Source organism: Hirundo rustica, chromosome W (genome assembly GCF_015227805.2).
Source record: "Hirundo rustica isolate bHirRus1 chromosome W, bHirRus1.pri.v3, whole genome shotgun sequence".
NCBI lineage: Eukaryota > Metazoa > Chordata > Aves > Passeriformes > Hirundinidae > Hirundo > Hirundo rustica.
The window spans coordinates 9,157,752-9,301,930 of record NC_053487.1 but is presented as its reverse complement, the minus strand read 5'-3'; the positions used below and the strand labels follow the sequence as shown (position 1 = coordinate 9,301,930).

Sequence of the window (144,179 nt, the reverse complement as noted above, 5' to 3'; positions counted from 1 at the left end):
TTGAGAAATGAGTACTTTGGAAAGGTTAAGCTTTCCCTGTGTGTCTGAGTGACTTTGACAAATAATCTTTTTGCAGAGGCAGAGGGATAGGATGCAAACCCGATACAAACACAGGAGGCTGGAGGAATACAGTGACGAGGCGGGTCGGCACCCAAAGTCCGAGCTACAGCCCAACATTCTTCTCTACGTTTTCCTCATCTTTCAGCTTTTCATTTCATTTAGAAGATGTGAACCCTTCAGCACGGCTGGGTATTGGCACTGGGGGGACTGTGACCGGATGAGTACCGGTGATCGAGATGAATATCCATTCCAGCACAGAACTAGATGCTTCTGGAATTGTTGTATTAGTGATGACACTGTAAGCAGCCTTTGGTTTTTGTGTTTTACAGGTGGTCTGCAGCATTTAAACCACCGGTCCAATATGACCAAGACCCTTGCAGAAGGAGGTCACGTTTGAGCAGTTTCAGATGGAAACTACTTCAGCAACGCGTCTCTTTCGGACCCTATGTCAGTATGCGTGCCTTTCCCTTTTGTTTTGCTCCTTCTCCCCCAGGAAGGTCGGTCACCGTTTGTCTTTGCAGGGGAAGCGTAAATGGTGACTATGTTACAGCCTTGTTCTTTGTCTATTTTAAGGGAGTAAAGCCAGATATCAGCAGTCAAGGTGAAATGGGCAAGGTGAGCAGTGACCGGTGGACAGAAGCAGTTGTTATTGCTCAGGTATCAATTTCTGGTGCAACTCTAAGCATTCATTGTCGCTTGTGTGTTTTACGCGGTCCACTTGCATTACACTGAGACCCCCTGTCCTGGTTTAGGGACAAATTTGGGAGAAAACCCCTGAATAGGATCCCTCTGGGAAGCAAACCCAAGTGGCCCCTCCCTCCAACTGGTCCGGTAAAAAACTTCTTTGGAGAAAAGTGGAAAAACTATTTTTACTTAACAAACAAAGTGCATACAAGTATAAAGAATGAATAATATGAAACAATAAAACCTCTCGTTCTGGAGTGAGATGGCAAATTGAGAAAGTTCTTGCCGTGGGTGTAGCTCGGCTCTCTCTCAGTCTTTTATCAGTCCCAGTCCCTCCGGCGCTGCTGGAAAATGCTGAGGTCCAGGCCCTGGTGGGCCGCAGGTGCAAGCCCCCAGTGATCCCCTGGGTTTTCAGTCCAGAGCAGATTTAAACAGTTCCAAGAAAAAGGAAAAAAAACAGTCCAGGGAACTTCTCTGCCCTAGCTAGCTGAAACTAACTAAAAGCAAAAGAAATCTCTGTCCTGCAGTCTCTCCAAGCCCCCCCCGAACACCCCGTCCGCAGAAGAATGTGTAGGAGTCAGGCAGTTTTCTCAAAACAAACTCCGTGCTTCTCCTTGCTCTTAGAACCAGTCTTAAAGGCACAGAACTCAATATACAGCACAAACAGAACAGACTATTGGGGATACAAGCATCATAAAGTTACCCTAGGACACCCCCTCACTAACCGGGTGACAGACCCGGTTCACTGCTCTTGTGAGCCCTCCGGAAGTATTACAGGACTCTGTGATGAAGCCTTGATCTTTGCCATTTGAAGGTGCCATGTGGGTAGTCTTCGGCAACAGCTGAGGAGTTGTGGTGAGTCAGGAATATAGGGAGGAGGAGTGAGGGTCCACTCAAATTTCAGCAATGTCACATCACCTTCTCTCCTCTTAACTCAGGCATACCCTGTGACATTGACATCAGTCTCCAAGTGTGTCTGAAGCGTGCAGCCAGAGGACCTGGGCCTTCTCGGCTGATGGTGAGTAGCAGAATTGTCAGGTTTTGCCCAATGTGCCGCTAAGATCACACACTGATGTTTGGTTTTCTTTATTGTAGCCGACTAAGTGACAACAGCCTGGTGAAGGCAGGGATTTCCCAGAGGGTGAGGCAACCTTCCTTCATCTGACTCAGATTTGCACCCCTGGACATCCAAGAGATAAGTCGACGGCTACAAGCCACAGAGGGGAGGAAAGCAGGGTGCCGGGTTGGGACTTGCCAGGAGGGATTTTTGAGTCAACTTTGGATGTGGGGATGTCCAAGAAGCGGCCCCTTAGGCCACATCAAGGGAAAGTCTCACTTTTGATCACAATGCTGAGGTGTGCAGGGCAGAGCAGTCCCAGTTCGTGTTGTGTCACTTGTCTATCATGCATGCTGTGTCTTTTGGGCATCTTGTGTGGCACGTCTTTCCTTAGCCCTTCAAGGGGCCTATAGGAAAACCTGGCATCATTCTTAGCATCTCTGATCTCTCCATTCCTTGGCCCAGCACAAATACCACCAAACCTTTGACTTGGGAGCTCAGACAGGCATCAGAATTGTATCTCTTTTTAGAATCATCAGGTGAGATGTCTTTTAAGGTCTTCTGAGCTGTATAGACAGCTGTGCACTGCAATGATCCATTATGGCGTATTAGGACTTTTATGAATGCAAAGATAGGTAGAGGATTTTGGCCATAGGACTCTCGGGCATCCATCTTTGCGGTCCTTGGAATAAGTTAGCATCTTCTTCCTCCAGGGTTCCCCAAGCCTCATCGACTCACCATCAGTCTCACCTCGGTCATCTCATTCCGCATTCTCTCGGTCCTTGCAGTCATTCTTCTCGATGAGAGTTTTCTCTACCTGTTGCTGCCCCTCGTTTGTCATCTCCTGTGTCACAGGTGACTGCATGTATTTGGACTGGAGCTGCTCTGCCCTACTGCATAGCCAGTGTAGGTGTAATAGAACAAGTCCCAGGGACTTGAAATTTGTAATGCAGTGTTACAGTGTGTTAATTTGGTTTATATTGTGTTTCATTTTTATATTGGATTTGTAATGTTTCCCCTGTTCCCCTTGGAAACTGTATCACGTGGTTTGTCCCTGCTCGGCCGTGCCCATCCCCCACACTGGAATGTAACCCAACTCTGTTCCACTCCCACCTTGTCCCTGATTGGGTAGTGGCTTGTCCCTGCCTCTGGGCCAGTCCCCCCTGGGAAAAAGCCCCGGGGCGGGCGGGGCCTAGCTCTCTCTGGCACTGGCAGGGATGGGGAAGGAGCTCCGGCCAGCAGGGGCAGGACCCCAGAATAAAGCCGTGATTTCCCCCTGGCGAGGGAGCAGGCTCTGTGCCTTTTGCCATCAACGGTCGTCTGGATCTCTCTAAAGAACCACCACAATGTAGGGTGCAGTTGTACTCTAGATGGTATCTGTAGATTGACACAAGATGTCGAGCTGTCAAGTTATCCTGCAGCACTTTTACTTTTGTCCTAACTTTCTTTCAGATGCAGATGGATTAAATCTGTGGCAGAGCACCCCATACTGGTGGAGGGGGTTCCCCCAAGAAGGTCAATCACCATTTGTCTTAGCAGGGGAAGTGTAAATGGTGACTATATTACAGCATTGTTCTTTGTCTTTATTTTTATGAAATGGGATATAGGCAGTCAAGGTGAAGTGGGCAAGGTAAGCAGTGATTGGTGGACAGAAGCAGTTGTTATTGCTCAGGTGTCAATTTCTGGTGCAACTCTAAGCATCCACTGTTATTTTTTATTTTAGGTGGTCTACTTGCAAGTTGTTCTGGCCCACGATGCCAGTGGCCAGGTGGATGTAAGCTTAAGATATAGGTTTGACACAGTTCAGTCGCATTGGGGAGGCTGTGTTTTCACAGTAACTCAGCATGCTTTTTTGCTTTGTTTCTTTGCAGGTGCTGCCGCTGTCCTAGGCATGCCAAGGAATAGAGGCGAGCGGGTGAGTCGGCATTTAGGCAGGTTGACTCATAGGTGAGCAGTGTGCAGCAGCATGCTAAGCATGTACCTTTTCATTTTGCAGGTATCCTTCGGGCAGCCTCTGGAGTCGAATGAAGATCTGAGGTGAGCCGGGACAGCAGTGCGGAGGAGGCCCGGGGATTGCTCTTCCGGAGGGCGATAGTCACATTTTCTGTTTTGTTGTCTTAGCTACCATGAGGAGTTGCAGAGCCCAAGTTTGGATTCAGCAGCACCAAAGCTGTTGCCATATTATGTGAGCTTTTGTGAGATGTTTACAGCTCTGTAGCTGAGTTCTCACGGTTTGTACTGTAAACAATCGTGTTTTCCACATTCCTCTCTTATGAGAGTCAACTGATTGACTTCTAGTCTGGCCAGTGGGATGGAGAGGTGGTAACCTTGTTCTCCAATCCCTGGTCATTGTTCAGAATCTATATAAGCCAGGTCTTTGTAAAAAATAAAGTCTTTTCTTCATCTTTGTGGAGTCAGATTCTGTGAGTATTTTTTGTGTCCTCTAGTGACACCAAAGCGGACGTGAACGTCTTGCCGTCCATGGTGATGACTCATTCTTTTCTGTCGAGGATGGATTTTCTCTGCTCATCTTCCGAAAGCTAAGTGTTGGGGCCAGTTGTCAGGTGAAGGGGAAAAAGCTTTGCAATCACAGGAGGCAATTTGAAGTTAGATTAGAGGAGAAGGCCCTAATGGGACGGGCCCCTTGGAAGTAAAGGGAGAGGGTTTCCCTTTAGCCTCACCAGAGCCTATGCTGGGCAGGGTGGTTCCGACCCATCTCCATGTTCTCACGTGCTTTACATTGTCGGCTGTCTTTGAGTCTTGATGTCATTGTGGATGTCTTCACCCAAGGAGGCCGCCTTCAGGTCCAGAGCTATTGCCACAGTCACCCTGCAGTCATCACTTCCTTCTCTAGGCCTACCCAGCTTCTTGAGCATCTTCTTAACAGCTTTGGCACTAACTTCTTGTAAGGAGTTCTGTTTCATCATGTGCTATTGTCATACATCTTTTTTTTCTTTGGCATTATCGGCCTCTGGCTCATCTTTTGCTAGGAATCTTGGGTCCATAAGGTGAAACTGCCAGGCAGTTTCAACTTGTGTTTGTTAAGTAGTCTGTGTCTACATTATGTAGTTTGTGTCCCTCGTCTTTTGTGTCACAGGCCTTTGTTACATCTCGATGCTTTATTGGCATCATTCTGGCTTGCGTCGGCCATACTCTACTCATGTACTTTCCCGGATCGTCCTTATTCCGGCATCTTTATGTTTTTACTTTTTGAGGCTGGCACATGGACACAAGATATTCTCATTCGTTTTCCTTATCAGCTTTGGTAGTGCCTTCTTTTCATGTGCCATTCTCTTGGACTTCTATAGGGAGAAGATTAGATCCTCCTCACAGGACCATAGTACTTCAGTAGGTTTCATCTTCTCAAAGCATATAGGGCTTGAGAATTAATCTTCCAGAGAGCTATCTCAAGTCCTCATTTATGTTGTACCTATCTTGGCTTATATTGTATATACCTATATTGTCTATGCCTATGTTGGATTATATTGTATGTGCCTATCTTGTGCCACTTAATCTCAGAGCTGCCCTGCCCTGCCACATAGTCACAATTAGGTAGAACAGTTGTAAAACTTTACAGATCATCTCTTTTCTATGGGGTTTTGGGCAGAAAAGTTATGGGCCCAGAGTGGGGATAATGCCTAGCTGTCAGATAACCACTTGTTGACCACCTCCCGTTGTCTTGCAGGTCCCCAAGGAGGATTAGTATCTATGCGGTGGCCGATGCTACTAATTTTCCCAGAATCTACCGTGTAAGCTAGTGTGTGTGATTGTGTCTGTCTGAGAGTTTGTGTCTGTGTGTGCTTGTGTCTGCCTGTGTGAGTGTGTGTGCTGACTGGTTCTAACCTTGTGTGTATGACTTTTGCCTTTCAGGTTTTCCAACTCATTTTTAAATTTAGAATAAAAATTCCCCAGCTGGGGGGGGGGTTCCCCCCTCAGCTGGGTCTTTTTTCCTCAGTCCCGGCTGGTCTGCAAGGTGACGTTCAGCACTAAAGTTCGGGTGCAGACTGTCCTGGGACTGGGGTTTTTGTCAGGCAGGATGATTTTTTTTGAGGCTCCTGGGAACCACGTTCTTGAGGACCACCAATGGCCGGGGTGTAAAGGAGCAGTTGAGATGAGAGTGAAGGTGAGTTTTTGTGTAAGCTGAAGGAGGTGTGTGTGGTGGATGACTGCTATGTTTACTGTGTGCTGCTTTTGTTTTGAGTTTCCTGTAACAATCAAACAAGATTTGCTTCTCACTTTTCAGTCTATTCCTCAGTTTCCTTTTCTGTTTTTTACTTTATTTCTGTCTCTGTGTGTCTCTAACTCTGTCTCTGTGTTTCTGTTTGTCACTGTTTGTAACTGTTGCTGTGTTTCTTTTTCTCACTGCTTCTAGTTATGTGTCTCTCTGCTTCTCTATTTCCCTCTAACATTGTTTCCCTATTTCCCTCTAAGTCTATTTTTCTCTCTATACTTTAACTCTATTTCCTTTTCTCTTTATTTCTTTTTCTCTCTAACTTTATTTTTCTCAGTTACTCTATTTCTAGCTTTTTCTGTTTCTCTCTAACTCTATTGCTTTTTTTGTCTAACTCTATTTCTCTCCAACTCTACTTCTTTTTCTCTCTGACTCTATTTCTTTTTCTCTCTAACTTTTATTTCTAAATTTATTTCTTTGTTTTCCTTTCTAGCTTTAAAATAAAAAAGCAGCAGTAAAAACTTTCAGGCTCCCAGGGAGTGAATATTTTTATTTCCATTATTAGTTAAAGTTGTTTGTTTATTTTTAATTTATTCCTCGGGAGCCTGAAAGTTTCTACTGCTGCACCAGACATATATATATACTATATATAGGACCCCTAATTAGTATGCCCCTAGCCCCTCCCCAAACCCCACCCTTAGCCTCACCCTCCACAAGCCCCTCCCCTACCCCTGCCTCAAACCCTGCCCCGAGGCCACTCCCCAAGCCCTGACCCTAGCCCAACCCCAAACCCCTCCCCAATCTCCTCACCTAACCCCACCCCCTCCCCAAGCCCCACCCCCAACTGCATTGCGACCACTAAACCATTCATTGTGGGAGCAGATATAGTCCTGTGGGGAAGAGACATCCTTTTGCAATGGTGTCTGAAGATAGAAACAGATTTCTAATATGGGCTACAAGTGAGCATAACACCTTAAAGCTCACATGGACATCTAATACACCCATTTGGGAAAATCAATGGCTCTTACCAGCAGAGAAACTCACAGCGCTAGAGCAGTTAGTCCAAGAGCAATTAGATAAAGGTCACCTAGCCCCAACAACTAGCCCATGGAACACTCCTGTTTTTGTCATCAGGAAACCTGGCAGTGAAAATGGAGGTTGTTGCATGATCTCAGAAAGATTAACGAAGTTATTGTCAAGATGGGGTCATTGCAAACAAGTTTACCTTCACCAGTTATGATTCATAAAGATTGGACTTTAACTGTTATTGATTTGAAGGACTGTTTTTTTAATATTAGCCTGCATCCTCATGACGCACAGCGGTTTGCCTTCTCTATTCCATCTATTAACCAGCAAGCCCCATTAAAGAGATATCATTGGAAAGTTTTACCCCAAGGAATGAGAAACTCACCAAGTATTTGCCAGTGGTATATTGCAAAAATACCTTCTCCAGTTAGTGCACAATATCCAAATTCCCTCATACTGCACTACATGGATGACATTTTAATAGCAGCTGAGGAAAAGGTATCCATACAGGAAACAGCAGACCATGTCATCTCAGCAGTGCAGGAGGCAGGATTCACTGTAGCCAAAGAAAAAATACAGCAGCTTCCTCCTTGGAAGTATTTAGGATACAGAATTACAGAACAGATCATAACACCACAAAGGCTTCAACTGAGGGACAATCCAAAAACACTTAATGAAATGCAACGACTCATAGGAACTATCAACTGGATCAGACCTCTACTAGGAATTATAAATCAGGACCTAAACCCTTTATTTGACTTATTAAAAGGAGACACAACATTAAACTCTGCGAGAACTCACTAAAGAAGCCCAAAATGCTTTAGATAAAGTGCTGCAAGCCATCCAGACATGTTAAGTGCACCAGTATAACCCTAACCTATCTTTTTTATTTGCAGTCCTAGGAGAAAACCCGCAGCTCCGTAGTTTAATTTTCCAGTGGGAACTCAAGAAGAAAGACCACCTGATAATTCTAGAATGGGTCTTTCTATCATGGCAATTGGACAAAACTATAACAACATGCCCTGAAATTGTCTCAATTGATTATGAAGGCCAGATCCCAAATTCTTTCCCTTGCAGGAAGAGTTCTCAGAAATCTTTTTGCCAGTCACATCAATATATTTAGAGTGGTTGCTCCAGAATTCAGAAGTTTTACAAATCGCTCTTGCAAATTTTTCAGGGAAAATTTCTATTCATTATCCAAAACACAGGTTATTAAATTCATCCCTAAAACTGATTCAGAAACCTCTAAGGAGTCATACACTCTTAGAGGCAATGACCTTTTTCACAGATGGCTCAGGGAAGTCTCAAAAGTCTGTAATCACTTGGCAGAATCCAGATGCAAAACAATGAGAATCAGATATCAAAAAAGTAGGCAGCTCTCCTCAAATTGTGCAGCTAGCAGCTGTTGTGTCAGTTTTCTCCAAGTTCATGTTTTCTTTTAACCTTGTTACTGACTCCTTTTATGTTGCAGGTGTTGTGGAGCGAGCAGAAGCATCTCTCCTGAAAGAAGTTTCTAATAATCAGTTATATAAACTACTTTAAAAATTAATGTTTCTTCTTTCCTCCTGACAACAGTCTTATTTCGTCACTCACATTAGGTCACATACAGCACTCCCAGGTTTCACAGCAGAGGGGAATGCAATGGCAGACCTTCTAGCTATGCCCATACAGATATATTACCGAATGTTATTGAACAGACCCAGATAAACCATGCATTTTTTCATCAGACTGCACCTGCCCTCGTAAGATTATTCAGTCTATCTCAAAATCAGGCAAAAGGAATTATGCAAGCATGTCCAGACTGTCAAAAATTAGCTATGCCATCGACAACTACAGGGGTTAATCCCCAAGGTTTAAACAGTGTACAGATATGGCAAACAGATGTAACACAATATCAATCATGTGGAAAATTCAAACACATATTTATTTATAGACACATTTTCAGGAGCAATTTCTGCTTCAGCACATGATGGTGAAAAGATCAAAGATACAATCAAACACTTTTTACAAGCATTTGCATCCCTAGGCATCCCTCAAGAAATCAAAACAGACAATGGACCTGCTTACAAATCTCATAAATTACAGGAATTTTTCAATGCATGGGGAATCAAGCACACTACAGGTATACCTCATTCATCCACAGGTCAATCAATAGTAGAGAGCACACAGGTCACAAAAAACCCTATTAGAAAGTGTCTTGATTTCAAAGACAGGTATCTGATAGCGAGGGGCAGGGCCTCTCTAGGAATGGGGAATTCCAATCCCTTCCCTCCAATTTATTATAATTTAGAAGATGAAAGAGGCTTTTCAGGCAGGGCTATGGGGAAAGGAATAACAGTTATTTACTAGTAAGTATAACAAGGCAAACAAACAACAACTACAGCATTAATAATAAACAGAACCAAGAACCTCGAGGGGCTTTGTTTCACAAAGCCCGGAGCAGTCTGATCCCTTGGGACTCCGAGAGCACCAAGCTGGAACAGTGGAAACTCCCAGGCTGGTGGCTAGGACAGCAGGATGTCCCGGCAGGCAGGGGGGTGTCCCGGCAAAGTGAACAGTGCTGAAGAAGCCGCAATGGCTGGACAGGGCTGGCCCAGCTCCAGCAGGGCAGGCAAAGGGGGCTCTGAATTCCTGGGCACATGAGCCGATGATGGTAGGATTCCCAGGACCAGACTTTCTGTTGACAGTGGACTACTCCTGCAGCAAGCAGCAGCCTGACTGTCCTCTGCAATGCCAAGAGCAGGAAGAACCCTCAGCTCCTGGAGCACTGTCCTTTTCCCTCCCCCAGACTTATGTGATCTTCCCCCTCCCTTGGCCACTTCTTTTGTGTGGGTCAAGCACCCTCTAAGCATCAGTACTTAGTCTCTTAGCAACTTATGGGGGAAAAATCCTATAGGAAAAAAACCAAAACCAAACCTAACCCCCAACAGAAAGACAAAAAGGGGGGGTAGATGTGCTGTCTACAGTAGAGAGGCTGAACAAAGCAGTGTATGTCTTTTAACTTTTTAAATAACTTTCATGGAGCAGGTACCAGCTATTTTTAGGCATTTCAGTAACACCACACAAGCAAAGCTAAGGGTGGGGCCACCAGTGTTCATCAAAGATCCTGAAACAGGACAAGTTTCAGGGCTCTATCCTCTTACTTGGGGCAGAGGGTTTGCATGTCTCCACAAGCACTAGCCCTAAATGGGTCCCAGCAAGAAACGTCAAGCCGCAATTGCAGCCGATTGGAGAACAGCAGAGAACACCAGACGAAGACCACATGAAAGACACTGTGTGACAGCTGACTGTGTTTCCAGAGACTCTTCACACAAACCAGCAATACAGACATTAGAACCTTCCAAAAAGAGACTGCATTGCTATAAAGTTTGCACTAGTTAAATGTTACTCAAATGAGTATTTTTTACACTGAAATTTTTTTTAAATTGTTACTGTAATGTTAATGTTATCTTGTTCTTAAACTGTATATTTAAAAAGTTTACAGGTTTCATTAGCCCAAATCCTGTGCAGAAAAGAAAATATAGTTCACTTGAAAAAAATCTCCCCAAAAAAAAGGTAAAATAAGATTCATAAGCATATAAAGACTAAATTTTAATCTTAAAAAATTAATAATTGTCTAAAAAGGAAGAAATAGTAATACATTCAAAACAATTTTAGTTATTAGCACAATTATAATCATCAAAAGGAATGAAGATTTTTTCAAGGTAATTATTTTTCTTTTTTTTCCTTTTTTTTTTTTTTTTTTGTAAGAAAAGAAAATGTGAAATGTAGTAAAGCATCCCACACACGAGCAGGTGTCTCCATATAGGGAAAAGTTTAAGGCTCACCCCAAGACATTTTAAGGGAAGAACACTAGAAGTTTCTTTGCTCTCCTGACAGTAATTGGCTTAGTGCCAAGACAAAAACACTAATAGGTCTCTTTACCTGTTCCTCAGCTAAGTAGCTATTCTCTATTGGGCTGTTTGCAAAAAAACCCACCTAAATCATCCAATACTTAAAGGAGAGCATGAGGCTTCTCAGCGCATTCTTGAGGTGTTGTAGCAGGTGTGTGGGACCTCTCCCTACATTGTGTTCAGCTTTGTTCTTTGTTTTTGTATTATTTTCTTCTTTTATTAAAACTTTTTTGCTTTTTCAAGACATACTAGACCATGCTGTCTTGCTAGTTATTTAAGCCATTTTCTGTAAGGTGCTGGACACCCTCAGAGGTATTGAACTCTTGCAGAGCTTGTTGCACCTAGCTCTTTGAGAAATTCAATACCCAGGCCCCTCCCCAAGCCCCGCCCCAGGCCCATTTCAAGCCCCACCCCAGGCTCCACCCTAGCTACGCCCATCCAAGCCCCTCCCCAAACCCCACTGGAAGAACCAGGCAGTGGATGTTCCAACTTCTAGATTTTCACTACTAGAAGATGCATAGCACACATGTACAACCTTACTAGCCACCACTAGCTAAACACTGCTTTGTCGCGGTCTGGTCTGGTGGGGAAGGTGCTGCTACCTTCCTTGCTAGAAACGTCTTTAAAAAGACATCTAAATGGGTGGAGGAACAGGCACTCTCAGACGGAGAGTGATTCAGCTCTTTGTGCACCCTTGGGTGCAAAGTAATTTTGCTCTTTGGTGCACTATCAAGTGCAAAGTGATTTGCTTTCTAGTGTACTCTCAAGTGCAGAGTGATTTGCTCTTTGAGGAGCTGCCTTAGCAGCAGAGCCATGTTTGCCACCCTGGGTGACACAGGAGTAAAAGTGAGATGGGGTCTTTCTGATCTCCAGGAAGGCTTCTTTATTCCACAGGTCCAGAGCATAAAAGAGAGCCTAAGGCGAGTGGGATTATATAGGGTAGTTAGGGGTGGGGTTTCACAACTTGGCCAATGGGGAGAGGAACTGGGAAAGGGACCAATCAGGGGAAGGAACCAAAACAGACCAATCTGCTTGGGAAAAAAAGAACTTATGGGGTATTAACTGATTAACACATTTCTTCACCATAACATAGAGAGCTGTTTGCCAGGGTTTCTCCTTTAGGGGGTATCATGGGTTGGCACAATTTTGTTTTCTAGTTATAGGAAAATGTGAGAGATTTTTTCCCTGCCCTAACCATAGAGTGATTTGGGGAGGAGAACAAGGACCTATCAAAAAGCTGGCCAGGATATTGGCAGCTAAGTTGACCAATGAGAAATGTTGATGCGACTTTGGAGGGGACATTTAAAAACTGCGGGAGATCAGTCTCTCTCGGTTTGGAATCAGCCATGGAGTAACATCGTGGGTGGCCGGGCCAGGCCCAGCCGGGCCTCCAGAAGCTGCTGCCTGCATGGAGAGCGGGGGGAGCCCAGGTCGGGGCCCCGTTGCCGGCTGGGCCAGGCCCGGCCGGGCCTCTGAAAACTGCTGCCTGCATGCAGCGCGGGGGAAGCTCAGGTCGGGGCCTGCTGCCCTCTGGGCAGCTGAGCCAGGCCTGGCCAAGCCTCCAAGAGCTGCTACCCGCATAGGAGCAGCCCGGGTGAGGCCCTTTTACAGCTTTGTGGTAGCTCTGAGCTGGACCACCCTGGATGAGACCGAGGGGTGGAAAAAAGGACATCTACCAGCTTCCTCCATCAGCACAGCCTTGCATTTTTCTTCAGCCCTGCAGCCCGGCGTGTGCACGTGGCCCTTGTAAGCCTGGGAGGATGTAACTCTTTTTCTAGCAACATGGAACCTTTAAAGCACAATTCTTCCTTGAGAGAAAGAAGAAAGAAAACCAGAAACTACATAGAAACAGACACCGAATGAAGTCAGTTAGATTAGAAGAACTAATAATATTGGAATAGGATTGTCATGGGTTAGTACAGTTTAGTTTTTTAGTTATAAAAGAATGTAGAATAATTCTCCAGGTCAGGACCTGGGAATTGCTTTGGAAGAGACAGAGACCTATCAGAGAGTTAGAATATTGACATCTATTCTGACCACTGAAATTGTTAGCTGCGACTTTGGGAAGTACCATATAAAACCCCGTGGATTTCCTGTAAGCGGGTCCTTTTTCTTCTTCCTTTGGCCAGAGAGAGACAGGTAACATCGAGCTGGGCCTGCTGCTCCCCCCTTTTTGGGGTGGAGCTGGCCTGAGGCCTGGCCGGATTCCAGCAGCTCCCGGGTGAAGCGGGGGGGAAGAAGAAGTTGCTGTTTTGCAACAGCTACTTTCTTCAGACTTCTCTAGAGCAGGGAGAGATCTCTGTCGGGCCCCTGATAGGAGCTATGGTGTTGGGAAGGATGAAGCCAGAAAACCCTATAAATATGATTGCTTAGATTCTGAGAATGTGAAACCTGTAACTGAGATAGAATTGAAAGTAAGTTTTGATGTTTGAGATGTCCTAGCTGCTGGATGCCTAGGAAAACAACCCCCAATGTATGATTTATCCCACACTTGTAACCCCCCCCGAAGTATCAAGTATCTGTAACCCCATTGGCACAACCCTGTTACAGCCCACCTCGAGACCCCTTATCAGGGGGCTGCGAGAGTGGGCCTCCCTTCTGTTTCTTCTGTTCCTTCTGTTTCTTCTCTCCTCTTGTCTCTGTTTTCTTCTCTCTTGCCTCTTGGAATTTCCTTATCTCTCACTACCCCCACCTTCCAAGGCCATGCTACAGCTGCGCCTGGCAGCTCTGAGCAAGGCCTCCCGTCTTATACAATAAACCTCTTCTTCTAAAACCTAACTTCAGAGATCTCTCGTCTACATTCATCTACACCGTCCTGGAGTCCTCAGCAGCAGCAAGAGGCATTTTCTACACTATGGGCACCATTTGGGCCGAAGCCACCCCAATTTACACTGAGGGGTGTGGGAGATTAGGGACAGGCGGTCGGAAGATATCGCGTTGTACGGGCAGACAGAACCCCTCCCTCAACTCTTAGTTGGTTAGTGTCCTTGATAAGGTAAGCAACACCTAACTTGTAATGTAAGCAGACGGATGTGATGTAGCAAACAGAGGTTTTATAACTCCATGTAACCAGTTAATAAACGCCATTAGCCATCCACCACACTGGTGTCTGTGAGCTGGTGGTCCGAGCAGCCTGGGTGTGGCTGCTGTGTCGTTCCTGAACCAGGTCGCTACGCCTCAGCGGAGGTAACAAGTGGTGCCGAAGCCCCGGGAGTTGCCCGGGAGAACGGGAGTCGCCTGGACGGGTGAACAACAGCCGAGCGGCTGGTCCAGCTCGGCGGGAGGGACGCCTCCGGACCCACGCAGAGGATGGAAGCTCTCGTGAAGGTCGTTTCTCAGATTCATAAGCAGTGGGGAATTGATTGTAAAGCAAAAGATTTCACCCTCGCAGTGACGAGGCTTTTGCAACTTAGTATTATTGATAGACCGGTGGATATCCTCCACCCAGATGTTTGGGATCAATGTACTAAGGCTCTTGCCAAAGACACAATGTCTTCCGGCTCGGGGAAAAATCTTAAGGCATGGGGAAGGGTCGTAGATGCACTGCAGAAGGCCTTGCATGAACAGGACACCTGGAGAGCTGCCCGAAATTGTTTAAAGGTTTCCCCCCAATTGGGTATCGCAGCAGCGACGCAAACTTTCTCAGAGGGAACTGTTGTTGAGAATTTTCAGAGTGTAAAAGAATGTAGTCTGAATGTTAGTGATAATGCTCAGAGTGTTGATGAAGTCAGTTCGGCCGAATGCAAAGGCTCAGGCTCAGAAAATCAAGAGCTTGCTTCAAAGCCTCCAAGCTCAAGGTCGCCCACTGAAGAGATAAAACAGATGCAGTCATTTTACAACAGTCTAGCTGAAGAAGCTAGGAATGCTGAAAAAGCGGGGGAGGGACCTCCACCTTATGCGCCTCAAGATAGTGCTGAATCCGAGAGGGAAAGCAGCAACTATACTGCAGAAAACAAAGAAATTCGTTTAGATAGTAGGCTCGTTGCCAACGAAAACAAAGAGAGCTCGTTTGCTAATGCGGGGGCGCGCGAGCAGAAAAAGGGAGGAGAGCGCAAAGATAGAGCTGAAGCTAATCTTTGCCAAAAAGCACGTTTTTCTAAGGCAAGAAGCTCCCACAGCAGGAGGCGGGGGGAGTGCAGGTGCAGGGGGCGGCTCAGCCCCGAGAGAAAGGGGCGGGGGCCAAGGGAGAAAGAGTGGCCCAGCCCCGAGAGAAAGGGGCGGGGGCCAAGAGGGAAGGGATGGCCCAGCCCTGAGGGAAAGGGGCGGGGTCGGAGCCCGACCAAAAGGGTCCAGAGCCCGGAAGCAGCCAGTCAGTCGACTTCCGGCTCTGAACCGGACTCTAGCTCGGACTGGGACAGCCAGTCCTCTGCTGCTGGCTCTGACTCCGGCTCTGACAAAGAAGAAGTAAGAGTATATAAAATCAGTAACAACAATGTTTCTACTTTGGCTGAGGGGAAGTCAGAACAAACTCCCCTCACAGACTGGAAGAAGATAAAAATGGCATGCTTTAAATGCAGCCAGGCATTTAAATTGGGCAAACATGCAAATTATCAGACTCCCACCTTCAGTGCCCCAGTCATTCAAACCCTATCAGAATCTCGCAGCACGCAGACAAAAGAGGGAAGCCACATCTGGCACCTCCTCCTCATCCCGTCCTTTAGCTATCTACCAAAAACCTAAGTCAGATCCTTACAATCTGTTTCTTAGTGTGTTAAATGCTACCTTTTTGTCATTGAACCAATCCAATCCGAACTTTACAAAATCATGCTGGTTATGTTATAATGCAGAACCTCCTTTTTATGAGGGTGTCGCCCTTGATGCTCCTTTTGAATACTCTGCAGCAAACAATCCACACAACTGTAAGTGGGACACACCCCGGAGAGAAATTACCCTGAATCAAGTCACAGGCCGAGGCAAATGCTTTGGCAGTGTAACCGTAGCAAAGCAGATGGGAAATATCTGTACTGAGTTCATCCAACCTAGTCAAAAGACTGACAAGTGGGCAGTTCCGTTCCTATCAGGAATGTGGGTCTGTCAACAAATCGGAATAACTCCCTGTGTGTACCTTAGCAAATTCAATAACCTTGCTGACTTTTGTGTCCAAGTTCTGATTGTTCCTAGAGTCCTGTATCACCAAGAAGAAGAAATGTATCGCTTTTTAGAAGAAACCATCCTGCTCCGCAAAAGAGAAGTAATGACAGGTATAACCATTGCAATGCTCCTTGGCCTAGGAGCCACTGGCACAGCCACAGGTGTTTCAGCTCTCGTGACCCAACATCAAAGACTTTCTCAGCTGCAAATGACAATTGACGAACACTTACTGAGAATTGAAAAATCCATCTCCTCTCTGGAAAGATCTATCTCCTCGCTTTCTGTGGTGGTGTGAGAATTGTTTTTATTAAGTTATTAAGTTATTTTTGTAATATTTTTAAGTTATTTTTATAATGGTTTAGTTCACTGTATACCCCTGTGTTCTGCATTGGTTTTCCCTGCTGCATCGGTTGTTTTGTCTATTGTAAAACCCGACGTTTTCTGTCATTCATCCCTTCCCTGCACCTGTTGCTGTCAATCCCCCCCCCCCCCCTCGTGGTCACCTGCCTGCCACTCAGAGACCCTTCCCTGGCTTCTAGAATCCTCTGGGAAGGGTGCCGAGTGATAGGCTGGGGCCCGGGAGACCCCCTCCCCTCATTTTGTGATTGGTCCCCAGCTCCATGGTTCACACCCCTGGTTAACCCCCCCGATCCCTGTGACTGGCTGACCGGTTGTCGCCACCCCCATTTCCACCCACCCTTAAAACCTGCCGCACGCCTGGCCTCAGGGTCTCTTCTGGGCGGTGGGTCAGAGAGTGCTGAGCCCCGTGCTGCCTCTCCCCCTGAATAAAATCCTGTTTAACTGAGCCCAGAGGAGTCCGCCTTTTGATTGGCTGCCGTGGGTTGCATTTGCCATCTGCTGGCCATCGCTGAGAGGGGAACCAAGACCCCACAGGGAGGAGGTGGCTCGCCTGGCTCGCCACCCTGACCTCATACGTTGCCGCGATGCACGAGACTGAGCTAGCCCGTGGCCGCGCTCATCAGTGCGAGGAACAGCACCGCGACAGCGGTTTGGCGCCCAGCTCGTGGGGCCCCCACCCTCAGGACACGAGGCGGACCCCGCGGCACGGACTGAGGCTCCAAGAGCCTGAAGCCAAGTCCCTGGACGCCCCGCTACCCTTGGTCGAGCGGCTTCGTAAGATCACGCTCCCAAGGGACGAAGAGGACAGCCTGAAGCGCCCAGCAGGTCCTCTTCAGGCAGCTAATCTCGAGACCCCAGGCTTTATCGCATCCCAGGAGGGGGTAAGCCTTTTTCGTGAGGGGGCTTACTTTCGGAGGGTGCTCCCGGTGTGGAGACCCTAATTTTGGGAGGGATCCTCCAGGAGTGGGGGGGATCCCAGGCTGCGCAGCTCGGGGGGGTGGTGGTTAGCCCCATTCCCCTGCGGGTTACTCTCCTCAGGGTGCTCTTTTGTTCTTTTTCGTTTTGTAAACTTTAAGTTTCGGGCAGTTGTCTTTTGGGTGGAAGTGTCCACAGGGGTTTTAGACACTGCGATTTTATTTTTCGGTGCGGACCCCCCGGGTTTGGGTTTCAGGTTTTGCCCAGTTTTAGGGGAGTGACCTCCGCGTTCGTTTTCTGTTAAGTTTGCTTTTGTCTGGGTGTCATCGGGTGGGCAGCAGGCAAGGGGGATTTGTTCGGGTTGAGGTGTTCCCGAGCCCCTGATTTTGGTTTTGGTTTCGGAGAGATGGGCGCAAAACTCTCCGCTGCCCAAAAAGGTGTGTATCATAGTTTTAAGTCGGTTGTGGAGCTTGCCCAGTTAAAGGTTTCGAGGGGCGAGCTCAAGGGGTTTGTGAGGTGGCTTTTCCTGCACTTTCCTCGTGTGTCCCTGGAGCAGGTGTACAGCCCCAAGTTTTGGACGGTTGTACAAAACAAAATCCATGATCTGGTGCTCCAAGGGGACAAGCAAGCCACAAAATTCTTTAATCTGGCTGTGCAGCTCTCAGCAGCTGCTTCAACTACCACCAAGGGAGTGCAGAAAAAGCACAGTTTTAGGCAAACCTCCCCCTGTTCTCCCTGTCCCCGTTCCCCTTCCCCTTGTCCCCAGAAGAGAATTCTGAAGGGAGCAGCAGGACCCCAACCTGCTGGCTCAGGCTCCCCCAGGAATTCTCGACCCCCCCCGCCCGGGCAGTCCTAGCCAGACTGCTCGGGGCTTCTTGGGCAGCCCTGGCCGGGCTGCTCAATAATTCCACCCTTCCCTATCTTACCCAGTTAATAAACCTCGTGTTAGATTTAGTCTAGCTGAGACTCCCCAACCACAAAATGGCTCCCCTACCCCTTATCCCCAAGATGGAGGAGACCGCATGGCACGGTTCTCCCCATCCCCCTCTTCCTCTTCTCTAAATCCTTTTCTTCCCGCCCCAAACTCTTCCAACCCCTTCCTTTCCTATACTCCTCCCCTTCATAAAAGGGCTCCGCCCATGCCTCCTCCCTCACCGAAAACTCCACCCTCAGCTCCTCCCAGTTACTCCCCTCATGGGAACACCCACTTTACATCATCAGGTTCCCAAACCACGCCCCCTGCCGGAAGACCTGCCTCCTGGGTTTCCGGTTCCCACGCTCCCCCTGCTGGTTCCCACGCTCCCCCTTCCGGTTCCCACGGTCTGGGCCCGGAGGGGGCGGGGCCAGGGCCTGAGCCTGCAGGGATGCATCAGCCTTCCCCTGTTCCTTCGGTATCCCCAGTCGTTTATAAGGGCTCCCGAGGAGGGCAGCGGGTCCAAGCGATCCATCACCCGTTCCCCCAGTCCACCATCCGGGATCTGTGCAAGGCCCATCGAGATTATGGGCGGGACAGCCCCTATTTCAGGGGTTTGCTCCGTTCAGATCTCGATGCTGCTGTCGTTATTCCTGCGGACCTGAAGCAGCTGTTCTCCTGCCTGCTTGACTCAACAGAGTTCAAACTGTGGGTAGCGGCATGGAGGCAGCAACTCAGGGAGGCCTTGCCCAGTCTCCTCCGAGACCCGGAGACTGCAGTGGACGACAACGGGAACCCCCTCACTTTAGAACACCTTATGGGTGAGGGGAGATGGGCTGACCCATCGGACCAAACCTCAGATATCCCCATCAAAGCCCTCCAGATTGCCAGGGAGCATGCGGTCTCCGCATTTTTTGGAATGGTGCCAGACGGCCCGATCGTACCCTATTACAAGATCATGCAGGGGGCCAAGGAAAGTTTCACTAAGTTCGTCGAGCGGCTCACCCGAGCAATCGAGGTGCAAGTAACGGAAGTGGTGGTAAGGGATGGGATCTTGAGGGAGATGGTGTTTGCAAATGCAAATAACATGTGCCGGAGTGCAATTTTGAGTCTCCCTCTGGACCCCCCTCCGACCCTTCCAGATATGCTCAGGGTGTGTCAGCTAAAGGTCCCCTACATGCAGGGAAACGACCGGGAAGGGAAATCAATAACACTGAGAGTTTCAGCAGTGTCTGGCACCCAGGGACCGACACGCGGACCGTATGTGCCCCAGAAGAACCGGTGTCTAATCTGCCGGGAGCCCGGGCACTGGGCGAACACCTGCCCACTGCGGGATGCCGTTGAAGCTTTGAAAAAGAAAAGGGGGGAAGGCGGGGGGAGTGGGAACAGGGGAGGGTCGGGAGATAGCTCCCGACAGTTAAACTAAGGGGGGAGCGCAGGTCCGCCCGGCGCGAAGATAGAAATAGGGCGGACCGAGCAGCGAGGGAGGGGGAAGAAACATCTAGCGCCAATGATACGCTGCCTTTCACTGAGACAGACAATAATACCGGACATGACATACCAGATTTGACATACAGTACTGACCATGACCTTTCAAAGCCAATTTTAGTAACATCATCAAGGCATGAACCTTATCGGCTGCGGCTCACCGAAGCGCTCCATCTGAGGATGATGGATTGGATCTTCCTTTCCATAAACATCAAAGAACAAGGAGCCTGGCCAGTCCAAGGAAAGGAGCTTGTCACCATCGGGGACTATAAGTACGCTCCGCAAGAGGTCGAGATTCTTCCAGGGGTTCTCGTCAACGACCCTGGAAATCTCGTCCTCTGGCTGCGCTGCACCCATCCACCCACATTTATTCCTAAGGGACAGGTGATCGCACAAATCATCCCTACCCGAGGACTGAACAACACCCCAGTGGCTTGCCCTGTGCAAGCCATCACTGAAGAAAGGCCCCGGGTAGACTGTGAGTTCAGGGTGGGCGGGGAAACAATTAACATCACTGGTCTTTTAGACACTGGGGCAGATGTGACTGTTGTGCCAGCCCAGGATTGGCCGTCACATTGGGCTCTGCAGGACGTGGCTGGACACGTTCAAGGTGTCGGAGGGTTGCAATTGGCGAGACAATCCAGGAGCATAGTGCAAATTAAGGGGCCAAAAGGACAATTGGCTAACATCCGTCCTTTTGTTTTAGATTATAAGGAGCCTCTGCTTGGCAGAGATCTCATGTCTCAATGGGGGGTCAAAACTGACATACCTGACCCCTCAGTGGAGATTTCCATAGCGTCCATTGACGAGCGTCCCACCAAGAAACTTAATTGGCTGACGAATGAACCAGTTTGGGTGGAGCAGTGGCCGCTTTCAAAAACGAAATTAAAAGCGCTCGAGGAGCTCGTGAAGGAGCAATTGGCCAAGGGCCACATCGTAGAAACCGACAGCCCTTGGAATTCCCCAGTTTTTGTGATTCAAAAGCCGGGGAAGGACAAGTGGCGGCTCCTTCAGGACCTCCGCCAAATTAATAATGTTATCAAAGACATGGGGTCTCTCCAACCTGGGATGCCTTCCCCGACTATGCTCCCCCAAAATTGGCAATTGGCTGTTATAGATATAAAAGATTGCTTCTTTCAAATTCCTCTGCACCCTGACGATGCCCCATGTTTTGCTTTCTCGGTTCCCACCATCAACCGGGAAGCCCCGAGGAGACGCTATCACTGGCGAGTTCTCCCGCAAGGGATGAAGAACTCACCTGTTATCTGCCAGTGGTATGTGGCCTCCTTGCTGTCCCCTGTCCGCGCAGCCGCGGGACAGGCCATCATCTACCACTACATGGATGATGTCCTGGTGTGCGCCCCAAATGATGACATGCTTTCCCATGTGCTTGGTCTGACAGTCGATGCACTGGTTGCTGCAGGATTTGAGCTACAGGAAGAAAAGGTTCAGCGGATGATGCCCTGGAAGTACCTCGGGCTCGAAATCGGAAGGCGGACCATTGTTCCCCAAAAATTGGCAATTCGAACAAAAGTAAGTTCCCTTGCAGATGTCCACCAGCTGTGTGGGAGTTTGAATTGGGCAAGGCCCTGGCTAGGTCTCACCACCAACGACCTAGCCCCCCTTTTTAATTTATTGAAAGGGGGAGAGGAGCTGAGTTCTCCTAGGGCGCTTACCCCTGAGGCAGAAAAGGCTTTGGAAAAGGTGCAGGACGCTATGTCCAAGAGGCAAGCTCACCGATTCGACCCGGAGCTTCCTTTCAAATTTATCATCATGGGAAAGTTGCCGCACCTCCATGGGATGATCTTCCAATGGAGGAACATCCCAAAGAAGGACCGAGAAGGGAATGATCCACTCTCAATCATGGAGTGGGTCTTCCTGAGTCATCAACGGTCCAAGAGGATGACCCGGCCACAAGAGTTGGTGGCAGAGCTGATCCGGAAAGCGAGATTCCGGATCAGAGAATTGGCCGGCTGTGACTTCAAATGTATTCACATCCCAATTGGCTTGAGATCGGGCCAAATTTCTAAAGCTATGTTGGAGCATTTGCCTCAGGACAATGAAGCACTCCAATTCGCTCTGGACTCCTTCACTGGGCAAATTTCTATTCATCGGCCTGCCCACAAAATTTTTAATTCGGAAACTAAATTTATATTATCACTCAAAGAGGTTTGCAGTAGGAGGCCCCTCAAGGCTCTAACTGTTTTTACAGATGCGTCTGGAAGGTCCCACAAGTCAGTTTTGACTTGGAAGGACCCTCAAACTCAGCAGTGGGAGGCTGATATTGCCGAGGTAGAAGGATCACCTCAAGTCGCTGAGTTGGCCGCTGTCGTTAGGGCATTTGAGCGGTTTCCCGAACCCTTTAATCTGGTCACAGACTCCGCCTATGTGGCGGGGGTGGTATCCAGAGCAGATCAGGCGATTTTACAGGAGGTGCCCAACATAGCACTTTATGACTTGCTCTCGAAATTAGTTAGATTGGTCTCCCACCGAGAGCAACCCTATTTTGTGATGCATACGAGATCACACACCGATTTGCCAGGGTTCATCGCAGAGGGGAACAGGAAGGCTGATGCCCTTGCTGCCCCCGCTGAGATGGCCCCCCTGCCAAACATCTTTATGCAGGCGAAACTCAGCCACCAGCTTTTCCACCAAAACGCGCCTGGCCTTGTTCACCGTTTCCACCTTACGTGGGAACAGGCCAGAGCGATCGTGGCCGCGTGTCCATCATGCTCCCAGCAGGCTGTTCCAACTTTACATGCAGGGGTTAATCCCCGAGGGCTGAGGAGCTGTGAGGTGTGGCAAACGGATGTCACACACTTCCCACAATTTGGACGACAAAAGTATATTCATGTATCCGTGGATACCTTTTCTGGAGCCGTGTTCGCCTCTGCCCACACAGGGGAGAAGGCCGGGGATGCCATAAAACACCTCATCCACGCCTTCTCCTTCATGGGCATTCCGAGGGAACTGAAAACCGATAACGGCCCGGCGTATAAATCCAGGGAGCTTCGTAGCTTCCTGCAGCAATGGGGGGTGGAGCACAAGACCGGCATCCCCCACTCCCCCACAGGCCAAGCCATGGTTGAGAGGACCCATGGGACCATCAAGCGTGTGCTACATCAGCAGCAGAGGGTCCTCAGGACAGAGTCACCATCGGTCAGGCTGGCCAGAGCTTTGTTTACAATCAACTTCCTGAATTGTTCTTACGAAGGTCTCAATCCGCCCATTGTCCGACACTTCGGCGCGAACTCGCTGTTTGGGGTCAAAGAACGACCGCAGGTCATGGTCAGAGATCCTGGGTCTGGAGGGACAGAAGGGCCACACGATCTGGTTACGTGGGGACGTGGGTACGCCTGCGTGTCCACCCCCACGGGGCCAAAATGGATTCCAGCTAAGTGGGTGAGGCCCTATGTTCCCAAAAGCCCAGGGTCTGGCAAAATCAACAGTCCGCAAGTCACCGTAGCAGCGTGGAAGCGGAAAAGGAAAACATCGATTGAGGAGAGCTGAACATCAGCTCCGGGCGGAGCCATCCATTTCCCTGCTGTGTCAAATTTAAGTAATGTATGTGTTTAGTGTCTTTCAGTTTTCCACATGGCGGCAACCCGAGCCGGATTCCCTGCTCCGAGGAAGTTCCATCTAACCCTCGGAGCCCTGATAACGCTCAGCCTGTGTCTCCCAGTCGTCGGATGGCTGGTCCCGCAACCAAAAGCAAATGTGTGGGCGACCCTGGCGCGGGCAATGGGGCAGGACCACATTTGCCTCGCGGCCACGTCAGCCGACAACCCACCTATGACCTGCCTTGTGGGGATCCCAAATGGGCCCAAGGAGTTACCCACCAAGCTCTTAGAGATCATGGAGCAGACCAATAGAGAGGGTGCTTCTAAGGGTCAATCCATCTCCCAGCTATCCCCACCTGATTCCTTTTTAGATGTTGAAATTACGTTCCCAATTAGAAATCCGTTTTTGTTGTGGAAAAAATATATATCCACCCTTTCCACCTTAAGTTTTCCCCTCAATGAATTAGAAATTTTAGGTTCATCAAATGCATCTTTTTGTGTTCATTTTATGTTTACCCCCCCTCAGGGTCAGGAGAGATCCTATCAGTTTATTTACCAAACCAAGAATGTTTACACAGCCAAGATATGGTGCGGCCGGATCGCCCATGTAGAGATGGCCTCAACAACTGATAGGAAACCCCTGGCCCTTCCCAAAGGTGTGTTTTTGATTTGTGGGGATAGAGCATGGGCAGGCATCCCCCCTTACCTTGTAGGAGGACCATGCACTTTTGGCTGGTTGGGCTTGTTTTCCCCCAACAAGACCACTCTCATGAATTGGCAGAGAAAAAATTCCACCAGCAAAAAAGTCCAAAAAAGAGATTTGGCCTCACTCGATGCCGACTGTGACTCGGAAATTATCCATTGGTCAAAAGTAAAGGGAGTGGCAGTCACAGTTTTTCTACCCTGGGTATCGACCACAAAAGCTCTAGGTGAGCTGGCTCACCTTGAGTGTTGGGTAGCAAAACAAGCAAATTTAACTTCCAATGCGCTGGCTGGCCTCCTATCAGATGAGGAAGTAACAAGGCAGGCAACGCTGCAAAACAGGGCAGCTATCGACTACCTCCTCCATGGACACCGGTGTGAGGAGTTTGAGGGGTTGTATTGCTTCAACCTATCATCAAAAGCCGAGGACGTCCACACTGCCATCCGACAGATGCGGGAGATGGTGAACAACATAAAAAGAGAAACAGACGACTGGCTGAGCGGACTCTTTACCAACTGGGGAATCTCCGGCTGGGTTTCCTCCATCATAAAGACTGTGTTGCTTTGTTTGTTTGCTTTGTTATTAATTGTACTTGCTTTCAGTGTACTAAAAAAGATGTTGTATAATTTGGTTTCTGCCACCTCACACTCCCCCACAGTTAACCATGTCACCATGCCATCAGAAGAGGACCATGAGGAGGAAGGACTGGAGTTGGAAGAGGTGCTGGAGGGGACCCCAGAAGACGAAGAAAGAAATCCGGATGAAGAAGAGCATAGACTGGGGTACCCAACGCAGCATCAGCATCACTGACCTCCCTCCTCCGTTCCAGTCCCACTCCTCATGAAAAAACAAAAAAGGGGGAGATGTGGTGGTGTGAGAATTGTTTTTATTAAGTTATTAAGTTATTTTTGTAATATTTTTAAGTTATTTTTATAATGGTTTAGTTCACTGTATACCCCTGTGTTCTGCATTGGTTTTCCCTTCTGCATCGGTTGTTTTGTCTATTGTAAAACCCGACGTTTTCTGTCATTCATCCCTTCCCTGCACCTGTCGCTGTCAATCCCCCCCCCCCCCCTCGTGGTCACCTGCCTGCCACTCAGAGACCCTTCCCTGGCTTCTAGAATCCTCTGGGAAGGGTGCCGAGTGATAGGCTGGGGCCCGGGAGACCCCCTCCCCTCATTTTGTGATTGGTCCCCAGCTCCATGGTTCACACCCCCGGTTAACCCCCCCGATCCCTGTGACTGGCTGACCGGTTGTCGCCACCCCCGTTTCCACCCACCCTTAAAACCTGCCGCACTCCTGGCCTCAGGGTCTCTTCTGGGCGGTGGGTCAGAGAGTGCTGAGCCCCGTGCTGCCTCTCCCCCCAAATAAAATCCTGCTTAACTGAGCCCAGAGGAGTCCGCCTTTTGATTGGCTGCCGTGGGTTGCATTTGCCATCTGCTGGCCATCGCTGAGAGGGGAACCAAGACCCCACAGGGAGGAGGTGGCTCGCCTGGCTCGTCACCCTGACCTCATACGTTGCCGCGGTGCACGAGACTGAGCTAGCCCGTGGCCGCGCTCATCAGCGCGAGGAACAGCACCGCGACAGCTTTCGGAAGTCGTCCTGCAGAACAGGCGAGGACTGGACCTCTTGCTCATGCAGCAAGGAGGCCTGTGTGCCGCCTTGAGAGAAGAATGCTGTTTTTATGCAGACCATACCGGAGTCGTGCGAGACTCCATGGCCGAACTGAGAGGAAGACTGGCCCAGAGAAAGAGAGAGAGAGAGGCCCAACAAGGATGGTTCGAGTCATGGTTCAATCAGTCCCCATGGCTAGCCACCCTTGTCCCCACCCTAATAGGCCCTCTCACCATGATACTCCTGACATTGATTTTTGGGCCTTGCATTTTGAACAAGTTAGTGTCGTTTGTTAGAAGACATTTAGAGAAAGTCGACATCCTATTTGTCGAACGCATGCAATTACCGTGAAGTGCGCTTGTTACTAACATTTTATACCATTTTTGTATCCTATTATACTAACTTTAACAGCTTTTGTATTTTTATGACATTTATACTTTTATAACATTTATACTTTTATACTTTTTTACTTAGTCATGGGAGGGGGGGGGAAATGTGGGAGATTAGGGACAGGCGGTCGGAAGATATCGCGTTGTACGGGCAGACAGAACCCCTCCCTCAACTCTTAGTTGGTTAGTGTCCTTGATAAGGTAAGCAATACCTAACTTGTAACGTAAGCAGACGGATGTGATGTAGCAAACAGAGGTTTTATAACTCCATGTAACCAGTTAATAAGCGCCATTAGCCGTCCACCACACTGGTGTCTGTGAGCTGGTGGTCCGAGCAGCCTGGGTGTGGCTGCCGTGTCGTTCCTGAACCAGGTCGCTACGCCTCAGCGGAGGTAACAGAGGGGTGGGCTGAGAAGGCATTTATGATCCTGCCTGGGGGTTTTTTTGTGATTCTGGACTGCTTGAGTGCTCCGATCTCTGATGTTTCTGTGAGTTCTTCCTCCCTCACCAGTGCGGCCTTGGCCTTGAACATCTAACATCACGAGCTACAGAGAGAGACAAAGACTGCGAGCAGATTTAACTCTTTCTTAGCAACATGAAGCTTCCAGAGCTTAGCCCTTCTCTGAGAGAATAAGAAAGGAAAGAGTGAACATAAAGACCAACAGCATGAAGTCAGTAGAGCAAGAGTGAAAAGACTATTGGGACAGAGGGTTGAAGAGTTGGTTGTTCTACTTTTACTTGAGCCATGGAAATGAACCCTATATTTAGATCATTCCTTTAAATCATGAGAAAGATATGCATTTGGGGAGATGATTGTTTTAATTTGTGTGTAGATTTGAGCAAAGGTGTTTGTAATGAACTAAGTAATATCCTATAAGATGCTTGAACAGACATAGAGATGAGAAGCCCTCTGTGCCAATGAAAAAGTGAGAAGATATCTCTGTACCTTGAGATGAAGAATCCTTTGCTTTGGAGTTATTAATCTTTAAAAGGTGACACCCCAGTATGCAAAAGTCTAAGACCCATGACCCATAAGCAGCTTGGGAAACTGCTCCTGGGAAGGTCACAAAAGCAGGTTTCTCTGGGCGGTTGTTTTTGTGACAGTTTAAAACCCACAAGAGAACTGTTCTTGGTTGTCAGTGGGATCCATGACTCTAAGAAAGACTCTTCCCCTAATGAATTGATAAAAGACTATTGTCAGATAGTGAAACTGACTGAAAATTACAAGTTTTGTCTCTTTATGTTGTTTTGTAAGAAAGTGAACAGTTTGTAAGGGGAGGGAAGAGTGTTTTTGGAGTTTCATTCTGTTTTAGTTTTTTTCCAACTTTCTTTTTTTTCTATTCTTTTAGTGTATGTTAATAAACTATTTGTTCATTTTTAAGGTTGAGCCTGCTTTGTTTTTTTCTCCTAGTCTCTCTCCCACAGAAAGAGTAAGTACCAAGACCAAAATTTAGTGAATGTAAAACCACTACATTAATTGGTGTTTCCGCCCGGTTTAAAATTGAAACTATGACAAGGATTGAAGAAGTGGACATTTTTAACTGGCCTTTTCTAAGGTAAATTATGAAGAAATGAACTGTTCTTTACAGCGTCTTAGTATTATTTGGGTAGAATGCTATTCTAATCAAAATTAAGGACTGATGTAATTGAGATTTATTTAGGAACTTTGAAGCCCCCGCTCTAGGTTAAAAAAAGAGGTCTCAGCCTTTGAGACAAAGATGATTTTAGACTAGAAGAGGTATTTGTAAATAGTACCCCAGATACGCTGAGAGGCCTTGCTGATAGAACATCACAGTCTGCAAAAACTCCGGGCGGCGGCAGATGTGTGACATTAGGAGCACTGGACTATTTTGTCTTGTAGCAAACGTCTTCATAAAAAGATCTTAGAAAGACTCTTCTCCTAAAGTAATGAGTGGTTATGTCTAAATAGTGAAACTGACTGAAAATCCTAAGTTGTGTCTTTCTATGTTGTTCAATAAGAAAGTTAATAGTTTGTAAGAGGAAAGAAGCGTGTTTTAAAGTATCATTCTGTTTTAGTTTAAGTTTTTCTTTTTCTCATTTTTTTTTCTTTCCTCCTCATTCTTTTAATATATGTTAATAAAACTATTTTTGTTCATTTTTTAAGCTTAAGCCTGCTTTGTTTTTCTCCTAATGTCTCCCTCCCACAAGAATTAATACTAAAACCCCTACATTATTTGGTGTTTCAGCCAGGTTTTATTAAATTAAAACCATTACAGGGGGTTGTGTTTATATTCTGTCTGGCCTAACTGCTCCCTTTCCAAGGGGACATGTTTATATTATTGTCTGGCTTCTCTCCAGGGGAGTGTGTTTGTATTAACACTGTCTGGCTTAACAGCCTCCACACTGCTTCAGTAATTAAGCTCAAAAACAGAGTTCAAAACCCTCTGAACCCTAGGAAAATGACAGCTAATAAATGAGGAAGCATTATCTGAGTTGCAGCCTACGTTAAATTAGTTTAAATGTACTTGGCTAAATGATATTAACTTAGAATGTGCAGCAGTTGTGCCTATAGTGAGATTATAACAAACAGGTCCTCTGAACAGGTTTTGGTTCAATTTTAATGCTTTTATCTAACCCTGGTTAATTAGAAAAAAAAAAATGCTCAACTGTCCTGGGTAACCCAAAATGTTATTGTATTCCATATCTCTCTGTGCGATATCATATGTCAAAATTGTTACTCTTGCTTCAAGACCTGGTAGCCAGAAACAGAACCATGGAGGCTGGCAGGTGCTGGGTCCTTTTAAGGTCAGGGACACTCAGGCACTCTCTCTTGCCCTTTCTCTTTCGTTCTTGCCATGAAAGCTGAGGCAGGTCTTTGGACCTTTTTCCCTTCTTTTTTTGCTGCCACCACCCAGGACAACCAGTTGTGGTGCCACGCCAAGAAAAACAGAACAGCTCCTGGTCCATATGGTTGCCCCAGCCCATCAGTAGTGCCTGGTTGAATCAGGAGGATATGGAGTCTGAGTTGTCCTAGCTGGCGGCCTGCTGCATTTGCTGAGAAGGCATAGTCCCTCCATGAGTTCCAGCTGCTAACCCAGTTCCAGCCACCAGAGGTTTTGGCCACCTTAGTCAACAGAGCTGCCACCGTCAGAGAGATAAGAGGGGCATTTGGCTGTTTTTTGGAGTCTAGGGTTTTTAAAAAATTTGTCCTTGTTCCGTTAGTTGTTGTTTGGAAGAAGAGGGAGTTTTTGCTATTGTGGAGGTTCAGTTGCTGTGCTGTTTTTCTCTATTTGTTCTCTCTCTTCACATGTGGTTGGGGGGGGGGGTGTTGTCCACCATTTCTACCTTTAATTCTCAGACCTCAACGTTCTTTACGGAGAGCACCATCTTGGGGGAAGGGGTTTCTCCAGCATTTTGTTTTCTTTGTTCCTGGGGAGTCCATGAGATTCAGCACCTGTGTATCTAGTGATTATTATTATTTTTGCCTGTTGCTGTTTTGTTTTTTAGTAAACTGTAATTTTTTCACTTATATCTTCTTGCATTTGTCTCTCCTTATTGGTGAAAGGGAAGTGGTTAAAACCAAAAGGGGAGGTAACTCATTTTGGTGTCCACCCCTTAAATTGTCTTAAACCAAGACATCAACACATTGCAAGATGAAGAAAAATTGGAACAACGTATTAGCTCCAACCACACAATGCCAGGGTAGACATTTATCTTCCCTAATTATGTTGTATATTTCATACTTAAGAGTAGAATATTTTTATGGCTACATGAGAAAGATGTATGCTGTAGAAAAACACCAGCAGAAAACAAGAGCTCACATTTAATTTTAAATTTAATTTGTCAAACAGAAGTTATCTATATACAATCAGTGTGTATTGTAATAATTCTTGTAATAGAAAGTCATTCAAATCTAAAATATTATCTGGCTGCATAGCACATTTGACATTATTGCCCATTTCAAGAGGAAAACCAATAAATTTCCAATAAATTTTGTCTGATTTGTATTCAAAAGTGTTCAGATAGTGAACACACCTTCTTTAAAACCTATAGACTGAAAAACTTTCCAGACCACAGTTTAGCTGAATATTTCCCATTTCATTACAACAAATCACAATATTGTCAGTTTAATAGAAAAACAAAACCAAAACATGTATCTGAGGCATCCAATAAAAAAGGGGCACTAAATGGAATTAAAAGGTTTCCGCCCCCATTTTTGCATTCTGAACAGTGATTTCATAGAAATATTTTTATTAAAAAGTGTTAGTATATTGACTCTGTGTCTAAAAGGACTGAGTAGGTAGGGAAAGGAACAAGCAAAAAAAAAATACATTTAATTAGTTTGCAATAATTTTCAGTGATTTCTTTTATTTTGAAAAAAGGCATTATTACAACTGACCACAAACAGGAGAAATCCTGGCTCCTTTACAGTTATGGGTACAAAACTTAAATATTCAAAGTTGTGATGCAAAGAGGCAAGGTGATTGCAGTATACAATGTAAATAAATAGCTTTGAAAAGTGAACAAATGTCCTTAGTAAAGAATTACTAAGAAAACAAAAAAAAAAACCCTCCTCATTTCTCCCTGAAACATGATCACAGGTCTGTGTTTAAAAACTCCTTTGCAAACATAATTTCAACTGTGCTCACCCTAAAACCAGTTTTATGAGATTCAGTCTGAATGGAGCAGTGTTGAGGTCCCTGTAAAAGTAAACATTTTCCATTTCTTAAAGAGGGAACCCCCCCCAAAAAAAAAAACAAAACCAACACCTGCCACAACATCTGCAGCACAGTGCAGCAGAAGTTTTAAATACAAAAATATTTTTCTATTGTTGGGATAATAGACCTTGCATCCTGGAAAGAAGTAACAATACCACAACTAACAGTATCCAGTCCATATCTTTCAAGTCACATAAGGCAATTACTGTGTTAGTTTACTGCATATGGCTAAAAGATGGTCCAGAAAATGTTAGTCTTTGTTATGTTTTCTGGCTACTCCATGTATGTTCAGGTGTACTTTTGTGATCTGATGAGCGTTCAAATGGAGATCTGTGTCCTATAGGAGATCTTGACCCATAAGGAGACCTCTGATCTAATGGTGACCTTGGGCCACTACCAGACGCTCTGTGGTCTATTTGCCAGTCTGAGTGGTACCTATAATCTCTGGAAGATTTATGATGGATATGCTCTGAAGTGGAACGATGATCTGAATGTATCCTGTGGTCTGAATGGGAACAGTGATTTGAATGAGGCCGACTGTCTTTTAAACTTCCTTCCAGGTTTGACCTGTGATCTCTGCTCCTGTGGTCATCCAGCTTTCTACGTTTACCATCATTATAGTATCTGAAAAAATTTACTTATTACTGAACACATAGTAAGGAGTACAATTATGTCAATTCAACAGAACTGCATAAGAGAAATGTCTTTACAATTTTGCGTTACTTAGAAAAGATTAATTGGTGTTTGCTACAAGCATACTGAAAAACCAGGAAAGGAATTTTTAACAGAGCACTTTACCTGCTGTCTTGTTTATAGTGATCCCAGTCTCTGTGGTCTTTTCCATTGCTGAAGGCTGAATAGGACCTTTTCCTTGAGTCATTTTTATTATAAGCATCTTCCTGATGCCTGTCCTTATGATGATCATAGTACTGAGACAATTGTCTATCAGAACTATCCCTGCTACTGTCATCATGGTTTGTATTCTCCTTCTGTCTTTCAACAACTGTTTAATAAAGCAGAGGTTATAAGGAAGCCTCATACAGTATAAAGTCTTTTCTTCACCCATTCAAACAGCACTTCTATCTGTCAGATTTAAAGCAATGTGAAAGTGGCATTATAGTTTGACAGAAACAATATCTAAATAATTGAAAGATAAATGCAGTAATGTGAGCAAACTGAGAGAGACCTCAGAAGTAAATAGAAGGCAAGCAAGCTAGAAATGTAGATATGTAGGACTGAGAAACTAAATTTTTCAACCTTACAGACTGAATGGAGATCAATGTGGTCTAATTGAGCAGGGAGTAGAAACCAGGTGCCTTTAGTAGAGAAATTTGAAACAGAATGGCAGGAAGTTCCTCTCCAAAGAGACAGCCCTAGTGAGAACACTAGTTTTAGAGGTACACCTTCTTAATGAAAGTTTTTTAGTGGTATTCCTAAAATAAATTATACTAATTTTAAACCCATGATAACATACTCTAGGTTTTATATAACATGATATAAAAGAAAGCATTACAAGAAGGCAACTGTGGGAGCATAGAAAAACAGTATTATTGTCAATAGTAAAGACATCCCATATAACTGATAGCTAACCATGACTTCAGGGAATATCTTTATTATGATAAGGCGACATTACAACTACTACAAACAGGTATAGAGCCTCCAAGAAATTTACAAGTGTTGAATTGGCCTCTCTCCCTTCTCAAAATTAAATATAAAAAAGTGTGAGTTTTTAAAAATTAATTTACTTACTTTAAGAGAATGGCCAAATAACTTGCTACTAAAATCTCTAAGTGCCAAATTCAGTTCATGCTCAGTTGAATTTCATCAGCAAACTAGTGAAGTTATGCTAAGTCAGCCTATCCCTATGATACCCATCAGTATGGGAGTTCTAGGAGACAGTTTTAAGTTTATTTCATTTTACATGCCATCATTTAAGATATCCAGCACAATAATATGGTCCAGATTTCTTACCTGGATTTCTAATTATATGTGTATTCACGTTGTTGCTAATATTCTGGTCACTGTGCTGCTAAAAGAGACAAGTACAAAAACTGTCATTGATAAATCCCAAAGTTGCATCAGAATTCTTCAGAAAATATCCTAAGAAAATAAACTACTTTACTATGATCAGTAAAATACATTTAAAGTCTATTGAGTGAAAACAATTGATATTTTATAATAACAATTATAAAACTTAGAATATATTTTTGTATATTTAGAGAGTCTGAAAATATTACCTGAGATTCTTGGCGTTTTTTGATTGCATGTTTATACAGCTTGTGCAGCTTTCTGGCATCAAATTCTGTAAACTTAGAGACAAAAATCCACAAGTTTCTGAGGAAAAAGAAAGAGGTTATAATTCTTTTATATTAGTTTTTATTGTGTCGTACAACAGAACATGGACTTAAATGAAATTATTTCAACTGTACTTCAGTAAACTGAATTAATTGTAAAGTCTGTTACACAGAATATTACCTAGCTGCACAGCAAACATTACTTAGCTGTATTTCAAACTTTTCAGAAATTAATTACTTTAATAATTTGTCATTTTGTAATATTTATCACAACTGAAGAATGCAAAGTGCATGAAAAATAGCATAATGGCAATTTTGTTAATAGAATGATTTGGCAATTGCATAAAAATGTAGCTTTCAATTTGTTGTGCAATTCTTCTGAAAGATTATTTGAAATATGTCAGAAAACTGGAGTATTTACTACTCAGTAAAGATTCTTCTGAACTTTAAATCCCTTGCAGTATAAGAAATTTGACCAACGTGCCCAATTTCCTACAGGTATCAGGGACGGGATTTTCCCACAAAATTCCAAAGCCTGGTCAAAGCTTTTGAAACCAAATGAGAAATCTGAAAGAGGATGGAAGCAGCATGACAAAATCTTCAATCCTAATCTATGCTATAAAAGAAGAAAGCAAAACAAAACAACACTTGGTGTCAAGAAGCTAAAACCTTAAAGACAAGATTTGCTTCTATGATTGCAGACACCAGATCTAAAGTCTAGAATTCTTTTAGCAAAGTTTACAGGTGGAATGCGTAAAAGACTACAGAATATTACTGTTCTAACTAGTGTTTGGTTCAGAAACATCTCAAGTGTGTCAGCTCAAGAAGCATCTATCTGCTCTTTCACTGTCATGATTTAAATATAGTTTTATCCTAGAGGTTTGCAAAACTAGACAAAACCAGCAAATGGTGTGCCCAATGACATCTTTATAAGAAATATAGCATGAATACCTCTACTAAATTCTACGTCTTATTAAAGAGAGATAAAGCACATATTTTAATAAACCATGCATAGTACTGTAGCATTACTATGAATTAATATTATAGTAGCTCTACTATACTCATTCTTCATTGAAAGGATAGTCAGGCATTGAAACAGGTTGCTCAGGAAAGTGGTGGAATCACCATCCCTGGAAGTGTTCAAAAAATGTATGGATGTGGCACTTGGAGACATGGTTTAGTGGTAAACATAGTGATAGTGCTGGGTTAACAGTTGGACTCAATGATCTTAGAGGTCTTTTCCAACCTTAACAATTCTATGATTCTATGATCCTACTATGAATTTCCATTTAAAGAAACATAACGTTTACCAAAGTGTCTTTAAGACATGGATATTGTTTTTGTATTTCAGTTCACCCCAATATTTTAAAATAAAGCAAGTACAAACAGCAGAAATATTCTGTTAACAACAGTCTGCAAGAAAATGAAACACTTGACTGAGTTTTGTATATAGAAGTGCAACCATTTTTGCAACCATAAAGGATTAAAGTGTACATTGTGATAAAACTAACTGCATTAAGAACTTCACAACAAAATATAGCAAGTTTATAAACCAACATTTTTCTTATTTTTTCCAAAGTTACCACCTAACAGATGCATAAGAACACTTAAAACTCTTATTTCATTTTGGAATACATTTCTGAGTATGTTATGATAAATGTTTTTTATTGAGTCAGTTAATATATGATTTAGAGTATATTTTTAAAAAGAATAAAGGATTCTGCAACTCAAAATCATTCAAAGTTAAACACATACATTTATAATGGCCTGTTTTTAGCATGAATAAAAACCAAAACCAAACTTCAATGTTGAAAAAGGTAGATTCTTTAATGATAAGAACTCTCTTCCACTAAACATTAAATATACTCTAAATACAGTTATTTTCTCTTTGCGTTTGGTTTTAAAAAGTAAGAGGACTCCATCTACTGGAAAAAATGCATTGCTATACAAGTATAAAATAGTGAAACCAATAAAAGCTGTAACCATTTATAATCATCTTTTTATAAGTCCTTATTTAATACAGCAGAAGAAATAGATAAATGTAGAATAAGAAATGAGAAATAATTAAAAACTATTCCACTTAATATAAGCTATTATGGATTTTCCTTTTTCAAGAAAAATTATGCAGAATAACTTACTTTCTCCACTGTTTAATTTGTTCAGGATTTGTGTACTCCTTTAGACAATCAGTAATGTGGTCCCCAATTTTGATTAGGCACTGTCTAGTATGCTCCAGCTGTTCCCTTTCAGAAAGGCCTTTCTCTGGTCTATCCAATTGTTTCAATGCTGCTTTAACAGGCCTCATTCTTTCTTTGCACTGTAAAATTTTTTAAAAAAGAATACATTAATTCAAAAATAAAAAGATAAAAATTGTAAAACATGACTCACCCTTACACAGGCAAAGACAGTACTGTTGTAAGCCAAATGAAAAACAAGTCTTTGCTCACAGCTCTTTTAGTTTTACTATAAGATTTCATTTGGAAAAAAGTAGCTTTTTAAATCCAGTTGAAATTTTACTCCTATATGAAAGCATTAAATTGTATGTAATGCATATTAAAGATTTAAGAAAGCACTAAGTTAATATAAAAGATTTTCTGAGGGAAAGGAATTACTATGTTTTACAATAATGGGTTTAACTTTCAGCACAAGTATATAGGATAAGAGTTATTTTACTTTTTAGAGCTTTGAAAGCGATACAAACTCAGTGCCAAGATTAGGTATCAGAAAGTTTAATATATTTTAAGTAGATACTTTCTGCAACAGTTAAACTTGGCATTCAACAGAGGATCAGCATTACTTCTCTGAGCAGCTTTTAAGCCTGAGTTCTATGCAGATACTAGGATAAAGCTAGTTTAGGTGCCTAAATTAGTAACAGTGATGACAACACGTACTCATAGATCTATTTCATATGTGTATGCTTGAATTTTTACACTAATTTAAACACGTTAATAGTAAATACAGATAAACCAGTTAGCATTGTTTAAATTATAGACCTTTGCTTGGAAATACCATTCAATCACAATGGCAAAGCAGATGAAATGCCTATTTTTACCTGTCACAAGATGGCCAAGAAGTCAAATGAGTTAGCCTCAACAACCCACAGCAGTAATTTCCATTTGAAAAGATGAACATGCTAATTAGATTGCATCTGATCATGGCATAATGATAAATATACCTTCCAGAACAGAGAGCCTGGCCAAAAAAATGTTCTATATGCAAACCCAACCTATAATTGCTCCCACTAAGGAAGGAAGACAAGTCTGTATATCCAGAAGCAAAAACATGAGGGATTTTGGAGAACATCACCATCACTGTGTCAACATCTAGGGACAACTCAAAAATCAGTGAAGCTGTTCCATTACCAGATCATGCCATTAAGTAATTAAGCAGCTACATTACCTATTGCACTAACCACAGCTTAAGCAGCCTTTAAAAAGACAAAGTACACTGCTTAAGTTAAGTGTAGAGGTCAACAGAGAAGAGCAATTGTACATGGGAATTGTGTGATTTTCAGTCACCTAGCCACTCACAAGATATCCTGGAAATTATAGATGAGTCACTTATAACATCATTTAGATAAAAAAACAAAATGCAAAACAACAATCCCCACAAAGGTAAACTAGTCAGTACCATACTGATGAGAAAACAAGATCATTTGCTTCTTACAGCCAGCACCACAGTAGACCCAGTAAACCTATCAGTAACAGACAACTGCTGAAAGTGGAATGATAGAACTTTTACAGCAGAAAAGTAGCTGCTCTAAGTAAATTCTTAGCATCCTTCCAAAGTCCCCAATTAACCTATAAAACGTTACTTACCTCCCTTTTGTTCTTCCAATATTGTTTCTATTGTGGTCAAAAGTAGTGATATAACTGAAATTCTTTTGGTACCAGAGATATTACTCCATCAAGATATTTCTAAGGACTTTAGGATTTGTTCTGAGATGTTAATTTTGAGGAACTAAGGATTTTTAGGAAAGTTAAGATAATAAGTTGCTGTATTAGCTGAAGTAGATAGGTAATCTTTGTTCACAGTTAACAGAAGCCGGATCTTAGATAAGCTACCCCGGATCTTGTAACTCATTGCTTGTCAGGTTTATGTTTATGTAGTTGTGCTTGTAATGAAAAACAAAATGTGGTAAATAGGACACAAGATAGCTGCAGATTTCCTGCTTAAAGGACCCATTGAACACAGGAAACTGTAAGTTCTACCAAAGATTCATTTGTCATGAATGCATTGAAAAGGTAGAAAGGTCAGGACGAGGAAGACTCATCTTACTTCTTCATTTTAGGTGACCCCTCCCCAGAAGAGACCCCCCGACTCATTTTAAGAAACAAAGTACGCATGCTTAATAGTCTTTTTGCCAATTAGCATACAAAGCAAGAAATGGGAGGTGACAGGGGTATGAATATGCATTTGTATTTTGGATATTCAACACTTTTGTAAATAAAAGGCTTTGTAATTACCTGTGAATTTCACAGTGCGAATTAGGGAAATATCCCGCCGTGCTGCCCGGCCGTAATAAACATACACTTTCTAACTTTAAACTGTTAGAGAGTCTTTGTCCGTCACAGTTGGGTATCGATACTACATCAATACCCATATTTCTTTAATAAGTCAATTCCTTCCTCTGTCTAATGCAGGAAGTCTGTAATACTTCAAGAGCAACTTCTCTTGTTATCTTACAAAGAACAAAGGGGTATTTGATAAGGCCAAGTCAGAGACTACAGCAGCTGCATTAAAATTCATTCATTTCTGTCCTTTAAGAAGCAGTATCCATGAATTATTCTTGAGGATGGATCTTCACAGTCCACGTTTTAAAACTATCCAGCACACAGACAACTAGACAAATACTCTTCACTATACTGCATAAATGCTATAAAACAAAACTGCTCACCTGAAAACAAATCTGAATTTAGTATAGTGTCGATAAGCCTTCACTGATCTAAGATTTTACTGGCAATAGATATCTGTATTATAATACCTAATAGCAGAATCAAAAACATCAGAAATTGTGCTCATTTAGAATATCAAGTGTAAACAAGGGGCTTACCACACCAAATGTCCTCTGATCCAGTTCTTCAGTGTCTTCTGATATTGGAACGGTTTCACTAGTTGCAGTAATATGAACTGGAATATCCAACAATGAAACTTTTTTATTTTTTTCTTTATTTTCAGATTTGAGTTCATTTGCCTAAGAACAAAACATGAAAATTTATCTGATAAGCAAACCTTATTTTTTGGCTGAAATGATGCTGTAATTAGGCAATCACTGCATTCTCTTCAATAATAAAAAGAAAAAAAAATCTGTCATGCAGTGATAGTATCTTTTATTTTCTCTCTGACGGATGGAGGAGAATGGACAAGTTTCTTGCACCACTTGCACTCTCAGTCCCACTAAGCTATATATCTTTAAAATGGTAATTTCCCATTTCATTTGCCTGTCCTTGTACTTACAAGTGGCAAAAATAAAACTTCACATGATGCAAAAGATTCCAATGAAATGACAATGATCCAAAATATCTTTTCAAATCAAAATCATCCACAAAAACCTGGTGGCCTTTTCTAGTGCTGTATAAGAAAAGATAAACCTAGTTACCTTTTCTTCCTTTACTTCTTTTTCTTTCTGTGTGGATTCTTTTAGTTTGCTTTCTCTCTTTTCTTTAATATTTTTTAATTCTTTCTTATCCTCTTTTTCTTTTTTCTCTCTTTTTAAATGCCTCTTATTTTCTTTTTCTTTTGTCTCTCTTTTTTCTAGAGCTTCCATCTTTATATCAATATCTGGCTCAGGCTTTTCTTCATTTTCTTCTGCTTTTATTTTTTTATGTGGACATTTCACTGAAACAATCTCATCCTGAAATACACAAGCATATATGTCACATCAAATGGAGCTTCAAACTATACAAGTTTTGCAACCATCAGATTAAAATGTACTTTTTTCTGTTTGTGATTTCTTTAGACTTAGGTTTAACACCTATCAAATGGAGCTGGATGCAGTTGCAAAACAAGATGAGCACTACTTACTCATTTCCTTGATGTGACACAAAACAAGTATTGATTGGGCAGGGGTAATGGGCATGTGCGAGAGATTAAACTTTTAACATTAGCATTTTAACATTTTAACATTTAACTTTTGTATTACCAAAGAAATCTGCCCCTGTAAAAAGTAGTTAAGCTGCAAAGGACTAAAAGCAATAAAGAAGTAGACATCACAAGACTGAGCTGATTTTTTGGGGTATGGTGATGATAAAAGACTTCTGTTCTGGTTAATTTTGTTCCAGTAACTTTTGTGTGACCCGAAATTAAACAGTCACAGGAGAAGGGAACAGAGTTCCAATGTTTGCTTTTTCAGAGATGTTCTAAAGAATCTAGTGTTTTTTCAGCTACCTTCAAAGTCACAAAATTAAGTGCAACATGACCTCTAAACTTAATTTGTTGTTTTTTTTTTTTTTGTCTCTAGTGATTTCTGCTGTGTGATAAATTTAAATAAATGAACCAACAAAAACAGAGTCCTAAAGGAACACATCAGAAGTAATAAAAACATAACAAAGTTGAGTAGCTGATTAGAACAATATTTATTGAATAATAGTCAACATTGACAAGTCAAAGGGCCCTGATGGGGTGCACCCATGTGTGCTGAAGGAACTGGCAAACATCACTGCTAGGCCACTCACAATCATCTTTGAAGGAAGACCCAGAGAACTACAGGCCACTCAGCTTCACCTCAAACCCTGGAAAGGTGATGGAGCACCTCGCTCTGGAGGCCATGTCTATCCCCATGGATGACAAGAAGGTGATCAGGAGTAGTCAGCATGGATTCACCAAAGGGAAATCATGCTTGCCCAACCTGACTGCCTTCTACAATTGGACAACTGGCTGGATAGATGAGAGGAGTGGATATTGCCCACCTGGACTTCAGCAAGGCTTTCAACACTGTCTCCTGGGACATCCTCATATCATAGTGGACAGTGAGGCAGATTGAGAACTGGCTGAAAGGCAGGCCTCAGTGTTGTGATCAGTTGTAGTCTAGTTGGAGGCCTGTCACTAGTGGTGTCCCCCAAGATTCAATGCTGGGCTCAGTATTGTTTAATTTGTTCATCAATGACTTAGATGAAGGAGTAGATGCCTCCTCAGCAAGTTCACTGATGATACAAAGCTGGGAGGAGTGGATGATACCTCAGAGGGCTGTGCAGCCCTTCAGAAGGACCTTGATAGGTTGGAGAGATGGGCAGGAGGGAACCTTCTGAAATTCAACAAGGGCAAATGCAGGGTCCTGTACCTGGATAAGAATAACCCCAGGCACCAGTACAAGCTAGGGGTGACCTGCTGGAAAGTAGCTCTGCAGAAAAGGATCTGGGGGACCTGGTGGACAACAAGGTGTCCATGAGCCAGCAGTGCCCCTGTAGCAAAGAAGGTCAACAGTATCCTGGGGTGTATTAGGAAGAGCAGTGCCAGCAGGTCAAGGGAGGTGATCCTGCCCCTCTATTCAGCCCTAGTGAAGTGCATCTGGAGTGCTGTGTCCAGTTTTGGGCTCCTCAGTATAAGAGAAACATGGAACTCCTGAAGTGAATCCAGCAGAAGGCTACAAAGATTATTAGGGGACTGGAACATCTCACTTAGGAAAAAAAGTTGAGGGAGTTGGGTCTCTTCAGCCTGGAGGGGAGACATCTGAGAGGGGACCTTATCAGTATCCCCTTATCAGAAGGGAGGGTGTCAGAGGATGGAACCAGGCTCTTCTCAGTGGTGCCAAGCAATAGGACAAGAGGCAATGGGCAGAAACTGGAACATAGGAAGTTCCACCTGAACATGAGGAAAAACTTTACTGTGAGGGTGACTAAGCAGTGGAACACACTATCCAGAGAGGGTGGAGGGTGTGGAGTCTCCTTCTCTAGAGATATTCAAGAACTATCTGGACACAATCCCGAGTAACATACTCTAGGGAACCTGGTTTGAGCAGGGAGGTTGGACTAGATAACCTCCAGTGGTCCCTTCCAATCTGACCCATTCTGTGATAATGAAAGCCCTAACATACACAGAAGCATTCACTTGCATGTCTCAAAACACTGTTTATGTATGCTGTACTTTCTAAACAATCTTGATCTTTTTTCCTGAGCCTGAACAAAAGTTGCTACCTGAAGAATCATAATCAGTAGTAAAAATGGATTAGTCAGAAACATTAGTTTCATATTTAGATTTTATAATTGCATTTCGAGAAGATAAAATGATCAAGCCTTTATATGAATGATGTTTACCTCATTATACTCATCATCATCAGATTTTTCTGAGGGTGGTGATGAGTCACTTTTTATTTCTTCTTTAATTTTTTCAGCCTTCGTTGGTCTATTCTTCTTACTTCTTGCTTTCTTCCTCTTTGAATTGCCCTGAATGCAAATTAGCACCTTTATTATGTCAACTGACAAGTGTCTGCATCACAGATGCAGAAAAAGATTTTGGTTTTTATGTTAAAAAAAGCATTCAATTTATTTATTGCCACTAATGACCACCACTTTTCTCAGGATTGGAGACAGAGCCTAATGCAACAGTAGAGAATATTTACAAATAAGGGATAAAAAAAAAATTAAACTTGCAATACATTCCTTGAGTTAGTCTCATACAGTACAATTACCAATACAGAGAAAAATGACACAAAGAAGAGTGGAACTAAGAATAAAACAAGTATCTGCTGACATTCCCATAGGCATATTATGTTATCTCACTACTGAATATTAAGCTTAACTTACTGCACCAGTAAGTCTTTGCACTTCTTTTCTTGCAAGGTCTTTATTCAGTAATTTAATGAGGTAATCTGCACGGGTCTGCAACTGCTTTGCCTGCGGTTTCTTATCTGGGTCATCAGGTAAAATCTGAGGAGGACAATGGTAGCATCAACTACAAGTGCACATTATCAAATTAGGAAGCTGTTAGTGTGGAGCACTGGGAACAGAAAAAGCTGAATAAAAAAAAAAAATAGGTAAAAAAACAATCCATTCCAACTATACCTGACCAATATCCAGGCAACTTCAAGGAATGGACAACTTAAACATTTTATTTTTCCTCAAACACACAACTAATGTAGTCTTGAAAATACTCTCACTAAATTTACAGTCAACTCAAGAAACTAGCCTCAGAATTCTGTTTCCACTCTCATAGTTTATCTAAAAAATTCAGAGCTCCTGTACCACTGTCATTCACAGATCTCTTAGTTCTGCCATGTGCTTCTAAATGCATTAACTCATTACCACAGGATATGCAGAAGTCAAAAAAAACCCAAAACAGTGGTTTCATAAAACCAGCAATTAATGGAAGGCAGGGGCAAGATATCATTAAACAGATTTATATATAACCCTAGCTCCTCAAATCACAAAGCTACAGGTTGGCAGTACCATTGTGTTTGCTTCTCTCTAGTATTTCCCTAAATGTTTCTCACTACTTCTAAGCAGCCATTGCACTACTACTCTGACAAATACAGCAATTCTCATGTTGCAAATAAAAGTCAGTTTCAAGCAAAGAAAACAGTGATAGGGAAACCAAACCAACTTCCCTCCTAAAGATCAAGAATAAAATTACAGAATTCATAGAATTATTTAGGTTGGAAAAGACCTCTGAGATCATTGAGTCCAACCTTTGACCAATCATCACCTTGTCAACTAGATCATGGCACTGTCACATCCAGTTGTTTCTTGCACACCTTCAGGTATGGTGACTCCAACACCTCCCTGGGCAGTCCATTCCAGTGTTTAACAACCCTTTCCATGAAGAAATTTCTCCTGATATCCAACTATAATCTCCCTTGGCACAGCCTGAGGCCATGTCCTCTTGTCCTGTTACGAGTTGCCTGGGAAAAGAGGCCGACCCTCACTATCCTACAACCTCCTTTCAGATAGTTGTAGAGAGTGATAAGGTCTGCCCTGGGCCACTTCTTCTCCAGGTTAAACAACCACAGTACCCTCAGTCACTCTTCATATGACTTACTCTCTAGACCCTTCAGCAGCTCCATTGCCCTTCTCTGGACTCGCTCCAGCACTTCAATGTCTGTCTTGAAGTGAGTGGCCCAAAACTGAACACAGGATTCGAGGTATGGCCTCACCAGTGCCGAGTAGAGGGGGACAATCACTGCTCTGGTTCTGCTTCCTACACTATTTCTGACACAAGCCAGGATGCCATGGGCCTTCTTGGCCACCTGGGCACATGCTGGCTGATGTTCTGCCAGCTGTCAACCAACAGCCTCAGGTCCTTTTCTGCTGGGCAGCTTTCCAGCCACTCTTCCCCAAGCCTGTAGCGCTGTGGGGGGTTGTAGTGACCCAATTGCAGGACCCAGCACTTGGCCTTGTTGAACTGAATACCATTGGTCTTGGCCCATCAATCCAGCCTGTTCAAATCCCTCTGCAGAGCCTTCCTACCCTCCAACAGATCAACGTTTCTACCCAACTTAGTGTCATCTGTAAACTTACTGAGAGTGCCCTCAATCCCCTCATCCAGATCATCAATAAAGATATTAAACAGGACTGGGCCCAATACTGATCCCTGGGCATGGCCATCCAGCCAGTTCTTAACCCATCAAGGAGTGCACCTGTCCAAGCTGTGGGCTGACAGATTTTCCAGGAGAATGCTGTGGGAGACAGTATCAAAGGCTTTGCTGAAGTCCAAGCAGAAACATCCACAGCCTTTTCCTCATCTACTAGGTGGGTCGCCTTGTCATAAAAGGAGATCAGGCAGGTTAGGCAGGACCTACATTTCCTAAACCCATGATGGCTAGGCCTGATTCCTTGGTTGTCCAGTATGTGCCATGTGATCACACTCAGGATGATCTGCTCCATAAGCTTGCTGGATACCGAGGTCAGGCTGACAGGCCTGTACTTCCCCAGATGCTCCTTCCAGACTTTTTTGTAGATAGGCATCACATTGGTCAACCTCCAGTTCTCTGAGACCTCCCCAGTTAGCCAGAACTGATGATAAATGATGAAGAGCATCTTAGTGAGCTCTTCCGCCAGCTCCCTCAGTACCCTTGGATGAATCCCACCTGGCCCCATAGACTTGTGAGTGTCTAAGTGGCTCAGCAGCTCACTACCTACTTCCTCCTGGATTACAAGGGTGCTATTCTGCTCCTCATCCTTGTCTATAAGCTCAGGGGGTCAGTTGTTCTGAGGATAACTGGTCTTACTGTAAGACTGAGGCAAAGAAGGCATTAACTACTTCTGCCTTTTCCTCATCCTTGGTGACAATGTTCCCCCCTGCATCCAATAATAAATGGAGATTCTCCCTGGCCCTCCTTTTGTTGTTGACGTATTTGTAAAGACATTTTTTATTATCTTTCACAGCTCTGGCCAGGTTGAATTCTAGCTGAGTTTTCGCCTTACTAATTTTCTCTCTACATGACCTAACAACATCCTTGTACTCTTCCTAATCTGCCTGCCCCTTCTTCCAAAAGTCTGGAAATAATTCAAATTAACACAGCTAGAGCATTTAAACTGGGGAAGCAAAAGATGGAAGAGAGAATTCAAGTGACACAAATACATAGAAATACAGAAACATACCAGACTCTAAGAAGGTATACTTCAACTGAATACACAAAACCTTAAAATCTAATAATTTACCAAAATGATACAAAGGAGTACAACTGACCTAACTTCTGGGCAAATTCAGTTATCATAAAATAAACTCTTTCAGTAATTGTTCTTATTAACATTATTACCTAAACAAAAAAAAAATCCTTGATGAAATTTTGCAGATGACATACCTTCTGTGTCAAACTGAGATCAGGATCCATTTTTATCATTTCCCAGCTGCCATAGCCATATTCATAGATACCTATTAACAGATTGGAATCATCTTCCTTACCCCAATCTATATCAAAATGAGCTGCCTTGGTGTGGCATGGGATGACATATCTAGTAGAAATAAATTAGAAATATAAACAAGCAAACTTCTCAAACTTAGTAAAGGATAGAAGAACACGCCACATATCACTGAGATCCTGGTATATTTAGTAAGTAATCCACATAACTATCAGGCTTTCTTACAATTTCTATAAAATATTTATTCAAATCAGTACCAAAACATGTTTTAAAGGAGATCAAGATTAAGATATATAAAAAAAAAGTCATCTGTCTGTGGTCGTGGACTGAGTCAGAACTGGCTAGCCATGAAGATAAGCTTAAAAATATTACTCAAGTGTAACTGCTCACTGAATAAGCAGATAGTCTAGGGACTATGATACACAAGGTAGTAAGCTAAAAAGTTCATAGGTCTAAACAACTACCAGCAATTACCATCTGCTCCATTTTGACAAATATTGCATTCTCTCAGGCAGAGGTGACACAAAGCAGTTCCTCAAGGAGTCTAATTTCTAGCCTGGAATAATTAAGAGTAACTGAACCCAGTCCCCAATAAATACAGTTCAGAAGCCAAAGCAAATACTGGCTTCTAAGGAGAGGGAAGAATAAATTAGGAAAGGATGTGGAGCAGATTTCTGCTGCCAGTTCTTAAGAGGTAACGGAGTGGCATGAGTGTCCTAGTATACTCAGTCTGGATTGCCTAAATATATTCATAAAAATCTTGAATAATTTTCTACATTATGGGTTCCTTCAGGAAGAAAAAAAATACCTTTTCCTTTCTTCTGGATCTGCAGGAATGGATTTGTGCAATGGTGCCAACTCTTCTTCATGAGAAATAACTAGCTTTGCATTTACCTGCACTCCTGATATTCGGAATGTTGGGCCTTTAACTTTCCCAAATCTACCTCCTTAAAATAAAGGAACAAATTATTAAAATATTTAGCTTTTATGTGTATCTTATAGACAAACACAGAGAAAAAAGAAAGTTTGATGCTATAGCAGCAGACATTAAATTATAGGAAATTATTTTTTCTTAACCAAATGCTTTAACTAAACTCCAGAACCTCAAGGTCTTCCAGTTAATAGTAGCAGATTAATTTTACATTTCATGGTAAAGCAAAAACATATTGCATTCTACTATGACAACTCAGCGAAAGGGGGAAGAAAAACAAAACAAAAATGTCTTCTTACTAAAATCCTTTTTTCTAAATCACCTAGCATGCTAACATTTTGTTAATGCTTTCCGCAACACAATTCTTTTGTTGTAATCAGAGTGCAAGAATCATTCATATCTCTTTGACACTTTTAATTCCTCTCCCCCACCCCCAAACACACTTTACCTGTTCTTTCTTGGCCAAAGGAATTGTCCTTTAAAGCCTTAATGCATCCATTATGTACAAGTTCTCCCAGACGTCTAAGGTCTATCTCAGATTTATCAACTAGCTCAGCATCTCTAGCTATAGCATCTAACCTGGAAGAAAAGAAATATGTTTTTACAGCTCTAAAACTTTAGTATTATGAATGACTCCTTCAGATTTTGAAAGTAGATAGGTGATCCTGTAAGTTATCATTCATCCACACTTGCTATACTGCACAAAAATTTAATCCATGCAGTTAAAAGCAGCTAAAAAAAGAATACAGAAACTATAAAAAAGGGTATTTCACATAAAGGACTATACAACAGGAAATATAAAGGATCCTATCTATGCAGTTTTGAGTTACATTTCAACACATTCTTTTAAATAGAAAAGGAACTATTATTAAGTGTATGGTTTTATTCACTTATCAAACAAAAAACCTGAATGACTGTCATTAATGCCGAATTAACAGAAGAGTAGGTTAAGTATAAAGAAAAAGCAAGCAGTCTTGCAAAATGCAAAGATTTATCAAACTGGCTGTCCACACGCATACCGTATATGATGAAAGGAAAACAAAAATAATTTAAATACATGTCATAGTACAGGCAAAAGATTAGATACACGATTTCCTCTTCAACCTAAGCTTTCTTGGTGTACTGTTTAATTTTAATGGAAACAAGGTACCAAATTGCTATACAAATATAAGCAAATTAGTTTACCTTTCAAGTGGGCCACCAAATTTCTTGTAACTCTTTATAAACCTAATAACAGAAAATAATTTTGCTGTTAAAAAAATGTATGCTTAACTACATTGGTTTTAAAAATGTATGTGCAAAGTCTTAGTACGAGGCTATGTGGACAATGCAAAGAAAATAAGAACTAGAGAGACTAGGACGGCTTACTATATGAAGACAACCCACATTTAAAACCAGAGTTCTATTTGTTTTAATGATATAAATAAAACAACAGAAGATAAAATTTATTTCAAAAGTTACTTTACTAATTAGTTTCACAAGACAAAGAATTCAGCAATGTGATGTGTCTAATTATAAAAATAAAATGTGGATTTATAGTAAATTGAGAATTCAGAGATTATGTTAGGTCTCTCATAATAAAGAGAAGCTAGCCGCAATTTTAAGGTGATTTTAAGACTTAGGAAAACAACATGAAGGATAAAGGAATGGAAGCACAAGAACACCCCTGACAAAAGCAGCAAACCATTATATATTAGATAAAATGAAAAGGAAACAATGGTCTTAAAGGTTATTTATATAATCAAAAATATTTTATAAGCTGTACAGTATTTTAGAGAAAAATGAATATTTAAATTATAGAAGCAAAGTAGCAATTCACAAACCAAAGTAAAGCAAAACAATTTCTACTCCTTCTCCCAAAGAAGTATTTTTAGTATCAAATATTGTGGGACCATCTGTACAGATTCACTTATGTACTGGGTTTTGCTGAGATAAAGTTAATTTTCTTCAGAGCACCATATCTGCTAGTATGTTTTGGATTTGTAACTAAAGCAGTGTTGATAGCATGCTAATGTTTCAGGTCTTGCTTAACAGTGTTTTCACAGCATCAAGGCCTTTGCTGCTTCTCACACCATCCCACCAGTGAGTAGGCTGGAGGTGCACAAGAAGTTGAGAGGGGGCACAGTTGGGACAGCTGACTCCAACTGACCAAAGGGTTATTCCAGACCATATGATGTCATGCTCAGCAATAAAAACTGTAGAAGGAGGGAGAGGGGCTATTTTGTGTTATGGTATCTGTCTTCCCAAGTAGCTGTTATACATGGTAAAGCCCTGCTTTTCAGGAAATGGGTAAATGCTTGCTAGTGGGAAGTGGTGAATTAATTCCTTTTCTTGTGCATGTGGCTTTTGCTTTCCCCATTACACTGTCTTTATCTCAGCCTACAAGTTTTCTTGCTTTTACCCTTCTGATTCGCTCCCCAATCCCTCTGGAGGAGACTCAGCAAGCAGTTGTATGGTGCTTAGCTGCCTACTGAGGTTAAACCACAACAACTTATCAAAACAATTTTTTTTTTTTAGTTTTAAAATGCATCATATAACATTAACACAATTACAATTACAAGAAATTTAAAAAAACATAACTCATTGAACCTTTTTGTAGAACATTTTTTGAACTCAAGGTATTCCTCACCAAAATAGGTTCAAATTCTGCACGAGTTCCTTATGTCAGCACCCCAAACTACTCAAGAGTAAAGCCTTAAATGCCTAGAATAAAAAATTTTAACTAAATAAATGCAAAATAGACTAGTTTCCATATTTTCAAACTCTAAAATGACAAAAAAAAAAGTTTTGTCCCTTTAAACATGCATATCCCCCCACATTTTACCGTCTAATCTCTGCATCACTAAATCCTTTAATATTTTCTCGAGGAATAGTTCGCGGTCTTCCACGTTTTTTTGGTCGTTTTCTTTCTGAGACTGAGTCACTATCAGATCCAGAATATCTTCTCCTCCTACTGCGTTTCCCTTCACTTCCATTAAAGCTGATCTGGAATTTCAGATTAAGTAGTTCAAAGCTACATGACTAAACATTTTATTAATATGTTATCTAGCCTGTCAAAAATGAGGGGGGGTGTGGGTGCCACACATGAAAACCACCCAACCCAAAAGTACAAGCCAAAACAACCGCAATAAAAAACCCTAATAATACCAACAACAAAATCAGTTAGTCAGTCAAAACCCAGAGATACCTGTTTTGCACAGTTTCTCATCCTTGGCAGCATATATATTTCTTCAAGCTCTTTTTGTCTTTCCTCCTCTTCTATTTGTCGCCGCTGGACTTCTGGAATGATTTCTTCCCAGTTTCTTAAATTTTGTTCTGGTTCCAACTCAATGTCATCTTCATCCATATTTGAAAAGTTAGCCACCTTAGATATTGGAAGATAAGTATTTTCACCAAATCAATACATGATTTACTCATTCAAAGAGCCAGTAATTAATATAATAGGAAAACTTAGTTCAGAATGACACATTTTATTCATTTGTATATACACAAAATGTACACATATGCTTCATGAAGGACTGTCTTTAATGAAAATATTTTCAAAAATGAAACAGAGTGCATACAACATGGCTGAATATAAAGATAAGAATATTTTTCTTCTTTTACATGTTGAGTACTATAAAAACACTATGAAATGCATACCCAATAGCTGTGATTGTTGTTTAAATTCATTCAAAACAGAGAGCAAGTCTAACTACATGTCAGAGTTAATATGAAAGTATAATAATGTAGAACTAACTAAACATTAATAAACTGTAAAAATCACAGTATATTGCAAATGAATGATTAGCATAAAAATTATTTACTACTCTACTGATCTAAAGAAGTCCTGCCCTGATTTAAACAAAACCAAACAAAACCACACCAAATTTAAACAACAGAAAGATCCACAAAAACAAAGAAAAAACACCCCAATCAACAAAAATGCCTCACCATCCACAATTGGACTCACCCAATATTTTAAGTATTATCCAGTTAAGCATATCTGGCATTCATGTTTACATGGGTGTTACCCTGGTTTTTCTGAGTTTTTTATTAGCCTTTTGATTTTCATAAATGGAGTCAGATCTTTTAGTTACTGTAGAATATTAGAGCAGTTCTTCTACCTTTCCCACAGAAGTAATATAAACAAACCCTTTGTTTTTCATTCTTTGTCCTTTGTTTGCATATTTCTAACCTGAAAACAATTGTAACTGACAATTCGTCTGGCCACTGAGGCTGAGGGGTGGAAACCCCAAAAAGCCAATCTTCTGCTAGACCCACAAATGTATAAAAGTAAAAGAATAAACAAAGGGGTGTCTTCTCTCCGCTCTTTCACCTGGGAGCTGGATCAGAGGAACCTCTGCAAAAATCTCTTGTCTGCGTGTGATTGCTTTGTGTTTCACGGTGACACATGGGGGCTGAACAAAGTTTCTACAAGTCATCAACTAAGAAATCCAAATTTCATTCTTTGTTTTAAGAAGTACTACAGGTGCTTAACAGCATAAAACATTAAATTAAAAACAGCTCTCCCCAGTATGCTAACAATTAAATCAAGGACTAATGTATTTGTAAATATCTTTCTTATTTTGTTAGCAAAATATATTATGTATTTTACATGCTTGCACTGGCAGCAATTACCCTATTGTATTGGTTTTGCATGGCCTGTTTTTTTTTGTTTTTTTTTTTTGGGGGGGGCGGCCACAGAGGTGGCTTCTGTGAGAAGCTGCTGGAAGCTTCCACCATGTCCAGCAGAGCCAATCTCTGATGGCTTTGAAGATGGATAATGCTGCTGGCCAAAGTTGGGCCAATTAGAGAGGTTGGTAATGCTTCTGTAATAACATATTTAAGAAGAAAAGCAAAACAAGGGGCACACAGTTTTTCTGTCTAGTCAGAGAAGAGGAGGAGGTGAGAACATGTGAGGGAAAACAACATGGAGACACCAAAGTCAGTATAGAAGGAGGGAGAGGAGGTACTCCAAGCACCAAAGCTGAGATCCCTCTGTAGGCTGTGGTGAAGACCATGGTGAAGCAGGTTGTCCCCCTGCAGCCCATGGGGATCCATGGGGGGATGCAGAGATCCACCTGCAGCCTGTGGGGGAGGTGCCCATGTCAGAGTGGGTAGATGCCTGGAGGAGGCTGTGATCCAGTGGAAGACACAGTGGAGAGAGAGGGCCCTTGCTTCCAGGCTGGAGCAGTCTGTCCTTGGAGGACTTCACCCCGTGGAAAGAGAAACCCACGTCACAGCAGTTTTGGGAGGACTGTCTGCCCGTGGGGGGGTTCATGTTGCAGCAGGTGTGGTAGGACTGCTACTCATGAAAGTGGACCCATGCTGGAAAAGTTCATGGAGAACTGTCTTCCGTGGGAGGGACCCCATGGTCTCACAGGGGAAGGACTCCTCTCCCAGAGTAGTGGAAGAAAATTTCAGGCGACAAACTGACCAAAACCCCCCTGCCCTGTCTCCCTGCACTGCTGGTGGGAAGGAGGGAGGGGCTGGGGGGAAAAAAGGTGTTTTAAGGACTTATTTTACTTCTCATTCTGATGAGATACTTCTCTTCTGATTCTGTTAGTAATAAATTTACTTTGCAACCTTAAGTTGAGCCTGTTTTGCCCTTGAAGTGGTTTCTCCTGGTCCTTATCTCAATTCATTAATCTTTTGTATAAGTGAATAGACATTGCATGCCAGAGCTAACTTACCATTTCACACATTTCACAGAATCACAGAATATGCTGAGTTAGAAGGGACCCACAGGGACCAAAGTCCAACTCCTGGCTCTGCACAGAACAGTCCAAGAGTCATACCATGTGCCTGAGAGCGTTGTCCAAACACTTCTTGAGCTCTGTCAGGCTTGGTGCTGCGACCACTATCCTGGGGAGCCTGTTCCAGTGCCCAACCACCCCCTGGGCGAAGAACCTTTTTCTTATACCCAACCTAAACCTCCTCTGACTTAGCTCCATGCTGTTTCCTCAAGTTCTGTCACTGATCATCAGGAAGGAGAGATCAGTGCCTGCCCCTCCATGTCCCTTCGTGAGGATGTTGAAGACTGCAATGAGGTTCCCCTCAGTCTCCTCCAGGCTGAACAAGCCAAGTGACCTCAGCTGCTCCTCATAAGGCTTCCCCGCAAGGCCCTTCACCATCCTTGTGGCCCTCCTTTGGATGCTCTTTAATAGCTTAATGTCTTTTTTATATCGTGGCACCCAAAACTGCACACAATACTCAAGGTGAGGCCACAGCAGTGCAGAGCAGAGCAAGACAATCGCCTCCTTTGCCTGGCTGGCGATGCTGGGCCTGATTCCCCCCAGAACACAGTTGGCTCTCCTGGCTTCCAGGTCACTGCTGACTCATATTCAACTTGCTGTCAACCAGGACACGCAGGTCCCTTTCCATGGTGCTGCTTTCCAGCCTCTCATTCCCCAGTATGTCTATACAGACAGGGTTGCTCCATCCTAAGTGCAGAATCTGGCACTTGTCCTTGTTAAACTTCATATGGTTGGTGATTGCCCATTTCTCTAATTTCTTGAGGTCTCTGCCTTTGAGGGGGTCAACATCTCCTCCCAATTTTGTATCATCTGCAAATTTACTTAGTATCCCTTCAAGTCCTGTATTCAAGTCATTTATGAAGATGTTGAAGAGCACAGGGTCTAAGATTGAGCCTTGTGGAACCCCACTAGTGACAGGTTGCCAGTCTGATGTCACCTCATTCACTACAACCCTTTTTGCCCAACCCATGAGCCAGTTGCTCACCCATCACATGATGTGTGAATGATGTAAGAATGAAGGAAAGATAAATAGGTGAAGAAGAACAAAAAATAGCATTAATAAAGGAAAGTATAATTAAGGAAAGAGGGAGGGAACAGAGCAATACCTTGAACTGTGAAAGCAACTCATCTCCTACAGTCAGTGGACCTGGTTCATTTTCTCGAGTTTCAGCCCTCTTCAGGATTTCATCTATATCCATTTCCTGAAACAGAAGTTTCTCTTTACAACAAAACAATTCGTATCGTTCTCTGTCCATCAAGTGTAGATGCACTGTTCCATTTACCTGAGGCTCCTCTTCTTCCCCTTCAGGTTCTTTAAAAAGTTCCTCAGCACCGAATTTCAAAATTGCTGATAACTCTTCCTTATTAAAAGGTGTTGAGCTGAAATACAGAACGTTTCAGATAAACACTTTATCTTAGTGAACTGTTTCAATTTACTATAACCATGAGTCAAATTTCCTTTTGTCTTAAATAAAAACTAGTTTTAATATGTAAAAAAAATAAATGACATGGACAATATACTTTGCAGTCTTTACTTACATAACTCCTTACCACATATTTTTTGCCTTTTATTAACCAAGTGAAATGACTTGCATTTTTACTCAAATAGTCAGGTATACTTAAGCATAAGGTAATATGAAAGAATAAACAAATATACCTGGAGGGAGTAGAGCCTGTATGTAGTACAGTTTTCCCTGTAGTGTCCATTCTCTGAATTACTAAGTGATCTAACACCATCTTTTTCTTGGCTCTTTCAAGAATATCTTCTTCTACTGATGCTTTTGTGACTAGTCGATAAATATTAACCTATGTATATTACAAAAAAGGTTTTATTTACCTGCTTACAAATTACCCATGAAAAAATACGCAGATGACGTTAACAAAAAGCTCCTGAGCAACAACAGGGAGAAATATTAGCCATGATTACGCATCTTCTCAATCTTATTGAACTAGTATTGCATATGTGAAATCAATCAATCATGTTATCACAGTCTCTATAGAAATTATATTAAAAAAATTCTTAGACCTCTCCTTTTTAAACTTCTATGATTAAGCACAAGCATGGCCACAAGGAAATGTGTTGTCTGATTACTACTTGAAGTATTCTGCAAGAAAGAAACCCAAAGAAAACTACAAAGTATTAAACAGAGCAAAATGGATGTGCCTGAATTACAGCAGTTACTTTCTAGAATGATACAATGTCAATGAACGCAGGAAAAGTCTGCAGCTCTTCTACCCATCCATATACTGCAGCTTCTGTGCTATCTCTCTGTATAGGGAGATTTAAAAAAAAAATTAAAAGGCAAATCATGAATATTAACAGTTTTAGATATTTTTAGCAAGTGTTAGTTATTCTCAAAATACATGAGGACTATGATGGGCCAGACAGACAGCTTATGGCTAACATAATGAATTCCTCCTTCAGGTTTGGTACTTAAAAGACAAGCACATGTACCTGTTTCTTCTGTCCAATCCTATGAGCTCTAGCCTGCGCCTGCAGATCATTCTGTGGATTCCAATCAGAATCAAATATAACTACAGTGTCAGCAGATGCTAAATTTATACCTAATCCTCCAGCTCTGGTGGACAGCAAAAAGCAGAAGTCCTGGATTTAAAAAAGAAGAAATAGCTTTATACATATTAGCTTGTAGTGGTTTCACATTCACCAATTCCTGTTTCTCAAAATTAGTGTAGTGGTTTGAGTGTCTACCAGAATCATTTACTCTTTTTCTGCTGTGAGATAGAATTAGGAGAAAACCAAAGCAGTCTTAAACTTAAAAGGTATAAAGACAGGTTTATTAACAAAACAATAAGAATCAGAATAAAACTTTCAAAACACTTTTCCTCTCCCCCAACAGGTTCTTTTCTTTCTCACAGACAACATATAAAGACAAAACTTGGAACTCTAGGTCAGTACCACTTATAAAATAGTCTTTCACCAGTCCATTTAGAGAGAGAAGTTTTTTTTTGGTCTGTTATGGTAACTTTCCACAAGAAAGCACAGTCTGCTTGTGGCTCTGAATTCTCACAAAAGCAGCTGCCTGAGGAAATCTACAGTTGTGAAATCCCTCCCGTATGATGCAGCCTTTCCGTGGTTGCATATGGGCCATGAAATTCATTGGGGTATCTTTTTTAAAGATGAACAGTTCCAAAAGCAAAGAGTTTTCTTCACTATCTCTAAAATCTCCATCTCAAGAAACAGAGGTCTTCTTTTTCCCTGAGGGCAGAGCGCTCCATATCTTTCTATCTTCCTCTGTTCAAACTTCTCCATTAGATCACAGCTATTTCAATATTTACTTAGTCCATCACAAATACCTTTGTTCATATCTACAATCTGAATACTCTCATCATCTCCCCCAATCCATATTTTCCACAGTTTAAAGGGATATTCTAGCATATTACAGTCTGTTACCATGGCTCACAAAAGACTTTCAGCCCAAAAACCAAGGCATCTACTCCATCTCCTCATCTAAGATGCCACTTTTTCTTTAACTGACCCTGAGATCTTTGTATTGTCTCTTTACATGTCTCCTACTCTGGCTGTTCTCTCACTCAGAGAAAGGTTAGTGCTTTGTAAGTTTCATCTGTGTAAGGAATGAGTTAATGTGAAAAGTGCATATTATATGGCTCTACGCAAGATATTTACTATATGTGTTGTGTTGTGTTAATTGTTGATGTTGTATTAATATTTTGATAATATAGTAAATGAAGTTTTGTAGTTAAAATGTAGTTTTTATGTACCAACTACAGGAAAACGTAAATCTTTCAGAGAAAAAAAAGAATTTCCTACGTCCTTATCAGAAGAGACCAACTCCTCCTGCCTCTCTCAGCCTTGAGAATGCCACAGAGATTAAAGGAAAAAAAGTGATACTAACCAGAGACGGTTCTTTGTTTAAATAGAGTTTATGCATCATGTATGAAATATATGAATATTCAACAGGCTATTGCTTTTAAGAGATGGTCCTTTGTTAGCAGAGGTCCTTCTTCAGAGCTTTTTTGCTCAGAGAGGCACCCAGACATCTGTAACTTTGTTTTTTATATTGTCTCGTATTGTCCTAACTCTAAAATTGTTCAATTTTTTACTCTAATTCTATTTTTTATAACCATCTTATTTACTATTAAACTTTCAAAATTTTAAAACAAGTGATTGGCGTTTTTCACAGTTAACATTCTCCCAGGTCTTCAGAGAGCATACTGGTTCTTCCCTGGGAGATGGCCGAAGGTGGTACATTCAGGCCGTGCCAGGGCTGGAGCCAGGATCTCTCACGTGGCTGGGCTTACCCCCCCTCGCCTGCCACACCTTCCTCTGCCCAGCAGCTGCTGGGATGGGGATGGCAGGGAGGGGGGCTCTGCCTGAGCCGGCAATGGAAGTGTGGTGTAGTGGCAGATGTTAGCAGCCACTTGGGCCCCGGCTCGGCCAGGACAGGATGTACTCTCCTCCCCTCCCTCTGCTCGGGAGTCATCGGTCATCGGGCCCACCCTGGCCAAGACGGCTGCAGTGGCAGGGCCCGGCCAGCCCGTCAGGCCCCAGAGGCCACCCGGAGGAGGAGGCCAGCCATGTTACCTGTTCTGGGGCCGGTAGGAAAAGGAGTTTTCCTGGAATTCCTCTGATTTTTAACCTGTGTAGTCCAGAGTTGTATCTAACTCTCTAATTGGTTAATCAAGCTGTCAACTTCAAAGACAGTCACTAATTGGTTTTTGCTATAACTCTCTTGGAAAAAATCACTTCCGTGCTAAACCAGCATGGAAGTGATTTTATCCAGAAGTGATAATATCCCTTAAAGAACCAATATGACACTTCTTTATATGCTCTGTGGAGCAGACTATGAACTCATATATTTCTTTAAGTATACCATAAACATTTGTTAGACTTGTAATACAAGTTGTTTGTCATGTCTAGAGCTAGTGGATTGCTATTTGAATAGAATAGACTAGACTATTTCAGTTGGAAGAGACTGACAATGATGATCCAGTCCAACTGCCTGACCACTTCAGGGCTAACCAAAAGTTAAAGCATGTTATTTAAGGGTATTGTCCAAATGCCTCTTGAACACTGACAGGCTTGGGGCATCGACCCAAGGAAGCTGTGGAGTCCTGTTTTGAGGAGGCTGAAATCTGATTTCCCCCCTTGACCTAAACCCTAAGACTCCTCCTCTAGAATACCTGATAAAACCCACAAGCCTGCCCCTACTCGCACTCATCTTCACCCCTCTTCGCTCTCACCCCCTCCCTGGCCCAGGGTAGGGGGGAATAAATGGATTCTCGTGCTTAACAACAAAGACTTATCTCATCTGTTTCCCTGCCGGTGGTTGTAACCTCCTTGGACACGATGGTCACTGTTGCCACGGAAGCCTGTTCCAGTGTCTGACCACCCTCTCAGTAAAGAAATGCTTCCTACTGTCAAGTCTGAACCTCCCCTGCCCCAGCTTTGAACCATTCCCATGCATCCTGTCACTGGATCCCAGGGAGAAGAGCTCAGCACCTCCCTCTCCACTTCTCCCCAGGAAGCTGTAGAGAGCCATGAGGTCACTCCTCAGCTTCCTTTTCTCCAAACTAGACAAACCCAGTGTCCTCAGCTGCTCCTCACAGGACATTCCTTCCAGCCCTTTCACCAGCTTGGTTGCCCTTCTCTGGATGCATTCACGGATTTCACATCCTTTTTAAGCTGTGGGGCCCACAACTGCACACAGTACTCAAGGTGAGACCACACCAGCACTGAATACAGCAGGATCATTGCCTCTTTTGACCAACTGTTTCTACTGTATTTGATGACCCCTAGGATGGGGTTTGCCCTCCTGGCTGCCAGGGCTCACTGCTGACTTATATTGAGCCTGCTGCTGACCAGCACCCCCAGATCCCTTTCTGTAGGGCTGCTCTCCAGACACTCCTCTCCCGATCTATACTTGTGCCCAGCATGACTCTGTCCCAGGTACAAGATCTGGCACTTGGACTTGTCAAATGTCATACCACTGATGGTTGCACAGTGCTCCAACCTATCTAGATCCCTCTGCAAGGCCTATTGTCCCTCAAGAGAGCCCCAACAGCCCCTCTCAGTTTGGTATCATCAGCAAACTTGCTAATGGTGCATTCAACTCCTGCATCCAGATCATTGATAAAAATATTGAACAGGACTGACTGGCTTTAGAATTGAGCCCGAAGGAATACCAGTAGTGAATAGTCACCAGGCAGATGTAGCTCCATTCACTACAAACCTTTGAGCTCTGCCCTTCCATCAGTTCTTCACTCAGCACACTGTGAACCTGCTCATCCCACAGTTGGACAACTTGTTCAGAAGGACGCTGTGAGGGACAGTATCAATAGCCTTACTAAAATTGATAAAAACTACATCCACTGCCTTCCTTTCATCCACTAGGCAAATTACATCTATCATAGAAAGATATCAAATTAGTTAAACAGGACTTTCCCTTCGTGAACCCATATTGACTGTGCCTGATGATTGCATCGTTCTTTAAATGCCTTTCAATAGCACCCAAGTATAATCTTCATATTTTTTCCAGGTACTGAGGCTAGACTAACAACACATCTGTAGTTCCCTGGGTCTTCTCTCATGCAGTTTTTGTAAATTGGAATAGCATTGCCCAGCTTCCAGTCAGCAGGGACCTCCCTAGACTCCCAAGACACTTGGTAGATGATCAAGAGAGGTCCTGCTGTAACATCCTCTAGCTCATTTAGTACTCTGGGATGAATCCCATCAGGCCCTGTGGACTGATTAACATTCAGCTGATACAGCTGGTCCCTCACAATTTCAGTGTCCACAAATGGAAAGTCACTGTTTCCACACTCATGGTCCTCTGACTCAGTGGACCAGGCAGCCTAAGGTCTATAACTATTATTGAAGACTGAGGCTAAAAACACATTGAATGCCTCCACTTTTTCTTCATCTCTATTAGTCAGGTGATCACCTTCATCTTCAATAAGTATCAGTCCACTGTTTTCTTTAGACTAGCTAGTATTTTTTATAGGCAGTTAAGCACCATGCAGCCACACAATCACTTCTTGCCTGCACCCCCAGTGGGACAGGGGAAGAAGAAAGGAAGACTGAAAGCAGGGAAACTTGGGGGGTCAAGATAAAAATTGTTTAATAAACAAAGGAGAAGTGGAAAAAGAAAGAAAACAGAACAGAACAAGTGATGCAAATGCAATCTCTCACCACCTTCCCATAGGCAGGACTGATGCCCAGCCAATTCCCAAGCAAAAGATGGCTAATGTCCCTAAACCCCTTCCTATACTTTTTTTATTGCTGAGCATAATGTTATATGGCATGGAATATCTCTAGTTAGTTCAGGCCATCTGCCTGGTTATGTCCCCTCCCAACCTCTTGTGCACCACCCAATCTATTTACTGGAAAAGTAGATTGAGAAACAGAGGCAGCCTTGATACTATGTAAACAATGTCCAGTAACAGCTAACACACTGTTGTGTTATTAGCATTGTTTTCATCACAAATCTAAAACACAGCACCATGAGCTGCTATGAAGACAACTCCAGTCCAGCCAGACCTTGTATAAGTATAAAGCAAACTGATATCAACTTCTCTTGCAAACAGATATCAACTTCTCCATGGTTTAAAGAAAGCAGCACTCTAGAAGATGAACAAAAGCCACTTGGGGAGAAAAAAACCAAGCAAAACGCTGCCAAAAAATACACCACCATCCCTTATTTTTAAAGCCTCATGTGTGCCCAAGTCTAACTGCTTTTTTGTAAAGAAAACAAAAGTGTTCTGCTGGGGTCAATGCTCTTCAACATATTCATAAATAATATGAAAATAAGATGAGTAATGAGGTGACAAAGTTTGCAGATGATATGGGGTTATTCAGGGTCAACTACAAGGGACTACAGAAAGATCTTATGAGAAAGGCAATAAAATCATATGAAACTAAAGATTAATAGGAAATAAATTTGAGTTTTAAGTACCGTCAAAGCTAATAGAGGTCATTACTGCTAAGGAATGAGTCCTTGGAGTTGTAAATATTTCCATGAATACTTTAGCGTAGTATTAGCAAAAAAAAAAAAAAAAAAAAAAAAGGCATGAAATTTATTATTAGGAAAGAAATAAAGAATAAAACAGGTAACAATGTTATTGCTGCACAACTCCATAGTTTGCCTTCATTCTTGAATACTGTATGAAATTTGGATCTCCCTTCATCTTAAAAACTGTACAGTACAACGACAAGGATTCCAGAAAAAGGCAAATATGTCTGTACTAGAAATTCATAACAGAAGTAAGTTCTGTATTTTAAAAATATCTGAAGTTTATGTTATGAAATGAAGTCCTTCCTCCTCAACCATAACAGAAACATAAGTTCATCAGCAACAGACAAATGCTATGCTTCTATTACTGAAAAACCCTGTCAGTATAGGACAAAAGACCTAAGATTATCAAAGGTATGGAATGGCTTCCATAATAGGAAACCTAAATAAACCAGGAATTTTAAGTGGTACACAAACAATGGTTAGAAATCAGTTCTTCAGTTTCTTCCACAGCAAGAAAGTAAGAGACAAAAAATGAAGATAACAGAAGCTAGATTTAAAGCTATTCAAGATATTTTTCTTTATGCAAGGATATATACAATTCTGCCCATTGCTTAAGTAGGTATTTGATGTCAAAAACTTGTGTTAAAGTTCAGTGCTCTGATAAAAATTGAAGGATTAAGTCCTACACAACAAATTAAATTCTTCAGTTTCTAAATAGCACTTAAAATTACTTTGTTAAAGAGCACTGAAAAAAATATAAAAATATAACTATGTAGTTATATTAGTTATAAACACCATTTTAATAAATTCTGTGTTTCTTATTGAACCTCCTCTTAGCTTTTTAAAGTTGTTTTTGGTTGGTTGGTTTTGGGGATTTTTTTTGTTGTTGCATGGGTTGTAAACTTTAAAGTCTCTGCAATAGCGATGGAATTTCAACCTAATACATCCCTCACTTTATTCTATCTTCAGTTTCTGTGCAACATTTGTTATATTTCCTAAAAGAAAAAAAAAAAAACAACTGAGTAGTTTAAAAAAACAACAACCACCCACTTATACCATACCTCTGAGCCTTCTGCATTAAAATGATCCAAGGCTTGTTTCCTCAATTCCCCTTTTATTGATCCATCAAGTCTCTAAAGAGGTAGAATGATACAGTTAAAAAGGAACTCCCACTATGGTCTGTCTGGAGAAACTTGAATTCTCAATTGCAAAACCAGTTGGGGGGGAATAAAAATAATGTAACACTTCCAATTAATCAATTTAATTTCAAAATGCTATTAGACATAGTAATTGCTAGTCTTTTACTGTACAGAAAAATTAAACTTTCATAAATCTTTCTACAAAAGGGACACTTTTTAAAAGATAAAATGATAAAAATCAAGGCTTCTTGACTACTACCAGCAAAATTCTTACCTGAAAGGGAAACTGACGATACTTCAAATACTCTGCTAGGATGTCTAGCATCCTCACCATCTGAGAGAAAATCAGTACTCTGTTGCCACGTTCTCGTAGACGAATCAGTAGCTTGTCAAGAAGGATTAGTTTTCCACTGCTACGTATTAAATGCTACAAGACAAGAAAGTGTGTATCGCAAAGTAAGTTCACCTCAACACTAACATACACTGTAGATGGTTAGACATTCATTAACTGAACATGAAACTTGTATAAGCATTTAGTCAGTCCCGATCTTGTAAAAACTCATTATAAAAGCTTTAAGTGCTCTAACTGAAATCAACAGGGGTACCGACTAGCATTTTTTTCAAATAAATGCATTTCTCAGCTCTGTCTCATAAAACAGCATCTTAACATTTCATTAAAATGTTAAACAAATATATTGTGCTATGAGTTAGAGCAGTTACAGTGTAAACTCAAATTCTCTTCCACCAAATAAACAACAATGAGACTACCTGACTACCTTAGCACTACTTGCTCCTCACTTTCTGTCTTTTGAACAGACCTAAGCATTGCTACTTGATCCTCTAAGTATTTTTAAACAATGTCTAATCAGTCAAGTTTTTCTGGCAAGATAAAAGTGAGAGGAATTCTGTTAATAGAAGTCAACATGCTTTAGCTGGATTACAATGTTCAATCTTCTCAGCTCCAGTCAAAACAATTAGAACAGAAAGTCAGGTGGCATGCTGAATTTAATGTTGAAATCATTAGGCCTCCAGCTGAAGAGGCTCAGGATAGAATTTTGGGGAATAAAAAATTGGGAGTTAGGTGCTTTTATTCTTTATGCCAGAAATGAGAAGGATGCATCATTCATAATTAGAGCTAACAAAGCTTATTCATATGAGCCAAGGAATTAGTTGTTACAAGTATGCAGTTATTAGCAATAATGGTTGAATGGTTCTGATGAGATTAATTATAAATTTAAGTAGAGTATGACAAGTTGCAAACATCCTTTAGCTTTGATAAGCATTTTATAATATAAAATAGCTTGTGCAGTGGCAACTTGTGATTTCAATCAAGTAGTTTTGGGAAAGTTTCTACATTATAAACTTCAAAGTTTACAGAAAAAAACCCCTTGATCTTTCAAAACATTTATGGTGTTATAAAATGCATCAATTATAACAGTCCTTTTATTTGTTGCTGTGGTTCTCAACAGTTTTAGTACAAAGATTAGTTAGCCTTTACAAAATACCCAAACTATAAACCCACAACACAATCACAGATCACCTTTGGTAGTGATGTTCTAATTGCTTTCATTTATAACAACAAAACAACTAGACAGCTTAAAGAGATTCAGCAGATTACTTTCTGCTATCACATGGATTGTTGGTGTACCACTGCCAGTCACATACATTTGCATTTATATTCAATTTATCTGTTTATTTAACTGCTTTATTTTATTCTGACTTTAAAATAGGTCTTCAGTTTATTTAGTCTGAAAATGCAGACTATTTCAAACTATTTCTTTTTTATTTTGATCATAATTCAAGCCAAGGATATTTTATTTAGTATTGATCTCTCTATTATTCAGTTCCACTTAAGAAACAAACAGAAAGGTAATGAATTCACTTACCTGTAAAACCCAGGATGCACATTTGATGGAGAACTGTCTTTCTTAACATAATTTAATAAGAAGAAATAAATTGACAGAACATGATAAAATTATTGCATGCATATTAGAGATGTAAAATCACTTAACTTTTTTTTTTTTTTAAAGGCATTACCTGCAAGGCTTCCTGTTTATTATAGAATTCATTATCATCTGGTGGTTTAATGAGGTAGCAATGGTTACAGCACTTCTTGAGTTCCATCATAATGTTCAAAAAGCCCGAGGTACTGCCTTTTGAACCTTTACTCAGGGCTTTATAATTCCTGGTTAAAATCCACCTATGATAGAGAATGTGCACAATGGAAGTAATTTCTAACCATTTGTGGAAATATGAAGGATGTAAGCTCTCAAAATATCAGTTAAAATTGCATTATGAAAACTATTACACTTCAGTAATTTTTATATAGAGATGTCATAAAAATAGCAGGAATTAAAAAGTGTCATTACTTACTTGTAATATTGCTTCTGCAATGCACTCATTTCCATCCTCAAAATTTGTTCAACCTTAGCAGGTAAAGACTTTTCTACATCTTTTTTAACTCTTCTGAGCAAAAATGGTTCAAGTTCTTTGTGAAGACTTGCATAACCAAACTCTCTCCCTTTGCCATGCTCCTCTTCAAAATCTTCCCAGGAAGAAAACCTTCAACATAGAAAGAATAAAGGTAAAATAATGACATACCATGAACACAGACACACAAAGACCATAAATATACCATGTACACAAACACAAATGGACTTCTTCACTACTCCCCTCTGTTTTATTAAATAAGTTTCTGAATTTGCATCTCACAAGAAATTCCAAATATTTGGTCTGCAAATAGGAAAATGGAAATTAACAAATTTTTGCAGAATGAAAATTCAAAACAAACTCCTGAATTTTAATTTCTTCAGTGAAAACACAACATTTTATTTTTCTGCATGGAAACACAGGTAGGATATAGAAATTCAATTATATTTCTCAAGAGCAGCATGAAAAAGTAGTTGTATAGCTGGAGGAAGTGCAAGAGAATAGACCACATACCTTTTGCAGCTTGTATGGACTAGCTGAAATGTGATTATCCTCTGGTATGTGCTAACAGACTAAGAGAATGCACTTTGTGATCATATGAAGAATAGGTGCCAGACAACAAACTTAGTGGCTTTGTTTGTAAGGTTCTGAAGAAGTCAATGCAATGCATAGCACCGAAATTAATTGGAACTACAATGCTTTGTATTTACACGATATTTGAAAGGAAGATGTGCTCTTATTTATTCCAAATATAAACAGAGGTCAGTATAGAATAATGTCAACATAGTAAACCTATTCTATGCAAATTGTAAGGGCAAATTTGCTGCCTGAATCATAGAATCATGGAATGTCCTGAGTTGGAAGGGACCCACGAAGATCATCAAAGTCCAACTCTAGGCCTTGCACAGGACTACCCCAAGAATCACACCATGTGCCTGAATGAATTACTGGATATTGGGCATTGTGGTTTTCATTCATGGTACTGACACAGAAAAGATGACATCCTCAGACCCATTCTATTTCCCTACAGCAAATCCATATATGATTTTCCTTTTAAATTAAGATGAAGCATGTTTTCAACATTCTGAGCCATATATCAATCCATCCTTTTTTTGAACTGCCAAAACAGAAAAAGTGACAGCTGCTACCAAAACAATTTATCCAAAGAAGCATGAAAAATATGTGCATTTATTTTATAAACAATATTTAAACTATTTCACAATGCAATTCTTTATTGATTCTCCAATCACTACAATAATTGACCATAAGAAACTTGACCACAACCCCCCCCAAAAAACAAACAACCAAAAATCCCAACACCAACAACCTCTCCCCACCCCCATCACATTCCTTACTTTTCTGGCATGATGAAGTGCAGCAAAGACCAAAGCTCTTTAAGGGAGTTTTGCAGAGGGGTTCCAGTAATAAGAAGACGATGATTAGACTTAAAGTCTATTAAAGTCTTGTACAGAAGGGAATCATCATTTTTTAAACGATGAGCTTCATCAACTCCTATAAATACCCAATTCAGACCACCAAGGAATGACTTCAAGAAATTGGGGGGAGGGGAAGACATTATACAAGTTAATATATTATGCAATGTCTGACATTTTACATGAGGTTATATACATACCATCACTCATTTTAATAAAAAAGGACACCTATATGCTTTTAGTATTAATTAGGGGTTTTATGTTTGCTAGATTCAACAAAAGGCTATGCAGGCATCCTGAGATTAAAAAGAAAGTATAAACCAAGTTTATACTTAGGTGGAGGAAGAAGACAAAAAGCTGATCTATACATTTTCAATTGACAAAAAAATCCCCAACAAAATTCCACTATTGATTCTTCTTTTCAGCATGTACAAATAAATGAAATAGAAAGTCAGCAAGCAGAACTTTTTTGTTATAATTATCATATGCTGTTAGGATTAACAATAACTTTATATGCTACCATCATGAAGAGAGTAGTAATATAAATGTATGTAATACTGCACACACAAATGCAAAGAAAGAACATGAGATTTCAGAGTTTTGAATCACAGGTTTGGAGCTATGAACTGGTTTGTTTTTTCAGTTCCTGGATGACTGTCTAACAGGAAACTAGAGATTTTGAGATGCAAAGAAATTACTACAGCAATGTTGCCAGATGAAGAATTGTTTGCAGCTGGTGGGTTAATACAATGCTTATTCTTCAAAAAACACTGGCCTATGGAACCACAAAATGCTTATTCTGTAGGAAGAAGAGGTGGAAAGCAACCAATCCAGTTGTGCCAACTTTTACTAGTTCACCAGGCAGTCAGGTATGACAGAGAGCACCAGAACAGAACACATGCATAAAGGGGAAGGAACATATGTTAATGACTTTGGGGAAATGATTATCATATGTGTTTCTTCTGGGAAAACTTATTAATATGTATGTAGAATATAGCATATAAACAGGACGTTTCCTGTACTTAGCATGTATTTCAGAGGAGATATCCCCTCATACATTCAGCAAAATAAAAAATGTCTGCTTCTTCATGCTACATTGGTATTAAGGAGTTTTATTTTTACCGATTTTTGGTAACAATGTGAAGCACAAGCAAACTGAAGAAAAATAAGTTTTAGCCACTTGATATGTGGGTTAAGGGAGAGGTCAGGAAGTCTAACCACACATACATAAAATCTAAAAGTGCTTAAAGAAAACAACCTTCATACTTCCAAGAGTAAAGTTGTTATAGTCCCCCATCCATTTAACAGCCCAGAACCCAAATACGTGCCAACTCTAAAGGAATTTTACATTGTACAAATGATTTGTATCTCCCTGAAGAAGTGTCATTACCTTATCCTTCAGCAAAATTTCATAAGTTGTTAGAAGTATATTAAATTTTAATCGCTTGGTCTGTGGATGTATCCATTCATGAGTTCTTATCTACAAGAAGAATCAAGCAAACTTTGAGCTAGAGAAAAATGGTCTTATTAATCAGGATGACTTCAGGTACTATAGCAATATAGATGTTAAGTGATATACAAGAATCTGATCATGAATAAGAAACAGCATATAAAGCTTTTTTTTTCTTAAAGTTATTAAACAGTGGTGGAGGGGTGTTTGTTAGCTTTTGTTCAGTTGGGGTTTTTTGTGGATTTCTTTGTGTGTTTTGGGTTTTTTGTTTGGGTTTTTTTGTTTGTTTTTAACCTTTAATGGATAAGGTTCCTCATATTCTTCCTTTCAGGAAACAAATTAAGATTATGTCTGTTTGGCTTAAATATATATTTTATGCACCTAAATAATCACATGACAAATGACAATTTATTTTCAAATGCAAGGTTGCATTTTTAATCCTTTTTATTATTAACCAATAATTAAATTTTTCACATTCATTTATATTGGATCAAAATTTATGCTTTAAATTTGTATTTTAACCACATGCAATGTTTCAAATAATTATTTGCTCATTCCGAATCAAAATACTGGAGATTAGCATAAGACAGGAGCATGAAGTGAGTCTTATTTACCACTAATATTTCCAATGATACAAAGAAATACTCACCATATTTCTGCTAGTTATATCTCCTAAGTAAACCACAGCATTCATCTGAGGAGCCCAAGTTTGAATCTCTCTTTGCCAAGATGTCAAGGTAGAAAGTGGCACGACTAGCAAGAAAGGCCCATACAGTTGATGTTCATGAAACAGGTAGTTCAGAAAAGAAATTGTTTGTATTGTTTTACCCAGACCCATTTCATCTGCAAGAATACAACTATTCCCTCTAAAAAAACAAACAAACAAACAAACAAAATTTATAAATGCTTTCAAGTTAAAACCAGCAAGACTAATTTAAGACTACTTACTTGCACCATGAGTGGGCAAGCCAGTTCAGTCCATTTAACTGATAATCTCTTAATTCTAAACCTTCATGTCCTCCAATATAAGATGGTTGCTTTTTTAGTGCAACAAACCTTGGCCTCTGTTTTAGAATCTGTCAAAAGCAAATTGAGCATCAGTCCTACTATTAAGCAAAGTTACCAAAATATCTTCTTATAGAAACAAAATAGCAGTAGGATTCTGTTTGGTCACCAAGTATAGTCTTTATTAATGACAAACGTCTAGGCCATATAACAATATCCACCCATCTGCAAGCTAAAATTAGTTTGCTGATCTAAATTCCACAACAGAAGTGACAAGAACTCATTCACAAAGGTTACTTTTAAAACAAATTAAAGTAATAAACAATTCCATCTTTGAATGGCAATAAAATAAGTAGGAGCAAATATAGAATCATAGAATGGGTTGGGTTGGAAGGGACCTTAAAAAATATCTAGTTCCAACCCCCCTGCCATGGGCAGGGACACCAAAGTCTACTCTTAATAGTAATACTTCCTACATATATAAATATAGCTATCACTATTACCGTTCTGGACAGCATTCAAAAATATTTTATAACATGCATTTTTGAATGCATAAAATAGATCAGTTTTTAAAAAATTATTGCAACTGGATAAATCCATTAAAATTACATACTCACCTTGCAGTCTTTAAATGGAGTAGTCTTGGATTGGTTTCTGCTAAAATACTCATCAATACATGTCTGAAATTTTTTGGCAATGAGAGCACCGTCTTCCCAGCTACATTCTGAGTAAGGCAGACCTTGCCATTTGCAATAGTAATCTGGATAACCAGCTGCTGATTTCTGGTTTGAATGAGCTGCAGAAATGCATCAGAGATACCAGATCAGTATTTTCTTTCTGTATTTTAAGAAAGCACTCATTTTAGGTGATAAGACAACATGAACTAGTTACACAGTGTTGGGGGTTAGGTTTGGTTTTGTTTTCTTTCTTTCCCTATAGAATTTTTCCCGCCCATAAGTTGCTAAGAGACTAAATACTGATGCTTAGAGGGTGCTTGACCCACACAAAAGAAGTGATGAGGGTGGGGGAAGATCACTTAAGTTTGGGGGAGGGAAAAGCTCAGTGCTCCGGAAGCTGAGTGTGCTCTTCTTCCTGCACTCGGCATTGGAGAGGACGGTCGAGCAACTGCTGGCTGCATGAAGAGTCCACTGTTAACGGAGGGTCTGGTCCTGGGAATTCCACCATCGTCCAACATCTGCTCATGTGCCCAGGAATTCGAAGCTCCTCGTCTGCCCTGCTGGAGGTGGGTCAGCCCCGGTCCAGCCGTCACGGCTTCTTCAGCACTGCTCACTTTGCCTGCCGGGACATTCCCCCTGTCTGCTGGGGACAACCCACCATTTCCAGTCATCAGCCCCAGAGTTTTCCCACCGTTTCGGCTTGGTGCTCTCAGGGTCCCAAGAGTTCAGACTGCCCTGGGCTTGTGAAACAAAGCCCCTTGAGGTTCTTGGTTCTGTTTATTATTATTGCTGTAGTTGTTGTTTGTTTGTCCTGTTATATTTACTAGTAAATAACTGTTATTCCTTTCCCCATAGCTCTGACTGAAAAGCCTCTTTAATCTTCTAAATTATAATAACTTGGAGGGAAGGGATTGGAGTTCCCCATTCCTAGAGAGGCCCCGCCTCTCCCAAGCAGATACCTGTCTTTCAAACCAAGACACACAGCAAAGACAGTATGATAACATTTCTCTTCATCAAAGATTTGGTTTTGCCTTAAGCTTCTAGGGATATTAATAACCTAAATTTCTTAACTATATATTCAACATGCAAGCAATAAACTTGTAATATTCTCAACACTGTTTTCTATCTGGAAGTTTGTCACGTACCAATTATCCTCTCCACTATTTGATACTGTTTATGTAGATCATCTGTAAGTTCCTGCTGGCAGTTATAGTATTCCACATCTTCTGGAGAAGCATTTTTCAGCCTGAAATGGGAATTCATTTGCAGCACTTACTACATTGTACAGTTCTAAAACTAAGAAAATCTGGCAATTTTAAAGCTCTGAATGTAAGAACCATAGGAATGCTGCTTAGAGAGCTTCTTTGGAGAAGCTACAACTCTGGAATTCCTGCTATAAAAGTGTTGCATCTGGCCTAGGTACATTATCACTGATGACTGAGGAAGCTTATAAAGAGAAATTACTATCAGCTACGTCTTATACTAGTCATGCAGATAATTTACAATAACTGTTTTCAATACAGCAGTGTACTGCACATGGCATTTTCACAGAACAGCACAGATGGCTCACTATAAGAATCTATCTTACGAGTCACTAAAAATTCCACCACTGTTCATAGATTATATTAAACATACTAATAAACTGGAATACCATAACATAGCACTAAAATGTAAGGATTTTTTTCATTTCTTGGTTCTGAGGCTTTGACAGAAGTTTGAGCCAAGAAAACTAAATGCTGTAATGTTTTGAGTGCTTTAGCCATTTCTGATTTTTTTCTAATCTCTGCAGCAATTCCCAAAGAACTCTGATCAAAATACAATGACAAAATTAGTAAAAGTTAAGATTTAAAACAAAACCAGAAAACCCACCACCCACTTGTTAAAACTTCATTACAACAGACATATTAAAATCTAGGTGCAGAAGCTGCTTCCTTAAAGCCCTGATTTTACAAGATGTGAGTATTGTCACTTGCACAAATAAAGTTGGTGTGCTCAGAATCTTACAGGATCATAAGGTGTTAGGAAAGTTTAAACTTTAGAGCTTTTGTCTTCCTGTTGTACAGGCACTTAAAAACATCTATATTGTTACAAAAATATACAATATGGAAATCGTTATAAAAATACTCACCAGCGTTTTGTTTCCTGATCCTTTTTCTTGTAGTTGTCCAGTTTCTTCATCCCTTTAACATTTTGTTGCTTCAGTGTTTCCTCAGTTTCCCATGTATTATGGATGTGTGACCAGCCTTTCCATTTAATAAGATACTGTATTTCTCCTGGCTCTTTTGACTTTTCAAACCCAGTATTTGGGTCACCATCTGCCTCAACTGCATAGATGGTGGTTGCAGCACCAGTGGCTAATAAAGAAACCACACCATAAGGCTCGATGCACCAGTAAAAAAACACACTGCAGAAAGCAATTTGTGATGCTCTTATATGAAGATACAACTTGATTAATTATATCTACAATGCTTATGTCAGTCTTCTTTTCTGAAGAATTATGATGTAGCTATATTAACTCATGCACAAGTATACCAACAAGATTCAAAGAAAGCAACGAAAAAACACTGCATCTAACCTATAGTATATCTTCTCATGAGAATTTTCTTAGTATTCCTAGTCTTTCTAATGATCCTGAGAGAATGCTCCACTAACAATGCTTGCTGTCATCTTTACTATGTCCTTCTCATCTCTGAGAATATAACAGATATTGGGAATTGTGCTTAATCAGCCTTGAGACTTCAATAGCCTACTATTCAATTATTACTATGGATGCCATAAATAAAATTTACAGAATCAAAGAATGGTTGAGGTTGGATGGGACTTCTGGAGGTCATTAGTCCAACCTCTATGCTCAAACAAGATCACCTAGATCCAGTTGCCCAAGACTATGTCCAGATAGCTTCTGAATATCTCCAAGGAGGGAAACTCCACCACCTCTCTGGACAACTCCAACATGCAAACTGGTAACAACAGATGAGTAGAAGGATGAGGTACTAAATAACTTTTTTTCCTCAGTCAAGGCAGGAACTGATGAGGCAAAGTCTCTCCTATTGTAAGGGAAGATCAGGTTCAAGACCACCTGAGGAATCTGAACATAAATAAGTCTTTGAGACCTGATGAGATGTACCCCAGAGTCCTGAGGGAATTGGCTGATGTAGTTGCTAAGCCACTCTCCATAATATTCAAAAATTCATGGCAGTCAGGTGAAGTCCCAGGTAAGTGGAAAAAGGAAAACATTGCACCCATCTTTAAAAAGGGTAGAAAGGAGGACCCTGGAATCTACCGAGCTGTCAGCCTCACCTCTGTGCCCAGGAAGACCACAGAACAGATCCTCTTAGAAGCTGTGCTAAGGCATATGGAGGACAGGGACGTGATTTGGGAAAGCCAGCACGGCTTCACAAAGGGCAAGTCCTGCATGACCAATCTAGTGGCCTTCTATGATGGAGTGACTCCATCAGGGGACAAAGGAAGGGCTACAGATATCATTTATCTGGACTTCTATACAGCCTTTGACATGGTCTCCTGCAACATCCTTCTCTCTAAATTGGTGTACTATTTCATGGATAAGGAATTGGCTCCATGTCTGGATGGATGTTGTGTTCCTCTGAGGAATGGTTTTTCCCCTCAGAGTCCCCCTGAAACCTGTGCTATGTAGTTCAACCCTTTTTCCCTATCATACCTACTCCTGACCCTATTGGCTCAGGGCCAATATCTTTCCTTGGCCCAAAACTAGATATACCCCTGTTTCTTCCTGGTTCTCTCTCTCTCTCCTCGGCCTCCTGGAACATCACATCGAGAATAAAGCCTGGACGGAAGCTGGGGGTGAGAACCACTCTTTTGAAATCTCTGTTCTGTCTCTCTGAAATATATTTCCCTAAAACCCCTGAATAACTGAGCTAGCGAGAGCCGGGGGGTGGCTAGAGGGAAGTATATTTTCAGATGGAGATCAGTGACAAGTGGTGTCTCTTGTGTCCATATTGGGACCAATGTTATTTAATATCTTCATCAATGACATAGATTAAGTGATTGAGTGCATCCTCAGCAAGTTTGCAGACAACACCAAGCTGAGTGGTGCTGTTGACACACCTGAAGGATGGGATGCCATCCAGAGGGACCTGGACAAGCTCAAGAAGTAGGCCCATGGGAACCTCATGCGATTCAACAAGGCCAAGTGCAAGGTCTGGCACCTGGGTTAAGGCAATCTCTGGTATCAATACAGGCTGGGGGATGAAGGGATTGAGAGCAGCCCTGTGGAGAAGGACTTCGGAGTACTTGTAGATAAAAGGCTGGACATGAGCCAGCAATGTGCTATCAGAACCCAAAAAGCCAACCGTATCCTGGGCTGCATCAAAAGAAGTGCGGCCAACAGGTCGAGGGAAGTGATTCTGCCCCTCTACTCCCCACTGGTGATACCCCACCTAGAGTACTGTGTCCAGTTCTGGAGTCCTCAGAACAAGAAATACATGGACCTGTTGCAGCATGTCCAGAAGAGGGTCATGAAAATGATCAGAGTGCTGGAGCGCCTCTCCTATAATGACAGGCTGAGAGAATTGGGGTTGTTCAGCATGGATAAGACTCCACTTTATTGTGGTCTTTCAATATTTAAAGGAGACTTCTAAAAAAGATAGGGACAAACTTTTTAGTAGGGCTTTCTGCTTTGGTTGGGATAGAATTAATTTTCTTTATATAATAGCCAGTATGGGGCTATGTTTTGAATTTGTGATAGAAACAGTGCTGATATATGAGGGATGTTTTAGTTATTGCTGAGCAGGGCTTACACAGAGTCAAAGCCTTTGCTGTTTCTCACACCACCACACCAGGGAGTAGGCTGTGGGTGCACAAGAAGTTGGGAAAGGTGGTTTGTCTTCCCAAGTAACCATTATGCATGATGGGCCCCTGCTTTCCTGGCTATGATTGAACACCTCACCTGCCTGCCAATGGAAAGTAGTGAATGAATTGCTTGTTTTGCTTTGCTTATGTGTGCAGTTTTTGCTTTCCTTATTAAACTGCCTTTATCTCAACCCATGAATTTTCTCACCTTTTTTATTTTTCTGATACTCTCCCCCATCCCACAGGGGAAAGTGAGTGAGCAGCTGTGTGGGGCTTAGTTGCATGGGGCCTGTTGCCATAGGACAAAGGGGTAACGGTTTTAAACTAAAAGAAGGGAAATTTAGACTAGATATAAGGAAGAAATTTTTATGACAAGGGTGGTGAAACACTGGCATGGGTTGCCCAAAGAGGTGGTGGATACCCCATCCCTGGAAACATTCAAGGTCAGGTTAAACAGGGCTCTGAGCAACCTGATCTAGTTGAAGATGTCCCTGCTCATTGCAGGGGGATTGGAATAGATGAACTTTGAAGGTATTTTCCAACCCAAACCATTCTATAATTCTATGACATTTGCTTTCCTCCAGTCCTCAGGCACTTCTCCCAGTTGCCATGATCAAAAATTATTGAGTGGCCTTGCAGTGACATCTGCCAGCTCCCTCAGTACTCATGGGTGCATTCCATCAGGGCCCATGGACTTATGTATGTCCAGTTTGCCTAAGTATTCCCTGGCCTGATCATCTTCCACCAAGGGTACATATTCCTTGTTCCAGATTTCCCTCCCTGATATTGGGGACCAGGGATTCCTGAAGACTGGTCTTGATAGTAAAGACTGAGATGAATAAAGCATTCAGTACCTCAGCCTTTTCCATGTCCTGTGTTATCCTGTCATTCAGTAGTATGTCCATATTTTCCTTAGTCTTCCTTTTGTTGCCTATAGAGTCCTCTGTTGCTGTCTTTGACAACCCTTGCGAGATTCAATTCCAAGCGGACTTTGGCTTTCCTGACTGTGTCTCTGCATGCTTTGATAGCGTCTCTGTATTCCACCTTCCCTATACCTCCTCTTTGGTTTTGAGTTTTGCCAAGAGCTCCTTGTTTATCTATACAGGCCTACTGGCAATTTTGCCTGACTTCCTGCTCTTTGGGATGGGCTGCTCTTGAACTATTTCTCCCTAAATTCGTTTTACTACTCCCCCCCATCTTCAGAATCTTATGTGGGGTAATTTTTAATTAAATACAGTCAGTATTACAGCTGAAGGATGCTAGCAGCAAGAAACAAGCTCATTTCTGTGAGGAGAGCCAAATAAGGAAGTGGACCTAACCAGATGCAGGGGACAGATATAGAAACAGAGCACTGCAATAGTAAAAGGCATGTAAAATATAAGAAGCCTAGTCCAAAAGGTTTTTAACACAGCGGTGACACTGCATTAGAGTAAGGGGCTAGAGTAAGAATACACTGGGAAAAAAAGAAGCAACACACAATCAGGACATTGCATCTCATCAGCTGTTGGAAATATGAAACCCCTACCATCATCCATAAAATTAATTCTAGAAATGCACATGCAAGCACATCACTGAAATTTTATATTCCACCATCCATTGCACTGTATTGGGACTATTTGAAAATAAATAACTGAAATCAGAATCTCAATGGTTCAGCCTTCCTAACATCATCCTTCATCATTCAGGCTACTGGTTAGCTCTCGTATTCATTCCATTTTCTCTTCACCCTCCTATATAGAGTTTATACCTATCAAATATCAGTAAACTGTACAAATAGTGATGTAACAGAATGCTATGCATTTGAGAGATATTCCACTTCAATTTTTCTCTTTCACAGAATCACAGAATATGATGAGTTGGAAGGGACCCACAAGGATCATTGAGTCCAACTCCTGGCCCAACCCCAAGAGTCACACCATATGCCTAAGAGTATTGTCCAAACACTTCTTGAGCTCTGTCAGGCTTGGTCCTGTGACCACTTCTTTAGTTACTTAAGTTGCTCTATGTTTTATTTTATAAGGCTTACAAAAGAAACATCCCTATGAGTATAAAAAACAAAATAAGATTACTTTCTGGTATTTTAAAACTTCTTTACAAACATTACAGGTTACCTACAGCTAAGAATAATTGTTGTTGACATTGCACCACAATACTGTGCAGCATCTTAAGGACACTGATAACAAAATTACCTCCTTTTCGGCCAATTCGACTATCCATAAACTTCTCTATAGTTTCAAATTCATCTTCTTCAGGCTGTGGGACATCTTCTCCACAAACTTCCAACAAGTCGTCAGAATCTGTCTTGGTTTCTTCAGCTTCTTTGTAACTAACATTGACTGTTGCCTGGCGACGAGATCCTCTCTTGTCATAGTCATCATCGTCCGATGAATCCAGCTGCCTCTTTTTCTGTCCTGCAATCTTTTTGCCACTTTTTGGCTCAATTCTTGAAGGCAATAAGACACAACACAATAGTGGAATTTCAACACAGTTATAAGCCTTCTTTATTTGTTTCTGAATACATATTTTTCATGACTGCTCAGTTACACCAATTTCAGTTGGAGCAGACAGGAAAGAGGTATTCAACACAAACCACTGGTATGATAATATCTTTTGTAGATTAAAAAAAGTCTTCAAGTTCTGTAATAAATATTAATGTTTTCATTTGCCTGTATAGTAGTACAGTACTTGATTACAAAATAGAAATAGTACCAGAGTAGCTAAAATGCAAGACCTTCTTACCTGCTTGGAGGTTTCCGGCTTTTGACTTTGTTTTCTGGCTCATAGTCAGATTCACTATCTTCACAACTGCTTTTCTCTCTATCTTCCTCTGATTCAGAATCAGAACTAGTTCCTGATACTGATCCTGACCCAGACATTTGCCAGTCTTCACTGTACATATTGAGAAACAAAATAGTAACTTGCATTAGTTTTCGGGGGGGGGTGTTTATTTTTAAATCAAGCATTCACCACAGGCTTGCTGCTTTAATTTCAACATTCTTCACAGAAATAAAAATGTTATAATAGTCATTTCAGCTGGAATGACAGAAAATTATCATGGATGGATAACAGGTAAAAATACCAAGTGGGTTCAAAGGGAATTGAATTATTTTATCAAGAGACAGAAGTAAAGAACAAATCAAACCAAAAATATGGATTTCTGTATAAAATGCATCTTTAATAATTGAGTTATTTTGACATGAATAAACCTGACATCCTTAATAACTTTAGTTGGAAAGATACATATTTACTGGAACTTACCTATGCTTGTTGTGGTGGTGCAGAACTGTTTTATTAGATTTTTGTAAGAAGTTTATGTTATGGTTCGTTTCACTGTATCCCCAATTCTGTATCCCTTTTGTGTTGTCTGTATAATAAGGTGTTTTGTGTCAATCATCCCATACCTCACATGACATGTAACATCCCCTCTGCCCCAACCCCCCTCTCTGGGGCAGCTTGTCAATCACTCCCGGGGTCCCTCCCGGATTGTGAAATCTCCGTGAGAGAGCTTCAGGTGATAGGTAGCCTGGGGGAAATTCCTTTAGCTCTGGATTTTAGTGGTCTGAAGCTTGGGGGTGGGCACACCTTGTTACCCCCTGAATCCCCTGATTTGTTGTCTTGTTGTATCCTCCCTGGGACCCTCCCCCGCTTATAGGGGGTAGGAGGGAGGAAGAGGCTCTCTCAGCCGCTGGGTTCTCAGCCTGGAAGCTCTCAGCCGCTCGCCTCGGAGCTTGGAGATCTCTGCTAATAAACATCTTTTAACCTGCTAAGCTGAGAGCCAGCCTTTTCTCTTCTGCTGCTGTTGACTGTCACCTTTGGGTCCAGCTGCTAAGCCGAGAAGCCAAAACGAACTGGAAACTTTGTGTCTGTGTTGACCTGAGCTAGCTGGGGGTCAGCTCCCACCCGGAGCGGGGACACAACCGGACACAGCTTGTCATAAAAACCATAACATTATATTTTGCAAAATCCAAAATTCTCAAATAGCTATATCCCCTGTGCCTCATGTGAATAATTAACAACTTCAGCACAGGAAAAAAATAATACAGAATCAGACTGAGAAACACACAGGAAAACTTCAACCATGGCAATCAGAGGCACTGGCTCCCAAAAGCCCCAACTGAGCTTCCAATTCAGTGCTTAACACTCATGCAAGATATGAGTAAGCCACTTGTGACTCCCAGTGGCCGAATCTCTGTTCTCTTGCTTAGCTGAGATATTCTACTCTGCAAGAGGAAAGATGTACCCACTGATCAACAGTATCTTACCTCAGACTGTACAGAGAAATTTCATCTTAATTGCTTGTATGGGGGTGGAAGAAAAATCTGGCATGCATTTTTGAAAGGCTGCCAAATCTTTATACTATTACCAGTCTTAGGGGGTCTTTGTCAAAGATGATCAAATAGTACTAATGTCCTTCAAAAGTAAAATATTATTCAAAGACCTTTGCATTCCATTTCAGATGAGTAAACCTAAGAATCAGGGCTCTGACATTTCTTTCAATTAAATATGCAGTGGCTCTCATATTACATTTTCATTGTGGCCAATGCATCTGTGTGCCTTGGAAATACTACAGAATCATCTGTCTCATAAGATTTTTTTCTGTAAGCTGTAAATTAAAAAGCACCCAAATAACAACCTCTCTCTCCAATAAAAACTGAAAAAAAAATCCCACCCCAAACCAACCAACTCCCTCACCCCTATGCAAATATACAACTTGTATTTATTTGGAGATATAGACAACATATAGAACACCACACTCTGTACAGCTTGGATCCTGTAGTAGGTTTATATATAGAAATGAGCTCTGCATGTCAGATAACAGCTGCAAACATACTTGTTCAAAACAGGTATAAATCAAAATTGAAGCACTGGATATATGGGGTTATTTGGTTACTAATTTCTAAACTATCTTTCCTGTAATAGATTATATTATTAGATTTAATCACATTCTTAAGAAACAAAAGACAGGATGACACTTCACTCGAGAAGTACTATTTTGCATAACAGGCTCTTTTTGCCCCCCCCCTCCTTTCTTGAAGATATTATATTGACAACCCTGAATACTGAGATGATTCAATTAACTGGAGAAGAGGAATGAGAAAACAATTCAATTTCTATATACTGTTCATTAAAAAAATATGAAACAACACAACAACAAACAAACAAACCCCACAAAATTACAAACAAAACAAAAACAAAAACACCCCTCCCACACACAAGAGGTCACTACCAATGAGAAGGTATAACCTTTTTCACAAACTATTTCATTTACAGCTTAAAATCAGCTCAATTTCAACTTAGATTTATTGACTAGCCAAGATGCTTTATTACTGTCAAGCCTGTAATAATTGGAGGGGAAAGGTTGTCTCTAAAGTGCTTAAAAATTTGGCATTAACTATGGGATTCCAATTAAAATTTTATCTGAGACAACCTAATCAAGTAATTTCCTATTTCTTCAATAATTTTCAGAGAGGACCTTCAGCTCAAAAACATGCCAGAAATAAGACTATTTTAAAAATAAAAAGTGGTGATGAATGTTTTTCAATAACATTGTAGTCAATACAGTCTCTTTTCCTCAGAAATGAATAGTGATATCATAGAAATATAGAATAATTGATGTTGGAAAATACCTTTAAGATCTATATATACTGCTTTCAGAGTATTTATTTTAAAGTATTTCAAAATGTTAATCAAAATTGAGAAGCGCAAGACTGTATTTCAAGTGCAGAGAAATTAAGACTGGCTAATTATAAGCATTATGTCGCCATAACAAAAAATTATATTATTTATGAAAAACAACTTACTCTCTGTGTTTTTTCTTCTTGGTTTCACTGGAAGAGTCATCTGCAGAATCTTCACTGTTCGATGAACCCTGCAGATGAAGAAAAGAATATACACGATTCATTACCACAAAAAGAATGAAGTATTTTTAGTATTAAAAAGATAATTCAGCTCCCACTTTCAAACTGAAATCCTATTCTTCACATCTTATCCTCTTCACCTCCCTCAGTGTACCTACTGATACTGAATAAGATCAGGATTGCTATTGATTTCATATTTCTCCATCTAAAACATACTATGTCATCAGAACTCTAGAAACCACTACAAAAAACTGTTTTATAATATAATCATTGTGCCTACATACAGTCAGTTTAGACTGCTGAAAGTTAATAAATCAAGGCGAAGGTTGTATCAAAAGCCTAATAAAACCTCTTGCCCTTTGAAAGCTGTCTCACCTTTCATATACTTTCACATTTAAATACCACTAAGAAAATTGTTAGAATAGCATGTATGTTTCTTCTCTCTCCACTCCTAAACAAAAAATAATAAATAAATCGATGAACCCTCTTAAAATTATTTTCCTAAAACCGATCTCATAGAGATTAAGTTAAATAATTTTTACCCCAAAAAAGCAAGAGCTACAAAATAATATTTTAACTATATATAATTAACACCTGTGTTCAGTTTTAATGATGAGCAGCTAGATCTGAGACACACAGAGTAATGATGACTTGTGATTACAATGCTTTTTTTTTAATAATGAAGGAAATATGAAATTCTGCTTTCACATAAATTCTAATTCACAGTCATTAGTGCCTTTAAAAGATATTCATACTGCACAAAGTCAATTTTTGTTGAGCCTATGGTTTAGGTTTTAAAAATCTCTGAAATTGAAGTATGGTTCTTAAAAGACGAATTCTTTTATAAATGTTACAAAAGTTGCAAAAATCTAGCTTTCTACTCCATAGTGTTTTTGAAAACTTCAGCAGCTACCTTTATATAGAAACAACAGTGGAAAATTTTTTAGTATTTTTAACTGTCTTTATGGAACTCGGAAGGAAAAAATACAATGAAATTTAATACAACGTGACTTGAAAAATTTGTCCATACATCACAGAATATCTAGCTGAAGATATCAATCTAAACTGCTATCATTTTGACACCACTCACCTGAAAACATGCAAGTAAATGTTCCCCCCCATGGTTCCTCATAAATGTGTCAGTTATTCGAACATTACTTTTATAGACTAAAACCAGACTTAAACACAGAGAGAACAGAACTTGGCTCTACTTAATTTTATTCTAAAATATAGGGTAATGAGAAATGCATTTTTACATTTTATTTACTAACTTATATGTTATTCACCTCTTCTGAACCACTGTCTGATGAGGCTTCCTTCTGCTGTTGTTGCTTCTTGAGCACTGCTGATTTCTGCACAGCAAGTATACTTGGACTGGACTTCCAAAACTGAATTGGAATTCAGATACAAGAGTAATTTAAACCTACTGAAACTTTAAAGTTTACCACATACTTTTCTTAAGCTGAGCAGCATCACTACTAAGACGAATCTCAATTTCATTATTAATAAAAAACTCACTACAAAATGCCGCATGCATTAATAATACTGGATAGCATTTTAAAGTAGTGAGACTTCTGTAGAAAGGAATGTTATACAAGAATTATTGGCACAATTTGTACACTAAGTATAACAACAGTTGTGCAGGCCTCTATTATTGAGATAACTATTTTTTTTTTTTTTAAGTAAAATTTTAAACTGATCTAGATAGGTCCTTCCAGGCCACTGCTGATCTATTTTTGCTTCATATGGCAATACTGAAGTACACACAATCATAGAATATCTCGTGTTGGAAGGGACCCATATGGATTGAATCCAACTCCCTGCTCCTTGCAGGACTACCTTAAACTAAATCACATGAATAAGAGTGTCATCCAGATACTCCTTGAACTCTGACAGGTTTGGTGCAATGACCACTTCCCTGGAGAGCCTGTTCCCATGACCAATCATCCTCTCAGTGAAGAACTTTTTCCTAATGTACAATCTGAACTTCCCCTGATGCAGCTGCACTCTATTTTCTTGACCTGGTCACCAGAGAGAGGACATCAGCACCTCCCCCTCCATGTCCCCTCGTGAGGAAGTTGTAGACTGCCATGAGGTCACCCCTCAACCTTCACTTCTCCAAGCTGAACAAGCCAAGTGACTTCAGCCACTCCTTGTAAGTCTTGCCCTCAAGACCTTTCACCATCTTGTTCATAATCCTTTGGACACTCAGTTGGTTAGAGCATGGTGCTAATAACCCCAAGGCTCAATCCCTGTACGAGACATTCTCTTAAGAGTTGGACTCGATGATCCTTGTGGGTCCCTTCCAACTCAGAATATTCTGTGATTCTAATAGTTTGATGTTTTTCATATATTGAGGTGCCCAAAACTGCACACATTACTCGAGGCGGGGCCACACCAGGGCAGTGCATGGCAGGACAATCACCTCTCTTGACCAGCTAGCAATGCACCCCAGGGCACAGTTGGCCCTTTTGGCTCCTAGGGCATACTGTTGACTCATATTCAACTTGTCATCAACCCAAATCCCCAGATCTCTTTCTACAGCACTGCTCTCCAGCTGCTTGTTCCCCAATTTGCATGTATACCCAGGATTACTCTGTCCCAGGTGCAGAATCTGGCATTTGGTCTGATTAAATTTCACACAGTTGGTGATTGCCCAGTTTTCTAGTCTATTCAGATCTCTCTATAAGGCCTCTACCCCTGAGGGAGTCAACAGCTCCTCCTGGTTTAGTATTGTTGGCAAACTTAATGTACATTCAATTCCTGCGCCAAGATAATTTATAAAAACATTGAAGAGAAAGGACCCGCATATTGAGCCCTGAAGAACCCTACTAATGTCTGGTCACCAGCCTGATGTAATTCCATTTACTACAACTGTGAGTCCAACCCATCAGCCAATTATTCACCCATCATTTTATGGACTTGTCTAGCTGTATGCTGGACATTTTAACCAGAAGGATACTGTGAGAGACAGTATCAAAACCATGAATATGAATATGAACAAAAAAACCCAAAACACAAACACAAAAAAGCATCCTTAACAGCCTCTGAATCTTACAGTAGGAAATACTTTACTACTCTTCATGTAAATCATATCATATCATATCATATCATATCATATCATATCATCATATCATATCATCCAAATTAAGACCATATTGCATAGAGGAACAGATGAGAACTGAGGTAACTCATCCATTGCATTGAAGAGATTTCTAGGCACCACTTTTTTTTTCTAAATTTGACAGACTTTTTCCCCATATGAAAGACAAGATGTACCTAACCCTGAAATTGTTGTACATTTATTGATATGAAGAAACTCAGCATTAGAGAAACAAGTTTTAAAAAAATTAGAAATAGGAACATTATGTGTGGCTTTGTCTTCAAAAATATACAATATGTTATTAGATCTTCTGCATTATAAAATGTAGGTAATTATCTAACTGTTGGTATTTTCAGAAATGAGAACTTAGCAGCCCTGTTTGTTATGAGAGCTAAGTATATGAATTCATTAACTCAACATTCTAAGTAAAAAATATGGAGGTTTTGTTTGTTTAAATCAAAACTATTTTTGCAACTATTCTGCACAGAGTATTTTTCCCCACAAAGGGTTAATTTGTTTTGTTTTACCTCAGATCCATCAAGTTTTGGTGGTAGTTTAGCTTGAACTTGTTTCTTCTCTCTAGATGTGTCAGTCTCTGAACCAGACTCAGAGTCACTGCTACCTGATTGACTGCTACTTCCATCACTACTGCTTCCAGAGCTTGAACCAGATCCAGAACCTGATGCTGACCCAGAATCATCATCTGACTGGCTGCAAGTAGAAGTTAACAGGATATTACACAATGGCTAATTAAATAGGATTTTTTAAAAAGTCACATAAAAAAACCTTTAGCTTCACCTATAAATTAATTGTTAGCTTAGCCCAGACACATGGATAGCATACAAATGAATGCACTGGATTAAATAAATCAGGAATGAGAATTCAGTTTAATCAGATACCTTTCATTAAACCTTAAAAGAAGCATTGGGCACTGGGGTAGAAAGAGGAGGTGGCAAGGGAGGGAGAGAGGAGAAAGAAGAACATTTATCATTAAACTGGAGGAGTAAAACAAGACTATTTCTCACCTACCCAAATCCTTACTTAACTTTAACAAACACAACATATTTTTGTGTATATACATACACCCAATTGTTTTAAGTCTTTTTAGATAAGCAGTGTGTCATCCCCCAATGTTTTATTTTGAGCACGCATTTCTTCAAAGCAAATATAAATTCTGTTTTGTTCCCCTACTTTTACTTTTTTTTTCATTAAAAGAGTAGGTGGGAAAAGTATCTGTAAGGAAGTGCCTGCAAGCTACATTAAATGCTGTGATTTGGACCATCTATATACAAAATACAACCAAACACTTGATTAAATAAAATGTTTTTAAAAGTAACTGGAAAACCAAAGGTGTGTTGTCACACATAATATAAATCCATGCAGACCATCTTATACTGTTAAAACAACAGCAGTAAAATTCCCACAGAAAAACTCTGAATTTGTCACTAATTATGACTTGTACAAAGTCACACATAATCAGTGACCTGAGCATACTCTTGAGCCACTGGATTATTCCACCTGTACATTAATTTCACACTATACTTAACATATTCAAATAAAATAATATTCAAAGTTAAACATTTGTTTCATGACTATTCAAAAGCATAGAAACATTTGGTTTTCTAAAATAATTTTACAAAAGAACCAAGCTGACACTTTAATCAAATTCCTCATTAGGTTAAATACTAGCACACTTTAGAGATATCGTGGGGGGAAAACTTTGGAATTACAACACCACACAAACAAAGTGCTTTTAAATTATTTACACTTGAGCTGCAAACATTTAAAAAGAAACAACGTTAAAGATGATAACAAAATCCAAGACAATAAAAAGCCAAAAGCTAATATCAAAGTCTAAGCCTATCACTGCCAGCACAATTCATCTGGCTGACAATCAGTATGAATGTGTGTGGGTGTGTGGTAGCTTGATCATCTTCTGCACTAGAACATACTTAATTGACAACATTTAAAGCCACAAAACAGAACCACTACTCTCCCCATTGCTAAGGCAAATTAAATTGTACTAGTGAGGGGGGAAAACAAATTAAGCTATTCAAACTGATTCCTGTAGACAGCACCTCAACCAACCATTTGCATCTGTTGACTTTTAAAGAAAGAAACAAACCATGATAAAACTTCCTTATTTTGAAGTGGAGGGATATGAAAAAATATGACTGCTAGCTTTACTTATACTTGCTGGAGAGCAACAAAGTTCCTTCCCATTCCTGTCATCAAGGGCCTACTTCAGGCATGATGCTATAATGCTGACATAATTAACCTGACTTGAAAAATAAAAGCAAGGCACTCACTGTAGAATCTGAGAGTTTAAACTATTTACTAAAAATTATCTTGTTGGTATTTCTCCCATGTGTCTAACTCAGAGTACTGAGACGTTAATTTTGAGGAACTAAGGATTTTTTAGGAAAGTTAAGATAATAAGTTGCTGAATTAGCTGAAGTAGATAGGTAATCTTTGTTCGCAGTTAACAGAAGCCGGATCTTAGATAAGCTACCCCGGATCTTGTAACTCATTTCTTGTCAGGTTTATGTTTATGTAGTTGTCCTTGTCATGAAAAACAGAATGTGGTAAATAGGACATAAGATAGCTGCAGATTTCCTGCTTAAAGGACCCATTGAACACAGGAAACTGTAAGTTCTACCAAAGATTCATTTGTCACGAATGCATTGAAAAGATAGAAAGGTCAGGACAAGGAAGACTCATCTTACTTCCTCATTTTGGGTGACCCCTCCCCAGAAGAGACCCCCACCCCCCCCCCCCCCCCCCCCCCCCCCCCCCCCCGACTCATTTTAAGAAACAAAGTAACAAAGTACGAATGCTTAATAGCCTTTTTACCAATTAGCATATGAAGCGAGGAATGGGAGGTGACAGGGGTATGAATGCGCATTTGTATTTTGGATATTCAACACTTTTGTAAATAAAAGGCTTTGTAATTACCTGTGAATTTCACAGTTCGAATTAGGGAAATATCCTGCCTGCTACCTGGCTGTAATAAACATACACTTTCTAACTTCAAACTGTTAGAGAGTTTTTGTCCATCACAGTTGGGTATCGATACTAGATCAATACCCATATTTCTTTAATAAGTCAGTACATAAAAAAATACTGAAAGCCCTTTTAAGTCTCATCGAGTGAGTTTTTGGGGCCTTACATTTTAATTGGCACAGTGAAGCAGGGTACTCTTGAGGTGATGAAGAGGTATTTTATATGGAGATAACCTCTAATCACAGAATAAAGGAGAAGTTAATTTTTGGTTGAAACTGATATTCTCCATCAGAAAAGTCATGGAAACATGGGTAAAAATTGTCCTTAACTGCTCTCCACTGGTAAAGTTGCTAAAAGCTTATAAACCTTGTTCAGCCCCAAACAGGAGATGTGGGCCGAGGAAATATGGCACTATCTGCAGTAAGTTGCTGAGAAAATCTAATTTTGGCTAAAGAAAAGACAAAAAAACATAGTAAGGAAAAAGGCCTGGTATCCATATGGGTGGAGGCTAGACTCAGAGCTACAAAACCAGAGAAATATGTTGCTGTGTAGCAACAGAAAGAGCTAATTTGAGTTACAAATTGCCTGGGAGGCTGAAACAATAGCCTGCCTCAGGGCGGATTGAGAATTGAATGCACAGAAGTTAGCCCCAAACCTGAAAAATAGCATCTAAATGAGCTGATCCAGAGACAAAAAGCTTTAGATTTGTAAATTAACACAGCTGGGGAAAGTGTGGAGCATGAACCAGGGTTTTTCTGCTTCCAGGAGGAGGTGGGCCGCCCCAAACAGGATGTCACCTTCCTCCACTCCCAGGAGGAGGAGTTTCACTCAGCAAAGCCAACCCCCTCCTCCCCTCAAATTCTGCCCTCTTGAAAAGATGGAATTCGTTTACCGAAGATGGAGCCCACGGTAACGTATCTCACTCTGCATCAGATTTGGTTATGTGGTGAGAGGAATGACAAGATTTGTCTTTACAAACAAGCCCGGAGTCTACTAGTAGATAAAACTAGCACTGAGAGATAAGAGAAACAATGGGAAGGATTCTACTGAGTGATGAATGGAAAAGAAGATACTTGCCTTTACAAACAAACCATAAGTTTGTTTGTAAATGAAATTTAATATTGAAAGATGAAAGCAACAATGGGGAAAACCCATAAATCCCATAAAAATTAAAAATTAGCGGGGGGGTTATACATTAAAAGGGGAATCTTAAGCATTTTGGGAAGTCTGTACCTCTCAAGTACCTCAGCCAATGGGGAAAGAGAGAGGGAAATGCGGCCGGGAAATTAGGATAAAAAGGAGGCTGCATCCTCTGAAAAATTGAGAGACCCCAGGGGAAATGCCCCATGGCTTCTCCCTTTATTCTAATAAAGTAAAAGGACTCCTCTGTCTCCTTTTTGGACATAAACCTCTGGTGTTCGTGGATTAATTTTCCTAACAATTTGGGGGCTCTTGTCCGGGATATTTCCACCGTCCGGGGCAGTGGGCAGTGAGCGGAGCTGAAGGCGCGCCTCACCCAGTTTCGGTGATCAGCTCCCCTTGGTGGCGGCCGGCACCGGGCGATCGATTGGATTCCCGAAACTGTCCAGGAGACAGACAAGTGACGGACCAGGGGGGTCCGTGAAGAGTCCGCAGGGAAGGACCACTGAAAATCTCACCAGTGAGTTAAATGGGATCTTCGGGGAGCAAACCTGGGAGGGCGCCCATGGAGGGTAGCACAGGTGAAACATGGCACCCATGGAGGGTAGCACAGGTGAAACATAGCACCCATGGAGGGTTGCCAGGGTAAAGCCGGGAAGGGGCCCCGGCAAAAGGGATGATGATCCCATAATACCCCTGGAGAGTCCCTTGGGGAGAATGCTGAGGTCTTGGGACAGACTATGCATTCACCCAGAGGTAACTATGGAAATGATGGTAAAATATTGTTATTTTGTGTGGCCGGAGTATAAGTTGCCAAAGGGGCTTATGTGGCCACCTTATGGAACAGATAGGATTCGTTTGTGTAGAATTTTGTTGAAGAATTTAGAGGAGAATTGGAAAGGATGGATTGAAAGGGAATGTAGATTGATATGGTTTAGACAAGCAACAAAAGAAATCTATGTGTTAAAGGGAGAAGAGGAAAAAAGGGAGGAAGGGGGAACTAATGAGAATTGGGATGTTCTTCAGTACCTTCCCCTGTCTTGTCCTCCAATGTTGCCAGCTGAACCAGGACCAGCTGCAGGTCCCCTGTATCCTCAACTCCCAGAGCAAAGGGATCAGGAGAATGTTGTTCCTACGGCCCCACCCGAGAATAATAATGGTGTAGGGGGAAGGGAGCAGCCTATCATACCACCACACAGAACTAGAAGAGGAAATCAATTGAGCACATCAGAAGCCCCCCGGACCCAAGAGATAGGGGTACATCACATGCCACTCTGCCAAGTTCCTTTGGGGGGTCAAGGGGGAGGGTTTGGGTTTGTAATTGTACCACTTACTACCCAGGATATAAGGGAGTTGAAAAAAGAATTACCCCCATATTTGGATGTTCCCATAGGGGTGGGAGAAAAGATAGAAGAATATTTGGGAAATGCGGATTATACATGGAAGGATTGGGATTTTCTCCTGGAGATTCTATTTGGGTCATCAGAGAAATGAATGATTTTGCAGAAAGCTTGGCAGCTGTGGGAGGATGAACATCCACAAGCAGCAGGGGGGGCTGGACCTAATGTACCTACAGTGGATGATGCCATCCCCCAGGTGGACCCCCAGTACAACCCAAATGAGGAGACCAGTTTGGCTCGCCTCCGCGATTTCTGTGCTTATTTGATTAGGGCAATTAAATCAGCAGTTCCCAGAACTAACAACATAGCTAAGGCTATGTCCTTAGAACAGGAGAAACATGAAATACCCTCTCATTGGTTAGAGAGGATTAGAGAGGCCTTGCGGAAACACGGGGGGATGGATCCGGAGGGGCCAGCCTTTGACGCATTGCTGAAGGTACAATTTGTTACAAAGGCCTGGCCTGACATACAGAAAGGGGTACAGAAAGATGAAGAGTGGCAGAACAAGCCTCTAGTTAGAAAAACACAGCAGATATATGTAAAGAGGGATGAGGAAAAGGTAAAGGCTAAGGCAAAGATGATGGCAGAGTTTTTGCAGCCACAGAAGAATAAACCACAAGGTCCAAGGGGTCCCCCGGGACAGAGGGGATGGGGTCGGCCACAGGGAAGTGGCAGAGGCATTCCCTCCTCGGCAGGGGAGAGCCGACCCAAACAGCGGTGGCGAAGGAACCAGTGTGCTATCTGCCAGGCAGAAGGGCATTGGAAAAGGGAGTGTCCGCAGAAACAGCTGGACCCTCAGGAGGAGGAAGTCCAGAGGATAATGGAAATGGATTGTTAGGGGTGTCAGGGGCTCCCATTATATCAAGGACCCACCACTCAGGAGCCCTTGATAACTTTTACGGTGGGTCCATGTGATATATGTCCTAAAGTTAATTTGTGTTAAATGTTATAATATGTAATTCATTCTCTGTAAATGTAAGTTTTATTTCTAATCGAGTATACAACGGGTTAACTGGGACTGAAACAGCATGGAGGGGGGCAAAAGGAATTCTTTTGCTAGAGATTGCACAGGAGGGACATGAGAAAACTATGCAAGAATTACACGAAAAAGGGACACGAAAAGGGACACAAGAAAACTTCTGCCGGGAATCGTTAGAGGAGAACACAAAAGGACAAAGGACGGAAAAGGGAGATGGAGAACCCAGAGGACGGAATGATTACATCAGATCGATATCTTATCCATCCCCGCCCGACATTAACATCTCTACACCATCCCTGGACACAGCAATCAGGACATTGTTCTCCAGTGCAAATCCATTCAACCACACCAGAACCCGAACATGAATATCTAATGAAGCTGCTCAGCAAATGAGTGTATAAAAATCGGCAGCCCCAGACCAAAATGTGAACTGAGGGGGTGACAGACTGACTGAGTGTGTTACCGTGTTCACCCGGCACCGAAACCCCGGGGTTCGACGCTGTCCCTTTTAATTGTGGCTATCGGAGACTGTTATTTTGTCTCACAATAAAATTCTAAATTTTGATTTACTGAATTTGGTCTATAGTATTCATTACAGTCCAGATTGAGAGGAGGTGTGTCTTCTGGTAGATACAGGGGCCTCTCGATCCACTTTAAATTTTATACCTAAGGGGGGGAATTATCAAAAAGATCATTAGTCATTAAAGGAGTGAGTGGAAAGGATGAGCGAGTGTATTTTATTCAACCGCTATTAATAGATGTGGGGGACAGGTTTGAAATACACGAATTCCTGTTTGATCCTAATTGTGATTGTAATTTACTGAGAAGGGATTTGATGGCTAAAGTGGGAATGCAAATTAGTATTGTAAAAAATGACAGAGAGTCCAACACTGTGATATCTTCGTGTAAAATGTCTGAGAAGGCTTATGCTGAAATAAATCCAGAAGTGTGGGCAGCCCCAGGAAAATACGGAAAACTAGACATAGAGCCTCTCCAAATTACTTTGAAACAACCAGGACAAGTAGTGTCTAAAAAGCAATACCCTCTTTCAAGGGAAGGAAAGAAGGGGTTAAAGCCTGTCATTGAGTCCCTGCTAAAAGCAGGTATTTTGGAGCTGTGTATGTCTCCCTATAACACCCCTATCCTGCCAGTTAAGAAACCAGATGGAACCTACAGAGTGGTGCAGGATTTAAGAATAATAAATGAAATTGTCAAATCAAGGCATCCCACAGTTCCAGATCCCTATACAATCCTGAATCAGATCCCTTCTTCACACCAGTATTATTCAGTACTGGACTTAAAGGATGCTTTCTGGGGGTGTCCGATTACAGAAGATAGTAAACAATATTTTTTCTTTGAGTAAGAACAAAAGGAAGAAAAAATGTGTTTATTGATGGGTCTTCAAGGGTGATAGAAGGGAAACGATTTACAGGATACTCTATCATGAATAGAAAGCAATTAAATGAAGGGGGAGGTTTCCGCCCACCTGGTCAGCTCAGACAGCAGAGCTGTATGCACTTGTGAGAGCCTGTGAATTATACCGGGACAAGACAGTGAATGTTTTTACTAACTCTAAATATGTATATGGGGTGATACATGCATTTGGGAAACTATAGGAAGAGAGAAGTTTATTAACCTGCAGGGGAAAGAAGTTAGTTCATAAAAACTCAATCTCTGGCCTATTAGAGGTGGTGAACTTACACCAACAAGGGTAGCAATAATGCACGTTATGGGACATCAGGCAGAGTGCTCAGAAGAGGCAATAGGAAACCGACTGGCTGATAAAGAAGCTGGAAAAGCTGCATTGTTGCCAGAAATCTCAAAGATCCTCCCCTTGCTCCCAGTAACTACATCACTGCCAGAGAAACTGTCTTTTCCACCAGAGGAACTTGAGATAATTAAAAAGAGTGGGACAGAAGAAAAAGGGGGATAATTAGTTTACAAAGGATAATAAGCAGTAGATACCAAAAGCTCTAGCCTTACAGTTGTTAAAACAACTTAATGAAGGGAGTCCTAGATGCTCCCGAGGACTGGCAGAAGCCTCCCTCAAAATGTATGCTGCTGTGAGTCTTTTTACTCTAGCAAAGCCAGCTATCAAAGGTTGTTTAATTTGTGCTAAAACCAGTAACAGTTACAAAGAAACTTGCCAGGGGAGAGAGGCCTTAGGCTGTACGTCCCTTCCAGAGATGCCAGGTGGATTTTTCCGAAATGCCACGAGTGGCAAGGTTTAAATACCTTCTGGTAATAGTATGTCAGTTAACAGGGTGGCCAGAGGCATTTCCAGCCGTTTCAACAACTACAAGATCAGTTATTAAAGTATTTTTGGAACAAATAATTCCAAGATATGGGATTGTAGAAGCAATAGACTCAGATAGGGGATCTCATTTTACAGGAAAAATTCTTCAAGGAGTTATGACTGCTCTAGGGATAAGATGGAATCTCCACACCCCCTGGCATCCCCAGAGTTCTGGCCGGGTGGAGAAGATGAATAGAGAAATAAAGAAACACCTTTTGAAGCTAGTAATAGAAACTAAGATGCCATAGGTATGGCTCTTGCCACTAGCTTTAGCAAGGATTATCTCCCTTTGAACTGATGTTTAGAATTCCTTACCCTTATAATTCCCAGCCTAGTGGGGGCATAGAGATAAGTAATGTATATTTAAAACAATATGTGGCCAGGATACTGTCTCTTGTGAAATCTCTTTGACAGGAAGCTCAGCTGGCAAAGACCCTACCTTTGGACTTTGCTGTTCCCAACATCCCACCAGGAAATTAGGCCCTAGTTAAGGAATAAAAAGAAGCATCACTAGTGGCTAAGTGGCGTGGACCTTTCCAAGTGTTGCTGACCACAGAAACAGTCATCAATACAGCAGAACACGGGTGGACCCACCACACTCGGGTCAAAGTCTCTGAGGCCCCGGAGATTTGGACATCTCAGCTGGAAGAGAAGGACGGGAAGCCACAACTGATACTCCGCAGGAGTGGACTGGAGCAGTAGCCAGTGCGTCGACATCGGGGGAAGCCTCGTGTGCCTACCCACAGACTGCTTGCTGAAATGGTTTATGTGGGCATCCCTCCTCTCAGATCTCCAGTCACTGGGGGCCAATTTTCACCGTCATTGTTTTCTTTATGTTAAGCTGTTTCTGTGCCTTCGCTCGCCACAGGTAATGTAGAGGACAACGTGAAAGTGAAAATTAGGTTAGAAAATTAGATTACACCATTAGAATGTTTCTCTTAATAATCTTACCTTTATATTGTCAGTTAGGTTAAGGCCAAAAGTAGGAAAATAATTTTTTAACCTTAGGAGAAGAAGTAGCAAAAATCTTTAACCTTAGCAATTGTTAAGTCTGCAGAGGGTCAGGGGGACCTAAAGACTGGCCATGAGTGGCCAGCCCAGTCGAACCTAAATAGTGGGTTAGCACCCTGAGTGAGGCCCATAATGAAACAGAATTTTAGAATGAAGAATGAAGTCCATGGCGTCTTAATTCTTCTAAAAGAGGCATTTATTGTCTAAATAGAACAGGAAGCATATATGTGGGGAAGAGTGTTTGTGACTGGACTTTAAGTTTAGATTGTTAGCCCCCCAACTGCCCTCCTTATGATTGTTCCAGATATCAAGGCAGATAGAATCAAACACATGTTAAGCTCACTAATAGTAGCTGGGTAAGGTGTTCCTTCCATAATTACCCAAACTATTTTGAAGGCTGTAAAGCAGTAGGGAAGGATAAGTTTTTTTTGACCCTTTATTTTTAAGCTACCCCCAGTATATTTCCACAAGTAGGACACATGTTGTCTGTGACTATCAGTAGAAATAGCAACACCGGAATAGAACTCGGACCCTTTTTAATAGGTTCTGGTTCGGATCTAACAAAACATATTTGAGATGTAACTGCAAGTAGAAACCTTATGTGAGAGCTTTAAAATGCAATATTCCAACATCAGATAGTATTACATTATTTATTAGCAGAAGAAAGAGGAGCATGTGGCAAATTAAATAACTCAAACTGCTCTTTGCAAATAGATGACAATAGAAAACTAGTAAAACAAATAACAAAAGGAATAAAAAAAGTTAGCTCATGTGCCAGTCCAAACATAAAAAAGATAGAATGGGACATGTTTTTATAGTTACCCGGTGAATTATGAGTTAAACAAATGTTTTTCTTCCCTCTTATGTGTTGTAGCAACTCTTATCTTTTTACCATGCATGATCCCTTGCTTAGTACAGCTTATTCAACACGTGATCAAAGGGATGCAGGTAGTAGCCATGCCTACTGATCCAGAGATAGCTACAAAAAGACAGAAATTGATGTCACGGCAAATAATTGCAAAACCAAAAAAGACCCAAGAACAGAAAATTAAGTCAATGATAATTAAAATTTGTAAAGACAATTATTAAAAATAAAAGAGGAGGGATTGAGAGGAATGACAAGATTTGTCTTTACAAACAAGCCCTGGGTCTGCTGGTAGATAAAACTAGCACTGAGAGAGAAAAGACACAATGGGAAGGATTCCACTGATTGATTAATGGAAAAGAAGATACTTGCCTTTACAAACAAACCATAAGTTTGTTTGTAAATGAAATCGAATATTGAAAGATGAAAGCAACAATGGGGAAAACCCCATAAAACCCATAAGAATTAAAAATTAGGGGGGTTATACATTAAAAGGGGAATCTTAGGCATTTTGGGAAGTCTGTACCTCTCAAGTACCTCAGCCAATGGGGAAAGAGAGAGGGAAATGCGGCTGCGAAATTAGGATAAAAAGGAGGCTGCGTCCTCTGAAAATCTGAGAGACCCCAGGGGAAATGCCCCATGGCCTCTCCCTTTATTCGAATAAAGTAAAAGGACTCCTCTGTCTCCTTTTTGGACATAAACCTCTGGTGTTCGTGGATTAATTTTCCTAACATGGACACCACCTTAACCCAGGAGTTGGTTGCTATATGTGAGCTTTTCTATGTCTTTTCTGTCTTTCTCCCCTTCTTCTAATTCCTTCTTCTTGGAACATTTTGGGTAACTTAACATTGAACGGGTTTAAGTTTAAAGCTTGCTTAGTTGAATGGGCCAAAATAGTGCTGTGAGAAGTGTTTTATGTTGATTGGATGTTGTACTAAAACTTTTGACAAAGTTCCTTGATTTTCTATATTTTGCCAGTGAAGTAATTTTGACGTCATGAGAATATCTAGTTGGTATTTCTCCCATGCGTCTAACCCAGAGTACAGGAACCTCTGTAAGCCCCTTTCAGTTAGTTATTTGGGGCCTTACACCATGCTGTTTTGGAGCTCAGCTTACAAGTCCAGCTGTTGTGTAAAAATAGCTTTATTAAATTGTCTAACACTTGATATATTATTAATGAGCAAGGAATATGTAAAATACTAGACCTCACCAAAGAAGAATACAGTATCAAGAAACATGAAGAAAATTACCAACCAATCTGCTGGACTCTTTGGTCATTGCAGCCAAAAGATTGGTTTAATGAACTCTCCCCCAGATGTCGGTTTGCACCACACAAAATTGCCTGCAATTTTAGAGACTCATGGGACTGGGAGTGATGACTTGCATAGAAGGAAATTTTTATATTGACTAGACTTATGCTTTTGATTATTGAAATAGCAATTGTCCGTTACATGATTTCCTGTATACTTTCCTCTCCTTTCTCCTCTGTCTGCTAGATTAGGATCCCACTGCTGCCATGAGAGGAAAGGTACCGTTACTGTGGTCCCGGTCAATGTCTTGAGCCGTGGGGTGGTATGAGACACTGGAAGGATTGCTGGCTTGAAACATTTTGAGTGCATGTGTGGGGAGGAAGGGGCAGGTCTGGCCTTGCTCTGGAGAGGCGATGCCCTGCTCTGCACATACACACGCCCCCACACACACACCCCAGACCTGTATCCCAGCCCCGGAGTGGCTGCCAATCACCGGCACACTGGAGGCAATGCTCTACACCCCACCTCGGGAGCCCCTAACCCAGCTCCTAAGTGGCCAGATAACCGGAGTTCCCACCTGGGGGAAGGGCCCAGGAAAGCCAAAGGGTACTTAAACCAAACCATGAGGCAAGCACATGTCTTGACCCTACCTTTCCTTGGATTTTATATCACTGCTGGAACCAGGACTGGTAGCTGTATCCATTCTGTTCTATATCTTTTCTTTCTTCCTTCAAATTCCCTCTTCTCGGAGTTTTGAGTAACTTAAAATTGGATAGGCTTGGAGTTTGCTAAGCTGAATGGGCAAAGTTAATGCTTTGTGAAATGTTTCACGTTGATTGAATGCTGCTCTAAACTTTTGCCAGTTCTCTGATTTTCTGAAGTTGCCAGTAAAATCTTTCTGTTGTTTTGACCTCTTGAGAATATACTGTCAGTATTTCTCCCGTGCATCTAACTCAGGGTACATTAAAAAAACATAAGCCCTTTTAAGAGGCTCATTGAGCAAGTTTTTGAGGCCTTACACTTGGTTAGTGATAGCCTTGGCTGCAGTAATCACAATGTTGTGGTGTTTGGGACCCAGCTGTGCACACTGAAGATTAGTACTAAGAAAAAGGTTTTAGATTTTGGAAGAGCAAATTTCAGCTTGCTTAGAGCTCAGTTGTGAGGGATTCCATAGGAAGCTTCCATGGAGGATAAAGGCCCTAGCGAGTGCTGGTAGCTTTTCAAGAAAACTTTAATGGAAGCACAAAAACAGTTGATCCCCTTTAAAGGTAAAGGAAGTAGGTGAAGCAAAAGACCTCCTTGGCTTAACTGGGAGCTTCTGAGTCTGCTCAGAACCAAAAGAGAAACATACCAGAGATAGAAAAGCCAATGAATACACCTTGAGAGCTACAAGGGCACTGCCAGGGTGTGCAGAGATTTGGTTAGAAAAACAAAAGCTCAGCTTGAATTGAAATTGACCAGACACATCAAAAGCTACAAGGAAGGGTTCTTCAGGTATGTAAGCAACAAGCAGAAACAGAAGGAAAATATTGGCCCATTGTTAAACAGGAGAGATTAATTAGTCACCAACAACACTGAAAAGGCAAAGGTTCTCAACACTTTCTTCACCTCTGTCTTTACCAGCACTGATGGGCCCCAGGACCTGGGAACAAGAATACAGGTGGACACAAACACAGACTCACTGGCAGTGAAGGAAGAGTAGTTATGTGAACTATTACAGGAGCTTGACCCCCGACAATTTATGGGCCCTGACAATATCCACCTGAGGGTGTTAAGAGCTGGCTGACATTGTTGCAAGGCCACTCTCCATGATCTTTGAGAAGTTGTGAAGACTGGGGAATCTGAAGAAGGTTAATGTCACCCCCATCTACAAGAAGGGCTTAAAGGAGGATCCAGGAAGTTATAGGTCCATCAGTCTTACTTCCGTTCCTGGGAAAGTTATGGAACAAATTCTTCTGGGGCCTATCACAAGTCAGATGAAACATGTGATTGGGAAAAGCCAACACAAGGGCAAGTTGTCCTTGATAAACCTGATAGCCTTCTATGACAAAGTAACCTGCTCGGTTGATGTGAGGCAAGCAATGAACACTGTCTACCTGGACTTCCCCAAGGCTTTCAATACGTTTTCCTAGTCTCCTCCTAGAGAAACTGATGTGTTATGGTCTAGACAAGTGGTCTGTGCGGTGGGTGGGGAACTGGCTGACAGGCTACACCCAGAGGGTGGTGGTAAATAGTTCCTTTTCAACCTGACAACCTGTCACAAGTCGGGTCCCCCAGGGTTCGATATTGGGCCCATTACTGTTTAATATCTTCATAAGTGATCTGGCGGATGGGATGAAGTGTACCCTGATGAAGTGTGCCAATAATACCAAACTGAGTGGGGAAGTGGACACTTGGGAAGGGAGAACCACCCTGCAAGAAGACCTGGATAGGCCAGAAGACTGGACTAACAAGAACCTTATGAAGTTCAACAAAGACAAATGTAAGGTCTTGCACCTGTGAAAACATAATCCAGGAGTGCAGCACAAGCTGGGAAAGGGACCTGGGGGTCCTGGTGGACAACGAGCTCAATATGAGTGAACTGCTGTGGCAGAGAGTCAACAGGATGTTGGGTTGCATAAACAAGGGTTTCACCAGCAGAGATAAAAAAGTCATTATCCCACTCTACTCAGTGCCTTGTCAGTCCTCACCTGGAATACTATGTTCAGTTTTGGTCCTTGCTATATGAAAAAGATGTGGACAGGCTCAAGAGGGTCTACAGAAGGGCCACAAAGATCATCAAAGAACTGTGAAACCTGCCATATTAGGAAAGGCTGAGAGAACTGGGTTTTGAGGAAAGAAGGCTTAGGGGGATGTTGTAAATGCATTAATTAGGTTTATATTTCATTGGATTTGTAATGGTTTTTCTATGTATCTGTCCTATGATCTGCCCATCCCCCACACTGAAATGTAACCCAGCCCTGTTCCCTCCCACTTATCCCTTATTGGGTGGTGCCTCTGGGCCCTGCCCCCTGAGGGAAAAAGCCCCGATGGGGGAGGGGCCAGGTCTCTGGCTTCGGCGAGCCATTGGGACAGTCCAGCTAAGCAGAGCAGAACTTGAGAATAAAAGCTGTAAAATACCATCTGAAGCCAGAGAGCAGACTCTGTTACTTTTGCCATCGGCGGCCGTCTAGTCTCGTGGGGAAAACTACAACTGGCGCACTAACGTGCGGCTCGAAGCCACAAAAGGTTCCCAAAAAGCTGGAAGAACCACTTGGGGAGCACGTGGCCGAGGAATCCCATGCAGAGACACAGACCCGTCAGGCTTGGCGTTCGCTGTGGAGTCTCCGAAACACAGGACTCTACAGGCCAGGGCTGCAGTTTTCTCCCTTGGACTCAAAAATCCCATCGGAGTGCTGCAAAGAAGCCCCTCCAAATGGCAAGCTGCCCCAGAGAGTGACCACGTGTTCGTGGAAAACTGATCCTGGGAACCGAGACTAGAAGCTCTTTTTGCACCAAAAAGGGTCAGTCTCAGGCAAAAGGAGTGATTGGGAAAGAAAGGAAAGGAACGCTGGAATTTTGGTGAGTACCACTTTCGGTTTTCTAAGAGAAATTTTTTCAGAGGTGATGTTCCTCAGGGAAAAGGGGTTTTTTCTTTTTCGGGGAAGGTTTTGCTTTCAGAGTAAACCTTCAAAGTGCTTTTATCAGCCGGGGGGTGGGCGGAAAAGTAAACTGCTTCCCCTTTTGGCTTTTTTTCTCTCCAGCGAGGTTTTTTTTTTTCTTTCCTCCTTTCAGTTTCTCAGTCACAATAGAGAGGACACAGAAACTCAAAATCTGAGCCAAAAATGGGTGCAAAATTGTCTGTGTCTCAAAAGAGGGTCTATTACCATATTTTAAATGCCTTCGATGATGGGAAAACCCATTTTTCCAAGAAGCATTTAAAAAATTTCCTTCGGTGGTTATTTGCTCAATTTCCAGAGGTATCATCTGAGCAAATAAGCTCCCCAGAATTTTGGGAAACTGTTGTAAAGGAATTGTCTCAATCAAGCTCCCCTAATGATAAAGAAAAAGCAAATTTTGCTCTTTGGAGCCTGCAGATTCTATTTGCAATGCAAAAACAAAATGAATAAAAAGGCGGTTCCTTGTAGACTTTCCCCAGTTTCCTCAGTTTCTCCCTATCCTGACCCCAAAATCCCTTCCCCAAAATCGGATATTCCTCGAGAAACCCCTAAGCTTTCCCCAAAACTCCCTTCTTCCCCAGTTTGTAAACCCTGGGTTAGGTTTACTTTAGCAGGCAGTTCGAGTGCACAAAACCCCCATCTTAGTGAATCCCAAGCTAGTCTTAGTTCGGAAGGGGGGGTCACAAGATTGAGGGGACTCCTTTGTTCCCCAAAATGGCCGAAGCCATGTGCTCCCGAGTCACAAGGAGCATCTCTCTTTGTTTGTCCCTCTTTCCCGCAATCCCTTTCACAATCCCTTCCTCCCCCCAGACCCCCCCTTCCCTTCGGTGCTGCCCCCGGCACCGCCCTCTCCTCTGACTCCGCCCCCTACCCTCAAACCTCCACCCTCCAGCTCTGCCCCATGTGATTCAATCCTCCAGCCCCTCCCTGCCCCTGGTTCCCACGGTTTCCCCGCCCACAGTCCCAGTTCCCACGACCCAGGGAAAGGCGGGGGTGGGGGGGCAGGGAGCCGGGAACCTGGAAGCAGGAAATTATCCTAGCTTCTCTGCCACCCCTGTCACATACCGACGGTCAAAAAGAGGGGGTGCTGTGTTGGGGAGGATGAAGCCAGAAAGCCCTATAAATATGACTGCTTAGATTCTGAGAATGTGAAACCTATAAGTGAGATAGAATTGAAAGCAAGTTTTGATGCTTGAGATGTCCTAGCTACTGTATGTCTGGGAAAACAGTTATATGGCCAGCCAAAGGTCAAATGGAATGTTCTGTCTCACCCCTCAATGTATGGTTCATCCCACACCTGTAACCCTCCCCTGAAGTATCAGGTATCTGTAACCCCATTGGCCCAAGTCTTGTTCCAGCCCACCTTGAAGCCCCCTTATCAGGGGACTGCGAGAGTGAGTTGCTTTCTTTCCTCTCTTTCCCCTCTTCCTCTTTGGCTTGGCACCCTTCCCCGAGGATTTTCCTCTTGGAATTTCCTCTCCCTTCCCCCTCTCCATACCTCTCCCTTCCCCCACTCCCTAGGCCTTGCCACGAGTTGCGCCTGGAAACTCTAAGCAAGGCCTCACATCCTTTACAATAAACCTCATCTTCTAAAACCCAACTTCAGAGATCTCTTGTCTACAATCATCCACACCGTCCTGGAGTCTGCAGCGAAGCAATATCTACAGTGCTGTCCACAGTAATTGGGACCCCTTCCCCCAACAAGCGATTCAGGATTTGTGCAAAGCTCAGGCCAAATTTGGACGCGAAAGTGAATACTTTCGCAGCCTTTTAAAAGCAAATTTAGCAGGGAATCCTATTGTTCCCTTTGACCTCCGGCAGCTTTTTTCTGCCCTCCTTTCATCCACACAGTTTAGGCTTTGGGACTCCACATGGAAAAAAAGAGATTTACTCCCGGAGCTTTGGCAAAATCCTGAACCGGCTGTTGATAATAATAAATTGCCAATTCGGTTAGAACATCTATGTGGTGATGGTGAATGGGTTGCAGCACTAAAACAAGCTCAAGAAATTCCTTTAGCTGTTTTAGAACGCATTAAAGAGACTGCTTTAAAAGCATTCTTTTCAATCCAACCCGATGGGTCCATCCAACCTTACAGTAAAATAAAGCAGCTTCCATCAGAACCTTTTGTAACGTTTGTTGAGCGATTAACCCGAGCTATCAAGTTACAGGTTAAGAATGAAGGAGCCCAGGAACAGGTCCTGGAGGAGATGGCGCTGACCAATGCAAACGAACAGTGCAAGGCAGCCATCCTCAGCCTGCCCATGGAACCGGCTCCAACCTTAGATGACATGCTGCATGCTTGTACCCAGAAAGTTCCTTTCATGACAGCACACCTTAATCACAGTTCCAGAGATGCATTCAGACCACCGCAAAGAGCTGCCGCAGCAGACGCCATGCCCCCTGTGCCTGCGCCACAGCCACCACCCAAAAGAAGAACAACATGTCTCCTGTGTGATCAGGCTGGACATTGGGCATCTCAATGCCCTTTAAAGAAGCAATTTCTGGACTTTCGGGACAATGGGGGTGGGAGGTTTCAAGAGTTCAAAGGGAATTTTCCAAAAAACTAAAATGTCAGTGCTTACTTGCCCAGCGTGCCGACATAAATAAGGCAAATCCAAGGAAGGGCGAGAAAAAACTAGAAAATGCAAACGTTAAATTAAATAATCCTGCTATAACCAGTTCTACCTTTCAGCAGAAGTCACCAGATATGACCGTTTCAGATCATGATGTGAGCAGACCCTGTATAACCACTGAATGTCTCCAAAAGCCTTTTAGGTTGCAACTGACAGAATCCTTGCGCCTAAGTGACACAGACTGGCATTTAGGTTCATTGGATCTACAAGTGCTAGGCTCCTGGCAACATGTTGGCAGTAAGTATGTCATCCCTGGGGACACCAAGTACACACCGAGAGAGATCGAGATCCTTCTGTGATAAACATTAACTATTTTTTGTTCACTGGAGATCAAATAACTCAAGATAACAGGAAGTTACTATGTCACTATCTAAGCTTATAGGCAAACAGACCCTTGCCCATTCCTTCTCTACTTGCTTAATCAGCTTTAAGTTTCAGGAATTCCAGCTTACAACTACAGCCTTCATCTCTGCGACCACCGAGGGACAGAAAGAGACCCTCCTAGCAACACGTCACACATACATCATCGGAGGAAAGAAGCAAGATAAAAGCAAGACTGAAAAATCTGCCAATTCACGGCAGTTGGTGGAGCGAGACTCCCCTGCCGTCCAGCGCTGTATTTGCCTTTGCTTTGCCTGCTGTAATGTAATAAATTCCTATTGGAACTTTTCTTTGTGTTCATAGTCTATTACACTTCTAGGTCTCATCTCATCGAACCCTAAACAACTAGTTCTCTGGCTGCACTGTGTCCGTCCACCTTTGTTTCTGCCTAAGGGGCAGATAATAGCTCAGGCAATTGCAGCACCCGACCCGTTCCCTGGAAAAAACAGCACAAGGAACAAACACCTTGATGTTTGCCCCACACGAGTTATTGGGAGGGACAAACTCATAATAGGGTGTGAGGTCTGTCACAGTGGGGAAGTAATAAACCTCAAAGGAGTTTTGGACACAGGCGCATATGTAACGATTGTACCAGAAAGGATGTGGCACTCACATTGGGAACTGCAAACTGTGGCCAGGCACATAGAAGGTATAGGGGGAATGAAATGGGCAAAACAATCAAAAGGTGCTGTGCAAATTAAGGGGCCAAACGGACAATTAGCTACACTGCGTCCATTTGTTTTAGATTATTCAGAGCCCTTGTGGGGGAGAGACCTGATGGCCCAGTGGGGGGGTCACGATTGGCATTCCAGATGCCCCCCCGGTTTTTCAGGCTGTGGCCACTGAAGAGCACCCTACCCAGAAACTCAATTGGAAAACTGATTCACCAGTCTGGGCAGAGCAGTGGCTGCTCAGTAAAGAAAAATTGAAGGCACTTCAGGAGCTAGTGGATGAACAGCTAGCTAAAGGCCACATTGTGGAAACCACGTCTCTGTGGAATTCCCCAGTCTTTGTTATAAAAAAGACAAACAAAGGCAAGTGGCGGCTCCTCCATGATCTCCGTCAAATTAATAATGTGATTGAGGACATGGGTTCTCTCCAGCCAGGGATGCCATCCCCAGTGATGCTCCCCCAAAATTGGAATTTGGCAATTATTGATATCAAAGATTGTTTTTTTCCAGATCCCTCTGCACCCTGACGATGCCCCACGTTTCGCCTTCTTGGTTCCTACCCTCGACCGAGAAGCCCCGAGGAAAAGATACCACTGGAAATTTCTTCCCCAAGGGATGAAACACTCGCCATCTATTTGTCAGTGGTACCTCTCTTCCCTGCTGTCCCCAGTGCGCGCAGCTGTAGGAGAAGCCATCATCCTGCACTACATGGATGATGTGCTCGTGTGTGCCCCTAATGATGACTTACTGTCCCACGCACTTGACCTGACAATCGATTCTTTGGTTGCTGCAGGGTTCGAGCTTCAGGAGGAAAAGATTCAAAGGATGCCGCCTTGGAAGTACCTGGGTCAGGAGATTGGTAAGCAGACCACTGTGCCGCAAAAATTAGTTGTCAAAAATAACATCAAGACCTTAGCAGATGTCCAGCAGTTGTGTGAGTCCATAAATTGGGTAAGACCTTGGCTAGGTCTGACCACTGAAGACCTAGACCCCCTCTCTAATCTTTTAAAAGGGGGAGAGGAGCTAAGTTCTCCGAGGACCCTCACCCAAGAGGCATGAGCAGCCCTAGAAAAGGTACAGGACTGTATGGCCACCAGACAGGCCAACAGGTGCAAATCAGACTTGCCATTTAAATTCATCATTTTAGGCAAACTGCCACACTTACACAGGATGATTTTTAAGTGGGAAAGAGTGGAAAAATCAAAAAAGGACAAAGACTGTAGGGATCCCCTCTTAATCATAGAGTGGGTTTTCCTCAGTCACCACCGGTCCAAAAGAATGACCAGGCCACAGGAACTGGTAGCAGAATTGATTCGGAAAGCTATGACCCGGGTCAGGGAGTTGGCAGGAAGTGATTTTGAGTGTATTTACATCCCAATTGAGATAAACTCGGGCCAAACCACAAAAGCAATGTTGGAGCACCTGCTTCATGAAAATGAAGCTTTGCAGTTTGCTCTGGATAGTTACACAGGTCAAATTTCAATTCATCGGCCTGCTCACAAATTATTTAGAGAACAAATTCAGTTCAAATTGTCATTAAAAAGTGTTCAGGGCAGGAGGCCTCTAAAGGCTTTAACCGTTTTTACAGATGCATCTGGAACATCTCATAAATCAGTAATAACATGGAAAGATCCTCAAACTCAGCAGTGGGAAAAACATATTGTCAAATTGGAAGGATCACCTCAGGTAGCTGAGTTGGCTGCAGTTGTTAGAGCTTTTGAAAAGTTTCCTGAACCATTCAATTTGGTCACAGATTTGGCCTATGTAGCAGGTGTAGTATCCAGAGCTGAACAAGCTGTACTGAGTGAGGTCTCCAATTCTGCACTTTTCAACTTGCTCTCAAACTAGTAAATCTGATCTCCCACCGAGAGCAACAATTTTATGTGATGCACATCAGTTTGCACACCGATTTACCAGGATTCATAGCCGAGGGCAACAGAAGGGCTAGATGCTCTTGCTGCGCCTGTGGAGATGGCCCCACTCCCAAACATCTTCGGACAAGCCAAAATTAGCCATCAGCTTTTTCACCAGAATGCACCAGGCCTAGTCCGCCAGTTCCACCTAACTCGGGAAAAAGCTCGGGCAATTGTGTCAATGTGTCCCTCGTGCCAGCAACACGCACTCCCAGCCCTGAGTGCAGGAGCAAACCTCAGGGGATTGAACAGCTGTGAGGTATGGCAGACAGATGTGACATACATCATGTCCTTTGGTAGGCAAAGGTATGTCCATGTATCTGTAGACACCTTCTCTGGAGCTGTCTATGCCTCTGCCCACTCAGGGGAGAAGTCTAGTGATGCCATGAAACACCTAATACAGGCTTTCTCCTTCCTGGGCATCCCCAAATCAATAAAAACTGATAATGGACCCACATACACATCCAAGCAGTTCAGAAGCTTCCTGCAGCAATGGGGAGTAGAGCACAAAACAGGCATCCCCTACTCCCCGACAGGTCAGGCCATCGTGGAAAGGACCCACCAGAATCTCAAAAGGGTCCTCAGCCAACAACATCAGGCTCTAAAACTAGAAACACCCCAAAACCAGTTGTCCAAGGCGCTGTTCACTCTGAACTTTTTAAATTGCACGTTTGAAAATCTTAACCCACCAATTGTGCGCCATTTCAGAGAACTGCCAACTGCAGCTGAAAGCAAAGCCACCGGTAATGGTAAAGGATCCAGCGACCAGGGAAACAGAGGGTCCTCATGATCTGATCACCTGGGGTCGTGGGTACGCCTGCGTGTCCACTCCCTCAGGTTTCAAGTGGGTGCCAGCCAAGTGGGTGAAACCTTTCATCCCTAAAACTGCAAAACCGCCTGCAGAGGGTCCACAAGTGGCCAGTACTGCCTGGAGAAGGAGAAAGCACCGAACCCTCTCCTTCTAATTATCATTATTCCTTAACAGTGTTTTTCTAGACAGTTTGTTTGCACTAAAGGTCATTTTTTCTTCTGCAACTTTAAAGGTACTCAAGGTCCGAAGTCTGAGCATCTCCCACGAACTGAGCCTCCCTCCTTCTTAATTTAATAAGAAAAGGGGAAATGTTGTAATGCATTAATTGGGTTTATATTTCATTGGATTTGTAATGTTTTTTCTATGTATCTGTCCTATGACCTGCCCATCCCCCACACTGAAATGTAACCCAGCCCTGTTCCCTCCCACTTCTCCCTTATTGGGTAGTGCCTCTGGGCCCTGCCTCTGGGCCCTGCCCCCTGGGGGAAAAAAAGCCCCAGCTTGGGGAGGGGCGAGCTCTCTCTGGCCCGGGAAGCGATTGGGGAAGACCTCCTGCAAAGCAGGGCAGGACTTGAGAATAAAAGCTGTAAAATTCCATCCAAGCCAGAGAGCAGACTCTTTTACTTTTGCCATTGGCGGCCGTCTAGTCTCGTGGGGAAATACTACAGACCATAGCTGGTATCAGGGGCCCAGCTGGCGGGCCTGCCCAGCCCCCCCTCGCTGGCAGCAGATGAGGCCTGGAGGCACGGCCCAGCCAGGGCCACTCCTCCGGGCCTGGGTAAGCCCGGCCCCGGCCGCCCAGCCAGGGTGGCGGGGCCTGGCCGACCCCTGGCTGCCCTATGATGTTACCTTTCTCTCCGGCCGAAAGGAAAAGGGCTGGCTTGAACAAAATCAGGATTTATATGGGTACTTCCCAAAGTCGTATTCAACATTCTCAGTGGTCAAAGCAGATATCAATATCTAAAATTAGCTTCTGATAGGTCCCTGTCCTTTTCAAAACAATTTCAAGGTCCTGACAGGGAAATATTCTATATTCTTCTTTAACTAAAAACCAAACTGTGTTAACCCATGACACCCTGTCAGGGGATTATTAAGAACCTCTACCACGTGAGCAGCAATTCAGATACTAACCCTAGGAGGACGGAGGGAATTATTTAAGAACAGGTACACAGTTACACACATGCATTTGTTTATAAAAAACCCTTACAGCTATCATCTCCTTACAAATAGAGGAGGAACTAAAGAAGCAGCAATTTCAAAACTTCACTTTAAATGCTACTACATTCATTTTGAAATTCTTTGATTTTCACACAGTTCAAAAAATGGCACAAAGCAGCAGTATGAGCTATCACAGCTGAAGCCAAGCACTTTGAAAACAGTGTCTTGGTCCTCAAACAATATATTTGCCTGCTGGTGAGTGATGCTCCACAAGAACATCTTATTTTAACATTGCTATTAATGCCCTCTCCAACCTTCCCCCAACACAGAACCCCCTTAGTGCTGTCAGTGCAGTCTGTAGAAGAAACAGATTCAGCTTTTAAAAAACATCCTACCAACTTACAGACACCACACAACAGTGAAACAAGTGAGCACAACTGAACAGGACAATATTTCTTAAGGCTGCTGTCCTGAAACAAAGTATAAACCAGTTCAAAACAATACAGAATTCAGGAAATATAAAGAAATACATTTCAAGCACAAAGTGGTTTTGTTGGTGGATTTTGGTTTTTTCAATTTTAGTACATGCATAAACATTACACACTGCATCATGAAAGACTTCAGTTTCTTTTCCAAGTGCTTAAAATGCTATGCAGTCTAATACCTTTTCCCCTTTCTTCAAGGAAGATTACTGACATAACAACAACAAATAAACCAAACCCAAATCACCAAATCAAAAAAACCAAAACTACTCTAGAACCCATTGCACTGCAATATCTCAGCATCACTCTAAGTTCAGAGAACTTATTTGCCATAGCTTTAAAAATCTGTTTGAGTTTTTAAAGCTTGTAGGAAAAAACATACAAAATTCTCAAGTCCAACAGTTAAAACAGCACTGCCTGTAGAGGACAGTTTCCCCGGGGAAAAAGAGAACCCTGGAAAAATGCCTTGGGAAACCCCGTTATCAGTGCCATAAGCAGAAGGCTTATTCACATGCTCTCTATGCAAATTGTTACTAGAAAGTTCTTGGTTCTCCGTGTTATCATAGGTTCATTTTTGGTGCAGGAATTTTAATATTCCTAATCGCTTTCCCCTATTGGACCCTTCCCTCAGACCCCACCTTAACTCCCCACCCACACCGGGGTGTATAAGTACCCCTGTCTGACCCCAAACCCCGCCTTTGACATTTTGCCTTTTGCCCTTTGTTACTGCCTTGATCCAGTTTGGTCCAATACAGTGGATGCCTTATTGTTTCTTATTTTGGTATTATTAAATTTACTTTTTGGACAACGTGATCAAAGCTCTCTCTCTCTCTCTCCATTAAGTCGCCATCAGGCAGAGTCCCAAGGAAACTCAAAAGGGGTCTGATCATCTGGGCTCAGACTCCAGGGGGTTTCAACTGCCATTTAAAAGGTAAATCCATGGAAACAATAACTGTGAGGTAGTCATATTTTAACATCCTTGTCACATTTTCTTTTCCTCCTTTGCCTATGGGCTTCTTTGATTTTCCCTACATTATCTGTGATGTAGCATACAAGCAACTCCTCCTCTAACTGAAGAGCTTTAAATATTATCTGATGCTGTCCAGCTAGGGACCTGTGTTGGTTTTGGCTGGGGTAGAGTTAATTTTCTTCATAGTAGCTAGTATGAAGCTATGTTTTGGATTTGTCATCAAAACAGTGTTGATAATTCAGGGATATATTTGTTATTGATGAGTAGTGCTTACACAGAGTTCAAGGTCTTTTCTGCCTCTAGTATCGCCCTGCCAGTGGGAGTGCTCAAGAAGTTGGGAGGGGACACAGCCAGGACAGCTGACCCCAGCTGACCAAAGGGATATTCCATACCGTATGATGTCATGCTCAGCAGATAAAGCTGGGAGAAGAAGGAGGAAGGGGGGACGGTCAGAAAGATGGTATTCTGTATTCCCAAGTCACCATTGCACATGATGGAGTCCTGCTTTCCTGGGGATAGCTGAACACCTGCCTGCCCATGGGAAATGGTGAATGAATTCCTTGTTTTGCTTTGCTTGTGTACATGGCTTTTCTTTCCCTATTAAACTGTCTTTATCTCAACTGATGGGTTTTCACATTTTCACCCTTCTAATTGAACCCCCCATTCCAGGGGAAAGTGAGCCAACAGCTGTGTGGTACTTGGTTGTCAGCTGGGATTAAACCACAACAGTCCTTTCTGATACCACATGCGGGGCTTGAAGGGTTTGTGATAATGACTGATTGACTAGGATATGCTAGATCAAATTTATAGCTGTTATTGCTGTTTAGCTATTAATAGACAGTCTCTTCTGCTTGCCGTGGTACTTGTTTGCCTCACTATATATTAGTCTACTGCTCATTAGTGGATGCTTTTTCATAGAATTATATAAACATTTAAGTCAGAAAAGACTTCAAAGATCATCGAGTCCAACCATTAACCTAACACTGCCCCGTCCATCACTAAACCACATCCTTAAGTGTTGCAGACAGGTAGAGATATAAAAGAAAGTTCTTATAAAATATAGTTTAGGCCCTGCTACTCTAGCTAAGCTAGCAGTAGCTTGTAAATTCCCATAAGGACGAATCATAAGAATGAAAGCAGTTAATGCAACAGCCTATTCTAGTAAGAAAAATAAGTTTGCACCTGCATAAACAGTAGATCTGTCCCATGAGAATCCACAAAGAAATACGTAAACTCCTGAGTAAAAGAAAGAGTCTTAGCACGTACACACAAAAACACCTTTTAACCAATGAATTGAGTGGCAAGAAAACTACTAGCCAATCGGAGTTGAACACGAGGTCTGTGAAAACTGTATAAAAATGAGTTATGTGAATAAAGAATTGGCTTTTCCTGCATGAAGGAACTGAGTTCTGACTGCTTATTACTGCAACACTTAAGTGCCACATTCACATGGCTTTTAAATACCTCCAGGGATGGGGACTCGACCACTTCCCTGGGCAGCCTCTTCCAATGCTTGAGCACCCTTTCAGTGAAGAAATTTTTTCTAATATTCAATCTAAACCTCCCCCGGCACAACTTGAGGCCATTTCCTCTTGTCCTATCCCTTGTTACGTGAGACAAGAGATCAACTCCCACCTTGCTACAGCCTCCTTTCAGGTAGTTGTAGAGAGCAATAAGGTCTCTCCTGAGCCTCCTTTTCTCCAGGCCAAACACCCCCAGCCCCCTCAGCCACTCCTCATAAGACTTGTGCTCCAGTCCCTTCACCAGCTACATTACCCTTCTCTGGACACACTCCAGCACCTCAATGTCTTTCTTGTAGTGAAGGGCCCAAAACTGAACACAGGATTCGAGGTATGGCCTCACCAGTGCCGAGTACGGGGGCATGATTGCTTCCCTGGTCCTGCTTCCCGCACTATTTCTGATACAAGCCAGGATGCCATGGGCCTCCTTGGCCACCTGGGCACATGCTGGCTGACGTTCAGCTGGCTGCCAACCAGCAGCCCCAGGGCCTTTTCTGCCAAACAACTTTCCAGCCACTCTTCCCCAAGCCTGTAGTGCTGTGGGGGGTTGTTGTGACCCAAGTGCAGGACCCAGCACTTGGCCTTGTTGAACTGAATACCATTGGTCTTGGCCCATCAATCCAGCCTGTTCAAATCCCTCTGCAGAGCCTTCCCACCCAACTTGGCGTCATCTGCAAACTTACTGAGGGTGCACTCGATCCCCTCATCCAGATCATCCATAAAAATATTAAACAGGACTGGACCCCATACTGAGCCCTGGAGAACACAACTAATGACTGGCCACCAGCTGGATGTAAATCCATTCACCACCACTCTCTGGGCTTAACCATCCAGCCAGTTTTTTACCCAGCAAAGAGTGCACTCGTCCGAGCCATTGAGCAGCCAGTTTCTCCAGGAGAATGCTGTGGGAAACAGTGTTAGAGGCTTTACTAAAGTTTAGATAGACAGCATTCACAGCCTTTCCCTCATCAACTGAGCGGGTCACTCTGTCAAAGAAGGGACCAGGCTATTCAAGCCTTTCATAAACCAATGCTGACTGGACCTGATCACCTGGTTGCATCTGACATGGTGGCACTCAAGATGATCTGCTCTATAACCTTCCCCAGCAGCAAGGTAAGACTGACAGGCCTGTAGCTCCCTGGATCCTCCTTCTGGCCCTTCTTGTAGATGGGCATCACATTTGCTAACCTCCAGTCAATTGGGACCTCCCCGTATAGCCAGGACTGCCGGTAAATGGTTGAAAGTGGCTTGGCGAGCTCTTCCGCCAGCTCTCTCAGTACCCTTGGGTGGAGCCCATCTGGCCCCATAGACAAGTAGTGTAGCAGGTCACTGACCATTTCCCCTAGGACTATGGTGGCTTCATTCTGCTACTCATCCCTGTCAAGGAGCTGAGTACCTGGAGAACAACTGGTCTTACTATTAAAGACTGAGGCAAAGAAGGCATTAAGTACCTCAGCCTTTTCCTCATCCTTTGTCACTATGTTTCCCCCGGCATCCAATAAAAGATGGAGATTCTCCTTAGCCCTCCTGTTGTTGTGGATGTATTTGTAAAAACATTTTTATTGTCTTTTACGGCAGTATCCAGATTAAGTTCTAGTCGGGCTTTGGCCATTCTAATTTTCTCCGTGTATTACCTCACAACATCCTTGTAGTCCTCCTGAGTTGCCTGCCCCTTCTTCCAAAGTTCCTAAACTCTCTTTTTGTTCTGAGTTCCAGTCAAAGCTCTCTGTTCAGCCAGGCTAGCCTTCTTCCCCACTGGCTCATATTTCAGAACATAGGAATGACCTGCTCCTGAGCCTTTAGGATATCCTTCTTGAAGCACATCCAGCCTTCCTGGATTCCTTTGTCCTTCAGGACTGCCTCCCAACAGACTGTCAGTCAGGCCCTTAAACAGGCCAAAGCCCATCCTCCACAAGTCCAAGGTGGCAGTTCTGCTGACCCCTGTCCTTACTTCTCCAAGAATCAAAAACTCTTATCGTTTTGTGATCGCTGTGCCCAAGACAGCCTCCAACCATCACATCACCCACCAGTCCTTCTCTGTTCACATACAAGAGGTCCAGTGGGGTGCCTTCCCTAATTGGCTCACTCACCAACTGTGTCAGCAGGTTCTCTTCCACACACTCCAGGAACCTCCTAGACTGTTTCCTCTTTGCTGTATTGTATTTCCAGCAGACATCTGGTAAGTTGAAATCCCACATGAGAACAAGGGCTAGTGATTCTCAGACTTCTCACAGCTGTTTATAGCATATTTCATCTGCCTTTTCATTCCATAACAGACTCCCATCAGATCTGCCTTGTTAGCCTTTCCCCTTAATACTGACACTTAAATGCTCAACCCTATCAGTGCCATCATTAAGCTCTAGACAATCAAAACACTCCCTAATATACAGGGCTACCCCACTTTCCTTGCCTGTTCCTTCTGAAGTGTTTATAGCCATTCATTGCAGCACTCCAGCTGTGCGAATCATCCCATCATGTGTCTGTGATGGCAACTATGTCATAGTTTTCCTGCTGCGCAAGGGCTTCCAGTTCCTCCTGTTTGTTGCCCACGCTGTGTGCATTGGTGTAGATGCACCTCAGTTGGACTATTCTCAGGCGCATCTGTAGTTTATAGCACATCAATAACCCTTGTGTCTTTGCTGCCACATGGATCTCCATCCCCTACCTCCACTAAGACTGCAGACGAAAGGACCTCACTAGTTTCTTAAACATTGGCATGCTGCCTCCAGGCTTATCTCTAGTGAGTCTGGGTTTATCTCTTTCTCCCTTGCAATCTAGTTTAAAGCTCTTTCAATGAGCCCTGCTAACTCCTATGCAAAGATCTTTTTTCCCCTTTGACACAGGTGTACCCCATGTGTTGCCCACAGGCCTGGTGTCACATAGACCGACCCGTGATCAAAGAAGCCAAAATTCTGCCAGTGACACCAGGCTTGGAGCCAGGTACTGATCTGCTGGCTCTTCCTGTTTCTTCCCTCATCATTCCCTGTGACTGGAAGGATAGAGGAGAATATTACTTCTGCTCCTGATCCCTTAACCAGTCGTCCCAAGGCCCTGAAGTCTCTCTTGATTGCCCTCAGACTTCCTGTTGCAACTTCATTGCTGCCTACCTGAAAACTCAATAATGGGTGATAATTTGAGGGCTGTACCAGGGTAGGAAGCTTTCTCCACATCTTTAACCTGGGTCCCAGGGAGGCAGCAGACTTCCCTAAGAAGTGGGTCTGGTCTGCATATGGGGCCTTCTGTTCCCTTCATAAGGGAGTCTCCTATGACAACAACCTGTTTTCTTTATGGGAGCAGTTTTGATGCAGGGCATAGGCTGACAATTTCAGCAACACCTCCATGCTAGAGGAACTATTGTTCTCATTATCATTCAGCTCCACTTGCAGAGGCTCGTATCTATTATGCAATGGCACTTGGGAAGGTGGGGCAGTCACAGAGGAGACGTACTTGCTGCGCTGGGCGAGCACTTGCCTCCATTGGCCCCTATCCCTTATGTCACCATGTTCAGCTGGGAGGAGAGAGGATAGGGAGTCCTCCATATCATGCAGCCTGTCTACCTGTCAGGCCTGTCCCAGGGAAAGGTAGGGTGCGATTCCAGTAATCTCTCTCTCACACTCCCTGATACTCCTCAACCTATTCACTTCCTGCCTGAGCTCTGCCACTAAGTAGAGGAGCTCCTTTACCTGGGCTCCCTCACCTCCCACAGGTGTGCTCACTACGGATGCCCAGTACTAGCATAAGAGCAGGGCACACCCTGCAGCCTGATACATGTTCCCACCAGAGTGCTGGGCAGCTGTGTCAGTCACAGTGAGTGCAGAGTTTAGAGAGGCCGTAGCTTTTTGCTGGGTAGATACCATTGCTCTCTGGAGCACCTGAAAGCATGTAGCCATGGATGAGCTCACAAAAGAGCAGGTACACCCCTGGAGGACCTGCAGCCATGGGTAAGGCTTTGCTGGAACAAATACACCCTTAAGGAACTGCAGTCCATGGATAAGTCCAAGCCAGAACAGGGGCAAGGGGAGGAGTTCATTGCAATATTAAACCCTAGAACCTGGTCCAAAGGGACCAGTGATGGAGATTGTAGCAGAAATACCTTTAAAATGTTTCAACCAATCATTTGAGTTGCCTGCTATAGGAATTACAATAACAGGAATCACCTGAACCAATGGAAGAGCAGTCTTACAAGAAGCAGTTGCAGTGCAGCAGTGACCCAACCTGACCTGACCCTGGTGCCCAATAACTACACCCAACACAGCACTTCTGTCCTGAGTGACTACTATAGCAGATGGAGCCCAGTCATGGACTAAATTAACTTGGTGGACATTTGTGGACATTTTGCAGGGGTGGTCCATAGACTAAGGGAATGATAGATTAATTGTATCAAAGGATGGAAAGGTGGGGTAGTGGTTAATGAGGATATATTGGATAGTGTAGGACCTGACCACGATATAAATGGTATGGAATAAGGGGTGTAGAATGTGCTGGTTTTGGCTGGGATAGAGTTAATTTTCTTTATAGTAGCTAGTATGGGACTATGATTTGGATTTGTGCTGTAAACAGTGTTGATAACAGAGGGATGTTGTTGTTAATGCTGAGCAGTGCTTACATACAGCCAAGGCCTTTTCTGCTTCTCACACCATCCCACCAGGAAGGATGCTAGGGGTGCACAAGAAGTTGAGAGGGGACACAGTTGGGACAGCTAACTCCAACTACACCAACTACCTGGATATGGATGAATACCTGCCTGCTGATGGGAAGTGGTGAATGAATTCCTTGATTTGCTTTGCTTGTGCACGTGGCTTTTGCTTTCCTTATTAAACTGCATTTACCACAACCCATGAGTTTTTTCACTTTTACTCTTCGGATTCTCTCCCCCATCCCACCAGGGGAGAGTGAGTGAGCGGCTGTGTGGTGCTTAGTTGCCGGCTGCAGTTAAACCATAACACATCCATAACTAGTCTAACTTTTCTCACAATGAGTAATGCCTATTAACACAAAATAATACCACTGACCTCTACAAGATTAATCCCTTGAACCGGCACTACTAATTACTGAGATTCTGGCATTGTATCTCGAGCTTTAGGATGCAAGGAACATTAGAACTGAAATATTTCTTCAACCAAAGACTCAGAATGCTGTCATAATTACCTGCTACCCAGTGCTGTTACATAAATATAATCTCATATAATCAGTAATTATGATCCTCTGCTCCCCAGAGTTCCTCTTACATAAAAAGACAAGCAAAGTACTTCATCTATTGCCCCCTTCTCTTCATGTACAGTCCAGGGTCAGTGCCTTTTCTTTAGATGCTTTTATTTGAAATGGTTCAGCAAAACGTGAAAGAAGACACCACACTCATCCTGTTGTAGACACCTGAAGTAGCCTAAAAGAGGGTTTGAGTACAATACAACCAGCCTTTTTTCCCCCTCTTTCAAAAAAACCTACTTGAAACTGGAAGGTAGGAGGCAATCTTTAGACACTTAAGCTTAAATTAGAGCCTTCCTGGTTTTACTTCACCCTTTTTGAATATACTCAAGAGACTGGTAGAAAAACCATGCATACCTTACATATAATGAGAGAAAGAGACAATGTACAAGACTTAATTTTCATTTATCTATTCACCTGTATTTGTCAATTTACCCTATCCCACCTTTTCATATTATGTCTTCCCTCTACTTTGCTCTTGCATTGCTGCCCTCTTCCAGCCAACTCTATCCTGTGGTGTAATTTGCTTCCCCTCCTTCTTCATTGATCAATGTACTTCCAAGAGACCAAACATCAACAGAAATTATAAACGCTATCAAGATGAGAATTGGAAGAACTCTAGATCTAAAACAATAGGGCAAGGCAAATTAAGCTACAGAATAAAGATGCTGTTAATATCATGTATACAGAAAGGGAATATTAAGTATTTGCTGTTGAAGAGCATTTCTGCTCTTTTAAATACTTAATTCTGTTAGCCAAAACAGAATTCCTGTATTTGTAAGTCCCTCTTTCAAACATGTCATATAAGCCTTCCTTCTCTGTGCTTCAAACAATTTTTATACATTATATATACAAAACAAAGTAAAACTGAAACAGCATTATTTGATAAAATATATTCTTGAAATAAGAAACCATACATTACATATACTGTGCTTTGCTCAATTAGGAAAAAAAAAAACCACAAACAAAACAACCACCAAACCCAAACCCGACAACACTAAACAAAGACAGGAATACATGAGATTGTACAAAACAGTTACAGGACTGTCACGGGACCATGAAAAAAAAAAAAAAAAGAAGCAAAAGTGATGGATAAAGCAAGAATGACCTCTTCAATCCTATTGAAGTGAGACTACATCTCAACTCTGCAAACAAATTACTGCAATGATGCTGAAGTTAACTGACAGTGCTAACCTACTGTAGTAGGCATACAGGAATATATACTGAGTGAATAACATGCTCTCAGGATGGGATTTCTATATGAAAAAGTATAATTTTATGCATGTTGGCAAACCAATGTAAAGTCTACAGAGAGCATCTTCCAGGATATTGTAGTGGTTTCACGTTCACTAAATTCTGGTCTTAGTACTTACTCTCTGTGGGAGAGAGACTAGGAGAAAAAAACAAAGCAGGCTCAACCTTAAAAATGAACAAATAGTTTTATTAACACACACTAAAAGAATAGAAAAAAGAAAGTTGGAAAAAAACTAAACCAGAATGAAACGCCAAAAAAACTCTTCCCTCCCCTTACAAACTGTTCACTTTCCTACAAAATTACATAAAGAGACAAAACTTGTAATTTTCAGTCAGTTTCACTATCTGACAATAGTCTTTCATCAATTCTTTAGGGGAAGAGTCTTTCTTAGAGTCATGGATCCCACTGACAACTTAGAACAGCTCTCTTGTGGGTTTTTTAACTGTCACATAAACAACCGCCCAGAGAAACCTGCCTTTGTGACCCCTCCCATTAGCAGGTTCCCAGGCTGCTTATGGGCCATGGGTCTTAAGACTTTTGCATATTGGGGTGTCACCTTTTAAAGATGAATAACTCTAAAGCAAAGGATTCTTCATCTCAAGGTACAGAGATATCTTCTCACTTTTTCACTGGCACAGAGGGCTTCTCATCTCTATGTCTGTTCAAGCATCTTATAGGATTAATATTACTTAGTCCATCACAAACACCTTTGCTCAAATCCACACACAAATCTAAACAATCATCTCCCCAAATGCATATCTTTCCCATGATTTAAAGGAATGATCTAAATGTAGAGTTCATTTCCATGGGTCAAGTAAGAATGGAACAACCAACTCTTCAACCCTCTGTCCCAATAGTCTTTTCACTCTTGCTCTAATGACTTCATGCTGTTTTTTTCTTTATGTTCACTCTGTCCTTTCTTACTCTCTCAGAGAAGGGCCAAGCTCTGGAAGCTTCATGTTGCCAGGAAAGAGTTAAATTTGCTCGGAGTCTTTGTCTCTCTCTCTGTAGCTCGTGGTATTAGATGTTCAAGGCCGCGCTGGTGAGGGAGGAAGAACTCATGCAGAAACATCAGAGATCAGAGCACCCAGGCAGTCCGGAATCAAAAAAAAAAACCAGGCAGGATCATAAATGCCTTTTTGGCCCACCCCTTGGTGTAAATCAGGGCGGCCTCAGCCTAAATGGTGCCCATAGCTCTTATCAGGGGCCCAGAAGAGATCTCTCCCTGCTCCAGGGAAGTTTAGAGAAAGTAGTTGTTGTAAAGCAGCAACCTCTCCTTCCCGCCCCCACCCCCTGGGAGCCGATAGAATCCGGCCAGGCTTGATGTTACCTGTCTCTCTCTGTCCAAAGGAAAGAAGGAAAAAGACCCACCTACAGGAAATCAAGGGGTTTTATATGGTACTTCCCAAAGTCGTATCAACAATTTTCAGTGATCAAAACAGATGCTAATATCCCAACTAATGCTCTGATAGGTCCCTGTCCTTTCTAAAGCAATTCCTAGGTCCTGACCTGGAGAATTATTCTACATTCTTCTATAACTAAAAAACCAAACTGTACTAACCCATGACAGATATGTAGTAAATAAACTTCTCACACCCTTAGCCCTTGAGTCAAATAGTTGCATTTGTACAGCAGCATATGGGAAATCTGACTTGGTATGAAAGTTTGATACTGTCTCTGGATAGTCTCATTATATTTAAGAGCAATTTAAGAGAGATCTACAAAAGCAATATTTATTTTCAAACTATTTTACAAGAAAAGCAAGATAGCTTACTGAGAGTACCAAGAAATAACTGCTTGCACCTGCTAATTTTTCAAATCACAATTGTGGTGGTGCTTCCCCCCTAGGCTGCACTATGATCTGAGAAATGCTGGTTAGGCCTTGGCCTTGATGAACAGCACCTGGACTAAGCTCCTCTTGAGCTTATCATAAACATTGTGTGCTCCCAGGAACTTGTGCTGTCTAATAAGCTCCTGTTTTTTAACAGCCTTGGAAGCTTATTTTTCTTGCCTGAATAACAACCCAAATGGAATAACATTTTTGTTATTGTTGGGGGTTATGTTTTCCTATAGAATTTTTCCCCCCCATAAGTTGCTAGGAGACTAAATACTGATGCTTAAAGGGTACTTGACCCACACAAAAGGTAGTAGATCACTTAGTTTAGGGGGGAGGGAAAGGCTCAGTGCTCCAAGAGCTGAGGGTGGTTTGCTTCTGCTCTCAGCATCGGAGGGGACGGTCGGGCGACTGCTGGCTGCGTGAGGAGTTCACTGTTGACGGAGGGTCTGGTCCTGGGAATTCTATCATCTGTTGGAGTTACCAGGAATTTGGAGTTCCTCGCCTGCCCTGCTGAAGCTGGGTCAGCCCTGGTCCAGCCATCGCGGTTTCTTCAGCACTGCTCACTTTGCCTGCCAGGACACCCCCCTGCCTGCCGAGACAACCCACCGTTTCCAGCCATCAGCCCCCGGAGTTTTTCCACCATTTCGGCTTGGTGCTCTCAGGGTCCCAAAAGATCAGACTGCCCGGGACTTGTGAGACAAAGCCCCTCGGGGTTCTTGGTTCTGTTTATTATTATTATTATTGCTGTTGTTGTTTGTTTGTCCTGTTATATTTACTAGTAAAGGACTGTTATTCCTTTCCCCATAGCTCTGACTGAAAAGTTGTTTTTTTAATCTTCCAAATTATAATAACACGAAGGGAAGGGATTGGAATTCCCCATTCCTAGAGAGGCCTCGCCTCTCCCTAGCAGATACCTGTCTCCCCAAACCGAGACAGTTATCAAACTTTCAAAGAAAGTTACTGACCCAAATTGCAGCCAGGATGGAAAATCACTATGACTAAAGCTCACTCTCTTACAGCCCTATAAACACCAGTCCAAAATGAGACCCTTTGAGCTCTCCTGGACCACAGCGAGCTGTGACCAGCAACCTTCCTCTGAATGGGGCCTCTCAGAGCCAGTGAACTCTCAAGTCTGCCATACTCGGAGGATTGCTGAATGATGATGGATCCTGGGCTGATACCCTCCACTCCTTGAGGCCAAACCCTTTGACCATTGAGAAGATGCATGTGCATTCAAAGTGAGTACTTCACTGAATTCAAGGGGAATTTTTCACAGGTAGCTTGTATAGACTCTTTATAACTGTGTGCATGCAAGTGTGAATATGCTATAGCAAATTACCAGGAATGCTGCTCTCCTAGATTCTTAAGCACATTAGATTTGTAAGTTAGGCTTATAAGTGAGTTACTGTTGGGTTTATAGTAAATTCTATAGAATCCCTTGCTAATTTGTTTAAATTAGGCTATCAATTAAGTGCTATTAAGTTTAAGTGCTGTTAAACCTTTAGGCCTAAACTGCTGGTCAAGTCCACGGCTAAGTTTAGCAAGGGAGTCCACTCTGAACCTTGTGACTCAATTGGAGGCTCTCCCTCATTCCTCTTTATCCTCCATATACATAATTTTTTGTTAATTTTAGTCTTTGATTTATTTTAGATTTTAGTCCAACTTTTCTCAGTGTGCTTTAACCATCTAGTAAGTAGTAGAGTCAACCTTGCCAATGAACTTTGTTGTGCTTTTGCTTTTATATTAAAGCTGCTATCTTTGCCAGTGATTCTTTGAGTGACCTAACACACTCATTTGTGACAAATGTCTATGGAATAAAATCTGAGTATGCTTTGGGGAGATGACAGGAGAGACAGACTTCAAGAAAAACATGACTGGCAAATATTAAAAACAAATGTTCTGTCACAGTCACTAGTTCTTTTCAGCAGTCTTAGGTTTAGCTTCACTAGCTTACCTCTAAAAAAAGATCCCCCTGATCAGAACACTCGACTAGGAAGAGTCAGCTAATTTATACAAGGCACTAGGAAGAGAAACTTCATGACAGACAGTTATACAAGCAAGCCATGCTGCAAAAGCACTGTTAGAGCATTTAGACCCCTGTATAAAGTCTGTGTTGATAAAGGATCAAAGAGAGGATAATTTATCACTGCTGATTTAGAGGGCATTCATTACATTAAACTGCCTTAACAATCCCCTAATTAAAAACCAACAGGAAACAGAATATTATTTTGAGCAAAATAAAAGTTTAACCCATTAAAAGCAGAAAATATTAATTAGTGCAAGGTCTTTGAAAAGCATCTGAGATGACAGTTCACCCTATCTTAATAAACGAGAAGTCCAAGGACGGTCATGTATTTGAAGAGCCCCTTCCAGAATGAATAGAAGTAATAGACACTAAATGTCATGCTCTTAAAACTGAAAGTTTACAAGTAAGTTTATTTAGGCAAATACAATTCAAGTGGGCTTTTGTTCTATTAAAAAAACCCAGAAATACTCAATCTGATTTATATGTGTAAAAGACATTCATCTTATTCATCACCACTAATAAAAAGCAAAAGAAAACAAAGGGTATTAATTTTAGGCTACCAAGAACTGTTATTTCCTGTCCTCATCTATTCTGAAACACAAAATCTTTTCCTTTTCCCTGACTTAGACTGGCAACTCAAATTAATTTCTTGTTGTTGTGTATTATTTGGGTTTATATTGTATTTCATTTTTATATTAGGTTTCATAATGGTTTCTTCTGTACTCCCCTGTTCCCCTGGAAATTGTATCATCATGAGATTTGTCCCTGCTCCTTTCCCCCTCCCATTCTCCCACACTGGAATGTAATCCAACTCTGTTCGACTCCCACCTTATCCCTGATTGGGTTGTGGCTTGTCCCTGCCTCTAGCCCCTTCCCCTGGATAAAAGCCAGGAGAAGCACGTGGATCTCTCTCTTGGGACAGGGACTGGACTGGGTTCCTGACCCTGCAGGGGCAGGACCACAGGAGAAAGACTGAATAAAGCCGTGATTCCCTCTGGACCAAGGGCAGACTCTTTCCTTTTGCCATTGACAGATGCCTGCTCTCTCTAAAGGAAAAGGTTTGCAGCCTCTCTGGGATCTTTGGGACCCTGAGGGAAAAATCCTTCCAGCTGTGGTTTCTCTCTCAAGCTAGCCAAGGCAAAAACGGAGCCAGGGCTCCAAGAGAGAGAGAGACACAGCAGGTGACGCACAAGCGTAGTGCCCGAAGCCACAAGAGACTCCCAGGAGAAGGCTCGAAGAACCACGCGTGGAGCACATGGCTGAGGAACCTCACGCAGGCATGTGAGTCCAGAAACGTGGCCCATCCACACAGAGAGACAGACCTATCAGGCTTGGCGTTCGCTGTGGAATCTCCAAAACACTGGACTCCACAGAGAGAGGCTGTGGTTTTCCTTTGGACTTAAAAAACCCTCGGATTGCTGCGAAGAAGCCTCCCCGAATGGCAAGCTGCTCCCAAAGAAGGCGACCACGTGTTCATGGACAGCCAACCCTGGGAACCAAAACTGGAAGCTCTTTTGCCCCAAAAGGGTCAGTTTCAGGCAGAGGCAGCCACTGCGAAGTTTTTTCATCACTATGCTGGTGTTTGGTAAGTATTCCCAACTTGGGAATCTTAGGAAAAAATCTTTCAGAGGCTTTAAACCTCAGAGAGGGTTTTTTTTCCTTTGGGGGAATGTTCTTGCTTTCAGGGCAAACCTTCAGGGTGCTTTTAAAAGCAATTCGGTTTAGGCTGCGCAGCCCCAGGGTGGAAAAAGTAACAGGTTCTCCTCCTATTTTTTTTTCTCTCCAGCGAGTTTTTTTTTTTTTTTTGTTGGTTTTTTTTGTTTGTTTTTGTTTTTTTTTCTTTCAGTTTCCCAGTTGCAGTTAAAGGGGACACAGAAACTTAAAATCTGAGCCAAAAATGGGTGCTAGGCTATCTGTTCCTCAAAAAAGAGTCTTTTACGAAATTTTTAGTGCCTTGGATGATGGTGGGACCCATTGTTCAAAGAAACAGTTGAAAAATTTTATACACTGGTTGTTTTATAATTTTCCACATGTACCATTAGAACAAATAAGCTTCCTGGAATTTTGGGAGGCTGTTGCAAATAAATTGGCTGAATCAGGCATTCCTAAGGACACAGAAACTGCAAATTTTGCTCTCTGGAGCTTGCAAATTCGGCTTGCATTGCAAAAACAAAATGATATTACAAAACAGACAGATTTTTGTGATTTTTCCCCAGTTTCCCCCTCTCCTGACCCAAAAATCCCTTCCCCGAGCTTGGGTATTCTGAGGAAAACATCCCACCAGACAGGGTAGGGAAGCTGCAGCTCCCCTGGCTTTCCCCGAATTCCTGAGTCCCCCTGCTCAAGTAATCCTGGCCAGATTCCTCGAGAAACCCTTAACCTTTCCTCAAACCTCCCTTCTTCCCCAGTTTGTAAATCCCGTGCTCGGTTTACTTTTGCAGACAGTTCGGGTGCTCAAAATCTCCATTTTAGTGATCCCCAAAATAGTTTCAGATCTGTGGGGGGGATCACAAGATGGCGGAGTCTCCTTTGTTCCCCAAAATGGCAGAAGCCATGTGCTCCTAAGCCATGTGGAGCCTTTTTCTTTGTCTAACCCTCCTTCTTCCCACAATCCCCTTGGTAACCCGAGCCACCGCTTCCTCTTCCCAAACCTCTCCTTCCCTTTGGTGCCGCCCCCCCCAGCACCGCCCTCTCCTCTGACTCCACCCCCTCTATCCTCAAACCTCTGCCCTCTAACTCCACCCCTTGTGAGTCAAGCCTCCAGCCCCTCCCTGCCTCTGGTTCCCACGGTTTCCCTGCCCACAATCCCAGTTCCCATGCCCCGGTGGGGGGGGGGTGAGCCGGAAACCTGGAAGCAGGAACCGATCCCGGCTTTTCTGCCACCCCTGTCACATATCGACGGTCAAAAAGGGGGGGTGCTGTCCACAGTAATTGGGACCCCTTCCCCCAATGAGCGATTCAGGATTTATGCAAAGCTCAGGCCAAATTTGAATGTGAAAGTGAGTACTTTCGCAGCCTTTTAAAAGCAAATTTAGCAGGGAATCCTATAGTTCCCTTTGACCTCTGACAGCTTTTCTCGTCCCTCCTTTCATCCACACAGTTCAGGCTTTGGGAATCAACATGGAAAAAAAAGAGAATTACTTCCCAAGCTGTGGAAGAATCCTGAAACAGCTGTTCATAATAACAATTTGCCAATTCAATTAGAACATCTATGTGGTGCTGGTGAATGGGTCTCAGCACTCAAGCAGGCTCAGGAAATTCCTTTAGCTGTTTTGGAGTGCATTAAAGATGCTGCTTCCAAAGCATTCTTTTCAATCCAGCCAAATGGGCCTTTCCTAACATTCAGTAAAATAAAGCAGCTTCCATCAGAACTGTTTGTAACATTTGTGAAGTGATTAACCAGAGCTATAGAGTTACAGGTTAAGAATGAAGGAGCCCAGGAACAGGTCCTGGAGGAAATGGCACTGACCAATGCAAACAAACAGTACAAGGCTGCCATCCTCAGCCTGCCCATGGAACCGGCTCCAACCTTAGATGACATGCTCCAGGTGTGTGCCAGGAAGGTTCCCTTCATGACAGCTCACCAAAGCCACAGTTCCAGAGACGCATTCAAGCCACTGCAAAGAGCTGCTGCTGCAGACACTGTGTCTCCTGTGCCTGTGCCACAACCACCGCCCAAAAGAAGAACAATGTGTCTCCCGTGTGATCAGGCTGGACATTGGGCATCTCAATGCCCTTTAAAGAAGCAATTTCTGGACTTTCGGGACAATGGGGGCGGGGGGTCTCGAGGGCCCAAGGGGAATTTTTCAAAAAACTGAAAGGAGAGCGCCGGCTTGCCCAGTGTGCCAACATAAAAGGGGCAAGTGCGAGGAGGGGGGAGAAAAAACTGGAAAACGCAAATGCTAACCATACTAATCCTGCCTTAACCAGTTCTGCTTTTCAGCAGAAGTCACCGGACATGACCCTTTCAGATCATGACGTGAGCAGACCCTGTCTAACCACAGAATGTCTCCAAAAGCCTTTTAGGTTGCAACTGACAGAATCCTTGCACCTAAGTGACACAGACTGGCATTTAGGTTCATTGGATTGGCTGGTGCCAGGCTCCTGGCAACATGTTGGCAGTAAGTATGTCATCCTTGGGGACACCAAATACACACCGAGAGAGATCGAGATCCTTCTGGGTCTCGTCTCATCGAACCCTGAAGAACTCGTTCTCTGGCTGCGCTGTGTCCCCCCACCCTTGTTTCTGCCGAAGGGGCAGATAATAGCTCAGGCAATTGCAGCACCTGACCCGTTCCCTGAAAACGACATCACAAGCAACAGAAACCCTGAGGTTTGCCCCACACAAGCCATTGGGAGGGACAAACTCATAATATGGTGTGAGGTCCGTCACGGTGGGGAAATCATAAACATCAAGGGGGTTTTGGACCCAGGCGCATATGTAATGATCATACCAGAAAGGATGTGGCCCACACATTGGGAACTGCAAAATGTGGCCGGGCACGTAGAAGGTGAAGGGGGGATGAAATTGGCAAAACAATCAAAAAATGTTGTGCAAATTAAGGGGCCAAATGAACAATTGGCTACACTGCGTCCATTTGTTTTAGATTATTCAGAGCCCTTGTGGGGGAGAGACCTGATGGCCCAGTAGGGGTTCACAATATGCATCTCTGATGCCCCCCCAGTTTTTCAGGCTGTGGCCACTTGTTGTGTTCCTCTGAGGAATGGTTTTTCCCCTCAGAGTCCCCCTGAAACCTGTGCTATGTAGTTCAACGCTTTTTCCCTATCATACCTACTCCTGACCCTATTGGCTCAGGGCCAATATCTTTCCTTGGCCCTAAACTAGATATACCCCTGTTTCTTCCTGGTTCTCTCTCTCTCTCCTCGGCCTCCTGGAACATCACATCGAGAATAAAGCTTGGACGGAAGCTAGGGGTGAGAGCCACTCTTTTGAAATCTCTATTCTGTCTCTCTGAAATATATTTCCCTAAAACCCCTGAATAACTGAGCTAGCGAGAGCCGGGGGGTGGCAAGAGAGAAGTATATTTTCAGTTGGCCCCCAACGTCGGTTTGTTATGAAATATTAATAAGCCCACGCATGAAGAGGGACTCCCTATTTAAGGGGTTAATAATCTCTTTGGGAGGCACAACTACCTGGCCCCTATCGGCTGTTTTCGAGCAGCTCGGGGTGGCAGGACAAGGTCGGGAGTTCGCTTTTACTACAAAAGTGAATCGACCTTAGACAGAAAACCCTGACGTTGCAACACGTGCTGCGGGGTTCGCTAGGGCTTTAGGACCCTGCGCCGGAGTGTGTTGCGTAACGCGGTTTGAGATTTTTTTTCTCTGCGGAACGGCTGAGTTCTGTGTACTGGGGAGAACCGCGCGTTTTTGGGGTGGGCTAGCTACGGGAGGGTCCCGGGACAGAAGCCGGCACCGGGACACCCCCCTGCCCGTGTCCCCGCAGTCGGGAAAAGCGGCCAGAGACGGCCGCCCCGAGCCGCGGGCTGCCCGCCTTGCCCCTGATACCTCGGGAGCGAGTGGGACGCAGCGGCGTCTTTGGTTTTTCACGTCAGGGGTTAAGATTTTTCGAACAGTTTGCTTTTAAAACATCAGAAACATGGGCATACGTTTATCGAGAAATCAAAAGAGTGCTTTTAAACAACTTAAAAACATTACAAGAGATCTAAAATTTCCAAATAAGCTCTTAATCAAATTTATTTCCTGGCTGTCAGCTGAGATTCCAGACAGTACTCTACAAGATATAAATTCTGTTTCATTTTGGGATGATGTGGGAAAATTAATAACTTTAAAAGTTGAAAATGGGGAAAACAAAATTTCTCCATTTATTCCAATATTCTTACAAGTACGCAAGAAGCTGTTAGAAGCAGAAAACAGCAGACAGCCATGCAAAACCTCTCAGCAATACCCTGGTCCCGAGAAACAGGGATTCCCTGATTGCATATTGGATTATGCTCCTCAAACCCACCCATCGTCCTTATACCCTCCTCTCCCACCTGTTTTCCCTCAGCAAGATGCAATTTTTTCCTCTCGGAGCTCTAGCCACGTGGATGAGACCCTCGGGGGTTCGCACCATGCGGTCAGCCCTGATGGCGGACGGCATTGCATTCCTCCTTCCCACTATCCCTTCTTCCCCCCACTTCCCGCCCCGACCCCATATCTCACACCCAATCCCCCACCCCACCCTTCTCCCCAGTGCCTCCCCCTCCCTCTGAGCGGCCGCGCGAAGGGGGAGGGGGGAGGGTGCCTTACAACCACTACTCCCAGCGCGGATGGGGAGATAGATAATGCAGCCCGCAGCAGCGGAGTCGGGGGGGTGGCCCCCCCTGTTACAAGGGCTAAGGGGCAGCCTAGCCTGGGGCCCCAGGGGAGGAGGGAGGAACTGCCTGTTGCTAGACCCCAGGGGAGGAGGGAAGAACTGCCTGTTGCTGGACCCCAGGGAGGGGGTGGGACAACACCCTCTGGCTGCCTGGGCAATGGAGAAGCAGCAGGATTTTTAGCAACTCAGAATAATGATCAAGAAAGCATACCATCTGTGGCTCCTGTAGTATATGTAGGCAAAAGACACGTGCGTAGAGAGTATCTGCCTTTTTCATACCAAGATAAAAAAGAGCTGTGTAAAATGCAGAAACAATTTGGGAGATCCAGTGAAATATTTAAGGGCATGATGAAAGCTACCTTCAATTCAAATGAGATGGTACCCAGTGACATTAAAGATTTATTCAGATGCCTATTAACTCCCTCAGAGTATGACCTATGGGAAGGATTATGGAAAAAAGCTTTGAAAACAGTATTGCAGGAAATTCAGCAAACTCCTGATGCTCAGGACAGCGATTACAATGACATCACACATGATCATTTGTGCGGTGAAGGTGATTTATCTAGTGCGAATGAGCAAATTCGGTTGTTATCCAAGTCAGTTTTAGATAAGATCTGTAATGCTGCAGAAAAGACTTTTTATCAGATTCCATCACCTGAGATAAAGACCAGTTATGTTAACATTAAACAGTTTCCTTCAGAGAATTTCTTGCAGTTTGTTGACCGTCTGAGGAGTCAAGTAGAAAGACAAGTGCAAGACCCAGTGGTACAGGCAGAATTGATTAAGGAGATGGCTCAGAGGAATGCTAATGAGACCTGTCGTAGAATCATTCTTAGCCTTCCCCTTGACCCATCACCTAGTCTCGCACAGATGATAGAAGCCTGTACCACGAGAGCAGAACTTTTCAGTGCACCTGAAAGGAATCCAAGACTGACACACCCAAAGCCTGTGGCAGCTGCAGCACCAGGAGCAAGGAGGCAACCAATGTCATCAGACCAGCTGCAGCACATCATCTGCCACCACTGCAAAAGGCCAGGACACTTCGCCAAGGCCTGCCCAGAAAACCAGAAACGCAAGTCAAAAAATCAAAAAAACTGAATTCACAGCGCGGCCCAGATTTTATCTCCTTGACGCGCCAAGAAAGAAATTTACAAGGCCATACCGTGACAAATGTCTCTCTGTTAACAAAAAAGGGGGAGGGCAGGTTGCAGGGTGTGGGGGTACAGAAAAATAAAAATGTCAAATGTTCAACTAACAAGGTATGGCAGCCGCGAGGCCGATATAGGCTCATGACTACCAAAGGTTTTCATTTCAGATCTACTGATTGGACAGTAATTACAGTGGACCTGCAAAACATTTCACAGGACATGAAGGTTAACCCCATGGAACCGAACAGTGAGTATTTTGTTATTGGGGACACAGCACACACACCCTTGGAGGTGGAGGTAGCTCCCATGACCATTAAGGGAAAGATAACAGGCCTCACACTGTTGGCACGCTGCATGCACCCACCATTCTACCTGACAGAGGGGCAAGTCCTTGCCCAGGCCATTCCTGTTCCAGCTGAGGTCCTAGCAGATGGAAAATCACCGGAAGTCTACTGGGCGGAGGTGGTGGGGGAGAACAAACCTTCTCTGGCATGTAACTTAGCCCGCGGGTCAGACCGCCTCCATGTGGAGGGGGTGCTTGACTCCGGCGCAGACATTACCGTTATACCTGAGAGCATGTGGCCATCACATTGGGAGTTGCAACCTGTGGCAGGCAAACTTCAGGGCATAGGAGGAATCACAATGGCAAAAATCTCAAAAAACATAGTGCAAATTGAGGGACCTGACGGGAAATTGGCAAATGTCCGTCCATTCGTTGCTGATTATAAGGCTCCCTTATGGGGGAGAGACACCATGTCACAGTGGGGAGTCCAATTGGTCATTCCTAAGACACCCCAGGATTTTTAGAAATAGCCACTGTGGAGCGCCCTACCCACAAACTAAAGTGGTTGGACAATAACCCAAGATGGGTAGCACAGTGGCCATTGAGTAAAGAGAAGCTCAAGGCGCTTGAGGAGCTTGTGGAGGAGCAGGTGGCTCAAGGTCACCTAGAAGAGACAACAAGCCCCTGGAATTTCCCAGTCTTTGTAATAAAGAAACCAGGAAAGGACAAGTGGAGGTTGCTCCATGACCTCCGAGAAATAAACAGAATTATAGAGGACATGGGACCACTCCAACCAGGGATGCCTTCTCCAACAATGCTCCCTCGAGATTGGCAATTGGCTGTTTTAGATATCAAAGATTGTTTCTTCCAAATTCCTCTACACCCAGAAGATGCCCCACGGTTTGCATTCTCGGTTCCTACCATTAATCGAGAAGCCCCAATGAAGAGATATCACTGGAAAGTACTTCCACAAGGTCGGAAATCTAGTCCTTTCATATGCCAACAGTACGTAGCCTCACTACTGTCACCAGTACGTGCCAAGAGAAAGGATGCCATCATCCTTCACCACATGGATGATCTACTCGTGTGTGCCCCCAATGACTCTATACTCCAACACACGCTTGACCTAGTGGTTAAGGTTTTAACCTCTGCTGGATTTCAATTGCAGGAAGATAAAGTTCAAAGGATGCCACCTTAGAAGTACCTGGGTCTACAAATAGCTGCAAGGACCATTGTTCCGCAGAAATTGGAAATTGAGTGTAATCCCAAAACCTTAGCAGATCTCCACTCCTTGTGTGGGTCTTTGAACTGGGTAAGACCTTGGCTAGGCCTCACAAATGAAGATTTAGACCCTCTCTTCAATTTATTGAAGGGGGAGAGGGAGCTGGTTTCTCCCAGGGAACTGACCCCAGAGGCAAAGACAGCAATCGAAAAGGTACAGAAGGCCTTATCAGAGAGGCAGGCTCATCAATGTGAGCCAAACATACCTTTCCAATTCATTGTTCTAGGAAAACTGCTACATTTGCATGGTTTGATTTTTCAATGGATCGAGGGGCAGAGAGATTCACTCTTGATCATAGAGTGGGTCTTCCTCTCTCACCAAAGATCCAAGACCATCACTGAGCCACAAGAGTTGATAGCTCAACTGATTCGGAAGGCAAGGGTGAGATGGTGTGAGCTGGCTGGTTGTGACTTTACATGTATTCACCTTCCGGTCAAACTTTCTAAGGAGGGAAGGAACTCCCCCAAGAGATTGACCAAAGAGATGTTTGAGCATTTGCTCCAGAGCAATGCCAGTCTCCAATTATCTCTGGACAGCTACAGAGGACAAATATCAGTCCATGCCCTGTCTCACAAGTTGCTCAATGAGGAATTCCACCTCATTCCTCGTGAGAAGAGGAGTCAGAGACCACTCAAGGCTCTCACAGTGTTCACGGACGCATCCGGGGCTTCCCACAAGTCGGTGATGACTTGGAGAAATCCTCAGACTCAGCGTTGGGAAGCTGATGTGGAGTTTGTGGAGGGATCCCCCCAAGTGGCTGAACTAGCTGCAGTGGTAAGAGCCTTTGAGAAGTTCTCGGAACCAATTAATTTGGTAACAGACTCTGCTTACGTGGCGGGGGTAGTGTCCAGAGCGGAGCAGGCTGTGCTCAAAGAAATTGACAATGAGCATCTCTTCAGATTGCTTTCAAAGCTAATTTATTTAATTTCTCATCGAGAACAGCCGTTCTATGTGATGCATGTAAGATCACACATGGATTTGCCAGGTGAAGTTGCAGAGGGGAATCGTCAGGCAGATTCCCTTGCTGCACCTGTTGAAAATGCACGTCTCCCTGATATCTTCCAACAGGCAAAGCTGAGTCACCAACAATACCATCAGAATGTGCCAGGCCTGATCCGTCAGTTCCAGCTAACACGGAGCCAGGCTCGAGCCATTGTGGCCACCTGTCCCAACTGCCAGGTCCAAGCGATGCCATCGATGGGTATGGGAGTTAACCCCCGGGGCCTTGGCAGTTGTGAGGTATGGCAGACAGACATCACGCACATTCCTAGTTTTGGACACCTCAAATATGTTCATGTAAGCATTGACACACATTCAGGTGCAGTGTATGCCTCTGCCCATGCAGGGGAAAAGACTGAACATGCCAAGAAACACCTAGTGCAAGCTTTTTCAGTGTTGGGGATTCCAAAAGAAATCAAAACTGATAACGGCCCAGCGTACATGTCCAAGGGGTTCCTGGAGTTTCTCCAGCAGTGGGGAGTGGAACATAAAACTGGCATCCCTCACTCCCCCACAGGTCAAGCTGTAGTTGAGAGAGCACATCAGACGCTCAAACAGGTCCTGGCTAGACAGAGTAGTACGACTGTGTGGATGTCTCCACATGAGAAACTCTGCAAAGCCATGTTTACCATCAATTTTCTGAACTGTTCATTTGAAAACATGAGTCCACCAGTGGTACACCATTTTAACAGTGGCAATCAGTTCAAATTGTCTCAGCGTCCACCGGTCATGATTAGGGATCCAGAAACTTGGGAAACCAAAGGTCCCTATGAGCTCGTGACCTGGGGTTGTGGCTATGCGTGCGTGGCCACTCCCTCAGGCCCTCGGTGGATTCCCCAGAAGTGGGTGAAACCTTTTGTCCCTAAAAATCCAGCTCCAGCAGAAGGGGATAAGAGGCAAGTAGCCGTTGCATCCAAAAGAAGACGCCAACGGATGGAAGAAAAAGAATCTTCCTAGATGTGGACTCCTTCCGGCAGAAACAGAAACTTTTAACGTGTTTTAAAAATGTTTGTTTTTCTTTTTAGAGAAAGCCTACCTCACACTCAACCCTGTGATGAACCCCATACAAGTTGTCATCTTGTTGTTGCTGAACAGTCTGGCAGCTGCATAGATCATCCCTCAGCTGCATCAAAATGTCTGGGTGACCCTGGCACAGACACTTCAGCAGGAAAACATATGTTTGTCCACTGCATCAACAGAGAATCCTATGTCCACCTGTCTAGTAGGAATTCCATTACAGGCTGGAGAATTTCCAGCAGGATTAGACACACATAGGTCCAACGAAATTCCAGAGCCTAACACCTTCCGACCATACAAGGGTCATCAGCAGAAATCTGGGATGACCGTGAACCCCTTAGAGGAGTGGTTGCCAAGTTTGCCCAAGGTATCTCAAGAACCCCAAGAATTAGAGTTATTGGGTTCCTCCCCTGCATCATTCTGCATACATTTTTCTATCTACCCAAAACCTCCTAACATTAATGAGTACCACAATATAAAACAGTATCGTGAGGAGTTTTCTGCAAAAAGATGGTGTCATCAGATAAGCCATATCGAGGCAGAAAACCCATCTCACTCAAGACCCAAAAGCCTCCCCAAGGGATTGTTCTTGGTTTGTGGGGATCGGGCATGGGCAGGAATTCCGTCTCGGCTTTTAGGAGGGCCATGTACCATAGGGCGGTTGTCCGTATTGACACCCAACCAAACTTTAATTGGTGAATGGACTCATAAAAACAAATCGGCAAACAAAATTCAGAAGAGAAGTGCTGACCAATTGGATCCAAATTGTAATTCAGAAATTTTTCATTGGGCCAAGTCAAAAAGAGTCGCTGTGTCCCTGTTCCTTCCGTGGGTCGCAGCAGCTAAAGCTCTAGGTGAATTGGGCCATCTAGAGTGCTGGGTAGTCAAACAGGCAAATTTAACGTCCACCGCCATCAGCTCTCTCCTAGAAGATGAGGAAATTACCAGACAGGCCACTCTCCAGAACCGTGCTGGTATAGATTATCTCTTGTTACTTCATGGACATGAATGCCAGGAATTTGAAGGACTGCGTTGCCTAAACCTGACCTCAAAGGCTCCAAACATCCATGCTGCCCTTCGAAGCATGAACAGCGTGATCAAACAAGTGAAGCAAGAATCTGGGGACTGGATCAAAGAACTGTGCAAAGGCTGGAGACTTACAGGGTGGTGGACTTCTATAGTTAAAACAATTTTGTTATTTCTTGTTATTCTTTTCCTTGTAACAATAGCATTCGGGATACTACACTGTTTGATTTTCAAGGCTATCAATAGTCTCATACCTTCTACCTCAGAAGTCAACCACATAGAGTTGGCAAACCTAAAGCAGGTTGGCTCCCCCACCAATTGTAATTGGTGGGAAAACTCACATTCCGTGTAACCTAATGTTCTTCTTCTAATGATCTTAAACAAAAAAGGGGGAGATGTTGTGTTCCTCTGAGGAATGGTTTTTCCCCTCAGAGTCCCCCTGAAACCTGTGCTATGTAGTTCAACCCTTTTTCCCTATCATACCTACTCCTGACCCTATTGGCTCAGGGCCAATATCTTTCCTTGGCCCTAAACTAGATATACCCCTGTTTCTTCCTGGTTCTCTCTCTCTCTCTCCTCGGCCTCCTGGAACATCACATCGAGAATAAAGCTTGGACGGAAGCTGGGGGTGAGAGCCACTCTTTTGAAATCTCTATTCTGTCTCTCTGAAATATATTTCCTTAAAACCCCTGAATAACTGAGCTAGCGAGAGCCGGGGGGTGGCTAGAGGGAAGTATATTTTCAGCCACTGAAAAGCACCCTACCCAGAAACTCAATTGGAAAACTGATTCACCAGTCTGGGTAGAGCAGTGGCCGCTCAGTAAAGAAAAATTGAAGGTGCTTCAGGAGCTAGTGGATAAACAGCTAGCTAAAGGCCACATTGTGGAAACCACGTCTCTGTGGAATTCCCCAGTCTTTGTTATCAAAAAAGCAAACAAAGGCAAGTGGCAGCTCCTCCATGATCTCCGTCAAATTAATAATGTCATTGAGGACATGGGTTCTCTCCAGCCAGGGAAGCCATCCCCAGCGATGCTCCCCCAAAATTGGAATTTGGCAATTATTGATATCAAAGATTGATTTTTCCAGATTCCTCTGCACCCTGACGATGCCCCATGTTTCGCCTTCTTGCTTCCTACCCTCAACCGAGAAGCCTCGAGGAAAAGATACCACTGGAAATTTCTTCCCCAAGGGATGAAATACTCGCCATTTATTTGTCAGTGGTATCTCTCTTCCCTGCTGTCCCCAGTGCGCGTAGCTGCGGGAGAAGCCATCATCCTGCACTACATGGATGATGTGCTCGTGTGTGCCCCCAATGATGACTTACTGTCCCACGCACTTGACCTGACAATCAATTCTTTGGTTGCTGCAGGGTTCGAGCTTCAGGAGGAAAAGATTCAAAGGATGCCGCCTTGGAAGTACTTGGGTCAGGAGATTGGTAAGCGGACCACTGTGCCGCAAAAATTGGTTGTCAAAAATAACATCAGGACCTTAGCAGATGTCCAGCAGCTGTGTGAGCCCATAAATTGGGTAAGACCTTGGCTAGGTCTGACCACTGAAGACCTAGACCCCCTCTCTAATCTTTTAAAAGGGGGAGAGGAGCTAAGTTCTCCGAGGACCCTCACCCAAGAGGCACGAGCAGCCCTAGAAAAGGTACAGGACTGTATGGCCACCAGACAGGCCAACAGGTGCAAATCAGACTTGCCATTTAAATTCATCATTTTAGGCAAACTGCCACACTTACACAGGATGATTTTTAAGTGGGAAAGAGTGGGAAAATCAAAAAAGGACAAAGACTGTAGGGATCCCCTCTTAATCATAGAGTGGGTTTTCCTCAGTCACCACCAGTCCAAAAGAATGACCAGGCCACAGGAACTGGTAGCAGAATTGATCCGGAAAGCCAGGACTCGGATCAGGGAGTTGGCAGGAAGTGATTTTGAGTGTATTTACATCCCAATTGAGATAAACTCGGGCCAAACCACAAAAGCAATGTTGGAGCACCTGCTTCATGAAAATGAAGCTTTGCAGTTTGCTCTGGATAGCTACACAGGTCAAATTTCAATTCATCGGCCTGCTCACAAATTATTTAGAGAACAAATTCAGTTCAAATTATCATTAAAAACTGTTCAGAGCAGGAGGCCTTTAAAGGCTTTAACCGTTTTTACAGATGCATCCGGAGCCTCTCATAAGTCAGTAATAACGTGAAAAGACCCTCAAACTCAGCAGTGGGAAAAACATATTGTCAAGGTGGAAGGATCACCTCAAGTAGCTGAGTTGGCTGCAGTTGTTAGAGCTTTTGAAAAGTTTCCTGAACCATTCAATTTGGTCACAGATTTGGCCTATGTAGCAGGTGTAGTATCCAGAGCTGAACAAGCTGTACTGAGTGAGGTCTCCAATTCTGCACTTTTCAACTTGCTCTCAAACTAGTAAATCTGATCTCCCACCGAGAGCAACAATTTTATGTGATGCACATCAGTTTGCACACCGATTTACCAGGATTCATAGCCGAGGGCAACAGAAGGGCTAGATGCTCTTGCTGCGCCTGTGGAGATGGCCCCACTCCCAAACATCTTCGGACAAGCCAAAATTAGCCATCAGCTTTTTCACCAGAATGCACCAGGCCTAGTCCGCCAGTTCCACCTAACTCGGGAAAAAGCTCGGGCAATTGTGTCAATGTGTCCCTCGTGCCAGCAACACGCACTCCCAGCCCTGAGTGCAGGAGCAAACCTCAGGGGATTGAACAGCTGTGAGGTATGGCAGACAGATGTGACATACATCATGTCCTTTGGTAGGCAAAGGTATGTCCATGTATCTGTAGACACCTTCTCTGGAGCTGTCTATGCCTCTGCCCACTCAGGGGAGAAGTCTAGTGATGCCATGAAACACCTAATACAGGCTTTCTCCTTCCTGGGCATCCCCAAATCAATAAAAACTGATAATGGACCCACATACACATCCAAGCAGTTCAGAAGCTTCCTGCAGCAATGGGGAGTAGAGCACAAAACAGGCATCCCCTACTCCCCGACAGGTCAGGCCATCGTGGAAAGGACCCACCAGAATCTCAAAAGGGTCCTCAGCCAACATCAGGCTCTAAAACTAGAAACACCCCAAAACCAGTTGTCCAAGGCGCTGTTCACTCTGAACTTTTTAAATTGCACGTTTGAAAATCTTAACCCACCAATTGTGCGCCATTTCAGAGAGAACTGCCAACTGCAGCTGAAAGCAAAGCCACCGGTAATGGTAAAGGATCCAGCGACCAGGGAAACAGAGGGTCCTCATGATCTGATCACCTGGGGTCGTGGGTACGCCTGCGTGTCCACTCCCTCAGGTTTCAAGTGGGTGCCAGCCAAGTGGGTGAAACCTTTCATCCTTAAAAGTGCAAAGCCACCTGCAGAGGGTCCACAAGTGGCCAGTACTGCCTGGAGAAGGAGAAAGCACCGAACCCTCTCCTTCTAATTATCATTATTCCTTAACAGTGTTTTTCTAGACAGTTTGTTTGCACTAGATGTCATTTTTTATTTTTCAGCTTTAAAGGTACTCAAGGTCCGAAGTCTGAGCATCTCCCATGGACTGAGCCTTCCTCCTTCTCTATTTGATAAGAAAGGGGGAAATGTTGTTGTGCATTATTATTTGGGTTTATATTGTATTTCATATTTATATTGGGTTTTGTAATGGTTTCTTCTGTATTCCCCTATTCCCCTGGAAATTGTATCATCATGAGATTTGTCCCTGCTCCTTTCCCCCTCCCATTCTCCCACACTGGAATGTAATCCAACTGTGTTCCACTCCCACCTTATGCCTGATTGGGTAGTGGCTTGTCCCTGCCTCTAGCCCCTTCCCCTGGATAAAAGCCAGGAGAAGCACGTGGATCTCTCTCTTGGGACGGGGACGACTGGGCACCTAACCCTGCGGGGGCAGGACCACAGGAGAAGGACTGAATAAAGCCTTGATTCCCCTCAGACCAAGGGCAGACTCTTTCCTTTTGCCATTGACGGATGCCTGCTCTCTCTAAAGGAAAAGGTTTGCAGCCTCTCTTGGATCTTTTGGGACCCTGAGGGAAAAATCCTTCCAGCTGTGGTTTCTCTCTCAAGCTAGCCAAGGCAAAAACAGAGCTGAGGCTCCAAGAGAAAGAGAGACAGGAATTTCTTGCCAATTAAAAATAAAGTAGGATACAAAGACAAAACTAAAACACCTTCCTCCCCCAACCCCCTTCTTCCCAGCCTCACTTTCACTCCTTCATTTCCAACTTTCTACCTCTTTCCCCCAACTTCAGGGGTGGGGAGAGAATGGTTTTGGTTGGGAAGGAAGCTTAAAGATCTAGTTCCAACCCCCCTGTGGGATGGGAGGTTGCAGTCAGTTCTTAAGAGCTTATCAGCTGCTCCTTCCTCTTCACACTTTTCCCCTGCTCCAACATAAGATATCTCCCACAGGATAGTCCTTCACTAACTGCTCCAGCATGGGTCCTCTCCATGGGGTACAGTCCTTCAGGAATGGACTGCTCCAGTATGGGTCCCCCAGGGGCTGCAATTCATGACAGAAAACTTCCTCCTCTCCAAAAGTGAGCTCTCTAGAGGCTGCAGCTTCCTCCAGGGCATATCCACCTTCTCTGTCATGAGGCCCCCCATGAGCTGCAGGATGGTTATCTGCTCTGGTCTTCTCCACAGCCTGTAAGGAAATCTCTGCTCTGACACCTAGAATACCTCCTATCCCTCCTTCACTGACCTAAGCATCTGCAGAGCTGTTTCTCTTGCATTTTTCTCCCTCATACTTCCCGCTCTTCTCACAGATACACTACTGCACAGCATTTCTTAAATGTTATCACAGAGGTGCCCCAGCTTCACTGATTGGCTCATGTTTGGCCAGTGGCAGATCTATTTTGGAGCCAGTTGGAACTGGCTTTGTCCAGCACAGCAGAAGCCCCATGTCTCTCCTGATGAAAGCTGCCCCTGCAGTCTCCTCACTACCAAAACCTCACCACATAAACCCAATACAACTCTCTCTGTACATATGCACTTTTCCCTTTTTTTTTCCTAATTTGTATTACATACTCCTACCAAAAAGAAATCAATAGATGAAAATACTTCCCTAATTATGATTGTAGAATCTTTGTTTTTAACTCTCATTTAGGTATCTTGAAAGCAGGAACTTAGAATACTGGCTTTCAACTTACCTTTTTGATCTTCTGTGGAAGGTACAAGTTTATACAACAAATTCAAGCTTGCTAACAAAGAGCTGGCTTTACTTAACCATCTTTTGTGGTCCACAGACTATTGAATCAACAAAGCAAATTCAATCTACAGAAATTAGTGTCTCGCATGAACATCAGCTTTCAAGAACATAGACAATGGTAAGGAACCTTGGTGCAAGAAGCCACTTTTTGCTTACTGGAAAAAGGAAGTACAATTGCACCCCGGCCAGCCACTTTCCATATAAGCTTTACTGAGCACACTTTTTTTACCTACAGAGAAGTAAGGACATTCAAGAGGTTCTTGATAGCAAATGGCAAGCACAGAAATAGGTTTTCCAAGATCTGTCTGTGAGACAGGCTGCAGAGTTACTGACTGATACAAGCATAAGGGAAAAAATATTTAACATTTTAAAAGTTTTTTAAAGCTTTAAATTGTGCTCAGCAGCAAATTTAAGATGCAAAACAAAGTCTTACTTCAGAGGCAACTATCATGTTTTATGTAATTTGCATCTTCCTGATATTTGCTTATAATAAAGTTGTCTGAATAGCTTTTTGATATTTAGTTGGTTTAGTCTTATGATAATTGCTACAGATTTTGAGTAATTTTGTTATACTGGTACTTACAAGTGGTCATAGTTTGATATGCAGTATTATTCAAACATTATCTTTAGCTGGGTGGTTCATTTAAAGTAGTAAAAAACTTCCTAAACACAAAGTCATCACAGTTGTCCCCAGTAAGTTAATGTTTATTGGAGGTCTTTGTTATAACTCTCTAAAAGTTCAAAAGTCTATCTTTGGTCACACTTTTATTCTGTTCATGTTCCGCTACTCAACTGACAAAAGTTATTGCTGGGTTTAGTTGGGGGGTTTTCGGTCTGGTTTTGGTTTTTTTGTTTCTTTTTAAATGTAAGTAATCAGGAATATTTTGCCATTTACTAGAAGAAACACAACATTTGTTTACTAAATAAACAAATACAATCTTTACTAGAAGTAGAAATCACAACAAAAAAAGTTTACAAATTATTCACAAGATTCAAAGTTTACTGACTTTCTAGAATATTTCTAGGTACAACATCAAAGCTTGACATTAACAACTTTTGTGTATTTTTTTAAGTTTCTTTAGTTTTACTGTTCATAGGTTTCTTACAGATTTACACCTAATATCACATAAACACTTCTCTTCTTCCTACCCCATTACTCACATTATGCTACATGCAAGCCTAATGGCCAGCATGTGCTGAATGATCAAACTGACCATTATGTTTTTGGATTTTTTTCACTTGGGGCAATAATTTAGATCTATCCCCTTTACCCAACTGGCTATTTTCATGAAGCCCACAGAACTCAGTTTTCTTTATGACTTTTGACTTGTGAAATCAACTAACAGGTTCAACAGGCTGTGATCAGAAAGAGGAGACAGACAAGACAGATGGGTAGACCGACAGCATGATCACAACAGCTGCTATTTGTAAGTTTACCTTGCCTTCTTAAATTTGAAGCATTCATCATATTCCCAGTTTTAGAAATGTTAACTTCCTAGTGCAGTAGATACTTATTCTAGAACATTTCTAAGTGGAACAAGAATTCAATTCAATTCCACCCCTACAAATTCACTGTTATCCTTATCTTGCAGCAGGAAAGTTCTAACCAGGCTTTTCCAACCAAGTGAACCCTCTGCACATCCTAGAACACCAACATTGACATTGGAGGAGTGGATTTTATTTTTTTTTTTTAATTAAGATAACAGCTGGGAAAACTGTACTTTCACTTTGGAAAACAAAAATTAAGTTAACACTTTCCATTATGCTGTTTTGACAACTCAAAAAAAAAAAGGACGCCTCACTGGAATTAACAGTCCACTGTTCCAACTTTAGAGATAGCATAGTTTAGGATTTATATAGCACATATTATGCATGCTTGCCATGCACTATATAGATAGACATGAGTTTTACATTATCATTTCAATCTAATCTGTTTCAGCCTTTGATACTTCCGACAACTTTTGAGGAAAAAGAGCAATGCTAATAGAGCTTAAATAGAATTAAAACTGTATTATGTAAGGTATATACACAATTGTTACAGTCATTAAATTAAACTATCTGATTTTAACAAGCAGATTAAGCATCTGTAAAAATGCATGGTCAGTCCACTTGCTCACCAGGAAGCTTTAGCACAAAGTTAAAATGTAAACCAGTTCTAAAAACCAAAGTACAGGAGAATATGTAACCAAGGACTGAAAGTGCTTACCTTGACTCACCACTACTGTTTCTTACATCTTCATCACTGTGCCCATTCATTGTAAATATTAAGAAGTTTAAAAGATAAATAGAAGTCCACTCAGGTTAGAAGGTAGATGCCAAGAAATTACTTCTTGGTACTCTGTTTTCCAGATGACTCAACTGTTTTCTGCAAGATTTTTCCAAAATTGCCTAGAGCAGTAAAGAAAAATGTTGACATAATTTGAAATATTTGATGGTTGCAACTGAAAGATGCTGAAGATAACTTATCTTGTAATAACACCACCAAAAGGGAGTATCTATTACATCTGGAATCTTCTTTTTTACTGAAAAACAGCTTTTGGTATGCTATAGTCCTGTCTTAAGAACAACCCAATCTTACTTTTAAAGGAAAACAGCCTCCCCAAACACATAAATAAAAATTATAATCATTAATGCTCTAAGATATGACTAGCAAAATTATTTAATGCACAAAACACATCATAAACAGTTCTAGACACAAAGTTTACATTCTGTTGGGGGTAGAGTCAAGAAAATAGTCTCTCCCATTTTTAAAAAATGGCTCAACTACATCAAGCTAACAAGATGCCACAGATGGAGTGATCACTATTTCAAACATCCTCAATCAGATCTCTACCGTGTCAGATGCACCTAGAAAGTTTAGGTTCACATTAAATGGAGTGTAAGTATAAACTCACTGATAATAAGCTAAAGAGCAGCACCTCTCACAGATGTAGTGGTGTGAAAGCAATTAGGGGCCCGCCTGCAGGTTGCCTGCCTTGAGGTGCTCTCTAATATAGTCCAAGCTCCAGCTCATGATGGAGGCGGGGGCTGCCTGGTACCGGGATGGCAAAAACCCTGCGCTCAGGCACTATCTCAGACACCAGGGCCACTCCAGACAGCAAACAAAAGCAATGACGGAAAAAAAAAAAAATGATAATAGGAAAGAGACCTGTAACCCCAGAGAGGCCGTGAAGCTAGGCTGGGGCCCCCACGGCGGCGAGACAGGCAGATTGGTGGTTCCTCGCAGATAGGCCGCTGGCTGCCCAACGAGGCCAAGATCCGCGCTGGCTGCCTTCCCACGCCCAGGGTACGAACACTCCGCCTCCTCTGGGACCGGTACTCCCTGGGCCCCAGGAAAGATCTTTAATGGCCATGAAACCCTCCTTGTCGGCCACTCCCTGCTCTGCGACGATACTCCCCGACCACCCGCACCCCGCTGTCGCGGCCTCCCGCGACCGACAGTTTCCGAGGAGAGCCCAGGCCAGGGCTTCGTCCCTACCTCTCGCGAGTTCACCTCCCGCCCCCGAAAATGGCCCTCTGCTGGTGGCGTGACCTGCACAGGCGCTGCTCCTGGTCAAGGCTCCCGGGAAGTATTGCCAAGGCGGCCGCTGTCCTCTGTGTTCGCTTCTCCCAGCGCCCCCCCATGGCCAGAGAAGAGCGAAGGCCTCCCAGCCAGTTCGTCAGACCCCGCTGGACCCAGCGAAAGAGACAACCCCGACTGCCCACCTCAGTTCTCACAGCTCCCTCCCTTTTCGGAAAATAGCGACCGGCTCCAGGAGCCCAGCGGCACGCTAGGCATCCAACTCCTTCTCAGCGCCAGTCGCCTCTCCATCCATCTTTGAAAGCAACAACCACCACGCAACTCCGGACCAGGGAAAGAGAAAGGAGCCATGGCGGGCCTCTGCCTACCTGTGTGTGTGTACTCGGCCCGACTTTCCTAGGTCTGCCCTGATCCGAGACGGCGCTACACCACAAAGAGATCTGTGCTGCAACCTAGGGTCGAAGGCTGCTCCTGCGGCCACCGCAAGGCCTGGGCCGCCGGCTCTTTACAGCCCCACGCAGTGGGCTCGCGTGCAGCCCCCACCGGCTTGAACAATAGGGCCCCAAACCGGGCAGGGAGAACCCTGGTAAGTGCTCTGTTGCTCCGCCGCTGTTTCCTACGTCCTCTCGACCACCGCCATCACACTACCACTCCGCTGAACCTCCTCCTCCCTTAATTGGATAGAAACCCTGGGCGTGATGTCAGTCCTGCGCCCTGGGACAGAGCGGGGAGGAGGAGCAACAGTCGGGAGGGGACAGCGCCGCCGGGACATAGCGGCAGGAAAGGCCACTTGGAGGGTATGGTGGAACCCAAGCGGCTTCTCAGCTGCGTTGGATATTGCAGGGGCCGGGGGCGGTAGGAGCTCGCCTGCCCGCCGCAGCAGCGAACGGGCGCTGGGGCCAGTGCCGCTCCTGGGGACCGCTTGCAGCTCCTGTGTGAGGGGGCAGGGCGCGGCGCAGCCCGGCCTGAGGGGCGCTCATGACCCACCCAGTGTAGCAGGGAACCTGGCCTAAGCCCTAGGTTACTGTTTAGTGCGGTGCGGGTTTTTGGGGGGGATTTGTTTTTGTTTGTTTCAGGTTTTTCCTGTCTAAAATAAGAGCCCCCTAACAAACACATATGCATTTCTTAGTCTTCCTATGCAGTTACAGTTGGCATTGGGGCATATTTAGGAAGGCTTGACATGCAGCTGCACAGAGAACACTTGCCTCCATGAGGAAAGCATCCCCCAGCTGGAGGCAGAACATTCCTTTCTTTCTCTTGATATCTAACTCGAGTTGTTTTAAAGTGATTAATGAGAAAGCTGTTTGTTTAAGGTGGCTCATGTTCAGAAAAAAAAAATTAGAAAATTAGAGTCCTACTGCTAGAGTCTACCTGTTCCCAGAGTAGCAAAACAAAAGTAGTGGCTGCTGAGTAAAAGACAGCTCTGAGCAACACAATTACAGAGTTCTGGAAAGAGGAAGTAATTTACCTGCTTTGTCCTCTTTGGAATCCTGGATATTGTGCTGGTTTTGGCTGGGGTAATTTTCTTCATAGTAGCTAGTATGAAGCTATGTTTTGCATTTGTTCTGAAAACAATGTTCAGAATTCAGGGATTTTTTTATTTTTAATTGCTGAGCAGTGCTTACACACAGGCAAGGCCTTATCTGCTTCTGACACCACCCCACCAGGGAGTAGGCTGGGGGGACACAAGAAGTTGAGAGGAGACACAGCTGGGACAGGTGATCCCAACTGACCAAAGGGATATTCCAGACCATATGACATCATGTTCAGCATATAAAGCTGAGGGAAGAAGGAAGGGGAGTATGTTCAAAGTTATGGCATCTATCTTCCCGAATGTGAAAAGTGCATATTATATGGCTCGATGCGAGATATTTACGATATGTATTATGTTGGTTAGTAATGCTGTATTAATATTTTGATAGTATGGTAAATGTGGTTTTGTAGTTAAAATGTAGTTTTTGTAGTTAAAACAGAAATTATGTAGGTGAGAAATTTTTAAAGAGAGGAAGGGGATACTTGCAAAGAGATAGCAGCTACAGGAGATGTAAATCTTTCAAAGAAAAAGAATTTATTATTTCCTTATCAGAAGAGACTAACTTCTCCTGCGTCGCTCAGCCCTGAAGATGCCATAGAGATTAAGGGGAAGAAAGTGACACTGACAAGAGACAATTCTTTGTTTGAATGGAATTTATGCACCATGTATGAATATTCAACAGGTTATTGCTTTTAAGAGTTAATCCTCTCTTAACGGGGGTCCTTTTTTTGGAGCTTATTTGCCTGGAAAGGCACCCAGACGTCTGTTACTTTGTTTTTATTGTCTCGTATTCTCCTAACTCTAATTGTTCAAATTTTTTTTACTCTAATTCTATTAATATTTTTATAACCATTTTATTACTATTAAACTTCTAAAATTTTTAAACAAGTGTAATAAACGTGATAGACTAAATTTAGTAAATCAAAATTTAGAATTTTATTTTGAGACAAAACAACAGTCTCTGATAGCTACAATTAAAAGGACAGCGTCGAGCCCGGGATCAGCGCTGGGTGAACGCGGTAACACACTCAGTCAGTATGTCACCCCCCAAGTTCACATTTTCGGTCTGAGGCGGTCTATTTTTATACACTGGTTCCCTGAGGAAAAATCGGGACTCTAAGACTCCCCCTTCTGAGGCAGCCTCATTAGATATTCATGGTCGGGTTCTGGTGGTGGGGTTGAAAGGATCTTCTCAGGAGAACAATGTCTTAATTGCTGTGTCTGGATACAGTGTAGAGATGTTAATGTCGGGCGGGGACGGATAAGATATCTATGTGATGTAATCATTCGGTTCTCTGGGTTCTCTATCTCCCTCTTCCGTCGTTTTGTTCTCCTCTAACGATTCCCGGCAGAAGTTTTCTCGTGTCCTTTTTTCATGTAATTCTTGGCATAATTTTCTCATGTCCTTCCCTTGCAATCTCTAGCAAAAGAATTCCTCGTGTCCCCCTTCATGCTGTCTCAGTCCCAGTTAACCCGTGGTATACACGATTAGAAATGAACTTACATCTTACAGAGAAGGAATTACATATTATAACATTTAACACAAATTAACTTTAGGACATATATCACAATCCCCCCCTTCTATCTTAACCTATTTAATTCGTGTTTCGGTTATAGTCTTTTTTTTCTTTTTATGATAAAAAAGCCTCTTAACCAACTATTTTAACAACCTCGTACATTATTCTGTTTGCATTCTTTCTTCCGATTCACTCCAATAAGTCTTTTCTACATTTCCTTCTTGTACTCGAGCTTCGAACTTCTCAAGTATCTCAGTGGCCCGGCTCTTTCTCTCATTTAGCTTCATGATTTTTGGTACTGCATTATTTTTATTCAGTCCCCCTGAAGCCAATTCGGGATTAATGGGTAATGATGCGATCTGCATCCTTTGAACCACTGTGTGAATCAGTCGGATAAAACAAGGTATCAAACATGGTAAGAAGATTAACCCCGCCACCGAGCATAAAATGAAAAATCCCACTTTCTTCCACTAATCTCCTGCCCTAAACAATTGGTCCTATCAGGAAGCTTGAAGTATCGAGTTCCATTTTTGAACTGGTACATGAGCCACTTTCTTAATTTCGGCTGCTAAACTTCTAATTGTTTCCTCATAGTCATTGATTTCTATGCAGCATTCAGACTCGTTGAATTTTCTACACACACTTCCTTTCTCTGCTAACAGGTAATCCAGGGCGATTCTATTCTGGTACACAAAAGCCCTCATCTGCAAATGTTGCTGAGCTAAGAGTTCTAATGCATCTGAGGTGTGATTAGAGATGATTTCTACCACGGCCTGCAATCGAATTAGTCGATTTAGTAAATAGACTGGAGTTCAGTAACCTCAGCTTCCATCTTGGGCCCAGGTAGCGGGACTATAGTATTCTATTATACGTTCTGCAGGCCATTCTTTACTACTTTATTTCTTTACTAATGCAGGTGGTCTCTATTATTCGTTTATCTAAGGTCTACTCCTCAGGTCGTGACATGGTTTTTATTATCTGGTTATCCTATTTCAGAAGTTGTTCTGGTGCTAGGCTCTCTCCCTTCCAGGGCCATCTCTCAGCTGACTTTAATCCCTCACAAATCCAGCAATTTGACAGCCCTAATTCAGTGGCAATTTCTTGCACCAGGTTTACAAACAGGTTTTTGCTAGAGGCTGGCAAGCTCCAATCACTAGATTGTTTCTTTAATTGTTCGTACTGTTAACTAAGTGACTTCATCTTCTCCTGCTCCATCTTTTTCTTTTTGCCTCTAGTTCTTGTCTTTTTAATTCTTGAGCTAATTTTTGTGTTTTGCTTTCTGGGCCCATCCCCTCCTCATTGTGAGAGAAACAGAAGGTTCTTTCTAACTTCAGACAGACCTTTTTATCATTTTCACTTTAACATATTTAGGATGATGGGCCCACTGTTTAAAGCAGCTGTCTGGGGTTTTGTATTCTGCCCCACCCAATAGGTTTTTCTGTTCAGGGTGCACATTCCTAGATTATTCTGATCGTAGCACAGCTTGTTTACTTGCAAATAGGCTACAACGGTGGACTCCTTCTTACTCTTAACTCACACAGTTTTGTTACATTGTTTACATCTAGGAATTACGGGTATACTACCTAGCTCTCTTTCTAGACATTGCTACTAGGTTGAGGTATATTGTTTTTTCTTTTAATTCACATATTTTAAACTAACTTTCGTTGTGAGAGCAAATTCTCTTTTTGGATTTCTGGACAGTTAAAATGTACTTTGAAAATCTTATCTTGGCCCCAGGTAGGCTCTCGCTGAGTCTCCTTTAGGCATTTTTTTCCTGCCCCATCTGCCCCTCAGGGTTGGGGAGGCTAATCGTGGGGTACATGGCTAGACTTAGGATCACTAGGATTGCCCCTGGGTGTACCCCTCTGCCTTCGTCTCTGCCCACTGGGTTGCTACCGGCGGCGAGGTAAACCATCTTCTCGGCAGCAGGGGTATTCTTCTGGGCTTCCATAGTCTGTCCTGTGAGCATATTGCTTTTTGTACGTGCCCGACCTGGCCAATTTTATTTGGTCCGCTATACAGGGTACTTTTACTGTCTTCCTACACTTAATTACTAGAAGTTCAGCTTTTATTTTTAGTTTTCCCCCTCAATCCGTTTGTGTATAAATGGAACCACCCCGGGGAATCCAATTCCAATATACCTGCTTCAGTGGCAATGAGACGTTAATTTTGAGGAACTAAGGATTTTTTTTAGGAAAGTTAAGATAATAAGTTGCTGAACTAGCTGAAGTAGATAGGTAATCTTTGTTCGCAGTTAACAGAAGCCGGATCTTAGATAAGCTACCCCGGATCTTGTAACTCATTTCTTGTCAGGTTTATGTTTATGTAGTTGTCCTTGTCATGAAAAACAGAATGTGGTAAATAAGACATAAGATAGCTGCAGATTTCCTGCTTAAAGGACCCATTGAACACAGGAAACTGTAAGTTCTACCAAGGAATCATTTGTCACGAATGCATTGAAAAGGTAGAAAGGTCAAGACGAGGAAGACTCATCTTACTTCCTCATTTTAGGTGACCCCTCCCCAAAATAGACCCCCGACTCA

The 144,179-nt window shown here is 42.7% G+C and overlaps 1 protein-coding gene across 8 annotated transcripts; it reads right to left on the bottom strand.

The window, feature by feature from the left end:
• Positions 1-29,704: 29,704 nt before the first annotated feature.
• LOC120764827 (chromodomain-helicase-DNA-binding protein 1-like) lies at positions 29,705-139,294 on the bottom strand. 8 transcript variants are annotated; one of them, XM_040088886.2, is made up of 38 exons: positions 138,954-139,241; positions 138,214-138,387; positions 137,272-137,453; positions 81,809-81,992; positions 79,465-79,566; positions 78,122-78,189; positions 75,060-75,209; positions 74,510-74,763; positions 69,619-69,844; positions 68,636-68,736; positions 67,431-67,609; positions 66,757-66,884; positions 66,458-66,674; positions 65,749-65,838; positions 64,281-64,471; positions 62,869-63,057; positions 62,533-62,695; positions 60,770-60,922; positions 60,418-60,489; positions 53,818-53,967; positions 53,020-53,168; positions 52,646-52,742; positions 52,469-52,564; positions 48,812-48,988; positions 48,449-48,609; positions 46,810-46,851; positions 46,073-46,203; positions 45,502-45,640; positions 44,636-44,786; positions 41,640-41,762; positions 41,151-41,279; positions 38,498-38,752; positions 37,952-38,092; positions 35,037-35,215; positions 32,842-32,938; positions 32,576-32,633; positions 31,403-31,607; positions 29,789-31,228 (listed from the first exon to the last, which is right to left on the bottom strand). In XM_040088886.2, the coding sequence occupies exons 3-38, from the start codon at positions 137,319-137,321 to the stop codon at positions 30,865-30,867; spliced, it is 5,361 nt and encodes a 1,786-aa protein (XP_039944820.1). In that variant the 5' UTR covers positions 137,322-137,453; positions 138,214-138,387; positions 138,954-139,241; the 3' UTR covers positions 29,789-30,864. The 8 variants fall into 8 exon arrangements, with proteins under 8 accessions (XP_039944818.1, XP_039944819.1, XP_039944820.1 ...); XM_040088884.2 differs by lacking the exon at positions 138,214-138,387 and having other exon boundaries at positions 29,705-31,228; positions 138,954-139,267; XM_040088885.1 differs by lacking the exons at positions 138,214-138,387; positions 138,954-139,241 and adding an exon at positions 138,544-138,636 and having other exon boundaries at positions 29,705-31,228.
• Positions 139,295-144,179: the final 4,885 nt, after the last annotated feature.

Coding starts and splice junctions, on each gene's coding strand:
- LOC120764827 (XM_040088884.2), bottom strand. CDS start 137,321: ATGAATGGGCACAGTGATGAAGATGTAAGAAACAGTAGTGGTGAGTCA. Junction 66,885..67,430: donor CTCCATTTAAAGACTGCAAG/GTGAGTATGTAA, acceptor TGCTTTTGACAG/ATTCTAAAACAGAGGCCAAG. Junction 64,472..65,748: donor AAATTTTGCTGAAGGATAAG/GTAATGACACTT, acceptor AATTTCTTGAAG/TCATTCCTTGGTGGTCTGAA.